This window comes from Rhipicephalus sanguineus, chromosome 1, assembly GCF_013339695.2.
Source record: "Rhipicephalus sanguineus isolate Rsan-2018 chromosome 1, BIME_Rsan_1.4, whole genome shotgun sequence".
NCBI lineage: Eukaryota > Metazoa > Arthropoda > Arachnida > Ixodida > Ixodidae > Rhipicephalus > Rhipicephalus sanguineus.
Genome location: NC_051176.1, coordinates 53,592,426 through 53,714,699, shown reverse-complemented (window position 1 = coordinate 53,714,699; position 122,274 = coordinate 53,592,426). Strand labels below are relative to the sequence as shown.

At 45.5% G+C, this 122,274-nt stretch overlaps 2 protein-coding genes and 2 non-coding genes across 4 annotated transcripts; 2 read left to right on the top strand and 2 right to left on the bottom strand.

Annotated features, from left to right (window-relative positions):
* Positions 1-1,449: 1,449 nt before the first annotated feature.
* Positions 1,450-1,522, bottom strand: Trnar-ucg (transfer RNA arginine (anticodon UCG)). Its single transcript has one exon. It is a non-coding gene; the product is annotated as a tRNA-Arg (tRNA).
* A 122-nt stretch (positions 1,523-1,644) lies between these two features.
* Positions 1,645-1,717, bottom strand: Trnar-ucg (transfer RNA arginine (anticodon UCG)). The gene has a single exon. It is a non-coding gene; the product is annotated as a tRNA-Arg (tRNA).
* Positions 1,718-32,823: 31,106 nt separating this feature from the next.
* LOC125758327 (uncharacterized) lies at positions 32,824-48,160 on the top strand. Its single transcript, XM_049415383.1, has 5 exons — positions 32,824-32,990; positions 38,691-38,767; positions 40,805-40,935; positions 44,242-44,299; positions 48,119-48,160. Exons 2-5 carry the CDS (start codon positions 38,693-38,695, stop codon positions 48,158-48,160), a joined length of 306 nt encoding a protein of 101 aa, XP_049271340.1. The 5' UTR covers positions 32,824-32,990; positions 38,691-38,692.
* Positions 48,161-48,981: 821 nt separating this feature from the next.
* LOC119391460 (tudor domain-containing protein 7) lies at positions 48,982-119,629 on the top strand. Its single transcript, XM_037659143.2, has 13 exons — positions 48,982-49,087; positions 54,993-55,142; positions 58,249-58,347; positions 59,350-59,462; positions 73,039-73,264; positions 76,820-76,942; positions 77,390-77,494; positions 84,446-84,550; positions 84,948-85,066; positions 91,490-91,654; positions 98,305-98,734; positions 109,710-109,845; positions 118,766-119,629. Exons 1-13 carry the CDS (start codon positions 48,998-49,000, stop codon positions 118,984-118,986), a joined length of 2,082 nt encoding a protein of 693 aa, XP_037515071.2. The 5' UTR covers positions 48,982-48,997; the 3' UTR covers positions 118,987-119,629.
* Positions 119,630-122,274: the final 2,645 nt, after the last annotated feature.

The window sequence follows — 122,274 nt, the reverse complement described above, 5'->3', positions numbered from 1 at the left end:
CCAACAGCAAAAAAGGCAATATCGTCGGCGTATGCCAAAACACGCACTTCACATGCCTGTAACCTAAATCCTTTAATTCCAGCACTGCTAATAACTTTCCTACAGAGTGGTTCCAAAAATAAAGCAAAAAAGTAAAGGACTTAACGGACACCCTTGGCGCACAGAGGAAAGGACTTGTATGCGCTGTGAAAGTTCTCCGTTCACAATCAGATTTGTTTTTGAGCTTTTGTATGCCATCCTAATACCTTTACACATGACCAAACCAAGACCAACGTATTCAATTAACATAAACAGAATATTGCGTGGCACCATGTCAAAAACTTTGGCTAGATCTATTTGTAACATAGCTACTTTAAGAAGTGCACTACCACAATACTCCAAAATGCTCCTGGCTACGTGAATATTCGTGAATATGCTCCTACCCTTAATGCCGCAGGTCTGATGCGGCCCGACCAACTTGTGTATAATCCCCTGTAACCTCCTCGCCAGCACTTTCATTAATACCTTGTAATGCACGTTCGAAAAATTTTTTAATGACACAAAGCGCAGTGCGGCAGAAAAATGGGAATTATTTAAGCAAAGGATAAAAATGATGGCAATAGAGAAGGGCTGCAATATGCAGTATCAAGCTCGAAAACAGGAACGCGACCTCCGGTTGGAACTAAAGGATTTGGTGAAACTCGAAACAGAAAACCCGGGATTATTGACACATCAACTCCAGGTCGTTAAAAACAAAATTTAATGTCTACAAGAGGATAAATATAGAGGGGCAATTATACGTGCAAGAGCCGAGAAATACCTCGTGGGTGAAGCCCCGTCAAAGCGAGTTTTATCAGATGAAAAAGCATACGCTCGAGGTAACGAAATACTAGAAATAGAAATGAATGGTAAGATATTGCGAGAACATAATGATATCGTGAAAGCTTTTGAAAGTTACTATCAAGAATTGTTTTCTTATCGTGAGCCAAAGGAGTCGAACTATGCAGATGAGTTCTTGTCAGAAATGCCGATACTTAATGACGAGGAAACAAAACTATTAGAAATGACTATTACAATAGGGGAAATTGAGAGGGCGATAGACGATCTTAGCACGGGCAAGTCACCTGATCCAGATGGGATTAATGTCGCTTTTTACAAGGCGTTCAAGTCGGATATGGCCGCAGCATTGCACGAGGTATTTTCAGAGTCTTTAGATCGGGGGACCTTGCCCCCATCGTTCAATCGCGCGCACACTGTACTTATTCCTAAAGGAGAAGAAAAACATGTCTTACGTAAAGTGACAGGATACAGGCCAATCACGTTGCCACGCGGACAACATGCTAGGGTGCTGACAAAGCTGATCTTTGTTGTTGTTTCTTTTTCTTTTTGTTTGACACAAAAATGACATTCGAATATGGACGCGAATGCCTGCGGCTAGCGAAACGCCAAAAAAAAAAAAAAAAAGGATTTCGTCCGCGACAGGACTCGAACCTGCAATCTTCTGATCCGAAGTCAGACGCCTTATCCATTAGGCCACGCGGACAACATGCCAGGGTGCTGACATAGCTGATTTTTGTTGTTTTTTCTTTTTCTTTGACACAAAAATGGCATTCGTATATGGACGCGAACGCCTGTGGCTAGCGAAACGTCGAAGAAAAAATGTTTCGTCCGCGTCAGGACTCGAACCTGCAATCTTCTGATCCGAAGTCAGACGCCTTGTCCATTAGGCCACGCGGACAAGTTGCTGGGGCGCTGGCATAGGTGATCTTTGTCGTTGTTTCTTTTTATTTTTGTGTGAAACAAAAATGGCATTCGAATATGGACGCGAATGCCGGTGGCTAGCGAAACTTATTATTTCATCCGGTGTGACGTAGTCTTCTTCTGCTGAGCAATAAGTCACATGAAATGATTGACAGCAAGGCTATTAAACGCCGAGAAAGTTATTTATTGAAGCACGTAGAATTCTGCTGGCACATATAAAGTTGCCTACATGGTATAACCTGGAAAGGCAATGGGATTGAGGACAGTATGGCCCTGAGAGGGAAGGGCAAAAATGGAAGTGAAAACTTATATATACATGGTCGTGGTACGTACACATGAGATATTAAGCGTAACCGGTCCTGATGTAAGCAAGTATAGACCTTAGGAAGTTAAAATGGCTCCAGCCACAGTTTGAAGAGACCCCGTTTCGGGACCGATTCGTTCCCTTCGTCAGGAGGTGACTGTGTTGGTCATGGAAGCATCGCCGCGTCGATGCTTCCATGACCAACACATCCACCCCCTGAGGAAGGGACCAAATCAGTCCCGAAACGTCGGGCTCTCTTCAAACTGTGGCTGGAGCCCTTTCAACTTCCTAAATCTTCTACCCAGTCAGACAGATTTCTATCGAAATGTTTACATTCAAGTATACACCTTTTCAATTCAGTTAATGCATTTTTTGAGCATGAAAAGTTATTTGAAAACTCGACGTTGCTGCGAACGAGGAGACAGAGAATCAAGTATTTCCCCGAGATCTAGTGGTACCTTGGAAGTTGAGCGCATTCTATTGTGGATACAAGTTATTTATTCTCTGTATTCCAGGCATGCTTTGAAAATGTGTTCCACTGCTTGTAACGCACCACAATGACTACAAGATGGATTAATGTTCAAACCTAGGCGTCTCTATATTGTCTATATATATTGTCTCTACAGGTAACGAGGAAAGTAATGCGGAAGCCTTGATTGTAAGTCGATGTCTCTTGTACGGAGGAAGAGATCTTGAGGTGAAAGTTTCCATAATCGGCGTGGACGTACTGTTTCCACTGAGCACGCGTCTCATCTAGTAAAGTATATTTGCCCAATTTTTCTGAAGAGCACAGGGTAAGGAAACATTTAAGCACGGGGTAAGGAAAAATTTAAAACAAAAAGTTTTTTTTATTTGCAATTTGGGAAGTGTATCCCTTTGTGCATATTTTACATATTCGTGGTTTTCTAAAAAAAGTCTTTTTATAGCTGTAAACCAGTTTTTTCGAAAGCAAATAGTGAGTGAACACGCATCCCAGGACAAGCCCCTCTTATGCGCTCCGCGCATTTTTCTAAAAAAAAAAAAGAAGTACTTTCTGTACGAAAGCAGAAATGCTTTTCTGGAGTCAGCTGTATATAAGGAATGGTCGGATAACTTCTAGGGCAGCCCGAAGACGCTGCGCGCCTTTTTATTCGCAAGTGTTCTTCGGAGTGCGTCTCTTCAAACACTTTCAGCTCCTATAGCTTCATTACACTTTGTGTATATCGTTCCTGTCGATAGTTGAGATGCTGAGGTAAAAAGGTCTTCAGCAAGTGTAAGTTTTACGGCAACCAATACAGTTCTCTTTCAAATGCGAATAAATGCCGCCTACATTCTCAGGTGCCGAGCAGTGAACCAGCAAGCTCTTCATCATAGAACACATCAGCCTTTTCCGCGTTCTTCGAGGCGAATCGCATGCAGGGTGATGACGCGTATGCTCTAATGGAGGTGAATATTATTTGTGATGCAATTAGACACAATCGCGCGCACAAACTGTGCGGTGGAAGTGTTGAGCTAATCGGAATCGCGTCGCGAAGTCATTGCTGTCTTTGTTTAGGCTTCAGAGTATTAAGGGTTGCGACATTGGATGTTGTTCTTTCGTTTAATGATGGCAGTATCGCACGTGCCAAAATTCTGAAATCATTGGGATTGAAGCCTGCCCAAAATATAGTTAATTTGCTGAAAGAAGTGGACCACAATCGATGATGCATTGTGGATAAAGCTGCATGACAGCTCACAAAAGAAACAAGGCAAGCAAGGCTACAGGCTCCAAAGTGAAAAGATGACTTTGGCAGTGATTACCACGCTCGTAGCTACTAAATCAAATAGTTGAACTGTGTTTGTGGAAAAAGATGTTCGCTTTCAGCTGTTTTCTTACTTTAAGCTCGATTATCTCAAAACCGTGCTTTTTTTTATTACTTAGGTGCCACTATTTCCTATGTATTCCAAGACAACCAGTTGATTATCTTTTTTTTCTGTATTCTGCGTAAATACATACAACAACCTAACCAGAACTGAAATTATTCACTTGACAGTTTGTGTGTTGGAAATTTTGAAACATGCAAATTAAGTCAAAATTTAAGTCTTAGTGGTAAAAAGGTTTCAAAAATAGTAATATTAGATATATTTTAATGAATCTTGTAGAGTTAAAAGAGCCAAAATTTTGAAGAAAAGGATACATGTATTATGTGGATGCCCCTTTCAATTACTGAGAAAACGGTTCCTCAACATGGTCAAAAATGCATGGGATGTATAGGGCTTAAGGCCGAACCATATACAGCGTTTTTGCCGGCGTTTTCTGACGTTGTGTCCCTCGGCGTCGTCGCATCAACGCCGCCAGAGAGGGCGGCAAACCATATGAGGAGCGTGCCAACGTCAGCTCAGCCTCGCACAGTGTGACCAGAGGGAATGAACCTGACACCTCGTGAAGCAGTGTACAGTTTCCGTCAATGGACCAACAAGATATATTCCTAGTTATAGCTTTTACGTCTCATTTGCAGTTTTTTTGGTGCAAGAAACGAGTCACAGTGCTGCCGAAAGGAGGAGGAGGAAATAACTTTATTGAGTAGTAGGGAAGGGGGAAAGGGAGCCAGGACATGGGGGGATGCTAGGTCGGGGCCCAAGGGGCCGCGGCTGTCGCCGTCCATTCCGCCAGCCTGGACTGAGTGGCCTGCTCTGGACATCGCAACGTTTTTTCCCACTCTTCGGGTGAGGGGGGCAGTTGCAGGAGCTCTTTAGGGGGCGGGTGGCGGTCGCATCCCCATAGAATGTGGTCCTGTCCCGCCTGAGCTAGGCCGCAATACGTACACGACGAGACGCTGTCATCCCTCAGGATGGCCGCCAGTCTCCTGGGGCTGAGCACACTGCGCGTTTGAACTCTGCGCAAGGCCACGGCCTGGTGTCTTTCTAGGCCTCCACATGGAGGAGGATAGATTTGTCGCTCCTCTCTTTGTCGACGGAGGCGATCTCCATAACTTGTTGATGCCTCTTCAGGGTTTGCCGGATGAAGCTGCACCTCTGCCCGGTTTGTATTTGCGCGGGCTGCGAGGTGGGCAGCTTCGTTGCCGGGGTTTCCCTCATGGCTGGGGACCCAGAGAAGCCTAATGCTCACCGCTGGCTCTTGGAGTTTTCTTGCCGCGGTTTCGCTCACTTGTCCTGACCTAAAGCTTCTAATCGCTGACATGGAGTCAGACACGATGAAGAGCGTCCCTTCGATAGCCGTTGCCATGGCGATGGCGGCCTCCTCCGCCTCCAGGACAGACGTAGCTGTGATTTCCTCGGTGCTCAGGATTCTTCCCGTTCCGTCCACAGCAGCTATCGCGTATTTGTCGTGTCTTATAGGGGAGGCGTCCACATACGCGGCCGGTTTGTCTGCCAGAGTCTTCCATAGGGACTCAGCGCGCGCGCGTCGGCGTTCTTTGTTGTGCTTTCCCATGTTCTTTGGCAGCGGTTGAATTATCAGTTTGTTCCTTATCGCTTTTACTATTTTCACTCTCTTTGTGGTCCCTGTGAGGGGCGGAAGATTCATCAGTTGCAAGATGTCGTGCCCTTGTTGCGTGCATGACAGCCTCCACCATTGCGCAGCTCGTTGCGCTTCAATGATTTCGCTGACGGTGTTTTGGAGGCCTAATTGCATCATTCTTTCGTTGCTCGCCCATGTAGGGAGTCCGGTGGCCACTCTGTAGACTGAACGCAATAGAGAGTCTATCTTTGCGATGTCCGTCTTTCGTAGCTGAAGGAAAGGACAAGTGTATGCGATCCTACAAACAAAGTATGCCTGTATTAGCTTGCATGCTTCTTTCTCTTTGAGTCCGAACTTGCGGCCAGTAATGCGTCGCAGCAGGCCTGTGACCTGGCGAGATGTGCTTTCCAGTCTTTTCAATGTTTCTTTGCAACTGTTCTTCTCTTCTAGGAAGAGTCCCAATACCCTGATGGTCTGGACCTGGGGTACTACGTCTCTGTTGACTAAGATCTGTAGTGCACTTCTGACTGCCGGTGTTGTTTTGCCAGCAATAAACAGTTCTGACTTTGCGGAGGAGCATTTTAGTCCATTGCCGTCCACATAGGCTTGTACAGTGTTGGCCGCTTCTTGCAGTGCTCCTCTGATGGCTTCGGCATTGCCTTGCCTTGTCCAAATAGTCACATCGTCCGCGTAGATGGCATGGCGGATGAGCGAGATCTTGTCAAGTTCTTTGGGTAGATTCCTCATTGCACAGTTGAAAAGAAATGGGGATAGTACAGCCCCTTGGGGCGTACCTCTAGCGCCAAGATTGAGCAGGGGGCTGTTGATGCCTCCGATGCTGAAGGTGGCAGTCCGGTCCCTAAGGAATGCGATAATGTACTTGTGCGCTCGTGCCCCAACGTTCATATTCGATAGGTTTCTGAGTATGGCCTCGTGTTTGACGTTATCGAACGCCCTGTGCACGTCGAGCCCGAGTATTGTGCGTACTGCTCCTGGAATGCCTGCGTCCACCACGTCCCTTTTGAGCATCCACATAATATCTTGCGTGGACATAGCTTGCCGAAAGCCAAACAGGGTGGGCGGAAATAGCTGGTGTTCATCAACGTGCTCGATGAGGCGTGTCAGAACCACATGTTCTAGTGCTTTGCCCAGGCACGACGTAAGCGAGATTGGACGTAGATTCTCAAGTTGCAGCTTTTTCCCTGGTTTTGGAATGAAGACTACGGCGGCTTCTTTCCACGTCTGTGGAAGTTCACCGGTGCGCCAAACATGATTGAATAGGTCGGTTAGGTTTTTTATCGACTGGTCGTCGAGGTTGCGCAGCATTTTATTAGTAATGCCGTCCGGCCCAGCCGCCGAGGTGGTTTTTAGATCGGCGAGCGCAGCTCTGACCTCAGCCTCGGTGATATCAGCATCTATATTCTCATTTGATTCGCCACTGTATTCTGCGTACGCAAGATCATCTGTTTCCGTATTAAAATAGCGGCTAGTGAGCTCTTGTATGATCTCTTGATCCGACGCCGGATGCATCCGGAGAAGCTGGCTGACCTTTTTGGCAGTTGCCCCTTTGCTGTTGTCGGGATCCAGCAAATGACGAAACAAGAACCAGGGGTTCTTCGAGCCGAGCTGACCGTTTAGCCTGTTGCACAGCTGCATCCACTGAGCCGAACGTAACTCTTGAGAGTATTTTTGTACTTCCGTTTCAGCTTGAGCCAGGGCTAGTTTAAGTTGACGGTCATGTTTGGGCTTCAGCCATTCCGCTTGGAGAGTTTGCTGGTTTTCCAAAAGCGTGATCAGCTTAGCGTCAGGTCTGGGGCCATCCTCTTCGGCGAGCGCGTCTGTCGTGAACTCTTCGGCGTCCTGGAGGAGCTGCGTTGTCCATTCGTTTAAGTCTTCAATTTTTGTGACAGCCTGATGGTTCCGTTTGAATCGAAAAAGGTCCCACTTGGTATGTTTGATATGTTTCTTCTTTTTACTGTATCCCGCCGCAGGTATTCTGATGTCCAGGACATAGTGGTCACTGCTCAAATTGAGTCCTGTGTTGGACCATGTCGCTCCCTCCACTTGTCGGACAAAGGTCAGAACGGGAGTGGTGTTTCGTGTCACGCTGTTGCCAATTCTTGTCGGCTGTGAAGGATCTGTGAGCAGGGTCAAGCCGTGGTTGTTGGCCCCATTTGCTATCGAGACGCCCTTCTTGGTGTCACGGGGGTAGCCCCACATGGTATGACTTGCATTAAAGTCTCCCAGAATGACAACCTGGGCTTCTCCTGCTTCTTTCCTCACTTTTCGCATGATTGTTGGGAAGGGGATAGTACTGCATCTTGGCGGGCTATATACGTTAAGTATATAGATGCATTTATGCTTTCTGTTCGTGGGCATGAGTTGAACAAAAGTGTAGTGCAGATTTTCTATTTCCAAGTCGATTTGCATTGCAGCAATGTTACGATGTACTGCAATAGCTGTTCTTACGTTCGATTTGTTGCTTGTCGGGAGCTCATTAAAGCTGGTATAGCCGGTAATTTTGACAGCCGATTCTGTTTCTTGTAACGCGATGACATCGATCTTAGGGTTGAGGTCCGTCATTGCGAACTGCAGCGCTGCTCTCTTTTTGGCAAACGATCTGCAGTTCCACTGAATTATTCTAACTTGTTCTGCCATCATTTTTGTGGTATACTGTGGACCTGGCGTCGGCCGCACCGTTGGGAATGCCGCGTCCGTTTTGAGGTCCCCCTGTTTGATTTGCAGACGCGATGACTAGAGGTAGCGAGGTTGACGGTGTCTCTATGTTGTTGCCTAATGTGGGTATCATGTTGCGTATTTCGTTTTTGAGCATGTCGTGGAACGTCTTCAGCGTTTCTTGCATTGCACGCTGCATAACGTTGAATCTTTCGTCTATGCTTTTCGCCAGGCTTGATATTGTTTGTTCTACTGTTTCGACTCGTTGTTTGAGATCGCTTGCTGGTTCTTCGGCGGGTTCACTCTCGTCGATTAATTTTCTTTTAGGATTACGTGCATGATCTACCTCCATACTCGACTCAGCGTTCCTGTGTACGTATGCGGCAGTTTCTCTAGCTGCAAGCGTTAGCCGAGCGGGCGTGGGATTTTCCAGCGCTCGAATCTTATTATTAGCAGCTTCTAATTGTTTTTTGAGCTCCTTAACTTCTGCAACTAACCCCCTCACCATTTCGCTGACTTCTCCGCCAGGGTCCAATCGGGTAGTCCCTTGGCCTTGGCTGGTCCCGTGGCCATGGCTGGTGTAGTGACCATGTGCTGCAGCCCTTCCTCTGCTGGACGAGTGCTCTCTGGAGCCTGATGGAGCCTGCTGCAGCACAGTTGCGTTTTCTTGACGGGCTTGCGACGCCTCCGTCAGTGGAGTGCCTCGTACCGCGTCCCTGAAACCCGTGCTCTGCGAGTTCGGCTGGGTAGCCGAGGTGATGCGGGTTGTGTTCTCCTGGTCACCGCCTTGTTGTTGACCGATGACGACGGTCGTGCCCTTGGTCCCTGTGCTGTTCTTGCTGTTGTTGTTATGTTGTTGTACTTGAGAATAGTACTTGAACTTGCAGTTCCTGCCACCGGTGGGGTGCCCACCCTTGCATACTATGCACCGAGCTAGGCATGTGGGCTTGGTGCCCCACTCCGGCGTGGCATGCGTCTCATCTCCACATCTCTTGCATCTTGCCTGTCTTTGTTGAGGACACACATCCGTTCGGTGGCCTACTTTCCGACAGTTGTAACAGGCTTCGATGCGATCCCGGAAAGGGTATACGACGTACGTGGCGCCCCAGTATCTTACGTAGGGCGGCCGGTCGGCACCGGCAAATATCGTCACAATATGTCTGGACTTCCCCAGGTGCCGAGCTCCGACGATATCGATGCCCTTATTTCTGGCACGTAGTTCATTCAAGATAGCTGCATCATCTTCGTCAGAACAAGCGTGATACAGTATCCCTTTGGTGGAGTTCTCAGGCGCCGGAGCGTAAGCAAAAACTTGGATTTCTTGTTGGCCGATTTTGACAACTTGTAATTTTATGCACCTGCCTGCCCTATCCAGGGACGGGGTGCTGATCAGCGCCGTATTGTTCGTAGGGTGTAACCGGAGCTGGTCTTCGGCGACGACTTCCGTGGGGTTCACCTGCGCCGCAGCGCAGACTGCTTTAAAAAGTTCTGTCGCACCGTGGTGTAGCAGACTGGCTGCTGTTTGTGGTCGGATGATGACCTTGTAATCCGCCGGCGGAAGCTTCGGTAGCGGTTTACGTTTAGGGAGCGGTGGTGGCCTGGCGTGGAATCGAGGTCTCCCCCTCTCACGATGCTCGGAGTCGGCAGTGGCGCTCCCGGTCTGCTTCCTGTCTGTATCAGCTCGGGGCTGTTGGCGCGCGCACCAGCGCTGCGCCTCCAACGTGGTCCAGCTCCCGCTTAGATACTCTTCTTCGGTGATTGTCTGGCCCTCCACGACCACCTCCATCACTCAAATAAGGCGGATGGAGGAAGGGGGGAGATATATCGCACACCTAGCGGCACCTCTTAGACGGTGCGCCAGCAGTGCCGGTGCGATGTATGAGCAGGAACAAGCAGATTAGGCCTAGTACCGCTGTACAGCATCGAAGTCGCCTTGTCACCACCCTACGACGACACAGCGACGTTCTCAGATACTTCGGCAGCACGTCGCACGTATCACTTGACCTGGCGCCAGCTTGAGGACACTTTATTTGGTGTGGAGACCGGCATGGTGCCTGCCGAAAGGTCTATTTTTTTTATTTGACGTGTAGCGCCAGCTATTGGCATTAAGAAAAACCACAAACTCGTAATATGGCCTCTGAGCTTGAAGTTGTTGCACGTCTTTGAGGCCACGTATTCGGCCAGTACACTCATTCCTGCTAAGCTTACCGATGAACTTGAGTACGGCTCTCGGAAAGAGTTCAAAGATATCACGAGCGCTTTGCTGTCGAAGCTTCTAGGGAACAGGCTAAGTCAAATACAAACTTATTACTAGATCCGAGGCGGGCGGCAGCCATTTTGGCAGTAGCGACGACGCCGTTACGTAGACGTAGTCGCTGCCAGCCGCACGCTGATTGGTTCTGCGTCCATCGAGCTGCTTCCGGCGCCGAAGCGGACGCCGGTGATGTTTGGACCGTCCTGAGGTGTACGTTTTGGCCATCGTCACCTATAGCGTCCACGCCAAGTGACGCCGAGGAACGAAACGTCGGGAAAACGCCGCCAGAAACGCCGAATATAGTTCGGCATTTACCTTGTGCCCTTAAATGTAAACCTCTGTGGGCAGCCAGATTCATTTTTTTATTTCGGTGTATGTTACAGTGTCCGGAATCCACACTGAAATACGATAGCGTGGCCAGGAACCGTGGCCATTTTATCTTTGTAATTGAATGCACTGAAACATAAAAATGCACACCCATTTGAGCGTGTTATTACTGATTCATACTTTGTGGAGAAGGTTTGCACTAAGCTTACCCTGCGAGCGCGACCCGGAAGGGACGAGACGTTCCTCCACCGCCACAGCGCACAAAGACGCTACGGCCGGGTTCGTCGACTGTCCGACACGGCGCAGAAAAGGCACTCGAGGCAGGCTGTCAACAAACACGGGCATAGGCGTGCGCAGGGCTCCCCATTAGGGGGGGCAAAGGTCGTCGCAGCGCCCCCCCCCACCCTACTAAGTCAATGTATGGGGCAGATTTCGCGCTCCCCCCCCCCCTCTTAGGTGACTAGCAGGGTCAACGTACGGGGCAGATTTCGCGCCCCTCTTTTAGGTGATTAGGGGGGGCGGCCGCCCCCCCCTGCCCCCCCCCCCCTGGGCGCACGCCTATGAACACGGGTTTAACTAACCCGAGATGCAGCACAGTGCGACAATAATGGGATTGCGGGCCGTACAGGGTAACTCCGCAAGAGCGATCGAGTACGCTTGCCTATGGCGCTGTCGGCTACCATGGGGACCACCGAACTCGTGAACGAGAAGTCGCTTGCAAAGGCAGCGCGTGACTCTCTGATTGCAGGCATGCGAGCATCTCTGGAGTTGACCAAGCGCCAGACAGAAGCGAGCTCAGATGGACGGGGCCCAGAAGCTTTCTCTGGCGGCCAATGAGGGCAGGCGTGGCACAGTGGCGTATGCTAGCGCGATGTGCTACGTGCCGCACCCGGACGCCTCCACGCCGGGAAGGGGCGAAGCATGACTTGCGCCGGACAATAATGCCTGGCGTCGTAGCCTTGGCCGCCATGTTGCCGTTTAACGGCGGTTCCCGGCGATGGAGCCGCGCAGGGCTAACTGGTGAACGAGGCGACAAAGGGGAAGGCACTCTCTGCCCCCACAGCTTAAATCACTACCAACTCGCCAATTCATACGGCACCCTATCTTTAGCACGACCGAGCGACCAAAAATTGAGAGAAATGGCCTACCATATAACAAACTTGGGCGTCAAGTGTATTAGCCAGTTCTCCAACACGTTATACGGGACAAGGAATTCGCCTTCCTGCGCAGCACGTGTCGTAAAGCATATTAAAGTTCTGTGACATTTGTTTCGGTTGAGCATGTAAATGTGATAGCGCATTTTGTTCAGTTTAACCATCAGGTATGTTTGCGACCATGAAGTATGTACGTGAATTTTTGGCTCAAAATAACCCGTTCGAGAGTTTGCGTTCGTGGTGTCTCTTTCTTGTTTTTAGCGTTGCGCGTCCAGTATGAACAGGCACTGCATGGGATTCTTCTCGGCGTGAGAAGCACTCGCCGCGTGCGTTTGGGACATTGGAGTACAGATGTGTAATGTAACCTTGAATGCAATGGGTGATTCCTGTGAAAATAATGTCAATGACACTAAACCAATTAAAGTTAACGCTTCCGTCGTAAATATGCTGCTCTTGTTTCGTAGTTTGCCAAGCGTTTAAAGAACTCAGCAAAATCAATTAATCGTACATGCGTAATTCCAACGGAGGTTCAATGCGTGGAATGGTTTTCTGTCGATGTCTGCGGACGCGAAGAAACCCAAGGATCTGAGTCACGTGCAGCTGCGCTGTAACTATTCACGGGTGTAGTTGGAGGACAGCGAACTCAGCGAACGAGACAAGAGCGCACCTCGAGCTCACGCGCTCTTCCATGTCAGCCGTCTGCTTTTTCAACTTGAAAAAGTTCTTCCGAAGCTGGCAGCGAGCGAGCCAGGAGTGCGCTATTTCATGTCCACTTCATCATTCATTATGCCGCGCTGCGTTGTTCTGAAGCCGGCGTCGCGCGGCGGTGCACGCACCAGCGAATGGGGGCATGTGGACGGAAAGGGCGGCGACGAGTCGAAGACATTCTGAAGCCAATAACTCAAAGTAATCTGCGAAGCTGAACAGATGACCCTTTACCTCCCTGTTACCGTTGTCGCAATGCTAATTCATTCATTCATTCATTCTCTTTATTTTGCAGAATAAAACGAAAACATTACATTTCGGATGGTCTCCTGGGCTAAAAGCTGTAATGAAACAGCTTGACTAGCGCCCAGAAAATCAATTACATGGCAACAAGTGACATCTAAAAAGATTTGCACCAAATGTACAAGTCATGTCACACATGGTAGAAAAAAAATTTACAAAAACAATGCATATAACAATACTCGTGTAAGCGTAACAGGGAAATATTTTTTGGATAAACACAGGGCTTAAAGTCTCCCTTCATTGGAGGGGGTGCCCTCATACAGCGGCAATATATATATATATATATATATATATATATATGGGTCATTCCACGCAAGTGTCCCAGACGTGGCGATCGCACATCGCAGATTTTGCTGATAAAATTTGCGCCTTTTTCCTGTGCGACATAGAGTACTGTAGCAAAACATTTTTGCTCGAAAAAGATTTTGACAACCATGGCGCCCCCTCGAATTTCGCTTGTATTTGTTAAACCGTGCCTTATAGAAAAATGTGTATAAAATCCATTTTTGTGTGTTGAGCTTCGAAACCACGCTTGCGCCATCGCAGGTTGTGTTTAGTTGTCCTATTCATTAATTCCGAAAATTTCGTGTTTCACTAGCAGCTACATATCTTCAAAAACTGCAAAAATGTTCAAAGTTCGTGATTTTTCCTTGACCTATCTGGAACTCTCCCTAACCAATATAAATAACAGTATGATTTTCAGGAAAGTGTATTTTAGTACAAAAATGTTTAGGGGTAAAATAGACTTCAAATCTTCCCGAAAAAAATTGTGAAATTAGAGAATATGTGCGATTTGTCGCATGTTTGACAGTATTTTTCACACTGATGCGGTCCAAGTAAAAATCCTCGTCATGCAGCGTTTGATAGTAGACTACATCATTAAGCAATGAAGAAAGTCTAATCAAATCATTTTTTGTTTTAAGGAAGAAAATAATTTTTGAATTTGGCCCTCCGAACGCGTCCTGCATTTCTTTTTGTTGGTGCTTCGCCGCAAAGCACGTGGTCGCCCTTGCAGCTGACAGTCGTCACAGGCGGCGGCAAGATGCGAGATGTATGTCAGTGACTCTTGAGTGGTCGAAAGTCTTGTCGCGTTGATGTCAGGGCGACGAGTAATGAATTCGCGTTACAATGGGAGCTTGCTTGGCGGGCCCAATGGTAAGTATGGACGCCCGAGAGCAGCCTATGGCGCCGTTCGTACAATGTGCTAGAGGGCCGTCTGCACAATCAGCATATGCATACTGAATGAAATAATGCACATTGTATGCACTTGTTTGTCTTGGTATACGTGTTGTGCACGTACTTGCTTCGGTACAGGGTAACGCCGGTAAAGGACGGCAAATCGCCCGCAGAGATGTTGCCAGGTGCCCAACCAAGAACCAGACTAAGTGCTCATTTCCCGATGCGAGAGGACACAAAAGAGACGGTCAAGGCTGCAGCACCACCTTCCCGGTTGATTCTTCCTGGAACACGAGTTTGGTCACGGCAGTATAACCGCAGTGGACAGAGATGGCTGCCTGGTACGGTGACGGCGGCCAGCGGGGGTCGGCTGCTTACTGTTGATACGGAAGAAGGAGAACAGCGACGACATGTCGACCAAGTGCGACTTCGGGAAGCTCAGCAAGCGCAGCAAGAAGCCTCCGTGACCCATTCAAGGGAGAGCGAAACGAACATCGGCGATGAAGGTTCGTTGCCACAACAACTACCCGCAAAAGAACTCGGCGCACAAACAGACGATGGGGCGGGTACAGACCAGCCTGCAAGCGCTGTGGAAGACCCTGTCCTACCCAGACGTTCAACTCGCAAAAGAAGAGTTCCGGACAGGTTTTAGAAAGAAGTGCAATTTCTCACCAGACACTCTAGGGGAAGGAAGTGCTGTATCGCGCCAATTGCGGAACTGCGGCTGAGCGCATCTGCACGGCACGTGCACATAGGTCTGAGTAGACTGAGGAAGACGACGATCGCAGGTCTTTGGAATAAACCTTGTTTTACTGGTGGTTCTGGCCTGTGTGAGCTACGTTACTTCAGAGATTACACTGTATATATATATATGCTATAGATTAAGCGTTAAGAGAGGTGTTTGCAATGATCACAGTGCAGTGAAGCCAACTGTCTCTAGAACTGAACAAATGCTTATGAATGCTATACAAATACATATATTATTCGGAATGTATTCCGGGCATTTATTCAACGTATCAATCCATTCACGCATTAAAATAAATTATTTTGGGAGCGATTTTTCAAAAATAACTGGGGATGTGACGGCTTAAACATATGAGAGCTCAAAGTGAGTAACATTAGTTGACTCACTGGATTCAGAACCACAGGCACGTCAATGCTACATTTCATTTTCACTACCACTTGGCTAATAAAGTAAGCAAAATACATGCGTCTCTGCAATTACAGCAGACATGTCATGCACAATAAAAGAATGAAAACTGAGTGGCAAAGTAAACAGACCAAGGTGAACCATTACATGATTCACGAGCAGGTAGCTTCACACTCAGGTGCCTCATGAAACAGTATGCTGTGCCAAGACGCTCTGTCGAAAAGGGTGGTGACCCATGGTTTCAAGAGGCGTTGCCCATGGTGTTCAGTGTATTAGTGAATTGCATTCAACAGTACGACGATACCTGTTTTCTTCTGTTTTGCTGACATCCCGTCAACGAAACATTCGCGATTAAATCATTATTCGGAAAATTGCAGAGTATAATCTCCCCGCACAAAGCACTACTGCTAAAAAAATTCTACTCCAACATTTGTCAAATGGGTGCCGCAGTGCCTCCGTCGGACTGCCGAGGGGGGGCCGGGCCCCTCCTTGAAAAATGGAGAGGGGGCCGGGCCCCCCCGGGCCCCCCCTGACTTTAAGCCCTGGATAAACATATTTCTAGAATAAACGACACTAACAGAGTACTCAAATTTATTTACAGAAAAGAAATGATAATACTACAAGTACAAGAGAAAAAAAAACAGCAATAGTACACCTGTAATTTTGGCAGTAAACTACACGAAAGAATAATATCAACACAATATAATAAAAGAAAAGCATGGGACCTAATCATACACAGCAATAATACAGTGAAATATAGTACAACATTATGAAATAATTGAAATGTACGAATACATTAGTAACTCAGAAATATTTCATGTAATGTATTAAGCGCAGGTTTATGTAAACGTTAATGCTTATTAAGAATACATGGGAGGTTATATTTCAATGACTGAAGTTTATAGTCAGTGCGAAAGCGCGGTATAAGCCAGCCTCCTACATTACGAGTATTGATAGCGTGACTCTTGCGTTGCAGTACAGCGGACTCGATAAATAGTTTAAATGAAGAAGAGCATATGTAAAATGATCGCAGGATGCGGAACTCGTACATATATTGGATTTTAATTATACTGTACTTGCGAAAATATGTCGATGTCGGTGATAAATAACCAGTGTTCGCAATGTGACGGGCAGCTTTATTCTGCAAAAGCAATATTCTGTTGATGTTACGTTGAGTTGTAGTAAGCCAAACCAGACTGCAGTAATTTATATGTGATTGAAACAGTGCTTGATATATGCTGACTTTTGCATTTCTCTCGCGTACAGCGGAGAAACGACGCTCACAGTATGATTACAGTTAAAGCTTAAGCTAACGAAGCACGATTTTACGATCTTCCCGATCTAACAATGACAGGCACCTATAGGATTCAATGATGTCCTCCTTTTCTGCCCTCCTCCTCCTAGGGCCTTTCTGTCCTCACTCCCCTCCCCTATACAGAGTAGCATGTAGGCGCCTTTAGGTACGCCGGCAGAATTCTCTGTTTTTCATTAAAGAGCTTTCTCTCTCTCTCTCTCTCAACCCTAATTAACGATCTAGCTTTGCCACCAAACCCAATTCAACGAAAATTTTCCTGAATTAAATGAGCAAAAAAGTGGCGATTTCCTTTGGCACGGACCTGTTTTTCTTCGAGACGGTCCGAAAATATCTAGGCACCCTAGTCACTGCCCTAGCTTTATTTTGACTATAGGCTGCACAACACGCCCATGCGCGGAACAACGGACTGAACAGTGGGATGGCGCTAAGGGCGGCGGTCGTTTATTGTCCCTGCATGTAAATGCTCCCACAGGATACTTCAGTGGGTCACTTTTAGTTATTCCATGGCTTATGCAGCAGCTGGCACTGACCGTCTCTTCGCAACTTTCTTGTTCGGCCAGCTCGCACAATAGCTGCATTAGTTCTCCTGCCTTTGCATATCGGCAGCCTGTCGCAGCTTCCCGTGACCGTCTACTTGGACATGGGAAGCGCCCCTGTCGGTGTTGCCCTTTCAAACGCGCAGACGTCGGTTAGCGGCAAAAAAATAATAATAATAATAATGCCACGGTAGCTTTTGGGTGCCGCTACGTTGCAATTTTAGATTTGGAAGGACTGAAAATCCTCTTCTCGATTTTACGAACTTCCCGATTTGACGAAGTGGTCGAGTGTGGTCATCACTTCGTTAAATCGAGTTTCAACTGTATTATTATTTGTGGTTGCTTTGATTACTTCATTTCTCACCTCTAGTATCGTACTCCTCTTCATACTGGGCGGGCAATAATATGGAAGCTATGCATAACGTTCTGTAATCAAAATTGATCACACACGGCAAAAGTTCAGTGCTCTTTGCCTCTGCTCGTCCGGTCCCGTTTCATAATCTTGTATGTGGGGTCAATACCCTCTAGATGATGACGCCTCTCGTTTCTTTCAATCTTTCGTGTGTTTTTTTTTTTGTTTTTTTTTTAAGGAAAACCCCGCAGTCAAAAGAAGGAACACCAAAATAATCTGAAACAACGGTTTGGCTGCCGCGTCACACATTAAGTTCATTTGCAACTGTTAAAAGTTGGACGTTGGAGAGCTGTCACGGAAGAACCATCGTTTCTGTTTTCCTTATTTCTTTGCTTCGCCCGCAACATGTATACGGTTTCATTTTTTCGATGTGCCCAACGTCTTCACACGCCATGCCGCCGCTGTAGTTCAGTGGTTATACGGTGCTCGGCTGCTGACCTGAGCAACGCGGGTTCGGTCCCAGCCGCGGCGGTGAAATGTCAGAGGCCCTTATACTGTGCGATGTTAGAGCACGTTAAATAACCCCAAGTGATCGAAATTATCCGGCACCCTCCTCTATGGCGCCTCTTATAGAATGAAAAACGATCGCCACACGCTGATCATAATTTTGCATATATGTTAAAACCACAAACCAACCAAGTCAAACAATCTTCCCACGTCGCTCCTAAATTTGCATATGTTAAATTTAAAAAAAACAAGAAACTCGCCCACGACAGAAATCTTCTGATCCGCAATCTTCTCATCCGGAATCAGACGCCTTATCCATTAGGCCATGCGGACAGGATGTAAGTGATTGGGAGACATCGGTGATCTTGGTTGATTTTTGTATGTTTTATTCACGAAAGAGGCATTTGAATATCGATCAGGCACGTACCCGGGAGGAGGGGGGGCTCGTTCCCCATGCGACCCCTCCCTCCGTGGCGCGATGCATTTAGCCGCTCGCCCACTACGCTTACATCATCTAGCATACTAACGGCGAGCTATTTATATACACCATTTAAGGGCACAGGGTAGGCCCTATACCTCCCATGTATTTTAAGGCTTTTTTAAGACCCACGTTCTCAAAAACAACTATATGTAAAGCGTTCGTGTTTGCTTCATTTTATTAGTTCGTGTCTCTTCTTGCAATGGAACAAGAATTACAATTGTATTTCAAGTGTTGACATTTTTTGCATTTTTTTAGCAAATTAGTTCGATTTTGTCATTAGTTTTTAAATAAAATTGGCAAAAAAATCAAAACTATTCCGCAGACGTACACTATTCTAGTTCAATAGCTTCTTATCGATGTTTCGCTTATTCTGGTTAAAAATCAGCCTTCTGCTTTTTCAAGTTCTTTGATAATGGTGAAAATGTAACAAAAAAAAGTGATTTCGAGATACTGAGACTTAAAGAGGAAAAACAAGTTTATTTCATGTTTTGTTCAAAGAGAAGATGTGCTGAACAATTTAAATAATAGCAACGTGCCATATAGTCATCACATCAATCAGATTTGCGCTTCTTTTCTTGTTTCTTCTTTTCGGCCATATCGCCGTGTTGCGCCTCGGTAATAAGCCAAACGGCCTTGAGAAAGTTTGCTCGGGCCATGCAGGCCCTTTTTAAAGTTAGAACGTTTGCAAAGGTGGCAGTTCTGAGGGTTTCTAAAGTAGCACGATCCATTGTGTTCTCTACGAGTGCCACGGTTCCTCCGAATTCTGTGCAGACACAGTTACTCGTAATCACGGTTTGTAGAAAATCCACGTAAATCAAAGGTAGCCATTGTCATTACAGATAACATTTGTGTCAATTGTGTATAAGACTTCATATTCTCCGCAGATCGAAAAATTCTGAATAAAAATGTTTCACGGCATTTTCCACGTTACCATTCCGTGGCCTTATCATACCAATCAAGCAAAAAACCCAATTTCATTTTTTTTTAATTTTACCCTACCCTGTGTCCTTAACGTTGGTTGTGCGCACGTCTCGGAGGTTCTTCAACGGAATGGAAAACAGCGCTAAAGCGACGAGGACAAAGAAGGAGCGACACACGATGCGCATCGTGTGTCGTTCCTTCTCTGTCCTCGTCGTTTTAGCGCTGTGTTCCCTTCCGTTACGCAACACCAACTGGCCCAACGTCGTTCACAGCTGCTTCTTCAGCGCTTTGATTAACACCCGCAAGGTGGCTTAAACGGCGCACGGGCGCGCTTTTAAACGGCATCGCCCCGCCGTGTGGCCGTGTTTCGTCGCGCCGTCCTATGTAGCACAAAAGAGATATAATCCGTCTTATTCGGGGATATATCATCTAAACCAGTGGTTCTCAGCCGTCGATGTGCCGGTCTGCGATGAACGCTGAACTACCAGCTCGCGAGGAACGATAACGAGCCCTCGCCCGCGAGAGACAACGCCGACGCAGGCAGCGTCTGCTAGCGAGTTTCTCGAAAAAACCGACTGTTCGCTCTGCACAACCGTTCACTGGCCACCTCCTATATATAGGCACTGATTCGCAGAGTGCACGTTAACTAAAAGCAGACTGCGGGCCTGTGTGTCTAATCTCTCTTCTGTCTCTCATTGCCCATTAGCAGTGATTTTGCTGTTGGAAACACCGGCGCACACTGCATGCTTCGCCCCTCCACAGGTTTCACGTTAGTGGAGCTGATTGTGATAACGCGTAAAGGTACAGGTTTTCTTTAACTTCAGCTGCATTCCCCATAGCCTGCCACGATTTACCCCTGAAAAATTTCTTGTAAAGAATTTTTATGTTCACCGGTAATCTTTATTTTTAATCACACAATCATAGTCGAGCAATCGGATTTATACATTGTGAATGGTTTTCAGCAAATCGTCGACCTGAGTAACGGTAATCGTGGATTCTTTATTTACTTTACATTTTAAAGCCCAGCATAATAACATTTACGGCACGTCAGAACCCTGAGCATTTCAGAGAGCTCGTTCTCTAGAGTGCTTTTTGATACGACAAGCAACTTTTACTTTTACACTTCGTTTCTGCTCATTAGAAGGGCTTCGGATTTCAGAGCTGCTTTTACAGTGAATGCGCCGTCGTTAACTGTCAAGAAATTCCAGGATGACATTTGAAAGATAAATCTCAAGGGGGGACACTTGGAAGGGGTGTCCCTCCCAGCCTGTTCACAAGGGGGGTCAGGACAGCTCTTACACCCCCCGCTCCCATGATTTACGCCACTGTACATATATATGTTTCACGCATCCATGCAGCGCGTGTTTTAGACCACTTTACAGACATAACACATCCTATCATCGTAAATGATTAGTCATCATCACACCGCACTATCATTTATGCCGCTCGTTGGCCATGCTTGGCCCTTGCGCCACTAAAAACCGCGTATCATCAGAAATGATGGCCACCGTGCTAGTTTGGCTACGTGCGGAGTGAAATAATAAGCAAGAAGTTTTCGTTTTCCGCTACCTTCTACGTTTGAAGGGGATGTGCCTGTCACTTTTGTGTAATTAGTAAAGGTTTTTGGAGTGATGTGCTGCGGCTTAACTTCAGGATGCGCTTTAGGGCCGCTGGTGTACCATTGCATTGATGTCCCTAGCTCAGGAGAAGGAAGTTAGCTGATTACATGCGCTTCCCTAAACAGTACTCATAAAATTAGTGTTGGTAAATGCACTTGCAGCACATTTGAGAGAACACGTCGTCTTCTTGTATTTGCTTTCGGAATGTGCGCGATACGAAAGGCGCTCTTACCGAACAGGCTGCCCCACATACTGCGGAAGAAGCTCGAGGTATGGGTCCTCGGAAATCAGGAGCACTGTGATGAGGCAAAACATCCCCAGCTCGGCTGCACTGACCTTGGGAGTCTGAAGAAGTTAAACAAAAGAAGGAAGTCGGTAAAAAAACTTGGCGCGTGCACGCTGGGGCTTCCAGGGGTGCTTCGTCTACTGGCGTAAAATTATGATTTGCTGTGTTCTAGCTTCACACATTGTGCGGTGCTCTTTATAAGTCACGAATGAACTATACCAATGGCAATAAACGAGTATGTAAAAAAATACAATGAGGTGTAGCAATGTTACTACAAACTGCAAATATGAGCAATCCTGATTGGCACATCGGGAGTCTGAACCAGTAGATGGAACTGTAAGACAACAGCCAACACATACTTATAGGCTGAGTAGTCTAGTTAAAATTTTAATTCTTTTGTTCAGTGGTATAGCATCAAAAAAAAAGTCACAGTTTCGCCGCAACGGCGAAGCAATGAATGCGACAGCAATAAATTGGAATGTAACGCGAAGAACGGAAAGCAGCTCGAAATTGCCAGCGCGTCGCTCGAGCCCAAAGGACGCACGAAAAGAACGCACACAGGACGAGCTCGAACTAATGCGTCACAGCTCGACACTTGAAGCGCAGTGCTCAAACATAAAACAGGTCGCACTAAACGAACGAACAGGTACTCACAAGACGAGCGCTAATTGTCACAGTTGTTACTTATTTCTGTTTGAACAGCGCGCTCCTCTCGCAAACGCGGCCGCTGCAGCGAGCGCAGGGAACTTCGTAACCCCCGCTGACCCCCGCACCACCCCAGAGGCCGCCCCTTCTTTCCTCGAGATGAGCGCACGAAGGCGACCACGCCCTGCAGGGCGAACAGCAACGTCACGTCATCTATGTCGTCACTAAGAAAGCATGCTGAAGCAAATGGTGTATATAAATAGCTCGCCGTTAGCACGCTGAAAGACGTTGCGGTTTGTGGTCTACCGTCTAACGCCGCGCGCTGGCTAGCGAGAGGTCGCACGTTCGAGTCCACGCGTCGGAGAGTTTTTCTGAATTATTTTTCTTTGTGGCTTTTATATATATATATATATATATATATATAGTCGAGAAAGGAAGACAAAACGTACGAAACAAGCTTTACTAACGTTTCGGCAGGAGGGCCTGCCTTCGTCAGAGTGAATGGTTAGAGATGCCACGCAGGGCATATATACAAGGCGCTTGCTTCCATATCGCAAGACTAAGTGATTTTCACTTTTTTGGACAGGCGATATTACAAATCAAGATATATACGTGGTTATGCACAATGCACGTGCCAATGTACAATAATAGTATGGCACATCTTGGATAGATAGAAACTTGTGTGCATTGAACAAAGTATACAAAACAGCAAAACAAAACTGCAAACTGCGCACAAACCAAAAGAGAACCGCGAAATTCGTACAGTAGTTTATATGGACATAAATGCAGCAGGATAATCTCGGTCAAACATGGATGAAAATAATACAAATAAATAAATTAGATACAAGAAGCGCGCAAAGCATGTACGTTCAAAATAATGAGTGACAGGCCGCAGGCGCTGCGTACGCGATGATAGCCAAATAGTGAACCGCGCGCAAGCAACATACGTTGTCATAAAATAGTGATTAACAAGGCAAAATGCAAGCAAGTGCACCCGAGCTCTCGTTCATTCCGTCAGACAAAGTTTTGAATTTATGAATTAGGAATGATTCTCTAACCTCGCGTTCATGATGTGATTTAAAACCTGATTCAAGTATTGTGGCTCTGATATTACTAAAGGAATGGCCTGCGTCGGTGACATGCCTCGAAACTGGTAAGTGAGGAAGGGCATGCACATGAGCTTTATGATTGTTAAAACGGTACCTAAAGGCAGTTTCAGTTTGACCTATATACTGTATATGACAGATGGAGCATTCTAGCAAATAAACCACATTCGCTGAGTCACAATTGAAATCGCCCCTGATTTTCAACTTGAAGTTAGTCGCTGTGCTGGTTGCCAGGGTAGCCGTTGTCATGTGAGCGCACACTTTGCAACGGGGCTTTTTACAAGGATGGCAACCAACCATGTGGGTGTTGTCATTGCCTTTGGTTTTAGAGGAAGTTAACAAATCGCGCAAATTTTTGCCTCGTCTGTAGACAACACGGGGTGGTTCTGGAAAGGCTCTTGTAAGACGTTCGCTCTGCATAAGCATGTTGTGGTGTTTTCGAAGAATAACTGCGACATTAGGGGCCGATGCACTATGGGTTAACACCAAGTTAATCTGTGAACGACTCTTAGCATTTTCCTTCGTTCTACTGAGTGCTGTTCGGTCTAATGCGTCGGCGCGCTTTACTGCGTCATCGATTAACTTCGGCGGATATTTCTGTTGAAGAAGTGCAGTGCGTAGTCGGTTACAATTAGCATCAAATCAGACTGTTCTGAGCATATTCGCTTAAAGCGTAAGGCCTGGCTATAAGGTATGCTCGATTTGCAATGCCTTTTGTGGCTGCTTTCAAAATGTAAGTACCTGTGTCTGTCGGTGGGCTTGCGGTACAGTTTCGTGGTTAATTTCGTACTATTCAGACATACTGTCACGTCGAGAAAGTTAATAGTGATTGGTGAATATGTGTGCGAAAATGATATGGAGGGGTGAACATTGTTAAAGTCCGAAATGAAAGACAAAAGTTCCGCCTCTCCATGTGACCAAATTATGAATATGTCGTCAATGAATCTCTTATAGTAAAAAGGCTTCAACGAACGACCCGACAAGAAATTATTCTCAAGGATTCCCATGAAGATATTCGCATAATTTGGCCCTATTTTTGTACCCATTGACGTACCGCTTACCTGAACGTAATGCACTTCGTTAAATTCAAAGTTGTTGTACCGTAGTATCATTTCCAGCAGGATAGCTATAGTGGAGCTATCAATAGAATTATCAAGAGCGGAGTGATCATAAGCCTCAACCACGGCCCTTATACCGTCCAAGTGAGGTATGTTTGTGTAAAGAGACGCAACATCGAGAGTGACAAGGAGAGAGTTGTTGGGTACAGTAAGGTTGTTAATATCTGACAGGAAGTGGTCAGTATCACGTAAAAATGATGGAAACGTGGATGGTATCCGGCTGATCAGGCCATCTACGTAACGTGATAGGTTTTCTGTTACTGTACCTATGCCGGAAACAATTGGGCGACCAGGGTTATTTTGTTTATGAATCTTTGGCAACAAGTAGAATCTACCTGCGACCGGATTTAGAGGGATCAAAGAAACTGCCCTTTCATTTAATTTTTTATCCTTTATCAGTGCCCTTATTGTGCTATCTAGCATTGCTTTATAGTCTTCAGTCGGATCGGCATCGAGCCGTTTGTAAAACGACCTATCATCCAGTTGGCGTCTAGCTTCAGCGATATATTTATTCGTGTCCATAACCGCAATGGCACCACCCTTGTCAGCAGGTTTGATTGTGATATCAGTGCGCCCACTTAGATTCGCTATAGCTTGCAGTTCTAGGTTCGATAAGTTTCCTTTAAAAGAACGTCGTTTGTTATAAGCCTGAATAATATCTCGCGTCACCGCTTTAATAAACATGTCAAGATGTTTGTCCCGTTGTGGCGCAGGTGTCCAGCGTTTAGCCGAAGGCAAAGCTGTTGGATCGTCGGCCGGAGCCGGCTGATCGAAGAAGTATTCGTGCAGCCTCATATTTCGTGCGAAGTTATCTAAATCTTTGTACAACTGAAATTCATTGTAATTACCGCTTGCAGGACAGAAGCTTAGGCCACGGGATAAAAGGCTTAGTTCTTCTTTAGATAAAGTAGCGCTTGAAATATTAATAATATTATCGGCTACAGGTGCACGTATTGTTTCCTGGACCGAAGATAGAGGCGTTGAGCTTTGAAGTGTTACGCCGTCTCTGAGCAGCTTTTTACATTTACGTGAGTTAAGTTCGTCGCGTTTCCTTTGCTCATATGCACTTAGGGACAAAGATTCTTCAGGAGAAAGGACAAACTGATCGAGCAGTTGACGTTCCCTGTTCATTAAGGATTTCAGTGAAGACCGATAGTGGTTTAATACGATGCGTACTAGATCAAGTGAGGCGTTCCTTAGCGTCTCAAGCCACTTCTTCGCGTTGCCCTTAGACAACTGTGATGTTGCCGGCTGCAGACAGAGACTTAAACCCCTAGGCGGAATGGACACCGCTAAATACGCTTCTAGAGTGGACACATGTAGCTCATAACGTACACGTTTCTCGACAGACTTTCTAATTATTTGAAACTCCTTAGAACAATTAGAATTCGCATTATTCGACAACCCGCGCTGTAGTCAATTATTCGGTTTCTTTTTTAAAATATCCGAGTATTTGTTTCGAAGTGGGTACCTGGAGCCAGTAGGGGGAATGGCCGTCTTTGCTGGGCCTTGGGGAGTAGAGCCGGTAGAGTTCCTTGGCGCAGTTGTCTTCCGAGAAGCGGAAGTGCGGATCCATTGAACTTCATCCTCGCATATATATATATATATATATATATATATATATATATATATATATATATATATATATAGATATATATATACGGTGAATGACGGTGACGGCAAAAATCAGCTGAGACTGTCCATATAATTGCTATTGCAATAAAAAATTGCTGTCTGTTAGTTCTCATTAATATTGGTACAGAGATGTGATTCTGAGGACTGGGAAATTTTAAGGCTGAATGAAGATGCAACATAGCAAGCGTGGCATCCTGCAACTGCGGTCCCGCTGTCACCATTGAAGCAGCCGGCGCCAGCGCTAGGGCTAGAGGCCAGCTGCTTCTCTCTCTCCTTCGTGACGGAAAGGGTAGCTTAGTAGACCGTAAAATTACAGCACTCTCCCCTCGCCCTAGTATTCCCCTTCCTACTGCAAACAAGTAGACGCAAAACAAGCTGGAGAAAAGAAAACGGCTCCGCACATCACCCCACTTTCGCTCGCCTGGATCTCCAGGAGAAGGGTTGAAGTGAGGGCAGTGGGGCCATGCTTGTCTGGAAAAAGCGCGGTTTACGTCTCGGGGGGAGGACGGCGAATCCTCGCTCCGACACCACCCCTATCCCCCTCCCCACGGCTATTGTCTTGGAAGAGCCAAAACACTGATCAGCGATTGGCGGATTCAACGCCTCGTGATTTATTGCTTGTAGCCAATGCGGAGACAAGAAGCGCCCGTTGGGTTATTTGAAGTAGCTGGCGCGGCTTGAACGGGACTCTAGGACAGGCGACGATCCATGCTGGTGTCCTTCTGTATGCTAGCGGATAATCAAGCATCAACAGCGAACGTGAAATACTAAAGGCATAACAAATGAGGGTTGGAATTACTGCTCGCGTGCATCTAGTTTCAATGCAACGAAGAAAGCAACGGATTCTGACAAAATGACCAAGAGCTTTTGCAAATTTTGTTCAACTCTGACGAAGAACCGTCGTCGTGAAGAGGACATGTTGCATCAAGTTCTTCATAGGTTTAAATGTTTGCTGCGTGTGTGTGCCGATTTCTAAGTTCCACCCCTCGTCGGACGTAGTTCGCCGCTTGAAATATGTAGCGCGTGCATGTGGTTGGTGCACATTTGCCTCTGTTTGGATACACGTACTTATCACTCTTTGCCTTTTTCATCACTTTTTTTCGTCGGTGAGTACAGCACGATGAACGTTACTTAGCTTCAATTTCCTGGATAATTTTGACGTATGTGCTCACCACGACCGTGTTTGCAGCGGCCGTTGCTCTTTCTCCGTACGCCGGTAGTTGTGTGTGTGTGTGTGTCAGGGGCGTAGCCAAGGGGGGGGGGGGGGGTTGGGGGGGTTCGAACCCCCCGAAATTTCTCAATTTTGCTTGCGCATATATACACGCACACATACAAACGCACGCACGAACATACATAAAGTATGGTTGAACCCCCCCCCCCCCGAAAGAAATTTCTGGCTACGCCCCTGGCGTGTGTGTGTGTGTGTGTGTGTGTTTAATATGGGTGGGGGGTCTGGAAAGTGCGAGATTTGCTTTTGACTACAGACGGTGTTATCACGCATAGCAGCAATGAGTGCCGTATGTTTCATGAAAGTGTTTCCTTGTGCCGTATCTTTTCTTCGCGATAAGGCCGCGCCTCCGTATGCATTTGCGTATTGTTCATTCCCATAAAATAAATGTACGCTACCGGGTAATGTTCTTCTAACGTGTACGGAGACTTCTCTAACTAAGCGGCTACCTCATAGCTCTACTATGTATACGCAGGAATCAGGTACTACGTCCATGGGTCTCGTACAAGTGCGAGAACAGCGTTTAGTTATGGAAATAAGGGCTGGTGGAAGAATGGAGGAGTGGAAGCCATGCGCAGTCTTTGAATTCGTGAGGCCACGCGCTACCGTGTTGCAAGTCATATTGAGCGCGTCTGTACATACATTTGTAAGGGTTAAGTGAGAGGACTCATTATGGTGACTCGTGAGCAGCCTTTCGTCAAGGTTTATCCGCATCTGTTGTTTAGACGGTGCACTGAAATCTAAGAACCACGGATAAAGCCTCAACTGCCGCCAGTGGCCTCCGAGATTGCGCTGGGAGCACAGTCGCATTAGCGCAATCCTTGAGGCCATGTAATGCCTATCAGTTGCGGCGCTTGGTGAAACACTTTCCGTGCTTCGTCCCGTGTTTGAAAGAAGTCTTGTTCCTGGTCGGTTTCATATTTGGTTTTCTTTTTCCTTCGCAAATACTAGCTTCGATATTTGCTTTCGCAACTGCCTTCGAAAACGGTACAACATAAATTTTGACACCAGATGCACCTTTTTAGGCTGCTGCGAATGTTGTAAATGCGACCAAGTGGATTTTTTAGAACTTTATATATTATGCGCCCAAATATACAGGATATATACTATGTACGATGTAATTTTTATTGACGAGATCAATTATGTCTATGAGTTGGTGTACGTGAAAAGGTGGCAGTCACGTACTTGGGCCTAGGCACAGACTTTCTAGAATAAAGACATTATTATATGAAACTCTGTGGTCCTACAATTTTTGTGCCCACTGCTTCATAAGAGTGTGGCATATATGAGATCACGTTCCTTACCGCGAGGGGGAAAACGATTGTAGGGGTATTCGCGCAGCTGGGCGATGTTAGCGATGCGCTTCCTTCATGTGCATAACTCTATTGATATGAACAGTACCATTGTTGCCTGTTATTAAAGTGAATAGAACAGCGTTTGCCATTAAATTTCCGCATACTGTACAAAAGCAACGTCGCTGAAGTTTTAGCTTGTAAAGGACTTGCACGTAATTTTTTTTCTTCTTGTGATGTGTTATTCGTCGAATTCGCCTACTCGTTCTTGATAAGTGGCCAGATCTTCGTGCTCTTAGTTCCCAGCGTTGCTAGACTTTCAGTTGCTTCATTATTTCAGCTAATGAAATACTGTGGCATCGCTCCAACGTTTTTATGCTGTATGTTTTAAGCTGTACAAATCTATTACAACACATTTGTGCCCATAGCAATTTTTAATATGCAAAATGACACTGACGTGCGACCTATGTGTAGGATTATGTTCAGTGTTCAGTTTTATTAACAAAGGGAGCGCTGGTGTACGTCGGAGGTGGTATGCAATCGTGTCGTTATCTTCTGCTATACAGTACAGTGCGGTGATCGCGTATTATTTAGCGATTTAATTTTACGCTCCGTGCGGAGTATATACCACGTAAGTGTTAAACGTAGCGACTGCAAAGTACACATACTTTTTATTCTCAAATTTCTTTACAGCAGATTTTGGTGAAAATAAAGGTAACGGTAGTATACATAAGGAATGTACACTCTGAGAAAAAAATCGAGTATTTGGGGAGTATTTCTGCCTCACAACAATATTCGTCATCTGTCTTGCTCGCGTTTCCTTTCTTGAAAACCCGGCTCTCGCCAAGAACGCTATGTCACGCTGATCGCGGTCAGCCGCCACTAGGTGAAATTTGCTAACTTTTCTGAACTGGCTTTCTTGAAATGATGACAGTGCAAAAGCTGCTGAAGACGTCGAGATGTCGCTATAATAATAGCATCTAGAGCAACATACAAGTTTTGTGCGCACAATTAATTCTTAGCGACAAACAAAGCAGGCAAACAACTTCGTAAACGTGCCACGTCCCATGCACCAGATATAATATTATGAGTCTCAACATAAACGTAAAATATCGTCCCAGTTTATGACGTTACAAATGAGCAGTCTCCTTTGCCCGATGCATCATCAGGTTTCGTCGCTGTTATGAGTGACCGTCGCTGGCGACGCGTCCCAGAACTCCGGAGTCGGGACCCCTTGAGCCTTCCCAGAAACGGGTGCCCCTCGGCGGGAAGCGCCCCACAAAGGGAAGGGAATCTTGGGAGCTCCGATGGCCATTGGAGCACTGGACGAAGGGCCCCACCCACTTCAGTTGCTAATAGGAATAGCTAACAAACGTTTACTCTCTCTCTGTAGTGCTTAAGCAGTTTAAGGAAGTCGCTGGCAGTGCCCTGTCCTGCTGTAAATGAGAGTGAATAAAAGGTTCAGGGAAAGTTTCACGTAGTAAAAATGAATGTGTAAATAGATTAGATGAAAGCAAGCATTGCCTTGGCTTCTCAGTTGCCATGCAAAAGTGTAGGGCTCATTGCCGGAGTGTCAAGTGGTCGTCGAGAATTCGTGTAGGACGCCACTTGTTTAGCGTTCTTCTTGTATTTAAGTTGCGATCGCATGCCATAGATTTTGTAAGTTTATTTTGATCATAGCCGATTGTATGCTAGGTTGGTGACAATAATATGTGATGCGAAATATGCCTGTCAGTTTTGGTGTGCAAGGTTATATTGGCAAATGAGCTGCCTTAACATTTCAACAAATGCATTCAGCCAGGGGCGTAGCCAGCTCAACCCCTCCCCCCCCCCCCCGGAAATTTTTCAGTTTTTCTTGCGTATATATACACGCGCTCATAGAAACGCACGCACGAACATACAGAAAGTATGGTTGAACCCCCCCCCCCAAAAAAAAAAAAAAAAAAAAAAATTCTGGCTACGCCCCTCCATTCAGCACAATTAAAATATTACGTAAACAACAGATAACCAAGACTATAAACTTGCATCCTTCATCCATGCTGTAGCTAATGACATTAAACTTAGCATAGTTATTGTTTGAGCTTTGGAAGGTTATTCTTCTGAGTGTTTTCACTGTTTTCACTGTGTTCTTCACTGTTTCTAATACTTAATAACCTCCGATGGCCCCCGTAAATTCCTTTTGCCGGAAAACGACATCATGAGAGAGCATAGAACCACAGGCACACATTTGCGCTGCCTCAGTGAAACAAGGCTTTTTACCTTTTGCAAGGGGGCATCAGCAGCGCGATGCCGACTTGCTATGCTGTTGGCTGGTCCAACGACGTTGCTTAAGGAGACAAGCTTTTGTGTTGTTCCACGAGGAAAAGAAAACATCAAACGGCGAGGGAGGTGGCTGCGTCGCATCGGGAGGAAGAACTTAGCCACCGAAGGAGGCCTTAATCAGTTGCGACGGAAGTCGATCATTATAACTGTTTCGTGTACACTTGGAAAGCGCCAACAGCGAAAGGGAAGGCAGAACAAATGAGGGTGGCAGTTTCTGTTCGCCTGCATCTACGAAGAGCTTTTGCAAGTTTTGTTGATCTCTAAAAAAGACACCCTTTTTACGCGCTTTTTTCTTCAGAGTGCACGTTCCGCATTCTAACGGGTCGAGTAAAAAGGGCGTCTTTTTGTCCCAAAACAATAATCGTCATCTGGCTTTCTTGCGTTTCCTTGCATTATCACTGCGCAGCCTGCATTTCTTGCAGCACCATAAGAAAAATCTGAGTATTTCTGCCACATACACACTCACAGAATATATCGAGTAAAGAGGGTGTCTTTTTGTCCCACAACGCTAATCGTCCTCTGGCTTGCTTGCGTTTCCTTTCTTGAAAACTCAGCGCTGGCCACTTTCCTACCAAGAATGCTATGTCACGCTGATAGCGCACGTGCCGTTCGTGACGAGAAAGTGCCGGGCGCGCGGCGATAGTGCAAGGAAAGGAAGGCAAAACAAATGACGATTATCGTGTGGGATAAAAAGACGCCGTCTTTACTCGATCTATTCTGTGAGTGCATATATAATCGTCATCTACGTCGCGTACTTTCCTAGCGTTATCACCGCGGTCCCGGTACTTCCCGGTCACGAACGGCGTGCGCGCTATCAGCGTGACATAGCATTGTTGATAGGAAAGTGGCGATAGCCGGGTTTTCAAGAAAGGAAACGCGGGCAAGCCAGATCGTACACAACACAGAAAGAAATCATACTGTACTACTGCAAATGCTGTGTTTTCTTTATCATTGTTTCGTGTGCAGGGCACATTCGCGGCACATAAAACGCTCAACTAGATGTGTCGTTCAATGTCGCTTTGTCCACTGCTCGCCCACCGCACTTGTTCCGCGCTGCTTATTTCTTTTCTTTGCTATTTTTGCTTTTCTTGAGGTATAGGGGCAGCTTACTGATCTCAGTGTAGTACAAGGTACTCGAAATCTTTTACTTTTTCCTGAACAGTGAAAACACATGATGGACTCGCACTGCTTACCGCCTTTCTTTTTCGTTTGGCTTTTCACGTTTGGTTTCCGGTATAGGTTTCTCTTTCGCGAGCGGGGAGCGAGCACACGTCTTCATTAAATAATTAAAGGAGATAGACATGCGTAATAAAATGATAAGACAGCTTGACCACCGAGAAAGTGCCTAAAGTGTCCCCCCAAAAGCGAAGAAGATTCGTCAATGTACAGCGGCTTTACGTGAGAAAGCAGAAACAGATGGGTTCATTCCTAGTCCAGGCTGGAAGCCGACCAGAAAGTGAGTGAGAAGGTGGGCGCCCAAGCCGGAACCATAAGTACCATTACTTATGCGTACACAATGCCACCTTTTGTAATAAAAGAAAACACCGCAGACCTCCGACGTGCAAAGGTAAGCGAACGTCAAATCGCGGTTTTAAACGGCTGCGCCAGCCCGCCCTTTTGCGTGAGTTGTGTGAGGGGCGTCTGCTCAAGGAACTCCGATTAGAGGGACCTTAACTCCGATTGCCCTCATGCGTCACCGAGAGGCCGCGGCGGAGAGCGGAGACCAGTAGGGAGCCACGGCAGACGGGACCTCCGGTGTGGCGCGGGAAGTCGAGCAGACGACGCGCGCCCTGCGCGTCGTCTGCTCGACTCCCCGCGCCCCTGCGTACAGCGCCCCTTGCGGCATCAGCGAGATTTGGGGAATGGTTTCCGCGATTTCCTTTCGTTCTGTGGCTATTCTCATGTATTGACCGTCAAACGAGCCTCCACCAATCGCGTGCGGCTCGATAGAACGGACTGTCTCTGTTCTGTGACAGATCGCTTACAAAATAGCCCCCATGGTTTCTCACAAAAATCACGGTTACATTGTGCTGCCCTATCACTAGGCGGCGCTGTAGATGTTAGCGTTGTAGAGACATCACAAATGTGACGTCAGAACCACGGTCAGAACGTCGCAATAATTATGGTAATCATTCTTCCACACTTGCATGCACATGCAACGAGAAAAACAATGGCCTCGAGATCTACATAACCTTACCCATGTTATCCAGAGGACGCTATCATCCGATGCTCTGGAGTTGCGTGTACATCTACGCCTTTTATATGCTTGTCACTAATTGTGGAACGTAATTGTGGAACGTCATTCAAGGCAAGTGTCTCGAGCGAGGCGATCACGATCGTGTTCTGTTCCGGCAAGCATTCGTACCTACGTGGCATCGCCGGCCTACGAGGGATCGCCGGTAAGCGCGTCACATTACGTATATGTGCTTGCATGTATTATCATTATTTTATAGCTCTTTTTACAGATCTCGCACGCATCATTTTTTGTGTATCATATTGCTTAAATCTCACTTTATGCGCATTTTCGTTGGATAGGCATAACACTGTGTTCACTTCTCATCACATATCTGCGATGCTTGTCTCGAAATATATAATGAAGACGTCAGTTTAATTTGCCCATCACTGTTTCTTTTTTTCGTGTGTGAAAACTGTTGATGGTGTTCGTCTTAGCGGCTCCCACCGGGAAGTAGGCACGGCTGGCATTTGCAGATCATGGTACCAGGATCTGCTGGCTCACCGCCAAGATATCTTTGGCTGTAGTTGCAGTACCAAATTCTCATTAGAGTTTTAGAATTGGGGTCCCAAGAAATTTGCGAGCAGAAAGTGCGCATGCGTAGATCCCAAGCCAGTCTCGGGTACTTGCGTTCGCGTTGACCCAACGGCGCGATTGATTCGTCGGCGCAGAATACTTCATTCACTAGCCTGCGGCAGTGCGTTGTAGCCAGCCGTTCACTTTTTCTCGTAGGCAAAGAATGGCCTTTCGACGTCTAAATACAAGAATAAAACAAATAGCAAGTGCGGGCGCGCGCCATCTTGCAGATTTGCTGCTGGGGTGCAATCGTGGAACGACGCTATTTCCGATTATATGCCATATTCCATGCTTTTCTTATCATCCACCACTCGCGGCTGGCTGATCGCGTTGATAACGCGGACGGACCGTCGTTCTGACCAATGGCCAAGCGCGAAAAGCACGAAAAGCATTGGAATAAAAACTAGAATCGCTCCGCGATAGCACCCCAAGACCTAAATTTCGGAAACTAGCGTGGGTCCCCAAGGCGTATTGCGCTGCCAGCGAGAGGACGAACTTAAAACGCAGCTTGGGGACCCAGCACTATTGCTAGCACTTTGAGAAGTCCTCCGATTCTGAGAAAACGTTCAATTGGCGTAATTTCCTTGTCGTACAAATGACCGGTGATATTTCGAATGCACGCACATTTGCATCTTCGTGGGGCTGAGAATGTTATTGCAGGAATATTGTCATTAAAATTAATGAATAAATAAAGCCACTATGCAAAAATGTTATTGCGCGTGCGCAGGCAAATATATTTTCCAGCCAAGTAGCCTCTACCACATGCTAGAACACTTTTTTTTCATCCAACACTTCCCTGCCATTCCTTACCTTCATTTCCCTCTTTCTCACTGTACACCACAGAGCTCACCGTGGAACGCGATATTCATGCAGTAATCTTTGAAGAGCCTTTGGGGTTGGTCGGGGACCTTCGCTGTAACGTGGAGGAGTGAACGCACTTGAGAAAAGCATTCTATGAACAATAGTTTTTGGCTGAAAAATATTCTTTGGGGGAAGCCAATCTGCAGATATTTGCAAAGTGCCATTCAGAGATTGTTACATTCTCAAGCTACTGTTTACCCTAGTTCACGATGCCTCAGAACAAGGCCTGCTGCCTTGGAACGCAGCTTGAAATGTATACTTCACATGCTGAACACTTCATAAGTGCAGCTCTCTTTAGGTCAGTTCAGCTCTCTTTAGGCATTATGACAAATGAAGCATATCGGAGACCTATCAGTCAGTGGTCAGTGCAAGCACATTTTCTGTGCATGCAGATCTTCATGCCCAACTCCGGCATTTTTCTGAGGTCAGTTGAGCTCAGTGAAATTAGCTGGACATGTTCCCTGCACATTTGTCATTTAAATAAAACAGGCCTGAGAGATGTCAGATTTCTTACAAATGTATTTTATTGATGATGTCCTACATGGCTTCCCACAATTAATGGCCACATAGTTTGTTATGTCTGTGCATATGTGCACGCAAAAGCATGTTGGAACATAGCTTCAATTGGCAACATTAAGGAATGTGGTGTTTTTGCTGTGCTAAATGCTGTTCTCATGTTCTGTGTGCACGGTGGAGTGATTGGTAACAAGTGAGGTTTCATTGTTAGCTGCATGTACTTCAGTACTCGCCAGCTCCAAACGCAGTTTGAGCCAGTGTTGCCTTAGTAGTAAGGCCCAGCATAGCTGCTGAGTTCAGGAATCTGCTACCAGGAGACCTTACCTGAAGCAAAAAGCCAAATAAAATTGGCTTTATAGTTAAGTTTTGAGCGTACAGAGTTTAAGTCAACCATTTATTTCTTGCAATGCAAACAGAAAAAAAAAGTGAAATGGCCACCGTGGTGGCTCTGTGGTTACAGTGCTCGTCTGCTGACATGAAAGACGAGGGCTCGATCCCGGCCGTAGCAGACGCATTTCGATGGAGGCTAAATGCTAGAGGCCAGTGTACTGTGTGGTTTTAGTGCATGTGTAAGAACCCCAGGTAGTTGAAATTATACGGAGCCCTCCACTACGGTGTCGCTCATAGCCCGAGTCGCTTTGGGATGTTAAACTTCATAATTTAATCAACCAAAAAGGAAAGAGCAGCTACAAGTTGTGCTACCAACATCGCTTCATTTCATTTGTCAAAAGGCTGCAAGTTTCACTCTCTGGCAGTTTCTAAGTTAAAGGTGACTACCCATGTGGAGCTATTTGTGCCATTGTAATGCTATTTCTCCTTAGGCACACTGTCCACCTCTTATCCCAAGTGGGTGGCTTCAAAAGAGCAGTGTAAACATCCGCCTTGTTGAGCTCTCACCCATACCTGTACAGGCATTGGTGATTTTTTGTGAATACTACATGGTCTTGAAATGAGCAATTATACATGCAAATTCATGATTGGTCTAGTTTATTCTTTATTAAACACAAACTAGGTGCATTAAAGCATCAAGAATGATTTAAATAAGCAGGTATAACAGCACATACTGTGACTGTAAACTGCTTGCTGTTTTCAGTGTCTTATCACTTGACTCAGAGGTGCGATAGTGCTCATGGGCACGAAATCTGTTTTGCAATCTTCTGGAATTCTTTGTTCTCACTGAGGATGCATCGCGATTGCTGTACCTGCGCACAGTAAAATACCGATCAAGTGCACCCCCACCTCTTTGACGTGGAGATAATGTAGGGAATGTTGGGAAGGAGGCCTCTTGCATGCAACTGCCCGAAAATTCAAGATGGCAGCTTGTTCGGTAGTGGACGAAAACTCGGAATTCCTTGATTATGAGAGGGGGCGCTTGCACAGGTGGGGCCGTTGCATCGATATTTTACTGCATATTTAATAAGTGCACCGGATGTTGCTTTTGGGTTGTTACCAACACTTTTCTGGAACAATGAAATCATTGGTTTGGGCTGGTTTAGCCTACCTTTGGTCTTCCGTTCACAGAGGGATGGGATGCTTTTGGTTGCCAAAGGTTATGACAAAGGTTATGCATGAGGTTATGACATGGAACGGCCATAAATTGTGAGCTCAGTCATCAGCATCTGCTAGCACTTTACCTACACCATTTTTGTTCTCTGCAATGGCCAGACTGGCATGCCTTGCACATCTTCCCAGCTTGTACATTCAAGTGCGTCACACAAAGGAGTATTGCTTAATTGGGCTACAGTCTTGTTTTTGTGCCTCATTGATTACCTAAAAGTATTTTTCATTTATCTGAGCATTTGTGCTGTCAGACGTGTGACAAAGCAGCTCAGAAACATGGTTTATTTCTGAGATATTGAGACATTTTTTTACCTTGACAAGGTAAAAAATTGTCTGAACCGGTCCTTTAGGACTGCAGTCAGAGTTAACCAGAGTTTATTTAGTTAACCAAATTCAGAGTTTATTTGTGCCAAAGGTTTACCTTGGGCACAAATAAAAAAGCAGCCCAAGTTGGGTCAAGGTGAAGCCAGGTGCACCTGAATGCAAAAGTTATTACTGGCGTGCAAGGTATGCAGTTTCAAAGGCTTTTTGCCACTGCATGGTGTCGTAGGGCAGGTACAAGTGCAGAGAAGCTGCAAGTGTGTTTTTAACACCGAGGCTGTTTTAAGCCAATCATTCATCCATGACGGGTGAACTGAAATTATCATCATCATGAACCGTCACATGCTTTCTTCATCCTCCTCTTCTTCGCCCCCAGAACATGTGCGCCGGTTTGTTTGGCGTCGAATGTACTAACTCTGATGGGCGGGAGAACGAATACAGGGAGTGAGAGAGAAAGAAAGATGGAACGAGAGAGAGAAAGAAAGAAATAGAAAGAAAGGGAAACAAAAGTTTAGGCGAAAAAATTTCTTGCCGAGGCGGGATTTGAACCTGCGTACACACGATCCAAAGGTGAGCGTCTTAACCACTCGGCTATCCAGGCACGCTGAGAGCATTGCATAGCCTTGTATAATATAGTATATCAAGGGGTTGGGAAATGGAAGTGAGGATGAGGAGGAGGGGAGAAAGTAAAGCGTAGCATAAAAATAATAAGAGAGAAAGGGAGAGAGAATCAGAGAGAAAGAAAGAGAAAAAGATAGAAAGAAAGAGGAAGCAAGCGAGAAATAGAGAGAGAAAGAGTAAAAAAGAAAGAAAGATGGAAAGAGCAAGAAAGAGAAAGAAATAGATGGAGAGAGAGACAGAAAAAAGACAGAAGGAAACAGAAGAGAAAAAGGAAGAAAGAGAAAACTAAAGAGGGCCGCCCAGCTCCGCACTTCCTCCTGGCTTGGCACCACTAGTGCGAAGCTGCCTTAATTTTTTTGCATCGCTAAACTACATCATATGTGGGGCTTATTCCAGAAAGGTCAAGAAAGAAAATGGCATGCTACTGCCTTGATTCTTGGCAAGGACCAGGCCTTTTGCTGAAAGGGGCCTCGCAACACTTTTCTGAGTTATAATGAAATAGTTTCACTATTAGCACATGGTGCTTCATGAATTACATGTCTAAAAAATTTTTAGAATCCTTCAAGTACGAGCGGAGTTACAGGTATTTGTCGCACGCTTCAAGCGCTTTCTCTCTACTCTCGTACCAGCGAGCACACTGAAAGCTACGCAGGGAGGAGGATGACAAGAGGGCAAGAAGATGCGTCCTTTCGTCAGCGCGCGTGATTACCTTGAGCACTTTCTTTTCTTGTTTTTCTTTGAACGCGCAACTTATCAGCGTGATCGGGTGCGCAGGGGCATGTGACAGCATCTCGCGGCGGCCACAGTAACTGCGCAGCTCAGGATGCTCAAATCAGCCAACCGCCGTGGACATGGGTATATTGTGCAGAAATTTGGGTATAGGGCATCATTTGTAGAGCGAAGAGGGAGCGATTTCTAGCTGACTTTCAGAATTCATTGTAAATTCTAGGCCGCGTGCCGCGCTGTAATCTTAATGCTCGCGTGTTCTCGGGAGCCTCAACTACCGATCGGAAGCGTTTTCTGACCATGCTCAAAAAGTGTTGCAGGACCTCTTGAAGTACCGTCAAAGTATTTATACCTTTGATATCTACTTTCAACACATACAGCTTTCTGCTTTTTGCAAAGCACTGTCTCTTTTTTTCTATGATTGTATTTTAGGACATATGTTGAATTCCGATATTTTTTCGCTACTGATCCTTCTGCCATTAAATGAAATGCACTCTCCCCATGCTAGTACCTTATGACAAGTTCTTTGTGTGTGCAGCAGTGTGCACTGCAGGCATAAGTTACAGAAGTTTGCACTGCCTGAACAATGTCTTACAATAGCAACAGTTACCTGCTTGAAGTATTTGTTGCACAGTACTAGTCGTTTGCTGTTTTTATTGCAGTTCACTCTGCTTCTCTTTTGCAGCTATGGCAGCTGCTCTGCAAGAGACCATGGTGCACACGCCTGAGCAAGTGGAAGAGTTTGTCGCTCGAATTAAAGGGGTTAGTCCATGATATTTATTGTAACTACATGCTAGCTGGTCCTCATAGTTGGGATAGGGGGTATACATTGTCAGTAGATTAAGCTGGTAAACTGTAAAAGGTATTTCGAAGTGTAAAGCAATGCAGCATTACCTTGAACACAAGATACTGAAGTTTCTACCAGACAGTTTTATCAAAAACAGGCATTCACACATGAACTTGTGGAGAATGTTTAGCACTCAAAAGAAATGACAAAGTGCATGTAAGTATATAATGTTCTTGTTTGTTGCATTTTATATGCAGACAAGCACACATTGTCTGCGGAGGGCTGTATAAGTATTGTTATTGCACTTAGCCCGTGTGATACTTGAGCTTCTGTAGAATATGATTGTAAAGCTAAGTGTGTCTGTCCATTCATTTGTGTATGAATGATAGGCTCTGGAATGCTCAAGGCTTGTCATGTCATTATTAATCAACCTTTAAGCCATGGCAAGAAGAAGTAATAATGCCCTGTGCCCAGCATGTTTACTTCATACTCTTCTTTTGCATTGGAGAGAAATTTGGCCACTGTGGGCACTATGTACTGTGCCATATCGACCATTTTGCTCTTTAGAAATATAGGTTCCGGGCTGCTTCCTCTTTTGGACACTGATTTAACCTGCTAAACTTAGAAGGCAAGAAAAAAAAAAGTAGGAGTGCATAAACGCAAAAACCTCCAGATTTCCAGTTTATCATAAGTGATACAAAAAAATTGTAATATACACCTGGGATACTGGAAATCTTAATGTCATTCGAATGGAATGACATTGGCATCTAATGACATTGACCAGCTGCTAGACAACCTTATTTAACGCCTTTAAAACTGAGTGGCTTCTCTAATGAACAGAGTTTGCGCCACTCCTTCAGCTTTGCACTTGATTTATATGTATGTTCTGCCCCAGATTGAGGTAAAATGTAGCATTGGGCATTCTTAATTTGAAAAGCGTTCATGCGAATATGTTATTAATCTTTTGTATTCCAGGGCAGATATGCTAACGAGAAAACAGCTTCTATGGTAGGCAGTCACAAAATGTTATTACCTTCCATCTCAGTGGTGTCTGGCAGCCATTGCTTTACTAGGCAGTGACAGCGTAAACAGTTCAGTGCAACAGCAAATGTGTTTGCTTAAATTCGCTGCTCAGTTTCGTTACTGCGTTTTACTTTTGCATCTGCTCTTGATGGTAAAGCTTTTTCCTACAATTGTAATGCTTTGCTTGCAATACAAAGCGAACTGCAAATAAACGCCTCACCTACTGCAACTGAGCGTCGGCATTCAGCTCTTCCATGTCAGCCATGTTGCTTGTGCTCATTATATTGCCTATGGTAACAGGCTAATCATTGTCTTGGCTTATGGGGCATTCTGAAAGAGAATGTTTTCTATGCATATTTGTTCAGTGAAGCGACACCCTATGTTTATTTTCAAATAAACTTTGACCTTTCAGCCAGCCTACACTCGCCTCCTACAACTTTCCTGGCCACTTCTTTTGGAATTAATTGCGGTTGATATCATGACTTTTTTTCTGTGTAGCACCGTCACCGATCGAATGACATTCCTTACACCGATTGTCATTTGAATTAAAGGCCATTAAAACATCCAGTGTGAGTGAGGCATTAGTCTTAGGTATTAGGTGCCTTACTTTTATGTGGAAATTCAAGAGGCTTTTCTTGGCCTTGCAGGCTGTGTCATTATCGCATACGCAAATCTCACTGTAGCACATGGAAACCTTACTACACCAAAAGGAGCAGTGCCAACTGAATGAACTATCATTTTAGTTGTGCTATCTATAGAAACTGCAATATGTCCATGAAATCTCAGTATGCGCATTGCAACCATCCTTCTTTATTATGGGCACTGACAACACCAAGTTGGACAGACAACACAGATTGTGGTTTGCATCAAGTTCCCAGTATATTGCTTTGTAGTGATCATGCCACAAATGTTGGCGCAGTTCACATGTGTTGAGCACATTTTTTCAGGTAGTTAGTTTTTGACGTCGGAACTTGTGGTTTCTATTCCAGTTAGTGTCGCAGAAGAGGCAGGGCCTCTGGAGCTCTGTTGTGCCGCAGATGTACCAGGGACAGTACCAGGAGTCTGTACCGAAGAACTGGCTCGAGATTATCAAGAATTCAGGAGCTGTGTGTGTTGCTGGGTAAGCAGGGGCAATCTCTTGAGCATGGGTCTTTCTCTTGCCTGTGGGTTTGATTTGGCCACATAGGGCGTTCTCTAAGCATGCCTAGAGCCATAAATTAAGCAAGCGAATACATATCAAGAAAGGCAACTTGTAGCATAGAAAAATGATAATCGAAGGTCAAACTTTCCTCGGTGCTTTGTTTAGCCAGCAGCAGTCGGTGGCACATCTGTGATGTCATAACTTTGGCTGCACATTCGAAGATTGAAAAAATGGTCAATTTTTTGAAAATGAAAGCACACAGGTTTTGCTTGCTTGAGTTTTTTATTCTGGGTGATCAAGTAGATGCACCTAGTTTTAGCAGTTCATGACCTCACAGAGATTTTTGGAAATGGAAAAGCGTTTTTTTTTTTTCATGTTTCCTTTCACGTCAGACATCACATTCAAGTTAAGTTTTCAGAACTGTAATGTGCCAATCCATGTTCAACCTAGCGAGTTCATTTTCGATTTTCTTAGTGATTATTTGCATGTTTTCCTGGTGTAATTCCGTATTGGTTCACTAAAAAGAATCCAAAATAGGGGTAAGCTGTTTTATTTCAAATAACTTCAGTATCGGTGCAGTAAATTGCGAATCAAACGAGAACTTTCACTGCAACCATTGAATGTCCACCATGACATTGCCTTACTATCACTATTTCACAAATTTACTAATACCACTCTACCAGGCCTGTAGCCAAAAATTTTTTTCGGGGTGGGGGCCTCTTGCTGAAAACCTTGAATATTTGAGAAAGAAAACCTATATTCATTATTTATTTTTGGTAAAAACATCTACTTCACCAACATTTTTTTTGGGGGGGGGGGGGGCGCCCCCCTCCCCCTCCGGCTACGGGCCTGCACTCTACCAGCCATAGCATGCCCAGGCAAACCGTGCCTCTCCTAAACAAAACTACATTATCACTCCAGCTATGCACTCATATATGGCACAACAAATGCATTTAAAAATGGTGCACCTCCACAAGCCATTCATTTATGAAGCAGTACTCTCCCAGATCAGATTGGTTCAATAGCTCTTGCCATATCATTGCAAGTCATCTAGCAAATTTAAACAAGTAGATCCCATGCCTGCTTAGTTATGGTATATATATTGGTAATATTGTTGCAATATAAAAATTCATCTCGTGGTACTGTTCTTTGCTTCGATGACTGATAGGCTGCTCTGCTTCCCTAAAATTTTTTTATTAATTTTCATGCAAAATGCTTGTACAGTAAAAGCTCGTTAATTCGACCCTTGTTGATTTGGAAAAAATAGGATAATTTGGATGTGTTCCCTGGTCCTGGCCAGCATATGCATCGTTTACTGGCATCAAACTCTCGTTAATTTGGTCACATTTGGCCGCAACCCGGTTAATTTGGACGATCCTCGAAGCGCCGCCAATGAGCGACCCAAAAGAGCGGAAAAGGCATTCGCAGTCAACCGAAACGAGGCGGCACTGTCTGCATCGCTATCGTCATCAGCTAGTGACCACAGTTTTGTCCACATGCAGATCAGGCACTCAGCAGCTTTGTTTTAACTTTATGCAATGCCTGTGCAATGCTACAAAACTCAAAGATGGCAGGAGATGTTGAAGAGCTTTCAGCCACGGTCAGTATGCTGGCATAAAACTCGTTTGCTACATTGTGATGGACGAACTGTCAGATGCCGGCCATTTTACCTGTGAAAGAACTGTCGTAATGTGCATGTGGTGGTGGTGGCGTGTGTAATAAGGGAAGGGTGCAGAGCCCGTTTCGGGCTAATTAAACACGGGAGTCTGGCATCGTGGTCGCATTGAAAAGGAAGTCTCAGGATTACGAAAATGCGGCTTTTACACTGCTCTTATGCAAAATAGGTACAGGATTTTTGTACCTTCATCAAGAAAATGAAAGTGTATTGATGTAAAAGACATTTATTTATTGTATTCTTGATGCTTTTGATAATTCGGCATTTGGTTTATTTGGACATTTTTCCCAGTCCCATGAAATCTGAGTTAACGAGCTTTTACTGTACCAGTGTAATGTGGTGTAGTTTATTGCATTGTACAATTTTCTCTTTTTGCATTACCCCCTTATGCACTGCCTTTTACGAGTCCTGTAAAATATCTTTAACCCTTTTGCTTCTGGTTGTCTGGTGCGGTTTCCTTTGCCTGTAGTCTGCAGCACATTTTGGAGCTTGTTGGCAGCATGTGGCGCTCCATGAAATCCATAGCATATTGCACTGCTTACATCGCTTGAGAGAATTTTTTATTTTATTTTGATCTCAACACTACTGTACATAAATACCCTGAAAGGGACTTGCAAGGGGATGAGAAGTACAAATCTCTCCTCGCGCAGCATCATTATTGGTGCTTTCAAATTTCTCAGTGTGCCATGAAAAATCATCATTTAAGGGGTACTGACACAAAAATTTTGGCCTCACGTTTTTTTGCTGCAATGTATTGCTGGGGGCCTGTTAGTCATAACATGGCACATCATTTGCTGCAGTGCACGACAGATAAATAATTACAGGCTCATCACCTATCATCATCACCTATCATCAACTATCACCACCTAGCGGGTGCAGCGCTCGATCACGTCAGCACACAGAACTGTGACGCACTTCCGCGCTGTTCGCGAGCAGCCACCGAGAAGAAGACTGCTGGAGCGAACGCGGCAAAGAAAATGGCGACTATGACGTCATCATAACTTGTTGCAGCATGGTCACGTGAGGGAAGTAGGGGGGTCACTGAGGATCACCTTTGAGGGTATCAACAGAGCAGGGGTGTCGATAACTCACGCAAACTTCAAAGCTCATTTGAAATACCTTCCAAGCTATATTCGTTGTTGATATTTTGCAGATGATACATGCATGTTCAAAGGGATCCATCCCGAAGGCTATCTCGGCCACGAAATTTTGTGTCAGTACCGCTTTAAAATATTAAATTTCAGCATCGCTGTCCAAGAAAAAATTCGAAGAAATTTTTCCCCTGAGAGACCTCAACTTCCCTGCATTGCCATGTTTACAATGAGAAAAATGTGTTTGAGCTCCGAGAACTCTTTTCTACCAGTTGCTCTCAAAACTGTGCGCATATGTCTCTATCTGGTGTCAACAAGACCAAGCAACAAGAAAACCGCTTGAAGTGTGCTGCCACCTATCAGCAGTGTGCAAAAACAACCTTTTCATTGGTGGCTGGCGCAACAGCGGCTGTGCAAGCGAATGGGTTAAGTGATTAAATAAACAAGGTTTTCTATTGAGGGCTGAAGAATAAATAGCACTGCCAGTTCATAATTGCCTTTCCTTTATTTTTCATTCAGTTGGAACGACAGATGCTGCATTCTCTATCCTCAGACAAGCTCACCAGCAGTTCCCCAGGTACATTTTTTTTTGTTCTGTTTCACAGAGCAGAGCTTTTTCTGTGGTGCACTAGAAAATAGGCTGCTATTGCTGGACACAAAAAAGGCCGTATTGTCGCAGACGATTCATTCGGACATTGAGAATATTCAATTATTCGACAGTACTGAGTAAGGATCATATTTGACAGCTTAGTGGAACTACCACTAGTCCACCTAAACTTAACCCTAAAGATGACAGGAATTTTGGACCGCTTACAGCGTGTCACTCAATAAATTCAACTTGACCTGCTCGACTGCATACTAATTTGGTGACAGGGTCTACACACCTGACAACTCTCCTGATTTTTCTGAGAGACTCACAAATTCCAATGAATTTTCTGGCCTTCAAGAACCCCAACAGCTTTCCAAAGGGGCCGTGAGGCCCTCCCTTCTTTCCACCTATTTTAAAGGGACTGACAACCAGTTTCTATGGTACATGTTTGCTTTAGTGCAATGGAAAGCTTATCAGTCAGTGTGTTTAATCATAGAGTGGTAACATTTAGAACACCACGAACAATTTTTTTATTCTGCAATGCTGATGAAATTGTGCATGCAACAAATGCTGCAAACAGTTGTAAGTGAGCGCGATAGCAGCTTATGTTTGTGCGCTGCGGTTTGTTGCACCTGCATGAATGCACGTGCTGCGGCTTGCCATGTTCCCGTGAAGGCAGTGCCGCTTCTCAGTGTCAACTCCTTTTACCTCGTTAAAGCACAGGATAAAATGAGCATGCCTAATAATATAGACTAGTTTTAAGCATGAATTATGGTGCATAAACAGCAGCAGACTACATAAAACAACCCGAACGGCTCCATTGCACAGCTCCAAGGCTTGTCCACTAGGCATTGCAACGTTCCGGTTTTTCTGACTTTCACATGCAATTAAAAATGCAAATCCCATTCAAATCGCAAAAGGAATGCTTGATTCTGCTACTATATTTCACGGTTATTGAATTTTCACCGGGATCTTGGCACAAATTTTCACCAGTTGTCAGTCTCATTAAGGCCTATAGTTTGGCCTTTATAATCATTAGAGCTGTGCGAATAGCAAAATTATGGGTGCGAAGCGAATTTGAATAATAAAGATTGAGTGCGAATCGAATCGAATAATTTCGAATAATTTTCGAATATTTCTCACACATTTTTTGAATAATTCGAAGTGAAATTACAGAAAAAGTTGCAGAGAATCCCTAAGTATGTTCTTGTGAGATAGCAACATGAAAGTGTTTCTTTTCGCTAGGTTGATGAAGCGCTGGTGGGGTCATATTTCATAGTTGTCTCTCTTATCAAGAGTGAGGCAATGTAGAGGCCGAATTGTATTTATGTACATGATTCGGTGCAACCAAAGTGTTGCCGACAACACTTTACACGTGATAGGCAGAGATGCCATTTCCTCAGCCTCTCCTCCTCTTTCAACTGCTGTGGAAGGCCGACTGATGTGGTGGACAAGGGTGTGCTCCCTTCAAGTCCGGAGTTCCTAATCTGCCTCATAGACGTCGGTATATAAGAACATCTGAAATTTTGGATGCTAAAAAGCTTCGACGTCCGATTTTTCGGACTTCCTGCCCAAATTTCAAGTCCAAAACAGCATTAATTGAGCCCCCAACTCTGCCACATCTTTCATCTCCATATTGGAACCAGCGTTTTCTTGAGTTTATACATTTGCGACCGTAGCGGAGCTTGAAAGGCGGCTTTGCCGCAATACGGGAGTGTGATGAGGTGAAGCATATTGAAAATCTAGGGACCACTTCCAAACGGACGTTGACTGTCTCTTGGCTAAGTTCATCCGTAACGGACCTTGAAAGGCAGCTTTGTCGCAATACGGGGGTGTGAGGAGGTGAAGCATAATAAAAATCTAGGGACCACTTCCAATCAGACGTTGACTGTCTCTTGCCTAGGTTCGACCGTAACGGAGCTTGAAAGGTAGCTTTGCCGCAATACGGGGGTGTGATGAGGTGAAGCATATTGAAAATCTAGGGACCACTTCCAACCGGACTTTGTCCCTTGGCTAAGTTCGGCCGTAACGGAGCTTGAAAGGCAACTTTGCCGCAATACGAGAGTGTAATGAGGTGAAGCACATTAAAAATCTGAAGGGGTCACTTTAAACCGGACGTTGACTGCTTTTGTCTTTGGGAAGTTCGAATAGTTCGAATAGTAAAATTTCAGTGCGAATCGAATCGAATAGCAAACACTATTCGAAAAATATTCGAAATTTCGAATATTCGCACAGCCCTAATAATCATACCAGCACTGCCGCTGCATTTCTGTGTGGCCTTTTTTTTATTTATGGTTCAGCCTGTTAACTTTGATTTCGGTCAATAATTTGCGATAACACAAGTACACAAGCAACTTTCTTTCTGCGTCACGCTACAGCGCGTGCCTATCGTGCGGTTGCTGTTTTAGGCACTGTAAGACATAAAACAGTGTGTTCATGCAAATGGAGTGTCATACGCACAAATGTTTAGTGCTCAAGGGTTGAAGCGCAACATCAAAACTTTTAGTACAATGGCTGGTATGCAACGTCAAGTCACAACGAACCTGGCCCCTAAAGGCGGTGTTGGCTCTGATGTATGTGTTCAAGCTGAAATTATGCCAATAGACACGAACTGAAGATGGTGAAAATGGAAGTATGTGCATTACTTAGCCATAAATTGTTGCATTTCACTCTGTGAGCACTGTACATTGCTTTGCGTGTTTAAGTTACTTTCACTGCAATGCATCAGTATCATGTGGCAAGATGTAAGATTGGGATGGGGCCAGTGGTGGTGATAGGACATAGCACATGTTGTTCCTTAAAGGGGAACTTTTGTGTTTTTCAGCCATATGGTAAAAGCTCGTGAATTTGAATCTCACGGTGAGGCCTGCTGATTTTGAACTAAGGGAAATTTGAACTAACAAAAGTGATAAAATAACAGCAGCATATGATAGTGAAAAAAGTGGAAGAACCTCTGAAACAGTCACATTATATTTAAAAAAGAAATTGATAATTGTTTTTCTGTTTTTGTTTCTTAAAAAGTGATGGCAATCACTGCATGAGCTGCTTGGTCATGCACCTGTGAAATTCCTATTATTGGCATGCAAATGGAAAGCACATGTGGCATCCAATCGACCCTGCATATTCGAAAAAAAAAAAGAAAAGCTTCACAAAATGGTAGTCACAGTCCTTATCCTTTTTCGTGTTCATCTTATTAGTGTGTAAAGCATGTCTCTTGCAGTCACCACTGCCCGTTTTATGCAAGTTCATCAACATGTCTGTGATTGTTCATCACTTACCCGCGTTGACTAAAACTGCAAATTTATTTAATCGGCGGCCACAGTGATTGCCACAATTCAGTGCCATCAGTGTTAGTATGTTAAAGCTTTTGGGTTGGCTTGCACATTACATGGGGTTATGAGCCGTTCGCACATAAGCGAATATCCCACATGTGCACTTACTCCACGGCATGAATGGTGATACAGATCGCAGCAGAGCACACAGTCTTCATATTGCAAGTATTCATGTGATTACGACGGGCAATGTTAATTATTCTTACAGTAACAAGCTGCATCTGTCAACTGTGATTTTATGTAGTCATCACGTTATGACGAGACATCTTGGGCGCTTGCAGTCTTTCTCCGAAAAATGCCCAAAAATGATGTCATCGTGTAAACTTGCCCCAATTATGTAGCTTTGCAGGTTCCAGAATTGTATGACCACATTGGTTTTTGCAGTTGATTGGCCGTTTTCACTGAAAGAAATGCTGGAGAGAGCTGCCGATGTAGAACACAAACGCATAAACCCGTGTGCCTTTGTGTGCCGCAGAGGAATACTGATGTCGATGCAATCAATGAGTTTAAGAAATGAACATGGCAGCCATGACGTGTTTTTGACTGTAAAGCATAAGCCTTTGAGATTCCAGAGCACCGGTGCTGAGGTTTAAATTTCTGACAGTATTTATCAGAGGATGATGACGGCAGTGGTTAGCAAGTCATGTCAGCTGTTGCTTATTGGGGAATATTACCACCAGTGTGAGAGCCAGCCATGACGTCACATAGTTCAAAGTGTCCATGGCAGATCCAATTTGCGTACGAATTGATGAGCTCCTTAATGCAAAGAGTTCTTTGGAGCTTGTATAGACCATGCCCCATAGTTTGAATTATTGAAAAATTGCATTAACGAGGTATGAATTACCGAGCGTGTACTGTATTGTGATATTGCTGTTTTTTAAATGGTATTGTTCTGCAACAGGTGGGGTGGTTCACTTTGCAATTTGTAAGCGCAGTATATATGGCACTGGTGTGGACAAAGAGAAACTGGCAATGCAATCCGGCAATGCATCGAGCTGTGCCAGCTTTTTCGAACTCGACTGTGGTGATATCAGTGACGATTTGCGTGCTGAAGAATAGCTGTTTGATTTTGAATGCCTGCTCTGGGAGGTAGTGATGTAGGCTATTGTGTCACGAACACAGGCTTGTCTGCATTCAAAGGCATGATTCAAGAACTTGCTAAAAATTTTAAAAATTCATTTTCAGGAAACCTTTCGGGAAATTTTCTACTTGGGTTGCCTTTGTGTCACTGTAGTATCTAGATTGTTGACTTTGTTGCTGCTTGTATGAGCAAAAGAAATTCTTCACTTTGGTTTTTCATGACTGGGTGTGCCAGCCTGATGCAGTTGAGACGACAAGCACTGCATTGAAAAAGATGCTCCTTCCCTCGGGAAACAACTGGGAAGTGTATGTAACCTGTACTGTTAACACAACGCAAGTGTACGTCCGACTGCTGAATACTTCTGTAAGTTTGAATTTTGCGTGATGTGTGCATGTGATTTGCATGTTTGCATGTGATTGGGCTATGGCAAGTACTGGCAAGCAACCGTAATTGAGGTGCTGTAGGAAAGGCTGCATTTCTACAAATGCAAAGGGGGCACATTGCATTGGTAGCAGATATTGTGATGCTAAGCATTTAGCACACACAGTGCATGAAGTGTTGTTGCACCAATGTATCAGGGTGAGTCTTCCAGCAGGAATGCGCAAGTGTAGAGGGGTCTGGTGCTGCAGTAATAAAGTATATTTACTCTCTAGCTGCTGTGGGGATGTAGTGGTTATGGTGCCCAGCTGCTGGCCTGAAAGTTGCGGGTTCGATCCCAGCCGCAGTGGTCACATTTCGATGGAGGTGAAATGCTAGATGCCCATGTGCTGTGCAGTGTTAGTGCACATTAAAGAACCCCAGGTGGTTGAAATTCTCCAGACCCCCCCCCCCCCATGACAACACCTCTCATAGCTTCGGGTGCTTTGGGATGTTAAACCCCACAAACCAAACAACGTTAGCCGAGGGTACCATTTACTTTTGCACTCAGGTTGACCTTATCGTGCATAAGCCTGCTTCCTTCATGGTTAATGCTTGTTGGGGAGCTAGTTCTTTTCGTAGCATTGTAACGAAAAAACAGCGCAAGAAGATAGGGATAGAAGGGGCACACACACGAGCGCTGACTCACAACTGATTTTTATCTGCTGCAGTGCATGAAATATACAGCATACATATAAAAATCAAGAACTGTTCAACAATCTCGTGCACTTGTCGTCCACTCGTAACAATGGCTTGCTCATCTAACTGAAACTGTTTTTCTTTCTCGGTCAGTGCTAGTGATGCCATGCTTACACATGCGCCATCCTGTTTTTCTACGCATGCAGCTTCGATTATTAATCTGGTCATCTTGCCTGATGAGTGGCTAAGCACTGTCGTGCCTTCAAAGCATGGAACTCATCCACAATCTCGGCAATGCAACCCTAAATGACCGGAAACAGCTGTGTTGACATTATAATAGTGCCCCTTGAGTCTTTCGTTCAAGCACCTGCCAGTCTGCCCAATATACATTGACCGCATGATTAGGGTATAGAATAGACTACATTGCGCGTGCATTCTACAAAATGTCTGCGGTGCTGCGTGGAGCAAGTCGTCACTGGCCCATTTTTTTTTTTTATATACGCGTCAACATAGATGTAGTGCTCTATCGTGTAGTAGATTTTTAGAACTAAGTTAAACCTGCCCATGACGAACCTCCATACAATGAATTCCTCGATATTACGAAGTTTTTATATTCCCCACCGTTACTCCATAGAAGAACATGTATTTACAACCTCTACGTAACAAAATGGCAGCGGGAGACACCCTTGATATAATGAATGTTCGCCTCCGACAACCTAGGGATTTTGCCCTGAATTTTGTCATTTTGGCACGAGCAGGAGCCGCATGCATCTTCTGTGGTTGCCCCGCCTACGACGAAGCGCAAAGCGGCGGCATGGGGCGCTCGAAGCCCCGGTGACTGCGAGGCGAGAGTGAGCGCTCATTTGTGCGTGCGGGTGTGCGCGAGGTGAGCAGGTGGGCCTGCGCCCCTTGAGCCGGTGTTGTTGCCCCCGCAGGTGCGCGCGTGGGCGTGCCCTTCCCCCCTCCCTTCAAACCTCATCCAGCCGCCTGCCCGTGCCACCACGCTAACCGCGCCGGTTTTCTTAAAAAAAAAGAAAATCAGCTTTTGCGCTGGCAGCACCACTCTTCGATTGTTACAGTAGTCTCTGAACTGCACTTCGTTAACGTGAAACGAGGTGACACCACTAAAAAAGAAAAATCCTTGCTCCGTTTCGTTACGCTTCGAGTTCGCACCGCATATGTGGGGCCGCGCCGCATATGGAGTTCGTTCTTTGTTTTCGATGCCGTGTGCGCATGCGTGGTTTCACTGCACGTGCATGGAGCAGCCCCTGAAGACGTGCAGCTTTTGCGTTTTTTTTTAATGTCGACAACTGGATCGTCACTACCGAGGAGATGTCAGATTAGGCACCACTGCCTCCGTGATCGGCCCACCGATTACGGAGGCAGTACAAAGCGACGATGTCATGTGATGATGTCACGGCATGTGAATTCATGATGACATCGCAAATTTTTATGATCTGTGACGTCATGATAACGTCATGTGATGACCTTATCACGTGATGATGATTTTTTGCATCACTCATGTTGACGCTGCGACGCAAGACGCAGACACCGATGGTCAATTTTCGCATTTAATGAGGCATCTAAGGCTTTCGCCTTAAAAATTATACCTAACCTATCAAGTTCACGTTATCAAATTATATATTTCACATTCTACAAGATATATCACTCAAGTAATTTTCCTTTATGTGACGTCATTTTCCTAGGTAATTTACCGAAAAATGGGGAGCTGGTAAGGACGCACAAAAAACACACCCATTAGAGCGTAAAGCACGAACGGCAAATCGCCTCCGAATAGCCTTGAACCGGCGAGCTTCGTCAGAGAGTGCGATGTGCACGTTTTTCCTTCTCCACTAGCGGACTCTCACGACGGAGGGCGTGTCAGTGCTGGGCCCGATTCCGTGACTTTATTAGGACGCCCGAGCGAGCGCAGTTTCGCCTCCTCAAGAATTCTTGCTCCGTGCCGCCATGTCAAAGTTTGAATTTGATTTGGTTGAAGCCGCCTCTGACAACAAACCTGTCTTCATAGTCTGACCTTGGCATAGTCGGAAGATCCACCGCTCCAGTCAATTGTTGAAGGTCACGGGTGAGCGGCCATCTCCGAGCAATTATGCGGCCACACTCAAAGGAAGTGCTTTCATTCATTCGAACCCTTGAACTGGCAAAGAAGAGAGCAGCGGGTGGAAGTGATGCGACAGAGGTTAAAGCCATACTGGGGAATGCGTACTGACAGAAGGGCCACTGTCATTGCTGAAAAGAAGGTGCTTTGTTGAAAAAAGTGAGGGGAAAAAGAAGAGTAGTGGCCATTCGTTACAGTGTACATACTATAGGATTGTGCTGTGGCTATTTACAAAGTACGGGAACCACCCCTTTGAGGACACTTGCACTGCACCTGGCTCAAGTGTGCCCGCAGTGCGGAATCTTCTGCAGCTGATTAAACCCCAGACAGTGCGAATCCAGAGGGTGGAGTTACAAAGCTTCTATCAATACAGTTTATCCCAGATATATGGAACTTGGATAGTGAAATAGTTCATACAGAATATGCGTATTTAAGGTTTTTGTTAATACATTGCAGGTCTGGAAATGGTTTTTGGAAATTGTAATAACAAGCGCTAACACGCCGATTTGCTCACAGTAGGCTAAAGGACTATGTGACTTCTTCTTTTGCTAGTTAATGCACTTAATTTCTCATGAAAATAGTCCGTAAACTTGACCTGCTTCTTGTGTGTTTTCAAGTTCATCAAGTCATCTTCAATATGATTGAAGCTTTCCAAATGAGCAAATTCAGCACCTTCCATTGGGCCACAACAGCGATGAATGACGCTGAACGCCGATGCAAGCTTTGGAGCGCAGTGAAAGGTTGTTTAGCAGTGGCGTTGGCATCTTCATCACTGCTTGGGTCCACTTCGCAGCAGCGGCACGTCAGCCATGATCTCTGCATTGATGCAGTCAGAAACAGCTATGTCGTCATCTGCACTGATGAAGTCGCTTGCTGTACCCTCGTCCGAGATGGTGCTCGGAAATGCTAATAAGTCACGAAATGCACTGAGGCACTGTATTCCGTCGGTCATCAGTCACCCGAAGTCCTCAGCTGGCACCAACATATAAGATTGGCCTATATGTTGCTAGGAAACCCGCAAGAAAACAGGGCAGGGTTCTGACTGGTGTTGAACAAATCTGTTGCCAGACTGTCGCCATATCTGGTGGTTAAATTTGCCCCTGCAGTTCCAGCTTTCTCGTATAAAGTTCCTATGTAATCCGCTATGAGTAACGCGGGAGACGAATTACAGCTCATGATTACTGAACTGGATACGGAAAGTAGAAGAGTAGGTTTGAAAATTATTATGCATAAAACTAAAGTAATGTAGATTAATCTTGGCAGAGAACAGCGCTTTGCGATAGGTGGCGAGACACCGGAAGTTGTAAAGTAGTACGTCTACTTAGGACAGGTAGTAACCGCGGAGCCGAACCATGAGAGTGAACTAACTAGAAGAATAAGGATGGGACGGGGCTCATTCGGCAAGCATTATCAAATCATGAATGGTAGTCTACCACTATCTCTCAAGAGGAAGGTATATAACAGCTGCATCTTACCAGTACTTACCTACGGAGCAGAAACCTGGAGACTTACAAAGAGGGCTCAACTTAAATTGAGGACGACGCAGCCAGCGATGGAAAGGAAAATGATAGGTGTAACCTTAAGAGACAGGAAGAGAGCAGAGTGGGTCAGGGAACAAACTGGGGTTAAGGATATCATAGTTGAAATCAAGAAGAAGAAATGGATATGGGCTGGGCACGTAGCACGTCGGCAGGATAACCGGTGGTCATTAAGGGTAACTGACTGGATTCCAAGAGATGGCAAACGCGTGAGGGGGAGACAGAAAATTAGGTGGGTAGATGAGATTAAGAAGTTTGTAGGTATAACGTGGCAGCAGAAAGCACAGGACCGGGTTGATTGGTGGAACATGGGAGAGGCCTTTGCCCTGCAGTGGGCGTAGACAGGCTGATGATGATGATGAATCCGCTATGTGTTTCACAAGTGTCTGTGCGGTCCATTGACATTGACCGTTTTAATTAAGGGCCCCTGTGTGTTGCAGAAGACAGGGCCCTTTCTTTTGCTGTGTGCACCGCGCAACAATTGACAGATTGGACTCTATCGGGTCTCGGAAGTAGGAAATCCACGTGAAACAATGCGTTTACTGGGGAAACGGAATGGCGTCTCGGAAGTCAACACGCTGTGTGTCTCATTGAATCATTGAATGATCTCAGTGTCAGAGTTTATTGCCTCTCAAATCGATTGCCACAAAAATTTCTCGAATTCGTCATGAATGAGCAGAGTTACAGGGGTTTGCCACGTGCTGTAAGTGCTTTCTCTCTTCTCTCGTCACAATGAGTGCGCTGGAAGCTACACAGGGAGGGATGGTATGGGAGAAAAAAATTGTGTCAGTGCGCTTCATGGCCTTGAGCGTGCATTGGCAGACTATGGAGCAAGGCGGCGCCCCGTGGCAAGAAGCACATCTGATCCAAATGCCGCTCTTGATTTATGTCGGCTATTGGCCAATAGCATGCTATCTACTTTGTGATGTCAAACAGCAAGTGCTGGCAGCTCCAAAGAGGATGAAAAGAAGGGCAGAGTGTATGAAAAAAGGGCACATGAGAAAATGGTAACTTCACGCTCCGCTTCTAAACTCTTTGTCACGCATGACTGCAAGATTTGGCTAAGATGTTCATAGCAGTGTCTGCTATCCACAGGATGTGCTTTCCCACCAAACCCAAGGGATGGTTCATGACCCCTTAAAGGAAATGTAAAAAGAAGTCATTTTCAACGAGATATAAAGATGTGGAAATATTTTGGTTTATGGGTAGTTGCCACCAAGGACATAATCGCTCTGTTTTCTCTTAGTTTTCCTCATTTAACAGCAGTATGTCACAAAAAATGTCTCTTGATTGTGTGTCTTTTCACTCAGTCTCAGATTGGCCAACTATGGCATCGTGTTGGATAGGTTGGATAATGCATCAGGTCATTGTTTTGCCAGCACACTTTCCTCTAAGTGATAGCAGAGTCTACTACTTGAAGTCCTCTCAATACTTGCCTTTGTTAAAAGCATCACAACATTTAAAGTTAGTCATAAATTTTTTCAATGAACAACAAAAGACCTTGGTTAGGTAAGCAGCTGTTGGATAATGGACTGTTCTGCCTCATTTTTCAAAGGATGAGTACCATGCACTCATTGAAGAGATGGGCAAGTTCTATACTAAATACCCGCAGCCCGTCTATGAACCTGAAGTATTGGGGTTGTATGTCGCAAATATTCAAGGCAAATGGATGAGAGTGCAAGTGCTTCAAGTACGAGATGAAATGGTAAGCAAACATTTTATGTCTGTGCATGCATGTTTTTATGTGCAGGCACTTCATGGTCGCCAGAAGGTTGCAGATGGTGAAGCTCTGCCTCAGTTGCATACAAATTTAGCTCTTTTTCTTCACTGAAGTGCCAGCATTATTTGAAGTAATGTTGCTCTGTATGGGATTATTGACGTGATAAACTAATGTCATCTAAAAAGGCCGTTCACACCATGGTAACAAGCAGGGGCATAGCCAGGGGGGTTGGGGGGTTGACCCCCCCCCCCCCAAATTTTTCGATTTTGCATGTGTATATATACACGCACACATACAAACACACGCACAAACATAAAAAAGGATGGTTGACGCCTCCCCCCCCCCCCCCCCCTGAAAAAAATTTCTGGCTACGCCTCTGGTAACAAGCTGCATATATAAGCTCTAGACAAAATATTTGCGTATTGCAGAGTGCATGTTCATTCAATAGGTCACTTATGTGGTACAAGGCAATGCTCTTTTGACACAGTTGGAAATGCATGGATCTCTGCATTGGCAAGTTATGAGGATAAGATATGCTAATCATAGGTACTGAACTTTTCATACAAAATGTGAATGGAGTGTCACAGTAACTAGTGGCTGCACACGTTCCTGCTGGCATGGGAGCCGCTAAAGCTCACCATAATGACATGCAATATTTTCAAAGTGTGTGGAGCGCGTAAGCAACACTGTTTCAAAAGAATGTTTGACATGTACTGCATTTTTGATGTACTCAAAGCCACTCAATTCAAACTGCTCCATTGCATAAATTTGTTTAATTCAGACTTTTCGCTTTTCTGTGCCAGAAAATATGCGCCGCCTTTGTCACTTCGAGATAGATGTTTGCATTTTTGGGTCATGAACAGTCGCAAATAAAGTCGATTGCCTGCCTACAAAGTGGTCAAACCAGCCAAACTGCGCTCACCAGCAATCTCATAATGACTGTGGAAGAAAAGCAAAAAAAAATCAAGACGGTCTGGTCTTAGTCAATCGCATGCCAAATGCTTCTTAAATCACCTTCACCGCAGTACGTTGATGTCATGCGAAAAAGTGGGCCATGATTGGGAAGGGTCTACCAGCTTTCACTGGACGGAGCACATTTTGTCCCTTAATTACACACTTGTGCACATGCCATATGAGTACCAGTATCGAATATAGTAACGAGTACCAGTAACGAGTATTGCTGATATCTAAAAACTTCACTGACAATCATTCTGAGCTGCTTTTGATGTTACTGCGGCCGTAACAAACAATAAACATTACAACACAAGTTGGTATGTTGCCCCAAGTCATATTTATAGGAACTTGTACTAATTCAAATGAAATCCTGGGGTCCCCTCGACTTGCGTCTTATGTGCAACTTTGCTGTAAGATTAAGGGCTTGATTGCATTCAACACTAGGAACTGCAGAGGTTTCTTTCTGCGACTGGAATTCAAACATATTTTCTGCTCTGTTATTAGCAAAAGTCTAACAATGCACTTACATGCAGTGATAGGTCGGCGAACTCACTCGGGAGTTGACTCACTCAGACTCAGATCGGGCTGTGAATGTGAGTCTGGGTGAGTAATATTTTGGCGAGGTAGAGCCCGAGTGAGTCCGGCTGAGGAAAATTTTTTAGTGAGTCTGAGTCCGAGTGAGTCCGGCTGAAGAAAATATTGGTGAGTCTGAATCCGAGTGAGCCCTCAGTGCACAATATATTTCTTGAGAGAGTCTGAGTGAGCTCCACCTGTTATTGCCGACCTATTGCCGATGAAGTAGATCGATGTTTTTGTGTAAATTGAAAAATAAATCTAGAGTCTCCCACTGGATATCTTTATAATGATATTGCGGTGTCTGCGCCTAAGAGGCTCCAAATAGACTTAAAACAGTACAATGAATGTCCCCTATACCTTCCGTGGCTTCATTATCTGCTGGTTTTCATTAATATGAAAGTGGCAACACTAAGGCATCAACAGGATATAGGGAGAGTTAACAATACTTCAGGCAATTTTCACATCTGTTGCAGGCGTGGCCTCTATGTTCATGACTGTTTTCGTGGCAAAAGTGTCCAGTAAACACATTTCTTTCCATTAAAAATGGGATGAAAGGTCCTCGACATGCAACCTATGTGCTGTCGTTGCTGTCCTTGTAGTTGTTGCCTTGCTATCCACATTGGCATTCTTGTCACCATCCTTGGGTCAGCTATTACATTTATGGGTGATGTGTGCTGAACATTGCTAAAGCAGAATTGTGCCACAGTATTTTAGTGTGTTTTGATTACATTCACACTATTACAGTTTTGTGAAGTCCCCACATTTTACAAGCTTCAAGCTTTACGAGTAACATTTACTGCATCACTGTTGGATCGATTGCAAAGGTTTGTTACACGGAGCTACTTGTAATAAAAACATTTCTGGGTTGCTTATTGTAAAGTAGGACTGACAGTTAGGCCAGTTGGTGCAATTGGATTATTAAGAAAATGGAGTGACAAGAAAAAAAAATGAAAAGACTAACCGATGTACTAGAAATTGTTAAGTAGGACCGACACTAGGGCTTGTGTTCTTGTGTTGTGTTTGTGTGGTAAAAATCTTTTCGTCTTTTCGCTTCTTTTTTTGTCTCACGGTTCTCCTAATTGCTTAATGTACCTGTGCTGAATTTTTTTTCTTGTGCCATTACAGTGACTGCCATTGATATTTTAGGACGTAGATACGCTGTTCTGCATGAAAAAAAGAACTGACACCCTCTAGCAACGTTTCAAACCATAATTTGACATAAAGCGATGGAAGTAATAGTTACCGTTACTTCGTAAGGAGCAGTTTTGCATCTGAAGAACATACTCAGTAGAAACATCTTTCTTAGCTGATGAGAAAATGGATACTTGAAATGGGGATCCATTATTTTTGCTTGTGAAGGCGCCTTTAAACAATGCTAGGTTTTTCTGTACACGACTGTTGTGCTCAGCAAAATGTGCTCTTTCTGCACTGTGGATTCAGTATGAGAGCCCTTTTCTGATTAACTTCATTGTTAGGGCAACAAGGATGCATTGTTTTCCAGTGAGAAGAAAGTAAGGCACAAGGAAGGTTTGATAATGCATAACTTTTGTGTTCTTTCCAGATTGAAATCTTTTTGGTTGACCATGGTGCTATGGACAGCATTCCTCGGAGTCTTGCTCTGCATAAGATGGATTCTAAGTTCTTCCGTTTTCCTTTTCAGGTTTGTCTCTGCTGTTAAAGCAAAATTTGTGCTTTTTAAATGATTAAACTTTGGGTAAAGGCCAGGTTCGAAAGCGTTTGGCAGAGCTCGGACTAGGCCAGGGCTGCAAAAGATAACCTGTGCAGTGCATTAGTGGGCGTTTTTGAAGCATGTATTTTGAAACTGTTTTATTGCGATAGCAATTATATGGACACTCTAGGTGCATTTCTGTCGTCGGCATCGCCGCCATCTTCCCTATAAAGTCCAAATTGATAACATCGCTCCGCGTGCCGTATGTTCTATGTGTGAGTGAAAGCGTGCGAGGGCTGCCGCCTGTTGCATCTCGAGCAGAAATGAAACACACTGGCCGTCTCCATTGTGCAAAGGTGCATGGGTGGACACCGGAGGGAAGCTGCGTTGCTCTGGCAGGAGCTGCGAACTTTGATCGAGCGGGCGCAGTTGTGCACTCGCTGTCTCGGCGAAAGTTAGCAGACGGCTCGTACTTTAGTGCATGCTGTGCCCTCACCCCGTACTTTGCATTGAATGATAGACAGCACAAAGGTTGCGTCGCTTGCTGTGGTGGCCGTGTTCCCTTACGCCTCTGTTTTGTAGAGTTATGCCATATTGGATCCGAAAGGAGTTAGCTGCTAGCCTCACTTCATATAACATTCCCCTTTGTTGCTATCGCATGCGTTGGTTTTGCCCTTCTGGCGAAACTGTGACTTTTTTTACTGTTACCCTTTTTTCTCAGTGATGATGGAACTAGTACAGGTGTTCTTGGAAAACAATAAAGAGACCAATTTTGTAATGGTTTTTACTGTGCTCTAATAACGACAAACAGAAGAAAAGACAGGATGTGCGCAGTCTTCTCTTCTTATGTTTGTCCTTGTTACAGCGGAGTAAAAACCATTACAAAATTAACGTCAACCATCTAGCCCAACTTAGTGCTCTTCCAAAGAGCCCCATATTTGCAGATATTTGTATGGCTGGCTGTTCTTGTTTGAGAGCCTATGGCCCTTTCAGGTGGTGCGCTGCCGCCTTGCCGATTTGGAGGATCTCGAGGATGACAAGGAGGTGAACGAACTGGTGCATAAACTTCTGTATGGCAGGTCACTCGTTGCCATAGTTAAAGACAGGTGAGGATCTGCGTTTTTCACCCGCTTCAGCTTGTGGTTGTTCTTTGCAAGCAAACAGTATGGCACAACTGAATGCAATTCCCAGTGTGCAAGGGGTGCAGTCTTGTTACCAGCGATAAAATAAAGCATGGTTAAGGTATTGTAGCTTTTGTTTAAAATATGAGCATCTGAAATATTGGACGTCAAACTCGGTAGGGCCCAAGACAAAAATTCTGATTTTAAATAAAGCAGAATATCGTATTTGCCCGCATAATTTGCACCCTCGCATAATTTGGGCACCCCTAATGTTTAGCCAGCCTTGCTAAAAAAAAATATTTAATCGCATATTTTGCGCTCCCCGCCCCGCCTGAGCCAGCTCGCCGGCGCGCATGCACAGAGACCTTGGACGGCCGCGGCCCTCACCGAGTTGGTGAACGCAGTCATACACAAAACGGGTTGCAAGTGCAAAGTCCCTTCGTACTTCATTCTATTCTCCGGAAACCCCCGAACTACGGTATTCTAGGGACCGTACCAACCGTACCTGAACACCCAAACCTCTTCTTGTAGGAAATGCTCGAGCGTGCTCCCGCCGTGCGAATGCATGCACGCGACACGGCACGTACAACTTTCTGCAACGGAAGCGTCTGAGGGCCAGTCGTGCCAACATTCCCCTCGCTGCTCCTCCTCCTCTGCCTCCGCGCCATGTCCGCGCTGCAATGCAGCCTTGGTTGATTTCGGAGGTTTAGGTTTCGCGATCAGTAAGTTGCGTTTTCACTGTTCTCTTGCGCTGGGCTACAATAACTATGCGGCAAAATTCAAGCTCACTGTTATGGAGTTTGCCTAAAAAAACAGGAACCGTGCCGCCGTCAAGCACATCAGTGTGAATGAGAGTCATGTTCGATACTGGATAAACCAGAAGAGTGAATACAAGACCGGGAAGGAGAGCGTTCCGAGGACCGAAGCATGGAAAGTTTCCTGCCGTGGAAGAATACCTTTTCAAATATGCACGAGAGCTTAGGTCCACTGGTATCGCCGTGCTGTGGCACCTGGTTACTCCCAGCATTGTCGCGAAGAGCTTCCAGAAGACGGGGCTGTCGCGCTCGACAGAACTGAGGACGACGCGCATTGGGGAGGGCGGTGACAGCGGCCGTGGTGATGATTCTCAGTCTAACTTCTCGACCAGTGATTCTGACTAGAACGTGCATGACCAAATCTGGCTGGTTAAAGTATGTGCTAATTCTGTTAAATAAACAGTACGCTTCGTTTGCACTATAATTTATTTTCTCTTTTAATGTATTATACAGTGCGCGTTAGGACTATATATTGCATGTTATTTCAGATGTGTTCGCAAAATCTCCGCGTAATTTGCACATCCCCCTCTTCTGAGCTCCAATTTCATCAAAAAAAGCGCGCAAATTATGCGACTAAATACGGTAATTCAAAATCTTGCTAAATTCAAACAAATCTGTTGACCTGTTATCTGTTCAGTGAAATTTCATCCTTACTTGAAAGTGATAAAGCACCATAAGAAGCCTCTGCAGATGTATGTGAAGTGCGAGATTTGGAAATACTCGGGGTTTATTTCCTGGCTGTTTTAGTGATTATCGCAGGAGCCAATTGTGCATTATTGACGATACATTGGTCATGCAGTTGTTGTGGACTGCATATGGGCTGCATTGTTGGCTGCTGTCTAGCACTGCAAGTGTACATTCTCTAAAATTGGATAGGACTTGTGAAGTCTGAGAGGTCCCGCCCAGATGACCAAAGTGCTGCAGCTGGTTGCCTCTGTGACTAAAGAAATAATTGCTCTAAAAATGTTGTTGTGCTTCTAAAACGTGTATCTCGGTATAAATAAGACTATATCTTAAGACTGGTTTATTAGAGCTTGAGGGACGGGAATGCTACAGAACACACCTGATTGTGAGAGAAAAATTGCCCCGTTCCTTCTACAACACTGCACGTTTCCTGCTATGGTGCAAGATTTCAATGACAATCGCTCACCAATTGTCAGCATTAATGGACAGCAAGTGGACGCAGTGCTCGAACGTCACGACTAAATGCTTTGCTGTCTTAAACACTGCTGTCAACGATCGTTTGTGAATCAACTGGCAGCTGGAAATCTTTGTGTTGTAGGTCGCATCTGTAAACTTTTTCTCTTGAGACACGTGTAGGCTTGTTTCATCGATATAGGCTTTGCTAATTTCTCCTGCGAATGGTGTTGTTCCACTTCATGTTTGGCGAAATGCAGACCGGCACAGTACATGACCACACCCGCCGCTCTCATATGTACTGGTCTTTGGCAGACTTTCATTGTTGTAACTTCTCTTTACAGTCGCTGGCTGTTTATTGGGATTCGGCGGGGATTGTTGAAAACTCTGAATAATCGAGAGTCTGGACAGAAGATTCAGCAGAAAAAAGCACCTTTATTGACCCAGTGGCTGGAACAACTTGTCAATATGCGTCTGCACACGCACCCTTACGTGTGACCGAGCCTGCCTGTATTTCTGCCAGTGTTTGGTGACTGCTGTAGGTCGACAATATCACTGTTACAACCTGAGCTAAATCCCCATTTGATGGCTATGGTGTGGGTGGCGCATTGTATTGAAGTCACTGTCCACCTGCGCTGGTTCAAGGACCTGATGGACGATCTCATCATCATCCAGCGTGACTGAAACTCCCTAGCAACTTCGGATTGAGGTCGGTCGCCTTCGACCTGCTGAATAATCGCTGCTTTTTTGCCATCGTCAAGGTCTTGTAATTGCTGCATTTCTTCATTAGTTCCGACAGCGCAGATGGAACGGGTGCCGTCGTAGCCATTTTAGCAAATCAGGCCTCGCGCGCCAAGAAACAAGCAATAGAGCAAAACACAAAGCGCGAGGCTAAACGTTGCAGTTCAGGCCCAGCTGCAGAAACAACTGACAAGGGCTTAAACCAGTCTCAAACAGGGCAAAAACAGCGCGCACTTGACGAGGATGAACAGAAGGAACACAAGGCACAGGCGCTGATTAACAGCGGGAGCTTTATTGCTCATACACCGAGGTAAATATACAGCACATATCAACAACAACAGAAAGGTGCAACAAGATGAGCAAGGCCAGTAGATACACATTCAAAGCAGTCAATGAGAGGGAACCAAGATTATGAGTCTGCTGCGCAGACGTGGTGACAAAGTGACTCGAGAAATCATAGAGGCCCAAAATATCATGAACCTAATATACAGCTGCGTCAATACCCCTTCTATAGCTTTTTTAGATAAAGAGCTAGCTTTTCTATCAGGGGCTGGATAATCGTGGTTCACTCTCATTGACTGCTTTGAATGTGTATGTGCTGGCCTTGCTCATTTTGTTGCTCCTTTCTGTTGTTGATATGTGTTGTATAATTACTGCAACGTATGAGCAATAAAACTCCAGTTTTTTATCAGCGACTGTGCCCTTTGTTCCTTCTCTCCATCCTTGTCATGTGCGTGTGCTGTTTTTGTCTTGTTAAGATCAACCAACTAGCTTGAGATATGTTATTACAATCTTAAACCATGCATAGCTGACTCCAAGCGTGGCTTGGCCGTGGTACACATTCAATGGATACTTGACTGGCTAAAGCCAAAAGGCAACCATTAAGTGTAGCCAACAAACGTAGCCTTCGGGATCGGCAGTTGTACTAATTGCAAGGATTTTTACACTGGCTACAACCCATGTCGGACACAAAAGTCGCCATTTACTCAGCAATAAGCATACAAAATAACAAAAAAGAATGCATACAGACATCGATGGTGATGGCATATGCTTCCGGGTTTAAGCTAACCAGCATAGACAGGCCAGCCTGGCCTGCTGCATGCATCACCCTTTTAACACACTCTGTCACAGTGTACGAGAAGGGGCAGGGGAATGACTGAAGCAGCTGTGTCTCATCTTGGGGGATGCTCCGATGGCCATGTTACACGAGTGAATATGCAGGTGTGCCAAAATTACGCCGACCAGCCGACCCACAAAGAAGGTGACAATCGGAATTCGCACAGGTCCTCCTAGATGCTCACTGAATGCTGTGCGGTTTTCAAGCAACACTGTGAGCCGCGCTACATCATAAGTGTCTATGGGCGCACTACAAAAAGTGAAGAAGTACCAAACCCGTGAGGAAAGCCTACACTTGTTCTGACTGCAGTCCCTATGCTATCCAGAGCATTTGATCCTTATATGAGCTCACATGTGCTCGATTGTTTCATGAGTAACCTGAGTAAAAATAACACTCTCACAACACTTATATTAGTGACGACTCAGTTTTATTGTGCCTGTGTGGTGGTTCTTGGGCCCTCAGATGCAGGAAAACCAAGGCACGAACAAGAAACACATTTATCGACTTGACACACACACACAATTACACACGCTTCGTCTGACTGAACAATACAAATATCCTTTAAGTCCTAAATCTCAGAGTTATTAAACCACACGCGAGAGAATCGGCGCGTCCTGACGACTAGGCCCGTCGAGCGTCACTCACAGTACCGCAGTCAGGTAGCGACGATGCCAGCACGAAGCGGACAGGTGAGTGATGCAGTCGTGCGAAGGTGCACGAGCAGACGATGACCTCCTCGTCGTGGAACGCACAGGCCCACGCTGACGACGGCCAACTCGGATGTGGCACCACGGCCACGATGTCGGCTCCGGAAAAGGGTCCGCTTGGACGTGGCGCCGAGGCCACAATCTCGGCTCTGGAATGGGTCAGCTCAGGTTGTGCCGGAACCGCCTGGACGTGGCACAGAGGCCACGATCTCGGCTCCTGGCCCGCACGCTCGTTCACCACAGGAACAGCTGCTAGGCCTGGCCCGTAACGCTTGCTCGTTCCCGCGACACACCAAGCTCGTCCCGGCTGGTCTGGTCGCAGCAGCTCGGTCCCTTTTGTCTCTCGGCTGAACGACCGGTGCTCTGGCTGCCTGGCCGCGTTCTTCCAGCCCGGCGACGTTCTGCAGCTCTCGAGCTTTGCGAGCGTCTCGCTCGCGCACACCATCGTCGTTGTCTTTGGTTCCGTTTTCTCCTTCGGTTGTGGGTTACAGTCTCTTACTACCACAGCCTGTTTTGCGCGGTTTCTTTAACGCCGAATGTCTTGTTTCAACCGCGTGCTTCCACAGTTACCGTGTATCAGGTATGCGACTTCCGAAGGATTAAAATATCAGGAAGCCAAGCCAGGGAGCCGAGCCAGAGGTGCCCGTTCACCTCTGAGGCACGAACTCCATGCATCAGGGGTTCTCTCAAGCATATTAAAAAGTGCAGATGTGCGTATAGCTCGTCTGTTATTCTGCTTAAGTTCACTCTAACCAGTTATCCTTTTCTGTTGACAGCTTATATTGCGCCAGATCTTCTATTGGCATAATGCCATTGCAAGCAAGCGAACGCTTGTTGATGACAATGTTTTGCATTATAAATTTGTTCCATCTGTAAACTGTCAGAAGTGTAGCCAGGAGGGGCAGTGGTTTTTAGTTTGTATATGTGCATATATATACACACATACAAATAAGGACAGTAGAGTCGCACCTCCCTACCTCGCCCCATTAATAATATCCATGCAGCGCCCATGAGGTTGACCATTATTTGCATGCGGTGCAACTCTCGTCCAATTACGTTAGGCTTCTGATATCTTTGAGCCCTCATAATGTCGAAAAAGTCACATTTATCAAGCGGATTTGTAAAGAGACGTACTATACACAGCTTGCCAAAGGTAAATGTTTGGCGTGCTTTCGACAGGATAATATTTTCAGCCCACAGCTTTCTGAGCACGGCTAACTTCCAATGAAGTGTTTGGTTACTCTGAATAAACTAGAACCACCACCAGAAGAAACAATTAAGACAGAAGAAATCAGAATAATGGATCCCCTTTCTCTTTCTTCTGTTTCTTCTGGCGGTGGTTCAGCGTTTAGTTAATTCAGAGTATGTACCAACTAGCCCAGCAACGAGTTCGGCTTACATCGAGATTGTGAATCTTCACCGTGTCAATCAGCCTTTCATTTTATATTTTCATTTTTATATTTTGCATACTTTCCAGCAATCGCATTGGCTACAACTAATTTGCAGTATGTCTCAAAGGCATTTATGAAGCAAGCATTCATTTAAAGCTTTAAAGGGGCCCTGCGACACTTTTGCGACTGCCTTATTTAGCACCGCAAATGTGTGTAGTAATGAATGCCGAGACGAACGCAAAAAGAATTATATGAATTGGTGCACGAAAAGTGATGTAATTAGTCCTCAAAGTTCAAGACACAAGCAGACGACGACGAGAAACGTTCCCTTTCACATTTCACTCTTCCGCTAACGTCAAAGGCCGCTTCCAATCACCGTGCGCGTCTTATAAAGACGTATGGGAAATGTCACCTCATGGTGGCCTTCACACAGTACATTGCTACCCCTCTTTTTGACGGCGTCGTTACCATGCTTACGACAAACCACGTGCGTCAGCTAGCAGACACTCGCATGATTTGTCGTGTAGTGTACAAAATGAGTCTGGAAGACCTAACAGGCCTCGAGCGCGAGATCTTGCGACGCAGCAATTGCTTGCATGTCGTGCACGCCATTGCAAATTGAAAGTTTGTCGCTGAGCCCTGCGCAACGCGAGGATGGCTCCATGGGCCCACACGAAACGCTCACGCCCGATGACGCGGAAGGCATCGGCCGGTAAGCGTTTAGAATTTTTTTTTCGTTGACAGCATCGTGCCGCACTGAGCGTTGCGTGTTTCGTAGGTGCCGGTGTGGCCGGTGTCGCTCGATGCCGCAAAAGGCAAAATGCGGAAGAGTATCGTTTGATTACCATTCCTCAGCGCACTTAGCGTCGTGTTCGTTGTTTTGAAAATATATCAGAAACAGGAATCATTTGTTTATGACAAAGCATAAAAAGGGGTTTTGTTCCTCTTAGGGCTCCATAATATGGCCTAGCTGCCACCATATGAATATTGCGCGTCACGTGTCGCGTTAAGCCAATCAAAAACAAATGGTCTTTGTCGTCACTGTCACATGACATCACATCATTTCCTGTAACAGAAATAGCCGGTGTGTGTCGCCATAATCCGAAATCAAGGTAGTTTATCCCGTAAATTAAAATTATAACCGCTTCAATTTCGGCGTTGCCACTTGCGTAACAATATCGGTGCATTCCACAGTACCAGAAGAACCGATGAAAAAGACATGCTCAAATTGTGTCGCAGGGCCCCTTTAATGTTCCTTGCATAAAGGCTTACAATGGCAAGTACTAGACTTAACAGTGACAGACACAATGAAAGCCGCATCAAAAATAGCGCCGGGTTAGCCAGGTGCCACCGATGCACCTGGCAGTTCTTGCGCACTGCGCCTTCAGTAGTGAACGACAGCAGTGTGGCAGCTATGGTCGATGCGGAAGGCATCAGGAGGCCAGGCGTGGTCATGCCACTCGATAGTTCTAGTGCACTCCAACACTGTCACGTGTTCTTTCTCTTCGTTTGAGGCCCTAAAAGAATCCTGCTCTGTTAACTTTCTGAAAGCCTACCTGTTTTATCACACCTGTTGTCTTCGTGCACACACTTACATACAACGCAAGCATAGCAGACGGAGAGACGATTCGTAGCACGAAGGTGGAAATGGGAGTGGCCGCTAGTGGTGCTGCTAGCACACTGGTGTCGTTGACTGTTGCGCCACCTGTAGGTGCTGCACATTTCCCATAGCAGATGGCTTTAGAAATGTGCACACATGTATCAGGGTAATGTAGACGGGTCAACCGCTCTGCTAGCTTGTTCCCTATAAAAGTTCTGATATAATCTTTAGTACCGTCACTGTGCTATCGCGCGGTTGTGCAATGGAGCCATATGCTAAGAAAAAAGGAACATGTTGCCGGCCTATGTTACCTTCGGAAAAAGTTAACGTGTTACCGTTATCGTTACCGAAGAAAAGTGACGAAAGTTACTTCTGCCGTTATTCCGGGATAAAACATTTTAATCAGTGCGCCTTCGCTTGAGTAACTTACAGCAACAGTTTTATAAAGCTAATATTTATATTTCACATAAGACTTCTAGCCCAAACAATGATTTTCAGTGAAATACTGATTTAATGAGAATACTTTGGGCAAAGGTGCCAGACCTCGGCAATATTATAGTGGCCTATGAAGTTGCCTGTGATGGCTTATATCTGTGGCACATGCTAAAGCCATTTTCCTCAACGTGGCATTAAACGCAAAATGACATTTCATAGTCAACACTCTGCAAAGAAAGCATCGCTCAACTCTCAACAAATTTGCAGTAGTTCTAATTGTGTGCTTCTACTAACAAGAAAGATGCTAAAATTTTGTAGCCATAAAGAAATGCTACACGGCTGAGTTAGGGGGAAAAAGATGTTTGCAAACGTGTACAATTTTTCCTTTTTTAACCAGTATGATTGCGAAAATTCGGAGTATTTATGTGAAGGTGCTCTAGGTCACCCTTGTTCACTCAGAAACAGTAACTATAGTCGGTTACAACCTAAAAAAAAAATGTCACCTCCACCCACAGCCACTGCTGTCCCTCCCACAGATGATGTGCATAAATGCTCCACCCAATAAGCACTTACTCATTTTCGTTAAGTCAAGCACTTCTCGAGGGTTTCAGATAGTTGACTTTTCCATGCAGACATACATTTGTGCCGCGGTTTTTATATCGGAAAATTGGACGCCCTGGTAAATTTCTTCAGGTATTCTGACATCGCTGCTCAGCCAAACGTAATATTTTTAGGTACTAATGACGAACCTTGAACTGTTAAAGGGCCCCTAAGCCACCCAGAGGTCGAAATTTAGTTGTGGTGTTGCAGTTGTGCACGAGTCTACAACGAACAAGTAGCCGTGAGAATGTTTTGAAACGGTGTCGTTATAGCGGAGTTAGATGTGTTCGATGATACAAAAGACGCCCTCGCTTGTTTATCTCTTTCCTTCGCTTGTCGGCTGGTCTCTTCTCCTGGCCGAGTGTTCCTCCTCACCGTGTGAGGAGCATGAACAGCAAGTGCGCGTACCAGCGAGTTGTAGTTGACAAGCAAATGACATGTTGACGTCACGGTGAACGTTGAGGGGATGAGGAATGCTGAAAGGCACGGAGAGGAGAAGGAATTGTTTCTGAAAATTTGAGGGGCGCCCGCGGCTCATAGTGCTGCTGCGTTTGGCATTGTGGATCGTGGCGGCATTCTGAACTCGATGCGCGCATTTACTTGAAAAGTTCAGAAAATTATCGGAGGTGGTTTAGGGGCCCTTTAACATGCCTAGTATTTGCATTTGCCAACAAAAGATACTTACAGTTCGAGCGGAAACCAGTTATTGCGACTTTTTTCTCAGATAACCGGCAGGCGTACAACAGTTCTGTGGGTGGAGCTTATGTAATACCTTATGTTATAACCAAATATAAAAACGTATACCCACCGTTGGAGGTAGATAGAGGCAAACTTCGTTTTGAAATTTTCTTCAGCGCTAGAGTAGAATGCTTTGCTGGGCAAGTTGGTTCATTGTCCTAAAATAAAAGCAGCGCAAGCACGACTGAGCAAGAGTCAAGACAGACAAGAACACGGAACGAGCGCTCGTCCCATTTTCTTGTCCCTCTTGTCCTATCTATTTGCTCTCTGTTTTTCTTCTAAGCGCTAGAGTATTGCAGGAAGAACTTCATAATAACTACAACTTGTGTAATCAAAGCAACAGCTGCATTTCAAAGCTGTCCAATGCTTGCCTCGCTTCTTCATGAATATGTACGCACCTACGCAAAATAGACATTTGATGTACTCCTATTGTCAATGCCTGGCAGGCCGGCAGCAGCCCACTGCTGCAACAAAAAAATGTCGGGGCGAGCTCTGGGAAAGCAGCACATATGAGACGAAGAAGTTCTGAATAACTTGCAGGATGATTGGAATAAAAGGTAACGGGTGACATGACACTTCACAGTACTGAAAAATGTTAACGTAAGTACGTTACCCGTTACAGTTCTGAAATGGCAATGAGTACGTTGCTAAATTATCAAAAAAAGTTAAGCGTTACCGGTAACGCTGTAACTTGTAACACGTTACCACCAACACTGGTTAAAACTTCCACAACCTTCCTTCTTGAGCTCCTTGTCTGACTTGAGCTGGCACCCAAGAAGCTGGTTGCAATGAATACAGGGTGTGTACAGGTACTTAAAACCCTTGAATTTGAAAAATGCGTTTTCAAGGCCCTTGAAAGTCCGGGAATTTTTTCCCGTACTTGAAAATGCTTGAATTTCCTAAGAAGTGCACTCTCATATTGACATTGCGACCTCCTTAATGTGGTAGATCGGCGTGTCGACCTAACAAACTCCCCATTTCAGAAGCAGTATGCGGCTTGAGCGCACGTGGTGCCGTTTTTCAGAACTGCTCCGGGGAAAAAAAGTCAGTTTCGCGATGAGGGTGAAGCAGTGAATGTGATAGCAAGAAATTAGAATGTCACACGAAGAACGACAAGCAACTTGATACTTGCACCGTGCTGCTCAAGCACAAAGGATGCATGAAAGAACACACACAGGACGAGCGCGAAGGAACAACTGTCACAGCTCGACACTTGCAGCGCACTGCATAAACACGAAGTACACTCGAAAAGGACACAGAGGTATACACAGGACGAGTGTGAACTAACAACTGTCAAAGCTGTTATTTCTTTGTGTTTGAGCACCGCACTGCAAGTGTCGACTGTGCACAACCCAACATTCTTAGATATTTTTTAAATGCAAAGGATTTTTTAGCTAACCTCTGCGACTTTGAGCGTATCTATCTATCTAGCCGCCTATGACTTTGTGCTCTCCTGGCCATTTCGTTAATCGGATGTATACCAAAATTGGTATGGCATAACATGACCGTATTACGAACATAAATGACAGGTCATAACATGAAAATCATGACATGCATGTCACGAACAGCATGATTTACATTCCACGGCCTTGGGGATCTAGCGGCCGTTCTGTTAATTTCATATGTACCAAAATTGGTATGGCGTGACAAGAGTTCATGACGAACATAATTACATGTCTTAACGTGCAAATCATGATACGCATGTCATGTGCAGCATGATTTACATGACATGGTCTCGGGGTACTCACGGCTGTTTAAATGAATGGATATATATGAAAACTGGTGTGACTAGACATTTCTGTATGACGAATATAACTGACATGTAAATGAAAATCATGACATTGCATGTCATGCACGACATGATTTTACACGCCATGCTCATGGCGCTCTCATGGCCGTTTTGTTTGCTTGATATACACCAAAATTGGTATTGCGCGACGCGACTGCACGACGAACGTAAATGAGAGGTGGTAACATGGCAATCATGACATGCAGGTCATGTACGACATGATTTACAAGCCACACTCATGATACATTTGCGGCTTTTTTCCTAGCTTGATATATATCAAAATTGGTATTGTGCGACGCGACTGTATGACGAACATGAATAACAGGTGGTAACATGAAAACCGTGGCATGATGTCATGTACGTTATGATTTACATGACACGCTCATGGTGCATTCGCGGCCGTTTCGCTAGCTTGATATGCACCAAAATTGATATTGTGCGATGCGACTGTATGACGAACATAAGTGGCAGGTGGTAACATGAAAACCATGATATGCATGTCATGTATGGCATGATCGACATGCCATACTCATGGCGCACTCATGGCCATTTCGCTCGTTTGATATACACCAAAATTGGTATTGCGCGATGTGACTGTATGATGAACATAAATGACAAATCCTAACATGCAAATCATGTTATGCATGTCATGTACGGTATGTTTTCATGACACTGTCATGGTGCGCTTCCAGCCATTTTATTAGCTAGATATATACCAAAATTGGAATGGCATGACATGAGTGCGTGATGAACATAAATGACAGGTCATACATTGTATATACCAGAATATACGTTTAATTAGCATAGTATATACCAGACTGTGCATGCATGCATGGCAAACATGTGATATATGGTGAACTAGATGCCATGGCATGAATGATTTCATTTGGCTCAAGGATAAATAAGGCGATGTATGGAGCTCTTTGCTGGCTGCTTCGCATTACATCGATTCTCACAGTGCACGGGATCTGCCCGATTGCTTTTTTTCTTGCAAACTGCGGCGCATGGAGCATGGCCTCTAAGATTGTGCGCCGGCATGCTTCTCTCCGGCTGTCCCAATCGCACGGAGATGACAGTGTAATTTCAGAGGTGGGCGCGGCCGACTCCTCCTCCATGCCGTGCCGCTCGCCACTGAGGCATCACCGAGGGCTATGCATGCACCGGCGAAGCCGTTGCCCTTTTGGTGCAGCTTGAATGAGGCGAGAAAAAAAATGTTTTCGCGCTACTATATGATCTTCCACTGACTTTGATATGACAGCTTATTGTGTACAGCAGTAATGATTGTGTTAGCTCAAGGCCTTCTGCTTGCAACATGTACACGTTGGTGTAATGTGCCAGGTAAACAAAGATTTTATTTGGAAAGTACCGAAGCAGTTCTAATTAAGAAAATGATCTTGTAAGAGGAGCAACGTGTCATTCAGTGTCCACAGGTGTGAAGTCCTTTGTAGCCCACTTTACTTCAGTCTTGCTTGCTGGTTAAGGTTGGGCTTTCTCTTCATCCTTGCTAGCGGGGCAATCCTCAGCTGTTCCATTTCCATTCGATGCAGGCTATGGGGGATTAAAAAACAGTCATCCGCAGCAGCTAAACACTCGCAAGGGTTGCAGAAGTATTACTCATTAGAAACTCGAGCGTGTCGTGAACCTCATCAGAAAAATCTCCATCAGTGACATTGCTATCAGCTATTCTGGTCAGCACTGTCTGGGCTGTAGAGCTTCTCAGACAACGACTGCAATGCTCATCAGGGCCTATAAAGCACACTATCAACATATTAGAACGCAACAACCCACTGCATACTGGTAAAAATCAACAAAGTACCGCTTGGTTACAATGCGCACTTTGAGGCGCCATGTGCACAAATGTGCATGCTTGTTTTTGGTAAAGGCGCGTGCAGTAGCTTTGCACAGGCAGCACATGAATTTTTGTTCATTTAATAGCAAATGGCTTGTACATACACCCTGTAACATTTTTTTTTGCTTTGGATGCTCATGCATAGCATCGAGTAGAAAAAAGACACTTAACAAGCAAAGCAACAGCAGCGACAAAACGGATAGAAGCTTCAAAGACAATGGAGAAGATGACGCACACTCCAGTGGAGTTACTGTAGAATTATTTTCACATATAGCTTGAGCGACTTTACCTTGATTTGTTTTCCGACTCAGGTGGTGCAGTTCATTCAGCACAGAAAAAGGACCATATCGATGTCTGCTCGCTCATGCTATCCTTCTTTCTTTTTGGTTTCCAACGGTACTGAGAGCCTGAAAGAGTAGTGAACCATGTGGAGCTTTTGGGAAAGCATCCCTCACTTTTGCATAAAGCTGCCAATAAAGTGAAGTTTTTTTGTACCTTTGCTTTCATGAGCATGCCCTTTGGTGCCTAAGTGAATACTTTTGTGATTGGCATTGGTGTTTGCATGTGCATGTGTACGTGATAAGTCTCTCAAAAGTGAGCTATGTATGTGCATGCGTGATTTGGTATTTTGCTTGCCAACAGGATGCCTGATGTCACTGTCATGTTCTACGATAAAGCTACTGGGGATGTCAGTCTCAATGCCCTGTTGGTGAAAAGTCTTCCGGCCATGAGACTGCCAGAACTTGAGCAAATGACATCTGTGCGGCTCAGTTACATCGACCAGGAAGGGAACCTCTATGTCCAGCTGCAGGGGCCCAGAATGAAATACGTGACTCGTCGCATGGAAACTATTGGCAACTGCATAAGGGTTAGCACTGCATGAAAATAACTGATCGGCAGTGCACCGATCTTGCTGTGGGTGTTGCAGTTGGGCGAAGTTTACTTTGTTGCCATATTGGTTGGGCTCTCTTGTCACCCAATGATGGCTAACCCTTTGAGCAGGTTATGGGGTTTGTTTCTGGCTTGGTATGAAATCTTGAAGTTTTGGAAGTTTCCTATTCAATTTTATTTGCGCTATGTATAGCTGTGTGCCATTAAAACATCAACAGTTGAGTATTTCAGCTTTGCCCTTCTTTCGTTTTCTTAGATCCAATGCTGTGCATCGAAGCACTTTTTGTGAGAACCTTATTGGCAAGCATTTTTTGTATGTTTGGTGAGGTGATTCCTAGAAGCAGTGATCCTACAGTCTGTGCTGGTCCTTTTTTTCCTTGCTTTGTCGTTGTTTAGTGTGCGCATTTAGATCAAGGATGAGGCTCTGTTCCATCAGCACTTGTGGGCTGATGGAACACAGATTGGAGCTGGCAAGCATAGAAGGGTCTGACAGTTAATGAAGTTTATCGATTTGTCATATTATCGTTTTTATCATACGAGCTGTGTTGGGCTGAGTGAAGTTCATTTTGGGTGGACTCGACGGTGTTCACCAGGCCCAATATTGCCAAAAATAAATTACCACTAGTAATGTGTTGATGCTTTTATTAAGGAAAACTTTAAAGGGGCCCTGCAACACTTTTCCAAGTAACCATAGAATGACTTCATTGAAGGAGTTTATTGCCTCACAAATCGACCACTGCAAAAGCTTTTACCCCCGTATTCACGAACAAGCCTTGGCTCGAATTTCGTCCTTCACTTGACTGAGTTGAGCATAGCACCACTGCTCGACTGAAAATGATGTTGCGCTTCTCAAGAATCGCTGCAAATTATTGCTAATATGTGATTACTTATTCTGTCTACAGACGGCGCTCCCATCAACTTTCACAAGTCAAGGTGAAGCGTTGAGTGAAGGGACGTTCTAGAATACGGGGGTTAGAATCCGTCAAGTATGAGTGGATTTACAGATGATTGTTGCACGCTGCAATTGCCTTCCTTCTTCTCTCGTTCCGAAGAGCGCATTGGAAGCTAAGCAGAGAGGGATGGCACAAGGGAAAGAAGTTACGTCACGTGCGTCATGACCTTAAAGGGACACTAAAGGCAAATATTAAGTCGACGTTGAATGTTGAAATAGCGGTCCAGAAACCTCGTAGTGCTGTTTTTGTGCCAAGGAAGTGCTTATTTTGAAATAAAATCGCGTTTTTAGTGGTCCGCATCGCGTTAGCGCGCTTCAAATCACCCGCCTGAAAATACGACTTTCCTACGTCACTGCTGCCGTGCACAACGTTGCCCGCTTTTACTGCGCGGCCGCCGACACTAGTAGCAGCCGAGCGGAAATAGCGGGACCCACAGTAGCAACAATGGCGCTGCGGCAAGGACTTGCTCGGATGGGCACATTCAAAGCCTTCACCAAGTTGCGGTTGGTCTTGTAATCCTCAGTACGAATGTGCAGCGAGCACACACGCAGAGGTTTTGACTGTTTAGCACACTGGCGCAATGGCATGACACTAAGCCACTTTGAGCGTAAGAGTTCATTCCGCGGCACCCAGTGAAAAGACACACCGGTTTCCGAAACTACCACTGAGACAGGCGAGGCGCAGTTCGGCGAAAACGGAACCTTTGAACCACGCGCGCCGTTCCCCATGGCAACGCCACGGAGGTTTTGTTTTCCATGAATCAAGCGGAAACGAACAAACAGCATTTTATTACGTCTTTTGATGCTCGGAATGTTTTTTTTACTGCTGCTAGTTTGATTACTAGTGATTTATTGTAGGCCGACTTCCATACGTCATCGGGATCACTTCGAAAATGTCCCACTCGTAGCGCTCATCATGTGATACATTTAGCTTAATTTCTCGGTAAGTAGGGCACTGCTGTTGATAATATTGCCGTTTTAGAAGTCGTCATACATTGGGCTTTCACTCTGACATAAATTGTTATTTGCCTTTAGTGTCCCTTTAAGTACTTCTTTTTTTTCTAACGCGCAGCTTACGAGCGCGGGCACGTGGCGGCTTCTTGCGGTGGCCGCTGTAACTATGCAGCTCACGATGCTCAAATCAGCCAATGGCCGTGAATTTGTGTATATGGCGCGGTCATTTGTGTATATGGCATCATTTGTAGAAAGAAGAGGGAATGATTTCTAGCTGACTTCGAGAAATAATTGTAAATTCCAGGCTGCATGCTATGCTATAATGTTTGGCTTGCATGTTCTCGGGAGCCTCGACTACCGATCGGCAGCGTTTTCTGACCATGCTGAAAAAGTGTTGCGGGCCCCTTTAAAGGACCCCTGACACCAAAATTGAAACCTCGAGATCTTTGTGTTGTTTGACTTTCCTGTATACGGGGGCACATCTGACCGATTATTAGTGACGAACGTTGCCTTTAAGATATCTTAATTTGGTTTTAAAGTAAGCGTGAGTGCTCACTTGAGTTGGCTGCATCTTGCGACATCCTGGTATGACGTAGATAGAGGCCCCGTGTGAAGTTCCAAGTGTAAAGCAAGTATTGTGGACGTCACAGAAGGGTCACAGAAGGTTTGCAACGACTGGCACCGGGCGAGGCCTATTGTTCCGCACCCCTCTGGCTCTGTTGTCGGGCTGCTCTCGAGGTATTTTCGTGAGGGGACACGCGCTTAACAGGTTTAACCCATACCGAGGCACCCACATACTTTCAATCTCTACCGCGCGCAGGGCCCCGATTTGAAAACCGCGCCCCATGTTTCTTGTGGTTTTTAGGCGGGTGTTTTGAAGTGATGCTAAAATGGTCACAATTAACTACGCTAGAATTAGTTGTACGATACGCTAGAGCATTTACGATTTAATTTAGAGATTACCAGACACAAAGCTACAAATTACAGCAAAAAAGTCACCAACGAAAATTTCGCTGTCAGGGGTCCTTTAAGTACTGAAAGTATTAAATTTAATTGCAGAACATTTGAAAAAATCCTTGCCTGGTACATGCCCCTGTTTTGTGTGTTGCATTAAATTTAGACATCTCGGTTACTGTACAGTCCTCACGGATTGAAGCGCGACACGAAAACTTTGTTTAACATATGGTATGCATATGTGGTCAAGATCACCGTGTCATGTTGCTATGAAAGTGGCCGCTAAAAATAAGGTTGGCTCTGGTGTAAATGTTCAAGTTGAAATTATATCAACGTGACACAAGGAGCGGTGGGAATAAATATATGGGCATTACTTAGCCCTAAATTATTGCATTTCAATCAGTAAAGATTCTACACATAGTGAATCTGGTAGTATTTTCACTTGGTTGTAAAACAGAAATTTGACAGTTTCCTTTTAGAGCGGCGCAGGTCATTGTTGTCCACTAGCACTGAAGCATGCCATTATCAAATACTTGTCTGGTGTCTTTTGGTTTATAATTGAAGTAAGATTTTACAATTCACTAAAGTCAGTTTATCTGAAATCTGTTGGCTAACAATGTTGCCTTGTTTCTTTTTTTGTTTTTTTTTTCTCCCATTTCTGTTGACTCGCAGAACGATAAGCACCTGCCTGCAGAAATGCTTCGGAAATCAAAGCTGTATGCCTGCAGGAAGGGAGCCTCGGCCACATTCTATCGGGCCCTTCTCGTCTCTGGCGTGCGAACGGTGGATGACAAAGTAGGTGTCACAAACAATGATGGCAATTCACATCAAGCTAATCAAGTCCAGCAGTATTTTCATTGTTTAGTGTTGGGACTGGCTGTATAGTACTGCTCACTGCGCATTCAGTTTGACATTTATTTGGATATAATGAACATTGAAAGCCTTGTGTGACACTAGTATTGAAGCTAGTTTTGTGTTTTTCTTTTTTTTTTTTTTTTTTGCTCTGAAAAGTGCTCTTTGTAAATGTTGGTGAGCAAGTAAAAGCTGCACATAGTGCAGCTTTTACTCCCACCATCCTTCATGTAGGCCCAAACATGAAAATAAAGACTCAATTCAATTGAAGTGCACGCAGCAGCTCAAGTGGGCTTGTAAACTCCTTTTTCAAAGCTTGCCAAGAACAGTAGCGCTGGGCTGACCTGTGATTTTCTTTCTCTTTCTTTGTTGGAAACTTCCTGCCGACAGGTGCTCGTGAGACTTGTTGATACTGGTGAGGAGACATTGGTGTATGCTGCATACCTTTTTGAGCTGGTGGTCTTTGGGGAGACCATCATGAGCTTCCCACACCAGGTGTGTGCTGTGCATGCATCTCCTATCTATACTAGCACTGTAGTTACATAGTACAACATGAAAAATAATGCTGGTATAGTTGATGGAAAGAGTAGTCCACCAATTAGGGCAGAATTGTAGTTACCATCCTAACGTGCAAGATATTTCAACGCTCTATCGACACGCATACTTTTCTTAATGAATGGAAGGCCGGGAAGGTGGTATCTTTAAAAAAAAGTTTGGCAACAAAGTGTGCCCTGCTAACTGCCTACCCATTTTGCCCACCATTGCTTGTTTGAACATGTAGCATTCACTTACGTAGTGAACTTCCTTGAGTTGAATTTATTACTTTTTTCATTTACACAGCACTGTTTTTGAAAATAATTTTCATGCAAGACGCAACTGATTTCTTTCACTCATAGCCTAAGCTGTGCTTCAGAGAAAGCTTTTGCTATTTAGTGCAAATTTTTGTGGATTTCTCAGAAAGAAAAAAAGAAATCAATGAAGTATTTCATATTATTCATCACCTTAACCTTGATCCTTACGTTTTGAAATGGATAGACTCTTTCTTTGCTCTGCAGTAAGAGCTATGGGACACAGAAACTATACAGTAAGAGTATACCGTATTTGCACGTAAATTATGCAACCACGAATATCATGCAAGGGGAGTACTGTTGGTCTCTACAAAAAAGAAAAATATATATATCTATATTAAAATTATAATACGAAATGATGCAACTGGAAACGGGAACCAAAAGGTGGGTGTCGCTGTGCTTTATTTATTGTTGCAACCATCAGAAAATGTAAGAATGACATGCTTGTCCGATTATTTATCGGCGCTGCGCGTGTCTTTGTCACTGTCTGCAAAAACCCCGTCGTCTGTGCCGTCCAGACTCTTGGAGAGGCAGCTCTTCAGGAATGCTCCCGACATTATTGCAGGTGGTAAAGCCTTTCAAGCATTGCTTATCTATTGTGCGACCTCGCTCACTGACGCTTGCTTCATGTGACGTGACTGCATCACTTGACCATTGTTAGCCTCCAGTCACTGCTTGTGTTCCCGTCGTACGAGATCCTTGAAGGGATTATTTATAAGGGTGTGCAAATATTCGAAATTTCAAATGCAAAAAAATATTTTCCTTATCCGAAGCATATGTGATTCGAAAAATGCATATTTGAATTTTCCTGAATATTCGGCCATGGCTGAATATGTGGTTAAAGAGGCGAATATTCGAGCAACTAACATTACTAGGGACTGCTGACCCAAAGGTCGCGGGATCGAATCCCGGCCGCCGCGGCTGCATTTTCGATGGAGGCGAAAATGTTTGAGGCCCGTGTACTTAGATTTAGGCGCACGTTAAAGAACCCCAGGTGGTCGAAATTTCCGCAGCCCTCCACTAAGGCGTCTCTCATAATCATACCGTGGTTTTGGGACGTTAAACCCCAGATATTATTATATTAACATATTACTAGGCATGGGCAAATATTCGAGTGCTTCAAAATATTCAAAAAAAACATTACAGGATTTAAATTCACTTTCGCACGAATTTAAGATTTCCGCCATCCTTGACCACGAAATGATGCACACGTGGCCAAGGATGGCATACGGTTAGTTGGACAGACGAGAAATTAAGAAATTTGGAGGCATAAAATGGAATTGGCTCGTGCAGGAGAGGGTGAGTTGGAGATCGCTGGGAGAAGCCTTCATCCTTCAGGGCCCATAAGATAGGCTGCTGCTGCTGCTGCTGATGATGGTGGTGATGATGGTCATGACGTATTTGTTGTTCGATTCGATGTTCGAAAATTTCAGTATTTGCAGCAACGTCATTCCTCCGGGAATGACGAGGTCGGTGTTGGCTCTATCTAGCAAGCACTTCCATCACCTCATCAGGCAAGTTGCCTTTAGAGGGACCCTGAAACGGCTTTTGAAATTTTGTCAGCGTTTAGGCTACAGCATCATCAAATCATTCGCACCACAAATTAAGCGACTCGTCGTATACCAAGGCAGCTATAGGAGATTATATGTATGCCCTCCTTCTCACCACTGCCTTGCCCCCTCAACTTGTAGAACACCCATACGTCGCTAGTGACCGCAGTGTGCGCGCCCGGTGTGCACTGTCTGGCAACAGAGACTAAGCACGCGGAGGGGTTGAGATCTGCTCCGCCAGGTGCCACCACACTGCCAGCCGTTCCTACTTTGTTTTCATGTACAGCAACAATCTGCAAAAGCATGCAGACAAATAAAAAGTATTTGAGAACAATCACAAATAAGCGTAAACTCGGGCAAACAAATAAGCATAAACTCGGGCAATGCGGTTGTGTTTTATCATTGTCTTACCCACTTGTCACTGCCATACTTTCATCTGTATGTATAAGTTTTTTATGCACTCCTGTGTTGACTGATGTTAGGCCTCTATAGAGCCAAACTTACTTTTTCATACTACACCACTGGTCTCCTCCAACCGAAAACACATATACAGTAAAACCTCATCAATTTGAACTCAGTTATTTCGAAATCTAGCATAATTTGAAGGATTTCTGAGGTCCCGTATTTTGCAACATAAATTCGAGTGGATAATTTGAAGCGGCGGTCAGCACCAGCCTGGTTAATTCGAAAACTTTGGGTGCCATGTGCCAATTCGCGATCCCGATTTCACCTCAAATCCGCAGAAACGATGGCCCTTAAGAGCCACAAGGCAATGCAGTGTAGCAATACTAATGATTGGCAGATGAATCGCCCCAGCCTCGCTGCTGCCAGCGCAAGAAAAAAAAAAAAAGTGGCCCGTGGTCAGCTGAAGTGTGCGCCTGCGGAAAAGAAGACGTGCCTCACTGCAACACAGCGGTTACACGCAGGCAGCATGACATGTGCTTCTCGCAACGTCAACACATCATGATTTATTCATTATTTCTGGGAAAATAAAGAAATTAATAAAGGACGGTCTGACTGAATGTGCAATGTATGCGAACCTCCAATTGGCAGTTGCTCCAGCAATTTGCGCGCTTGCGTTGCTGGCGGAGTGCAACACCTGGCGGAATGCCTGCAACGCCTACTTCAAAAACTCAGTTCGAAAACTTCAATGATCATGTTTTCCAGCCAGAACACATCACGAATTCCTTCGTAATAACTTTTTCTAGCGCAGACTGACACACGGACATAGAGATGGAACGACACCATCTTTGTCCGTGTGTCAGCCTGCACTAGAAAAAGTTATTACAATATATATGTACCAACTAGCACTTTCAGTATTACACGAATTCCTTCACACTGGTCCTTATTAAATTCTTTATTTTACCAGAAAGAATGGGCGAATGGTCGCATCATGACCACTGATGCTGCGAGGAGCAGGTGACATGCTGCCCGCGTGTCACCACTGTGCTGCAGTGAAGCATGTCTTATTTTCTGCAGGTGTGCATTTCAGTTGACCACGAGATAGCTTTTTTTTTCTTTTTTTTTTTTTCATGCACTGGCAGCAGCGAGGCCTGCCATTTGCCAGGTTTGGCGGCAAAATTGGGACCGGGTATTGCTGGAAAACATAACCCTTGGAACCGCAAACTAGCAGGCACAGCAATCGACCACCTCTGATTACTTTCGGTAATTCAAAGTTCCTTGCATCCTGCTTTCTGTATGTTTGGTTAATTAAAAAATCCGCTTAATTCAAAGATTTTTCACAGTCCCAGTGACTTTGAATTAACGAGGTTTTACTGCACTGGCACTTTTTGGCCAAGCGTGGCCCTTGAGCCAATAAAAACTACGGCATCATCATCTTCATCAAAACTTTTCTTCTGTACATACTACTCCGCTCACAAATGTCAGACTATTGGCGATTTATCAAATTCCAGAGATTGACATTGTTGGCGAATCTAGGGGTTGCCATATCTTTTTGTGAATAGACCTGTGTAAAGATCTTTGACTGATCCTGCTTAGTGAAGATGCATGGGGTTTGTTTGTTCCTCTTGCGACTGCAACATTCTGCTATTTATTGGTTCATTGTGTGGATTATTAAGAAACCACAAAACCTTACAGGGTCAAATTCTACTATCTATACGTTATCAACATTGTGTATTCAATAACAAAAGTGGAGTACTGCTAATGCTTTTAAGAAGTTTCTCATGCACTCAGCCTTGTTTAACCCTGTCAGTTTCAAGGATAGTATTTCTCAGAAGAGTGCTTAATTAATGGACATAGTAGACAGTGAGTAGAAAGAATCTGCATACTCATAAAGCCTTGCAGTGTTCATTCCCTGCCTGTTTTTCTCAACATGGCAAGATTGATTAGGTTGTCTATCTACTACAGTCGCCGACCGTTTATTCGGACGCCGAAAATTCGGACATGCTCGTTTATTCGGACACCTTCACGGCACCGCTACTCGTCCGATTGAAGTAATGTAAACTCACGACCGAAAATTCGGACGCCCCACAGCCCGCCGTTCGATTTTTCGGACTCCGGCTGGCTGAGAGATACTGATGAAGTGCGACGTTGAACGCCATAACAAGCTGTCAGCAATGTTTACAATATTTTTACTAGGTTGCCAGCACTGAAATGTTGCACTGGCTATAACTGGAGATCATGCCAGTCTCAAAAATCCACGCGGAAGTTACCGATCTCGAAGGCTATGTTTGTTGGCTACACGTAACGGTTGTCTTTTGGCTTTAGCCAGTCACGCATCCATTGAACGGCTACCACGGCCAAACATCAGGCCAAGCCAAGCCAAGCTTGGAGTCGGCTCTGTGCGGCGTTTGAGGTGAATGACAGCGCGTACGAGTACGACGCGGATCCTATTTCGGACAAAGAGAGTACGACAACAGATTACAGAAGCGCTGCAACATCAACTAGACCAACGTCGTTTCCTTTTGGCGTGTGAGGGTTTGCGTTCTCAGATGTTTCTGTGGCTAGGCCTGATCTGCATCCCGAGCTTTGTGTCCTGCTCGTGCGAGGCCTGATCTGCTGAAATTGCTCCGACGCTGCCCGTTCCATGTGCGCCGTCGGAACTAAAGAAACGCGGCAACTACAACGCCCTGACGATGGCGAAAAAAGCGGCGGTTATTCACCAGGTGGAAGTTGCTTGGGAGTTTTCGCCGAGTTGGGCGATGAGATCATCCGTCAGATACTCGAACCAGCGCATGTGGACGGTGACTGCCGTGACGACGCACCTCACACCACAGCCATCAAATGCGGATTTAGCGTAGGCCGTTGCAGTGCTATTGCCGACCATCAGGGATGGCCAAACATTGGCTGAAATACAGGCCGACTTGGTCGCGCGTAAGCGTACATGTGTACAGACGCGCACTAACAAGTTTGTTCCGGCCGCTGAGCCAATAAAAGTGCTTTTTTCTGGTGAATCCTTTTTTTCGGACTCCCGATTATTCGGACTTTTCAGCGGTTCCCGCCGAGTCCGAATAAACGGTCGGCGACTGTATACACTTAAAGGCCAACTTTGGCGATTTTTCGAGCTCAGTAGATCTCAATATAATTCGCTGGTCCTTTGCATGTTTCTGTTATTTATGGCAAATTACAGGCTTGAGAGATATACAGATTGTTCACAAGTGTATTTTATTGATGGCCTCGTATCGCCTACCTGGCTTCACTCAATTATTGGCAACATTGTGCATACTTGCCAAGTCTCCTGGATTTTCCAGGAGACTCCCAGATTTCGGCCATTTCTTACTTACGTATAGTTGGTAGGAGAATCTCCTGGAAATTGAAATTTCTGTGCGTGATGTGGCCACATTGACAAAAATCCAACCCAATACAATCTAGGCTTTTTGAGAACCCATCACGTATAACATTATGTAAACCAATTTAGTAGGCGTTGATGTAAACATACAGTTCATCTCGGTGATACGAAACCGGCTGATACGAATTCTCGAAATTCCCCAGCTGAATTCCACTGTGTCCAGTGGGCCAAAATATGATGTTCCAAACACTTTTCCATGTCGCGGTGGGTCATACGAACTTTGGTACGAAACAGTCAAGCCACGGCTGAGAGCAGCGTGCTCAAGCTTCAGAAGTACGCGTGCAGCCAGTGCACGCACTTTCAGAACTGTGATTATTGTTTGCCATAACTGCTGTAGACGAAATCGCGGTCGCTCTTGACACGATCATGTATGGCGACAATGAAACTGACGGAATTCCGGAAGTGCACGCGGGTCCATTGCTCACCTAGTCAAAGCGTCGCTGCTTTCCACAAACACTGCGGACAAAACCGCAGCTGATGTGATGATAGAGAGCAACAAACGATGTAGTTTTGAAGGTACATACACGTCTAGCGCACGCAGACGGAACTACCGTTTACCATAACCGCCGCACATGAAACCGTGGTTGCTGTCGACGCAATCTTCGATGGCGACTGTGAGTTCCGAAGGTGGGCAGCTAATGCAGCGGTAGATTAAAGGCAATAAAGACGTAAAAAAGGCACGAAGTGTTTCGACGTTCCTGTCGATCTTCGCTTATGACTATGGTGGAGCGGAATTTAGCATCTAGTTTTTAGTTGGCCTCAAGTGAAGCTTTGATGCACGCTTTCACGGCAGCCAGCTGCGCCGTCCCTTATTGGTCCATTCATGTGTGTCCCAGAAAGACATACGCGAGTCCTTTCGATGGAAATAAATGTTTTGTGTGTATATCGTGCCTGAAAAACAGATTTTGCTAGTTTTCTGATGACACGAAACATCGGGCGATACGAATATTTTCACTCCCCCTTGAGATTCGTGTCACCGAGATTCTACTGTAGTTGGGAAACCCTACCTGCGTTGTTCGTTTGGCCACTCTAAGCCATTATGAGACCACAATGCCGATGTTTACGCTTACAGGACTGTTCGGAACAGGTGTTTTTTTCATCCATTTGGTGTAGTAGCTTGTGGCAAGTTTCATTAGGGCAAGTACTGATCAAAAGCAGGAAATACTTGTGTATAATTTGTGCATTTGTTAATGTTGTGGTTGGTTGATGCTTGTCACTTACATGTTGCTTTTCAATGCAGGCTATCCTCTGCCGCCTAGCAGACGTCACACCTGATTTTTGGACACCGAAGACAATATCTTTTCTGAAAGAAATTGTTCCTCTGGGCCTTGATGTGCTGCTGAAGGTGCGCCTATTTCTCAGTCTACATTTTTGTTTGGCCAGCATTTATCTACGTAGTTTCTTTCTTTCCCCAATTCTAATTCTTATTTAAAAGTTTGAGCTCAGTTTATATTATGGATGTCACATCTGGTTTCACAAAAAAAATGATTTTGTTTCTTGGTCTTTGGAACTGCAAGTAGAAGTTCTATGAGTGAAAAGTTTGAGTTGATGGTAACTCTCATTTTGCTTGTATTTTGAAACTTATTTGGCTCATAGTTTGGGCTTGTGTAAGCTCTTTGTTGTAATTTCTTGTCCATTGGCATGCTAACATGTATATCAATGGAAATATGGTGATTTGAAAAAAGGTTCTAGTGTTGCTAAATTAAAAACTAATGTTTTCTTGTTTTGTATCCTGCATTCAGGTTGTCACGCCAGGAATGAACGGCTCAGAGCCCTTGGTGTCCATATTTAAACGCGTCGGGTCAAGCAATGAACTGATCTCCATCAATGCTACATTGACATTGTCTTCTGAGTTTTCAAGGTGAGGCTCAATGAGAAATTTGTCAGTAGGGGCTCACCACTAAAAGACAGAAATGGCAGACTGACTATATGTGACAGTTTAGACATGCTTCATGGTTTTCTAAGAGCAGTCATGCCTACCAAAAACAATTTTGTTGCTTAGTTGCTGGGCTCATGCTTTGAAGGGAAAAAAAAACTTTCTTTTTCTTCAACTTTTACCAAGCCGCTGTTCGCCGTCAGAAGTGCTGCTGCTGATTGGGAGAGCGGCTCTTCCATTAAAAAGCCATGTGCATGCCATATTTGAAGTGTCGATCGTTGATGGTAGAACTGCTGTTCCAATCGGCAGTGGCACTCCTGATGACAGTGAGCAGTGGCTCAGCGGCGATTTGTTCAAGGGCACTGCTAGTTGATGGAAGAGCTTCTCTTTTCGACACATTCATTTTTTGACAGCCTTGTTTGACAAGACAAGCAAGTGAGAATTAAAATGCGCCCCTGGCCATTCGAGCCCTGCCTCCCCTCCTCGCAACACTGTTTTCCCGCCTTCGACTGTCCCCGTGCACTGCACACGCTTCGGGTGCTGATGTGTCGGTGTGCCGGCACGTGCCAGAGCTGCCGAACAAAGTTCTCTTATCTGCCTGTGGAAGCAAGCGTGGGCCAATAAGCTGATAACCTGTGCTTAGATTCACCAGCACTGCCGGAGCGCACGCCACTGTTGTGCTTGATCATCGTGCTTCGTCATGAGTGCTCCAGGCCAAAATACTTCTGTCACTCATGCATGGTGAGAAAGAAAAGCTAGTGGCTTCATTTCACAGAAGCGTTCAAGACGGCTGCCACTGTCACTTTCCATGCCGAAAAAACTGTGCGGCAGGATGCAAGATTGTAGTTTCTCAACGGGTGGTGCGGCAGTGGCGTCTGCAATGTGAACAAATTTTCACATGTGACACCAAGCACGGGTGGTTTCGCAGACTGAAGTCCGGACGCTTTCCACAGCTTGCGGCACATGTGAACGAACTATGCGATCGGTCTCTGCTGGTGACCTGTGGAATTGCCACACAAAAAGTCAGTGTCTTTGCTTTGGAAACAGGAATGCTGAGGATGCCAATCAAGGCCAGCAGGGCCTGGGCATCGAAGTTCATGAAGTCAGCTGGCTTGAGGATGACAAGCGAGTACGTGTAGTTAGTTTAGCGATGACTTAAGGTAAAGTTCGTTATGAAATGCGCTCGTGCATTTTTCTTTTTTTAATATGCAATTTTGGGGGGGTCGATCTACATTCGATTCAACTTACATTCATGTAAATACGGTATCATCGTTCAAGTGATTCTCTGAAGATTTTACATATAACACTGAAAATGCATGTGCACACACAGATGTTCAGAATGGCAGACCCCAACTAAGCTAAATTCAGATTTCAACTACTTTTTTGAAAGTTCAGATCAAGAGTAGTGAACTTGAATCAAAGTAGCTGCCTACTATGATTTTATCATATGACATGCTTTTAAAGCTAGTGTGTGAGTCATATTGACATGAATAATTTGATGACTTTTCTGTGACATTTGTTCACGCAAAACTGATTTCAAAAGGATGCAAGTGCAGGGCATTCAATGTTCAGACTGATGTTTCATATGTTAAATTATTCAAACCCACCTGCTGCAGCAACACCAACTTGTGATATGAGTGTGCGACAGTAGGTGAAAAATTGACCAACAGTACATAAATATTTCGTTAAAGGGGCCCTGCGTCACTTTTTCAAGTAGCCATGGAATGGCCTCCCTAAAGGAGCTTATTGCCTCACGAATCGACTGGCGTAAAAATTTTTAGAATCCGTCCAGTACGAGTGGAGTTACAAAGATTTGTCACGCGCTGTAATTGCTTTTTCTTTTCTGTTGTCACGACGAAAGCGCTGGAAGCTAAGCAGGGAGGGATGGCACAGTTCCCGGGAAGAACGTACGTCGCGCACCTCATGACCTTGAGCACTTTTTTTTTCTCCGAAAGCGCAGTGTACTTTCAGTGCGATGACGCGTGCGCAAGCAAGTGGCGGCCTCTTGTGGCGGCTGCAGTAACTACCAAGCGCGCCATGTTCAAATCAATCAATGGCATGGAACTTGAGTGAATTACGCAGGGATTTTGAGTAAATATCATCATTTGTCGAGAGAAGAGGAAGCGATTTTTAGCTGATTTTGAGAATTTTATGTAAATCCCAGGCCGTGTGCTGCGCTATAGTGTTTGGCTCGTGTGTTCTCGGGAGCCTCGACCACCAATCGGCAGCGTTTTCTGACCATGCTGAAAAAGTGTTGCAGAGCCCCTTTAATGCTTCCGCTTGTCGTGCAGGTTGCTGTTGTTGGTGCTGCAGAGCAGGCTGCTTGTTCACAGCGTTCATAGTGAACATCATCATTTAACATTTACCATGTTGAGCAATCAAATAATTTTTTATCATTTTGTTTAGAATCTTTCCTTTTTTTTTTTGCTTTTACGGTGTCACTTGCTTCATAATCTAGGGTTCTGCTTGCCACAATACGGTGTGGCCAATTGTACTTTATAATCTTTAGAGGAAGTTATCCAGAACATCTTGTGTTGCCTTTTCACGGCACAACTGGCATTTTCAACAGACTGGTTCTGTACGATTGTAATGCATTGGGAGGATGCAGATTTGATGCTTTGAGTGAGTAAAGTACATATAGTGCAAGATACTGCAGGGCAAGAAACATACAAACTGAACAAAAACGACAAGTTCTTGTCGTTTTTGTTCTGTATGTGTGTTTCATGCACTACCGTATCTTGTAATAATGCACCAACATGCCCAACTTGCCATTTTTATGTATCACACTTTTTTTTTCACTAAAGAAAAAATATTATTTCAGCTGTATTGACTAGGTACCCCTCTACAATGAATCTAAGAGGGCCAGTGTTACTGTGATTGGTCAAGTTTTGAGAACTTTTCGCGTGCCTCAATAGCCCTTATTTGTAAAAGTACTTGGTTTGTTAGTTGAGTTGGATTTAATGGTGCAAAATTGTTGGGCTGTGCTGCGCCACCCACTGGGTGAAATGAAAGAGTACTTGGAAATTGTACTTGGAAAAAGTACTTAGATGATGTTGAACTGATGTGGTAGCATTCTGATGCAACATTCAATAAATGGAACCTATTGCCATCAAATAAACAAAAATTAAGTCTTCGTGTGTTGCCACAGAGTCCCAAGAAATTGCTAGGTCAAGGCACTACAAATTTTGCAACGGCCTTTTGCAGAATATTAATCATGTGCATACTTGCCAGCTCTTACGATTTAACCCACTATTGCATAGTGTCCCATATTTGGCACATGCTGATTAATATTTATTATTGCGGATGCAAGAGACCGAGTTGAGAATGTGACACTGCCAGAGTAATTCCCATAGTTATGTGCACTTAACATAAAAAAAGTGTTGCCATCCCTGGAGCGGTATGAAAAACAGACAGATTTCACAGTGCATGCGAGAGTTCGGCATGCGAACAACAGCGATTGTAATTTTTTCGCGCAACCTTTTTTTCGCTGCAGAAGCATAAAAAATTATGTCGGCATCTCTCGTGACCTTAAAAATCGATGCTCGTTATTACTTTTCGGCATGTGCCATATTTGGCACAGTATGCATTTCAGTGACCAAATGCTCAATATGCTGCCATCTACGTTGTGCTGCACAATACAAATACAAATAAAGCACAGCCTCCGAGATCAAGCAGCACACAGGGGTGAGACAGCTGTGCATATTGCGCATTTTTGGTACAATTCCGTTGTCCTGCAGCAAGCTGCTCCTAAAGCATAAAAATTGAAAAAAATTGCACCACACTGCTCCAAAACGGCCTCAAAAGCAAAAATTTTGACGCCCACATCAGCTTCAGTGGGTGAAACGGTGCAGCGTGCTTTTATTGTCGCCTTTTAAAAGCATGCAGTACACCTGATGGTACGCAAACCGTGCAACCGCATGATTGAGCAGATAGCTGAAGGCGCTTATCATGTTGTTCTCCTGACAAAGAGTAACACTGCTGACCTACAGGAAGCTCTGGGAATGCTTGAAAAGCTAAATGAGCAGACCTACAAAAAGCCAAAACGGTAATATGCTAAATCATATCACTGATCTTAAGCAAAAGCCTATTGCTATGTAGCTACAATTCTTGTGCAGTCACATTTTTCTTATTTTTGAGAAGTGTGATGCTTTTTCGTTTTTCTTTTTTTTTTCAAATTTTTATGCTAGTTTGCAGAACATTTTTTCAATTATTTCATATGTCGTTTGTTACTCGGGCTAGGTAAAAAGGTAGTATAGCGCATACCTGGCGATAATCTGTTACAAAAATTTTTCCAAAGGCTGTTTCAGTGTTACGCATTTTCTAAGCCAATTTTAATGTGTACTTGTCCCCCCACGTTACTAGAAATCTGTTTTTTCAAGCTCCTAAGATGACATATTCAATGCCGCTAACTGCTCGAAATCAAGGTTCTGCTCCAAAATCGAAATAGTGCCGCTCCAAAAATGGCTCCCAATTCAATTTCGGCCGTCTCACCCCTGAGCACAGCTCTGTTGTGCAGGATTTAGGTTGTGGTCGTAGGCTTTAGATCCGTCACGAAAGGCTTAGGTGCCTGCAACAGTACCTGGCAATTTCTTGTTACATTATTGGCTTGGGTACGTGAAAAAAATATGAGGTCCGACCAGTTCAAGTCGCTATTTAGCTTTTTCGATTTCCTCGGCAACTGATGCTCCCAACCACAAGTCAGTGGTTGCTAATTCGGGCAGGAAAGTATACTAACGCCGTAACATGCGAACAGACAAATGTGTAAGCGGCCATCTTTTACATAAGATATCGGTGGTCAGATGCACTAAGTGAAATGTTCAATTATGCCTGAACGCAGGAAACAATTGCTTTGCTTTATTCCATACACCACGCTAAAAAGACCACAATCGGCAAGATTTTGTTTCAGCCTTGGCAGCAATATTGCTCGCCCATCTGCATGGTGTGCTATATTTGGCGCAATCCTGCATCTTCAGTGATACAGTCACAATAAATCTGAAAATTTTTGCATATGTGGCATTTTTTTTCTGAAAGAGCCAAATGCACTTTAACTGAAACTGAGAAAAACACACTTTTTTGCTACTGCCAATATGGTCAGGCCTGCTCCAACAATTTTTCGCCAGTGTGTTCTTGTCCCCTAAATAAGCCAAATCTGTCTTGCGGCTAAAATCCATATAGCCCACTATCGTCGGCATTCAGGAGTAAAGTTTTTATTTGGCTCTTATAAATTGGAACATTTTATTTGGGCTTGAATTAGCTCATAAAAGAAGTGTAAAACGATTCGAATGTACGGTATAGGAATATTTTGCAATAAAATTAAGATCATCCTTGTGCTTCTGTCGGTGCCGTGCTCCGTCATATGCGCGTAATGGCGACGACGAATTGAAGAGCGAGTGGTCCTCCCTGGCAAAAGGCGCACTATTCTGGATTGTCGGCAGCGTTTTCTTGTTCTTGGCATCTATTGAAGGCCTTGAAAAGTGCTCCAGCTCTTCTTCTTCGGAGCTCCATTTACGCCGTGCCGTTTCGGATAACTTCTTCTTCAAGGAATAGATCGGTGCCCAATATCTGCATTTCATATATAGTTTATTTCGAATATATCGTCTTCGAGTGAAAGAAGGACATGATAGTGCTGCGCTAAAGTCGGAAAGAAACGCTAAGTGGCAAAAAGAAGTAGGAAAGTCGGCCTTTATACTCTTTATATTCGTGTTTTGCCCTACAACATCATGTCCATCAGCAAGGGCCAAATCGCCCTAGAAAAACTAATTGTAGAATGTAAACACAATAGCAAAGCAACGAGGACACAAATGAAACATATTGGATGAGACCATGTTGGTTGTTTTGGTCACAATTGTTGATGCAGCGCTGGGTTGAATGAATGTGGCTCAGTTTGATTGAAACAGGTGCAGCATTTGGCTCATTTTTGATTAGAAACTGCCTTTTTGAGTTCACGTTGCAATCAAGAATGACCCCATTCGGATTCTAACTGTTTTAGAAGTTAAAGATACTTAGGCGCGCTTTACGCTCCCTTGAAATTTAGCCTAGTTTCGGTTTTTGCATTTGGCTCTTTCTGAAAAAAAAAAACGCCACATATAGATTTTTTTTGCATCTACTCAAATATTCGAACCTATGCATCAGCTGTGCATCAACATTTCACAAATAGTCTATGAATATGTATTTCTCTTTGTGGCACAGATCAATTTTGCTGTGACTGTCAATGTCTGTTCACAGCATTTTTACAGAACAAGGTTTCACAGTTTTTTAAAGGAACTGCTGTGTCTTCCCAAAAATTGAAGGTTGTTGGCATGTGCACATGTTCATTTCTTTTGAGCAATACGTGCTGTAGCACTGAATTCAGTAAGAGAGGAAGGCAAAACAAAAAAAGAGATGTTTTCTCATTATGGAATATTGCAGACCACCAGAAAAAAAGACCAGGCGACCATTTCAATGGCCTCCAATCTCGAGAACTGCTCTCCAGAAAGCAGCGGAAGCAAAATCAGCCGAGAAGAAGGAACTTCTCACGAAGACTTTTAATGTGGAGAACACTCAGCAGCAATCGACCGAGGCGGTTACTAATGGGTAAGTGCGTGACTGGCCATCCTTTGTTTTATGGCTTATCTTCATGCTTCCTTGGTTGGGCACTTATGGCTGCTTTTTCGTGTGAGACTGCACATGTAAATATGCTATGCCATTTATGCCTTCATCTGCTTTTGCACCATGTACTCAATTATGGCGCTCAAAATTTATTCCTAGGCAAACCATTTGTCATGTGGATGGCAGTTTTTCCCCTGTCGTGAATCCTACTCTAGACCTTGCGAATATCTGCAGTATAAATTTTCCTAACCCTAAAATGTGAACTTCAGCCTTGAATTACACTATTGTTGGGTGACGTATTTTTTTTTTTTTAATTTGAAATTGAGAAGTTGGAGTTAGTCTCTCACTCAAAACCGACCCGTGTGCCCCCAGTAATGGCAAGAGAAACGAGAAATCATGACGCTACTGCATGATTACAACATTACATTTGCCTTGCAGCTCTACCCGCAGCATATGGTTATTTCACACACTTGTTCGGAAGGTTCTTCTCGTGTTTTCTTTTTCAAGTTTTAGTGTGTGCCCTGCATGCACCATATAGTGTCATGCCCGTGGCTCTTTTGGAAGTGCGCCGATCATTGTGGGAAGAACTTCTGTTGATGGTGCACAGCAGTGGTTTGTTCGGGGGTTACCTGTAGTTGTAAGGTCTTCACTTTATGGCACATTTTTTTCTACATCTGCGTGCTCCTGTTGGGGTTGATCACCACCATGCTGAATCATCATGGGTGCTGTGGGCCAAAACAAACTTTTGGCCCTCGTTCACAGCAACGTTCAAAAGGGCTGCTGTTTTTCATGCCAAAAACTAATTGTGTGGCAGGGTGCAAGTTTGGAGATTCTGAACAAGTTGTACAGCAATGGTGACTGCCGTGTGACGAAATTATGGGAGACATGGCAATGAAAATTATTTTTGTTATTCATGGGGATAAAGTGACGAAACTTGGCATGCAAATGTGATGTATTCCGATATCATCACTGAAATCAGTTTGAGCTATCTGATGTAGTTGGTGAGTTACGACATTTGTTAGACTCAATGATGCCAGGATGGAGCACTGTGCTAAGGTAAAGCTGCAAGATTTGCGCCTTCTGAAGCCCGATTTTCAAATAGTTTTCGATGACAATTTCTCAGCTTCTAATATGTATTAGGGGCGAAGCACGTTAGGGTCTCGCCTTGTCGGTGTGTCATGTTGTTGTCACAGTCAATCATAAATGGGTATGCGCCACAAAAATTGGGTAAATCCCACTACTCGCCACTGGTTCATACTATGCATATTATCAGTTAAAGGTTCATCATTACCGCCTAAAACATGTTTGGCTTAGCAGTGGTGTCAGAATCCCCGCCGAAATTTACCAAGGCACTCAAGTTTCTTATATAAAACCAGAGACACAAACGTGCATCTCTACGGTAAAGTCATCTAATCGAAACACCAATTCTTGAAACATATCTGCAAAGTAATGGTGTGTTAGTGGACCAGTGGCGAGTAAAGCAGTAAAGAGCAAAGATTTTGCTGTGGGAAACACTGGTGCACACTGCATGCTTCGCCCCTCTCCGGTTTCTTTCTTTCTTTTCTTTTTTTTTTTTTTTTTCTAATATTTCACCAGGACGTAAAAAATGGTCTGAGAATTGGAAAAAAAAAATCGAAAATTAGAATTTGACCAAATTTTACCATTCCCATTGCCACATCCCCTCTTAATTAACCGTATGTCACATTAACTGTATGTCACAAAAGATAAATCAGAACCAAGTAGTCCAACTTTCTTTGTTAATTAGTCTCACAAGAGGCCTGTCTGTTTGCTTCGGAAGCAGGAATACCAAGGACGCACATCAAAGCGAACATGGTCTGTGCATCGAAGTTCATGAAGACTGCAATGTCTCTAGTGATAATTGGTAGTCAGTCCAGGGACTACATTAGTAAATTTCTGTTGTATAATGTGCTCACACGTCTTTTTTTTTTTTTTTTTTTGATGCACAATATAGGGGTCTGACCTGCATTCAAGTCCACTTACAATTGTGTAAATACAGTACTTATAAATACTGTACAACATAAAAAAACACACAAGACATGAGCAAATATTTGAGCACTTCAAATATTTGAACGAATATGACAGTATTTGAATTTGCTTCTACACAAATTTAAAATTTTTTAAAATTCATAACAAACGAGTAGTCTTGTACAAGGTGTTTTTTTTTAGGCAGTACAGATTATATAATAAAAATCCTGGGACAGTAAATCTCATGTCATTTTCGCACACAAACTCTACGTCAAGGCAGAAATGTTTTGCCGCAGATAAAATGACACAAGCCTGTTAATTAGTCACACTCTACGTCGAGGCAGAAATGTTTTCCCGCAGATAAAATGACACTGATGTGGCTAATTCACAAAATCGCAGACTTTTCAATTAAGGGGTAGCAAATATCGAGTTTCGAATTCGTATTGAATAATACCTAATCGAATCATTCGACAGGACAAATATCTAAAACACGACAAAAGCCAATGGTGCAACTTGGTTAGGGTGGGTTGGCTAAAACTAAGGCTAACATCGTTCCAGTAGGCCTTTCATTAAAACGTTCACCGATATCCTGGTTCAAAAGCGAGTGTATGTTTAATTTAAAGGAGATTGTCATTTCCGCACGTTAAAAAAAACGCACGAGAAAACTGTCTAGGCCTTCATCACTTCGCTTCCGAAACGAAGGCACGGACTTCTTGTGTACAGTCGACGTCCGAATTCCCGGACTCTCAAGGGACCGCGAAAACGTCCGGAAAATCGGGCAGTCCGAAAAAACGAATGCACGTGAAAACGCACCTTCTTGGTAGGTATTTTTCGCTGACGGAGAGGGTCACAGCCGGAGTACAAGATTCCCATAGCAATTCAGCTAATGCATCGTTTAGGTGGCTCTGAAAAGAGCCGTTTATAAAAAAAAAAATACGACGTGGCCGACACTACCTCATAGGTCAGCACTTGGGCGCAAAGAAGTCGCTTATTTTCTTTTGCACGGTCCGCTTGCCCGCGATTATGTCTGCCTCAATTTCAGTCAACGTCATGTTGCCGCTGTACACCAATGACAGTGTCATCAGTGCTCGCGTCAACTCCGAGCTCTTTGGCTGTGTAGGAGCTGGCTCTTCGTTCTCGGTGTCGGAGTCATCGGAATCCTCCGTAACTTGATGAATGATTTCATCATCGGTCAACTCCGCACATAGCTCGAGGTCTTTGTCAGCGTCGGCGAAGCTCTCAAGGGTTATCTCGGCTGGAATCAACACGCCGCCAGCGTGCAGATCGTTGAAGGCAACGTCCGCGGATGGCAGTTCGTCATCGTGAGCCTACGAGGTGGCTTTGTGCGCTTCGAAGGCGCGGACGAAGACGAAGGAGCAGTCGGTGCCATTGCTGTAAACGGCGAATCCGCTCGACGAAAAGCGCAGCACGAAACAGCTAGGAACTCGGTGGATGCTGAAAGTCGGGAAACGTGATCACTGAAGGCAGCGCGCAGCAGCACACGATCAACCGCAGACACGACCGCAGCTGTCAAAACAACACGTGAACGAACACAGTGAGGTTTGGCTTGGCTAAGCTACGGCTGGCAACGGATTGACACGTGCGGTTTCGAGGTTACGGCAGCCGCGGCGCGGTGCGGCGGTGCTGCTGGCCACACAGGCATTGGCCACACCTGCGATGCGAGTATGGTGGGTTCAAGGATATGAAAATGAAAACAACCAAAATGGCGGCGTCAGTGGTGACTTTGGGTAGGGTGGCTACCCTACTTTGGGTCGGCGGTTAACAGTAAAAAGTCCGGGAAATCGGATGGCGAAGGCTATAAGCGTCCGGAATTTCGGACTTTTTAATACATTGACTCTACGGGGAACTTGACGGTGCCACAGATGAGTCTGGGAAATCAGGCATGTCCGGGAAATCGGACGTCGACTGTAGTTCTATCGGGTATGCCACAAGCGCTGTAAAACATCCCAACTTTGGCCCACGAAACCTTCGAGGATTGGCTTCACATGTGAAAATTTGTTCACGCTGTGCAGTTGCCACTTACACACTGCACCACTCGTTCAGCAACTCCCATCGTTCTGGCGCGCAGTTAAAATACTGCTGTGAACAGGTGGCCAAAGATTTTTGGGCCCAGAATGCCCATGACAATGAAGCACATCATTACCGTTGTCAGATGAGCCGCATTGCGCGACCATAGGGGAAAAAAGCAAGAAAAACTAGCTGCCGTAACCCCCTCTGTTAGCCGTTAAAAGGTTAGGAGTGGTGCTTCCGACTGGAATGGTGGCTCTTCTATCAACATGTCTACGAGCCCATAAAAGCTGAAATAAAAAAAACCTCCCGAACAAGTGCGTAATAAAGCTGTCACCACGCCGTAGCGTCCCTGATCCCAGATTTTTCCGTTGTCTTGCCATAACTGGCGGTACATACCGGCAAAGTGGAAGGGGGATGCTTTCCCGGAACGGCACCAAAATTCAAGATGGTGGCAGCAAGGAAACAAAAAAAGTTAAGTCCACATGGACTTTCTCAGAAGTCCTCCGGCTCTCGTATATGGCACGGTGCATTACAATAATTCAAAAACACAAATGCAACGTGATGACCGTGGGTAACAGTGCATGGAAGCACTTCCGATGATGAGCCCCCGCCAACGCAACAGCTATATGTCATCAGAATAATTACTCAAATTGCAAATACAGATCTCGAAGGCCATGCTTTTGCTCGCGGCAACCTGAAAATCATAATGGGTGTCGTGCGCCCTGTTATGGGTGAGATCATTATGTGGGAAAGAAAAAGAAAATCAAACTTTCATGATAAACTTCAGGCACAGGTGCTTTGAGATAAAGGAGAGTGTAGGGGGGGGGGGGGGGCACTTTCCCGGAATGGCACAGAAATTTGAATTTAGCTGTGAAATCGGAGGGGGCGCTTGCTCGGAATTTTACGGTAGGTTGTTATGAAAGCACAAACATCAGAACAGTTCTTTTCAATAGTAAAGAGAATGCATGGAAAATTTCAACAGCTTGCACTTCCAGTAATGTAACTAAAGCATCGGGGTGAGCCAGATTCGCTTGCAAATATGAAGTGCATTGCTGGCAAATGTTAGGTGGCCCGAGGTTGCAGGACAGGATAACCTTGGGGCTCTCCACATGAAAATGAAGATCAGTTACTTAAATTCATCTTTTGGGGTATTCTAAAAATGCATGCATGTGCGCAAAAAGCGATTACATTGAACATGGCACAACTGCTCCAGCTTAAGTAAATAGAGACATAAATAAATGGAAACTTGAATATTTATGTTCGAAAATGTGGGACTGGTAACTGCTGCAAAAGGCTGATTTGCTGCTTTAAAGTGAGGTTTCAGCTGTGCCAGAAGCTGTGCCGAAATAGCTTTGGTCAATCGCACAATGTGTATGCTACTGTATTTTGTTTTTATGACGTGCAACTAGAAGACATTGACAGTGCACTTGTAAAGTTGATGCAAGAACTGTAAAACTATGGAAGGGGCAGGCAGTGATTTTTGTCGACTGATATATCAGCCATAGTAGTACAGGGCCATGAAGTACCGTTCCTATTTTATTTACCATGCATTATTATTTTTTTTAATGCACTGTACTTTCCCAGCCGGTGACATGCACCGATTATAATTTGTCGTTTATCGTAGCATTTTTCAAGTAAACTCTGTCGAGGATTTTCTGCTTAGAAAGTTTAAAGGGGGGGTGCTGAAGCAGTGTCACAGAAATTGAAGTAATGCAGTAAGCTACATGCTTATTTATTACAGCCATTCTTGCTCACACTCTTCCTAATAGTGTTTCTACGCTCATTGGCGTTTGTTCTTTCAGCCACAAGAGCGTTCCTCATGGAGGTCACCTGTCACAGGTTCCACCAAGATTGAATATAACAGGGAAATACAGTGGCATTAATGTATCGTCAACCCCCCCCCCCCCCACACACACACACACACACTTTATGCTAAAAGCTCACCGGTGTAAATGGGAAGTCCTCAAGTGCAGAAAATTTGGCATTCCCAGATGGTTGAAGAAATGTGGATGAATCTGCCTGCAGCAGTTTAGTGGTTTGTGCCACGTATCAATGCCTAACAGGGTCCTTGCCCGATGCAAGTTGTGTGTCATAATTCACACCATAATTGTACAAACACATAAGTCGCACAGCACTTTGCTTACCTCTGGCTTCCAACAAATCATAGTTTTCTTACACAATTGCAAAATTTTACTGGCTGTATAAAGATGGTGGCAAGCCTAGTGCCACCGGTTCTACATGCTCAGCAAGCTGAAGCAAGTGTTCAAACATTGTGACATGCCTCTCCGACATGGTCACGATCTGCATCATGAAATAGTAGAAACAAATGCAACTTGGCTGTAAAGAAGCCCTTGTGCCTAATTATTTAGGTCTCTGAGGCTTGTAGGGTTCTTGGCTGTTGAGATAGAGAACCATCAAATATATGCAAAGTAATGAAGTGTAAAATTTATGTTAGTATGCTTTTAAATTGGCGCTCTCTCTCTGAGGGTGCGAGAAGTGAATGAGAAGTATGGAGAGCTGTGGTTTAGTCTGGCCTAAAGGCAGCGTACTGTTTCGTGCTGTTGTATCCATGACCACATAAAAAAAAAGTTCTTGTTCCTGTGCAATCTTCTTCGCAGTGCTGCTGGAGACACCTTCATGACATCACTAGTTAAGGCATTGACGATGACATGTGGGCCAAAAGGCGATGGCCCAGATGTTGCTGGCACTGCCTCGCAGTTGTCTGATCCAAAGGAAGACCTGATGGTGCCACCCATGCTGGATGAGGAAAGCTTCAAGGCCAAGCCCCTTCCAGTGCTTCAGTTCCGCACCCCTGTGTTTTTCCTGGATGTCAAAGTTACGGACGCTGCCAATCCGCAGAGCTTCACGTTTCAGTTGGTGGACAAGAGGGCAGAGCTGGAGGCCCTGATGTCAGAAATGCAAAGTTATTATGCTGCAGAGGGTTCCAGTACCTTCCCTAGGGGCCTGCCTGAGGCGCTGCTCCGCAAGGGCCACTACTATGCTGGTTATCATTCGGACAAGATTTGGTACCGCGTGCTAGTGCAAAAGGTTGGTCTTTCACCCCCTTTTCTGCCTTTTTTTTTGTAGTTTGGCAACCACAGAGCTCAGTTTGTTAGCATTGGGTTTTCGGTAGAATTTTCTACAGCAGAAGCCTCTGTCCAAAGGGTTGTTGAAGGCTGCGACATTTGTATATGCAGAATTGAGATGCACTTCAAAGGTGCTGCTTTAAAAAGGTAAACAAGTTACTGTTGCAACATGTTTTAAAAAAAACATACAGAGTATAAGGCACATGATGTGCGACAGTGGAAGAAAAGCAATAGCTTTTGTAAATGTCGGTGTAAGCTTTGCCAAGTGCCCTAGTTTATAGCTTGAAAGACTTTTTAGTTTCGGAGCATGCATACACGGTTTGTCCTTAAGCTAACGAGACTGGGTCTGGTAAAAAGAGTCTGTTGATCCAATCAGTACATACTAAAATTTTTCAAAATATTCTCCTTCGGCATCAATACACTGCTGCCAACACTGTTCTCAAACTGCAAAGGCTCTCTGAAAGTCCGTTACCACGACCTCTTTCGCAGACTTTGTGACAGCCCATTCAGTGGTGGGAACACCGTCGAAACTGTCACCTTTCAGGCTTCTCTTGAGCTTTGGGAGCAGGAATGAAGTCTGCCGGGCTTCCATCAGTGCTGCAACAGCCATGATGCGAGCCCAGCAGACGTCTTAGTGCTCTTACGCCCAAGGAGACTACTTTGTAGAACTGTATTAATTGGTACCAATTGGATCAATAAATTCTTTTTACCAGACTCAGTCTTATTACTTTATGGACAAAACCTGCATGTTCACTCAATCGAGAAAGTTGGAGGGAAGACACTTATCTTTTGTTGAGGCATTGAGTGGCCACTTGCTTGCAGATGACAGAAATCAGTTGCCCAGAGTGTTTAATGCATTTCTTGATGCCATCATTGACACACTTAAGCATAACCTGATCTTTACTTGTCTCACTTAATTGTTTTCCTAATTATCTCACTATTAACCAAGCGTTTCAAGTTTTCATCCATAATTAGAGTCCCTCAAATGCTTCTTTTAATTTGTTTAAGAGTTTAGGCTACAACATTATCAAATCATTTGCACCACAAATTAAGTGAAGCAGCTGTTATCAAGTCAGCTACTGGCAATTTGCATTACCCTCATTGTTAGCACTGCTTTTCTTCCTCAGACATTGCCTAGCGGGAGGGTTAACTGGACATTGGGGCTGAGCTCCACCTCCTGCAGCCATCGCCACTAGATGCCGCAATGATACTGTCTGGTCACACTTTCTTCAATGCATCCTCGCATGCATCCTCGCATTGATTGATGGCGTGATACTGTACCAACACGCTACAGCAGCTCCACTCGCTACGTGCCTTGCATAGGCACAAAATGTTGCAGCAATTGACATATCGCCAGTCAAATTTGCAGCCCGCAGTGCACCAAAGGCAATTCGTGGTGTTAGGGAAAAGAAGCCTCGAGGTCAACACTGGTTGCACAGCTCACATCAGTGTGGGACATGTTGTTATAGAGGCAGATAATGCTCGCTATCCGCTAGAAGTTCTCAAATCATTAAATTGCGATTGCATATTCGTAACTCTTTTCTTTTGAGAAGAGGTTTATTGGCGGTGCGTTCCTGTGGTGACGCTCTGAACAAACACAGCGAGTCGGGGCAGAGCACTGTCCAGAAAGATGCCAGCGACCAGCAGCACGAGGCGAGCGTTGACGATACTGCTGACCGGCGACGCGTCTTCTTCACAATTCGCCCCCGCCGAAAAAGAGCCATCTTGGCGACCTGGGAGTCTGGAGGCAGAGGGCTGTGGTATGGCTTGAGGCGGGCCACGTGGACGAGGTCACGTCCACGCCGGCGCATGTCGTCAGATAGGGAAACTGGCTCAATGATAAAATTCACCGGGGATGTTTGCTCCAAAACGCGGTAAGGCCCTTCATACTTTGGGACGAGTTTTGAGGACAGCCCAGGAGTTTGGTAGGGAGCAGCCAGCCATACAAGAGATCCAGGGGAATAGCTGGGACTTCGAAGTGAGTCGGCGTTGCTTTCCTTCTGGCGCTGTTGTTCTTGCGATGTAAAGGTGCGCGCGAGTTGGCGGCACTCTTCCGCTTGTCGGGCAGCTTCGAACGCAGGTGGGCATTCGGAAGCGTCCGGATGATATGGTAGGAGAGTGTCGATGGTGTGCGAAGGTTCGCGTCCACACAGGAGGAAGAAAGGTGAGAATCCCGTGGTAGCCTGTGTCGCGGTGTTGTATGCGAACGTTATGAATGGAAGAATGCGGTCCCAGTTACCATGATCAGATGTCACGTACATCGCGAGCATGTCACCGAGGGTGCGGTTGAATCGTTCGGTGAGCCCGTTAGTCTGCGGGTGGTAGGCCATGGTCCGTCGATGAACAACGTGGCATTCGGAAAGCAGAGCTTCGACGACTTCGGAGAGGAAGGCTCGACCTCTGTCACTGAGGAGTTCCGGAGGTGCGCCGTGACGAAGGATGAATCGGCATAGGACGAAAGATGCTACGTCCCGCGCTGTAGCACTTGGCAGAGCAGTAGTTTCGGCGTAGCGTGTCAAATGATCTACACCGATTGCCATCCGGTGTCATCGGCAGTGGGCCGTAGAGATCTATGCAGACGCGGTCGAAGGGTTTGGCAGGGCACGGAAGTGGCTGCAAGGCTCCAGACGCGCGTGAAGGCGGTGATTTGCGACGCTGACAGTCAGGGCAGCACTGAACAAATTTTGGTACAGAGTTGTACATTCCGCGCCAGTAGTAGCGATGGTGAATACGTTCGTAGGTTTTGAAAACTCCGGCATGGCCACATTGTGGATCGTCGTGGAAGGCAGCACATATTTGTGATCTTAAGCTGCGGGGAATGACCAAGAGCCATTTACGGCCTGCGGGAGCGTAGTTCTGTCAGTGTAGCAGCCGATCACGAATGGCGAAATGGGCAGCTTGGCGTCGGAGAGATCGGGATACAGGAGTGGTCGATGCTCCAGAAAGATAGCCGAAAAGAGAAGCGATCCACGGGTCACGGCGTTGTTCAGTAACAATGGAGTCAATTTCGAGGGATGTGACCGAGTGTGTGCAGTTCTTTGCGCAGGCTGAGTCTGGAGGTAGAGGCGAACGGGACAAGGCGTCCGCGTCGGAGTGCTTGCGTCCGCTGCGATAGATGACGCGAATATCGTACTCCTGAATTCGGAGTGCCCAATGGGCTAGTCGGCCAGACGGATCTTTCAACGTGGCGAGCCAACAAAGGGCATGGTGATCCGTTACCAGGTCGAACGGGCGACCGTACAAATACGGGCGGAACTTGGTAAGCGCCCATACTAGAGCTAAGCACTCCTTTTCAGTGACGCTGTAATTGGTCTCTGCTTTTGTCAGCGTGCGACTTGCATAGGCGACGACGTATTCGGAGTAGCCGGGCTTACGTTGGGCGAGGACAACACCAAGACCGACCCCACTAGCGTCTGTATGCACTTCAGTGGCAGCTGTTGGGTCGAAATGGCGGAGGATGGGAGGAGAGGTGAGCAGACGACGGAGCGTAGCAAACGCGACGTCGCACTCAGGAGACCAGGAGGAGAGGTCTGTGTCACCGCGTAGGAGCTGGGTCAACGGCGACATGATGGACGCGAAATTTCGGACGAAGCGCCGGAAGTAGGAGCATAGTCCGACAAAACTTCGAAGCTCTTTGATGGTAACAGGCTTCGGGAACTCGGCGACGGCACGAAGTTTCGCAGGGTCGGGTAGAACACCGTGCTTGGACACAATGTGGCCTGAGATGGTCAGCTCCCGCGCGGCGAAGCGGCACTTCTTGAGGTTGAGTTGCAGTCCAGCATTGGTTAAACACGTCAAAACCTGTCTGAGCCGATGTAGATGGGTAGGAAAATCAGGAGAGAAAACGACAATATTGTCGAGGTAGCATAAACACATAGACCACTTGAGGCCACGCAGTGTGTTGTCCATGAGTCGTTCAAACGTGGCATCACGTTAAATTCGTACAGCCCGTCAGGTGTAATAAATGCAGTTTTCTCGCGATCAGCTTCAGCCATCGGAACCTGCCAGTAGCCAGAACGTAAGTCTAAGGACGAGAAGAATTCTGCTCCTTGAAGGCTGTCAAGGGCGTCGTCGATGCGCGGCAAAGGATAGACGTCTTTCCGCGTCACCTTATTTAAGCGACGGTAGTCGGCGCAAAAACGAATAGACCCGTCCTTCTTGCGAACTAGCACGACAGGAGATGCCCAAGGACTGTGGGATGGTTGAATAATGCCACGGCGTAGCATATCTTCGACCTGGTTGTTGATGACGCGACGTTCTGCAGCAGAGATGCAGTACGGTCGTTGACGCAATGGCTGGTGCGAACCGGTGTCAATGTAGTGGTGGACTTCTGACATGCGGCCCAACTGCGGCTGAGAAACATCGAATGAAGTCGTGAAGTGTTGGAGAAGTCGAAGCACGGCGCGTTCTTCGGCAGTCAGGGTGTCGGCGATTGAACTCGTGAATATTTCACTCGACGAGCCCTCCTGTGTGGAAAGGGCATGAAGGTCATTCGAGTCAGTATGACACGATTCGTCTGGCACGTTCAGAAAGAACGAAGAGTCAAGCTCTTCCACGCGACCGAGACATTCGCTGACAAGCAATGTAACCGGTGCGGAGAGGGGATTGTAGACAAAAATATTGCTGTGGCCGGCAGCGATGTCAAGAGCAGCAAAAGGCAGTGGGACGGCTCTGCGACTCATGAAGGTGTCTGAAGGTGTGAACAAGACCGTAGCATCGTTGAGGCCACCGCAAAAGACAGGGACAACGGCAAGAGAGGCAGGCGGAATGTCGGTGTCCTCGCGCACAACGAGTTTAGGCAGCTGATCAAGAGCGTCGTGGAATGGCTCTGCACAAAGCGGCGAAAATTCAACTGCGCGTGCGCAGTCGATGACGGCATTGTGACGTGATAAAAAATTCCACCCGAGGATGACGTCGTGCGAGCAGGCAGAAAGAACAATAAACTCCACGACGTACATAGAGCCTTGTATGAATACACGGGCAGTACAGGCTGCGAGAGGTGTAATGTGCTGTGCGCTGGCCGTGCGTAGTGACAGTCCAGAGAGCGGCGTGGTCACTTTGCGTAGTGAACGGCAGAGCTTGGCGGCTATAACAGAAACGGCTGCGCCGGTGTCTACAAGGGTAAATGAAGGAACACCATCGACAGATACGGCGACTACGTTAGCAGGATAAATGCGAGGACTTGGGCAGTTCGAAGATGGCGCAGTTCTTGCCTCTTGAACTGCGGCGTTTAGTTTTCCTGATTCGAGGGTCCGGGTCGGCGACGCATTGGGGAGAGCGTTCGCCGTCGAGGAGATGGTGAGCGGCACGACGGTAAGTCAGGGAGGTCAGGGCAAGCATACGGTGGTGAGGGTCGGGTAGGAGATGGGCGCATGGGATGAGCGCCGTATTGGAATGGCCGGGTAGCGTCGATGGATGTTTGCAAGCGACGGCGACAATATCGCGCAACGTGCCCTGGAGTACCGCAGGCGTAGCAAATGGGGCAATTGTCAGGAGTCCTCCAAGAAGTGCTGACTCGCGGCTCGGCCCAAGATGTAGGAATAGGTGCAGATTGGTGGGCATATTGCTGCATAGGTGGGTAAGGCTGTTGGGGAGGCCTACGCACCACCTGGGCATACGTAAGAGGTGAGGCTACGGGCTGCATAGCCGGCGCATATGTAAGAGGCGCGGCCACGGACTGCGGATGGTGAGCGACGGGAACGGCTTAGGCGACCTCTTCGGCAATAACAGTGCGGAGCGTTGGCGGCAGACGAGAGGGCGGCTCCTGTGTGAACGGGACGAAGGAAAGTTGACGAGCAACTTCTTCGCGCACGAAGTCCTTGATCTCCTGAAGCGTCGGCGAGTGCTCGGGAACAGTACCAAGACTCGAGAGCGAGTCGGCGTGCGATGAAAATGGCCGAGTCAGGGCGCGCTGCTTCCTCAACTCGTCATAACTTTGACATAAGGTGACGACTTCCGAAACGGTGCGAGGATTCCTGGCCAGGAGCATCTGAAATGCGCCATCATCGATCCCTTTGAGGATGTGCTGAATCTTGTCAGTCTCGGGCATGGCGGCGTTGACACGGTTACAAAGATCGATGATGTCTTCAATGTAACTCGTAAACGTTTCGGACGTCTTCTGGGCTCGAGTGCGCAAGCGTTGTTCGGCACGAAATTTGCAGACAGCGGGTCGGCCAAACACTTCAGCAAAAGACGTCTTGAATACTGACCATGTCGGGATAGCGCTTTTGTGGTTGTGATACCACATTTCGGCAACGTCAGTGAGATAAAACACGACATGGGTCAACTTGTCGGCGTCATCCCACTTGTTGTGCGCGCTCACCAGTTCGTAGTTAGTGAACCAGTCCTCTACGTCGGTCTCATCGGCGCCGCTGAAAACCTTGGGGTCCCTCAGCCGAGGAACTCCGGTGCCGCTGCCGGACTGGGCGGACGGGGCCGGTTGGTCGACGTTCGTTGTCATGACGGGCGGAAGTGTTCTGCTTCGCAGCCCCAGGTTCAGTTGATGGGGACCCTCAGCACCCTCCACCAATTGAGAAGAGGTTTATTGGCGGTGCGTTCCTGTGGTGACGCTCTGAACAAACACAGCGAGTGGGGCAGAGCACCGTCCAGAAAGATGCCAGCGACCAGCAGCACGAGGCGAGCGTTGGCGATACTGCTGACCGGCGACGCGTCTTCTTCTTCACACTTTATATAACCAATCAAAAAGTGTTCCAATGATTATTAACAATATTGTTCATAGTTAGGTTGTAAAAATTACCCGCAACATCACTCACCCGTGCAGCGTGCCATAGGCAGGGGTACAGTGACATAATATTCGTCTGCTAATGATCCTGTGGATTTGCTCGGCCATCTCATTGCATTTGTACAATATTGTCAAAACTGTTTCAGGGTCCCTTTGTGTGTATGTACTGATGCTTCTTATTTTTCTCTTTGGCTGAAAATGTGGTGGCATTGTGTTTTATTTAAGCTTGTTTTTCCATATTTAAAGGGACACTAAAGAGAAACAATGAATCGGTTTAGATCGAACTCTAATGCCGTTAATATCGCCATCATAGGTTTATTAATAGAGGAGAAAATCAAGTCCAAAGTTTCATTTTTAAATATCGCGCCGAAATCTCCCCGCAGTGACGTCATTGATTTCAAAGTGTATCGTATTTTGGCGCGATTGGCTCGACAAAATTACCCCAAACTTTGTATGTTAAGTCTATGGCCCCCTCAGAGGACAATGTACTTCATTTTTACCGAATACGAACTACGTAGTCCCTAGTAGGCGCCTTCAAAACATGTGACGTCACGGCAAATAGTGCGGAAACTTCAAGGTGGCGTCGCCACCCACATTTTGTTTTTCGCTATTTTCTCGCTTACGAAAGCTCTGCTCGCCGTAATAATGGTACCGTTATAATCGTAATAAGATAATCTACCATCGAAGATCAACTTCCGGTTTCTCTTTAGTGTCCCTTTAACATAGATTTACCAGCGCAAAAAGACGAAACACCTAAGAAGGAACACACGCACACAGCGCTGTTTTTCCAATCTTATGTTCACATGACTTGCTGTCACAGTGTGATATGATGGGGACTCAAGGCACCCGAAGCTGGTGTTCTTGCCACTTTCTTCTCTGTCTCCTCCATTGTTTTCAGTGGAAACAGCAAAAGAAGGAAAGTTGCTGAGTTGTTACTGACTTATGCCTTAGTTAAGGCCAGCTTCCTGAGATGTTATTTTAGCATTCAGTTGCTAAATATACTTAAGTTCTTGCTCAAATACCTTATGGTTGAAGATGCCACAATGTCCCAGTAGTTACGGTGCTGGGCTACCGATCCGAAAGTCGCGACTTTAATTCAGGCCACGACGGTTGCATTTCGATGGAGGTGAAATGCTAAAGTTCAATGTGTACTGGGTAATTTCAGTTTACGTTAAAGAGGCACGGGTTATCGAAATTATCCTGAGACCTCCACTACGGTGTCTCTGATAGCCTGAGTTGCTTTGGAATGTTAGAAGGGCCGTGCAACACTATTTCAGCATGGTCAGAAAACGCTGCCGGTCGGTAGTTGAAGCTCCCGAGAACACGCGAGCCAAACATTATAGTGCAGCACTCGACCTGGGATTTACAATAAATTGTCAAAGTCAGCTAAAAATCGCTTCCTCTTCTCTTGACAGATGATGCTATTGATGCAAAATCACTGCATCACTGACTCAAGTACCACGGCTGATTTCAGCATGGCACGCTTGGTAGTCACTGCAGCCGCCATGAGAGGCCGCCACTTGCCCAGTGCACACGCGATCGCGCTGAAAGTATGTCGCACGTTCGAAGAAAGTAAAGTGCTCAAGGTCACAGGGCGCGCATGACGCACCTTTTTCCCCTGTGCCATCCCCCCTGCTTAGCTTCCAGCACTTTCGTCAGGACGACAGAAGAAGGAAAGCAATTACAGCGTGCGACAAATTTTTGTCACTCCACTCGTACTGGACGGATTCTAAAAATGTTTGAGGTGGTCGATTCATGAGGAAATAACAAAAGCTCCTTTAGTGAAGCCATTCCATGGCTACTTGGAAAAGTGTCGCAGGGCCCCTTCAAAGGAATGCTAAAGAGAAAAACAATTTTCCTTGTATTAGTACATTGCCTTTTCACGATGCTGGAAACACCACGCTTGCTGCAAAAAGACACTTGGTAAGCGAGAAAACGCGCCAAAAGAAAATAAGCGTGGCGAAACCACCTTAAAGGGACACTAAAGGCAAATAACAATTTATGTCAGAGTGAAAGCCCAATGTATGACAACTTCTAAAACGGCAATATTATCAACAGCAGTGCCCTACTTACCGAAAAATTAAGCTAAATGTATCACATGATGAGCGCCACGAGTGGGACATTTTCGAAGTGATCCCGATGACGTATGGAAGTCGGCCTACAATAAATCACTAGTAATCAAACTAGCAGCAGTAAAAAAAAGAAATTCCGAGCATCAAAAGACGTAATAAAATGCTGTTTGTTCGTTTCCGCTTGATTCATGGAAAACAAAACCTCCGTGGCGTTGCCATGGGGAACGGCGCGCGTGGTTCAAAGGTTTCGTTTTCGCCGAACTGCGCCTCGCCCGTCTCAGTGGTAGTTTCGGGATCGCGTACTGCCGTGCGTGTTTTGCGCGCTCGTGAAAGTCGCTCTGACAGAAAGTTCGACAAAATGCCGCATGCGTGTGATATTGCCGGATGCCCGAATGGTGCACAACGCCAGTGCTGCAGCAAGGAAACCGGTGTGTCTTTTCACTGGGTGCCGCGGAATGAACCCTTACGCTCGAAGTGGCTTAGTGTCATGCCATTGCGCCAGTGTGCTAAACAGTCAAAACCTCTGCGTGTGTGCTCGCTGCACTTTCGTACTGAGGATTACGAGACCAACCGCAACTTGGTGAAGGCTTTGAATGCGCCCATCCGAGCAAGTCTTTGCCGCAGCGCCGTTGTTGCTACTGTGGGTCCCGCTACTTCCGCTCGGCTGCTACTAGTGTCGGCGGCCGCGCAGTAAAAGCGGGCAACGTTGGGCACGGCAGCAGTGACGTATGAAAGTCGTATTTTCAGGCGGGAGATTTGAAGCGCGCTAACGCGATGCGGACCACTAAAAACGTGATTTTATTTGAAAATAAGCACTTCCTTGGCACAAAAGCAGCACTACGAGGTTTCTGGACCGCTATTTCAACAATCAACGTCGACTTAATATTTGCCTTTAGTGTCCCTTTAAAGTTGCCACACCAGTCGCCGTGACGTCATAGATTTTGACGGCATCTACTGGGCATAAGTAGTTCCTAAGTGGTAAAAATGAAGTGTATTGTATTCTGAAGAAGCCTGAGACGTAAAGGGACACTAAAGGCTAATCATTAAGTTTATGTGTATTTCTGGAATAGTGTTCCAGAAACCAAGTTTCGTGCCAAGGAAATGCTTAGTTTGGAAGAAAATCATGTTTTAGTGGTTCGTGTATTGTTAACGCAAACCGCCCGCCTACGAGAACAACCTTCTGACATAGCCATGCCTGTCCTTTACTTGCTTTACTACCCGACAGCTGGCACAACGAAGCTAGGGGCTTTAGTGGAGAACAGCCCGTCGAAAATGGAACTTGAGTTATTCTCAGGGGTAATGTAAAGTTATCTTTTGCAGGAATGAGACTGAAATGCACAAGTTTCATTTTATTACACGTTGTAGTGCACTGAAACATTCTTTCTTGTCTTGGGTAGTTTGAGTATGCGATTAATTGTACTGGGGCCCTACTGAGTCATCGGGCTTGTTCCAGGATGTTCCACTGGTGGGGCAAATTGTGTCCTACATTTGCCTTAATTTCTCGATTATACTAATGGTGCGCATAATGTGGTTTTAGACATTCTCAAGCATTGAACTTTCACTCTGACATAGATTATTTGCCTCTGATAACATAACAAGTCTCAGGAAATTTCGTTTAGCCAATGTGGCCAAAATACGAAACAACACTTTGAAATCCGTGACGTCACCATAGATTTCGGCGGGAAATTTAAAAGTGAAACTTTCGACACTGATTTTCTTATCTATTAGTAAACCTATGGTGGTTCAATTAACGACACTAGAGTTTTCAGAGTATAATTTATCCATCTAAACTAATTTATTGTGTCACTTTAGTGTCCCTACCCCACAAACCAATCAAGCAAGCTTGTGATTGAACATCAGGAATCATGCTTCACACTTGAAAAGCCTGTTATAAACATGAAGCGACGCTGGCAATACATCCTTGCACAACAGCAAACCACTAATACCGTTTGCTGAAAAGTTGGCTTTAATAGGAAACTGATCAACCCCGTCAATCAACTGTAGCTTCACTCGACCATCACTGTTTTTCATAGGCTGTATATTCAAATAGTAAATTTGGTATCCCTGCTTGTGGTGTATGTGCAAAGAGTGTATGGAGCTAATTGATGTCTCTACTCCACCAGGTGCAGGGACCGCTTATGGCAAGCGTGTACTTTGTGGACTATGGGCTCTACGGCATGATGCTACCATCAGAGCTGCAGCCACTGTGGCAGCGTTTCAGACGCCTGCCAGTGCAGGCCATTCACGCATCCCTCGCAGGTATGTGTGCTGTTCACATAACTCTCATTGTGGAGCCAAACCTGCTTGCACTTCTTGTGACCATGTTAAGCGGAGGGGGTTAATGTGCATCTGTTCACAAATCTCTCTAGCTTGTCAGGATGAGTGAGGCATAAAAGGGGCGATTTGAAATTGAGTTGAAACCTGCTGTAAGATTTTCAGGGAACCATATAAAAAGAAGCTGAGAAACCAGGAAATGCAAGAGCTGAGAAATGGGAAAAATTCAAAAATCAGTCTTAGTGAAACGCACACAATTTTATTTCGGTGCCTTTGCATAGACAAAAATTGTACAGCCTTGGCAGGTGCATTATTTCACAGCTGATCAGCACAAGGCGAGTAACTACAGTGTAACTACAGACGAGAGTTGGCTAGTTGGTACCATACTGACCGTTTTGCTCCAATTAGACACCTGCAGTGTCATGTGACTCTTGCCATGATCACTTGAAAGTACATTTCTTTAAAATGAATCTGGTGCATTAAAAAAAAAACCTGGGGTGGTAGTCTCAAAGGGGTACTGACGCAAAAATTTTCATTTGTCACTTCTTTTTTTTTTTCCTGTAATATGTTGCTAGGGGCCTAACACGGCATAACACGGCACATTGCTTGCTGCAGGGTGCGATGGATTATTAATTAGCCTGTTTATTACCGACCAGTCTTGGTTTCGGTTTGGGAGAGCTCCGAGAATGACATGCCGCCGGGTGCAACCAACACCATTTAGCATGTGAAAGGGTACACAGAACTGTGACACATTCCCGCAGTGTAGATTGTGAACCGGCCCTCCAAGAAGGCCCAGGCGGCCATGTTGACTTTTCATATGGTTTGGCTTGGTCTGCTTGGTGGCTTGACGATCAAACTGGCCACCAGATGCATTTTCAAGTCCCGCCACCAGAAACACAACCTGCGAGATCTGCATTTTTCATCTAAACATGGCGTCTATGACGTGTTTGGGTGCTAAAAATTTAACTTTGATGCATTCAACAAAAGTACGGACTTCGAGCTTGAAAGCCACAGGGGACTGCGGGTGCTTGAGGGACGCTTTCACTGATCGGGCATGAGATTATATGTGCCAGGCAACGTTGCACATATGAGTCCCACTGCCCCACAAAGGGTTAAGACAGCACTGACACAAAATTTTGAAGGCGAGATAACTTGTGGGAGAGATTTGTGTGAACACGCATGCATCTACAAAATATCAAATGGCTAATAATAGCCTAGAACCGTAGCTTCCTCTATATTTTTCTGTACCCGTCAAACTGTTAGCACGACAATAGGAGAGCGCTGTTGGTGGAGTTGCGCAGCTCCGCTGCTTTACGCCATACGCTCACGTATGGCTGCTGGAAGTGCGGTGAATGCGGCCGCAGCTGCATCGTGGCAGTCATATATTCTGTGGTTGTACTGCAGTTCTCGAGTGTTTCTGTCTGAAGTATCATTAGGCCCCAATGGTACCTACAGCCAGTTCATAACCGCACCTTACGCTTATTTGAGAACTGGCAGAACTGGCCTACTGTTATGTGATTTCCGTGTGGTCTTAATGTATTTCAAGCCGGCAGATATACACTGTTCGTATAAATAACAGCGCATTTCCAAAATAACAAATGTGAGGCTTTTTGATGTCGAAGCTAAAGCTTGTGAACTGAATTTATTCCCATAGACTTACATTTTCACATATTTTCGTGACAGCGGCTTCTCGAGAAAATGTTTTGTAGACGTCGTTCTCATACGTCGCTGTAGAATCATAGTTAACAAGGAGGGGCCTCCGGAACCTTGTGCAAACCAGCACGGCTAGATCCTTGTGGTGCTGGCTATCAGACGTAGTGCACTTAATTAAGCAGTGCTGAAATTGACACGGATGCTACGGCTGTTTCAAGTAGATTCTTCAGGGGCTTTTGAAGCCTTGGCTGCTTTTGAAGTGCGGTTTCCACAAACTGCCGAAAGGTTTCCAGGGCGTAAAGCAGTTGTCCGAAGGATAGAGCAGTCTGTCCTTCCTTGATGCCAAACTAATTACTGATGTGGCTGGAGAGAGCTTTCGGTGTAATGGCACAGTAATTCTCACAGTCCTGAACAACGCGTGCGATGCAGCCACCAACATACAGTCAACTGCCGATTTTTCGGACGCCAGATTTTCCGGACATGCCCGAAAATTCGGACGCTTTCGCGACACCGTCACCAGCCCCATAGACGTCCATGTATAAGAACGTCAAAAATTTCGGATGCTCAAGCTATTCTGCGTCCAATTTTTCGGACTTTCTGCCCAAATTGCAGGTCCGAGAGGCGTTATTTGAAGCCCCCACCTCTGCCGCATCTGTCATCTCTTAGGTTCGAGAAGAGATTCTTTATTTGGGAAAATTAGGTGAATAGTGGGGGTAAGTGACGCAGTAACTGTCTCTCAGGCGAGGACACCACAACCGCGACACCTGGGGGGAAAGGGGAGAAAAGTATAGGAGAAGTTAGAGTTAGAGTGGAGGAGGAGGCCTGGGGGAGTTAAATACATCACTGGGGGGAGAGGGGGAAAAAGAAGAAAAAAAAAGGGAACACGCGATAAACACATGACTGGGGAAAAAAAAAAAACACGGAAGTTCCGTTTGTTGGGGGCTTGGTCGGCGTGGTTCAGAGAAGACGGTCGGCCAGTTGCGCGGCTTCGATGTAGTTGAGGACCACGCACAGGGCAGGGCGCACGCGATGGGCTGATCCTACCGGGTGCAGAATGTCATCTACAGTGGCAGACGGAAGTCCCAGCTGCTTGAAGGCACGAGCGAGCGCTTCGCGGTGGGTGGAGAGGGCGGAGCAGGAAAGGAAGAGATGCGCCACGGTTTCCCTCTCTCCGCAGTCACTGCAGAGGGGCGAGGGCGCACCGCGGAGGCGGTGCCGGCACTCAGCAGGCCAGACGGAACCTGTCCGCAGTGCGAGGAGGAGGGACCGCTCTTTCCTGGTCAGCACGTTTTGCGATAGAATGCGTGGTGGAGAGCCGGAGGCCGTGCGCTGGTCGGGGTGGTTTCGCACGAGCTCTCGCCAAAGGTTTCGGCGCGCTGAGTCCACGGAGTCCGCGCACGTTGTCAGTGGAACAGCTGGGTCGTGTGCTGTCTTTGCCAGGTCATCGGCAGCCTCGTTCCCTGCGATGCCAACGTGCGACGGTATCCACTGGAGAGCCACGTCGCATCCGTGTTCGCGCAGACTGTGGAGTGACCACGCCACACGTTGTGCGACTGGGGGGGCGCGTTCCTCTTTGGCGAGCTGGCGGAGGGCAGACCTCGAGTCGGTGTAGATTGTCGCGCGTGTGACTTGCGGCGTTTCACGGATGAGGTCGGCAGCAAGGTGTATTCCTACCAGCTCAGCCGTGGTGGAGGAGGCGCGGTAGGCGAGCCGGCATTGGCGCTTCAGTGCCAGCTGTGGTGCCGCGCAGGCAGCGGCCACCAGCGCTTTCGCGAGTCGTTTTGTTTGAGACAGTAGCAGAGTCCGAAAGTCAGCTTTGCCGCAATGCCGAAGCGTTATGGGGTGAAGCAGACCAGAAATTCAAAGGGGCCGCTATCGCGGCGCCGTGTGGCGATGTTACGAATAAGCAGCGGAAATGCACGGAGGCGTGATGGCGGCAGCTGGCAAACGCGCCAGTATGGCTTAATCGCTGACAACCCTTACGATAAGCACCTTCAGCTAACTGCTCGGTAGTGCACGTGGCCTAGCGCAGTTGCATGCGTACTGCACGCATTTAATAGGCGAGAACCCAAATGCGCCGCTTCGCCATTCCTGCTGCCTCTGTGCGAGACCGTTAAGTGCGCCGCATAGACGCGTTGCCTTCGCGGACGAAACCAGCTCGCCATTGCCGTGCCCGTGTGCAGTGAGGAAATAAGTGTGCATCACAAACCCTTTCATGATAAATGCGTGCGTACGATACAGCCACAGTAAAGTGACGGTGTCAGGTTAGTTCTTTCAGAAGCCACGGAAGTGGCTATTTCGCGCAAAGAAAACACAAGGGGAGGGTTAAGGGGTGCGCAAACTTTCGAAGTTTGCCCTCCCCTTGTGTTTTCTTTGCGCGAAATAGCCACTTCCGTGGCTTCTGAAAGAATATGAACCGACTAGCCCAACAACGTGTGCTTCTGGATTACGTCAGCTTAGTTGGCGATGTGCTGCACACAACTAGAAACGATCGGCTTGACACGGCAGCAAATGCTGCGTATCGGCGGCGATTCGGCGATGTGTGTGCGCATTTTTACATGCGCACACGCATCGAGGAAAGCCGGACGAGTTGTCCGCGCTTCCGCCACAGTCTTTGTGTTCCGCGTCATCGTTTACAAACGCTTCATGCGAGATAGCCGTAATCTATCCCGTGCTTTGCTGTTATCAGCGGCGCTCATCACGAGATGCAAAAGTGGCGGTTGGCACGTACGTAGTTAAGCGGGGTTCGCGGCAGGTACCGAATGTATTTGCAAGAGCCTGGGCACGCACCAAAATGCCTGGTAATTGTACTGAGAGGCATTAAAGCTATTTCAGACGTGGCTGTGGCGATTTGACCACTTGAGCAGAATAAAGAAAGCATGAACTTGTTTTTTCGGACTGCCCGATTTTTCGGACGATTTTGCGGTCCCTAGGGAGTCCGAAAAATCGTTACACGCCTGCTGACAGCTTCAACATTGGAAGACTAGCTGGCACATTTTTCAGCTTCAAGCGCGTGAACAGCTCCCACTGGCAGCTTGGCGTAAACCATTGGTGTTCGCTGTCGTGCCACCAGAATCCCATTGCTTCGTCCAGGTTCTTTATTGTGGAGCACGTTGCTGTTCTCTGATGCAGCTGTAATACCTGTTTAAGAGTTTTTGCAAGCTACACACCAGTGTGTCGGAACGGAATGAAAACCGAAAACGAAAAAAAAAAAATTTTTTGACCGGAACGAAAACGTAAACGGAACTTTATCTATTATTTCGTTCCGGAGTGAAATCGAAATTTTTTAAATCGTTTTTCGGTTCACGAGAAAACTTGGCAGTCCGGAACTACTGACGTCATGCAACGTGAGCACTTAAGCATATCACAAGGTACAGTATTAGCCCGTACCTAAGGCAGGAATTTCAAAGCAAACATATGTTGAAATTGTGCGGAAAACGAAAGCAGTGGCAACCAGAGATGTTTATATTAACGCAAGTGGACTTTTGCGCGCCTGTCGTGCAGGCGAGCGTGGAGTGAGCTTTCTCGGCGATGAAGTTTGTTACAGTGAAAGCTGTTATGAGATCACAATAGCCGAATTCGGCGTCATAATTGTCCACCGCCGCCGGTGTCCGTAACTGCTATCGCATGAAATAAGAAAAAGAAAATGAAATGTGGAACAAATTTCTAGGATCGGATGGGATTTTAACCCACGCCCTCTGTGTGGCATTCGAGTATTCCACCACAGTGCCACGTTGGTGCTTGTAATTCCTAAGCAAAAATACTCTATACAGGCGTCATGTCGGGCAAAGGATTGTGTTAACTTATGTAATATAGCTGGCAGAAGAGTAAAACAACAACCTGGCGTCACACAATGGCATTGTGTGACGCCAGGTTGTGGCATTGTGACAATGGGAATTGTGCAACGAGTCGGTCGTTCAATGCTTCCAACCCGTTACAAATGGCTCAGCCATAATTCTTCATCGTTATCAACCACAGCACAAAGTGCACATAATGCCCTAAAGATGTGTAGCGGGTACCACGATGCTCCAAAGAATGACGACAAATGGCATAGTGGGTGCTTCGCTACTTCAAAAAATTACGATGATTTTTGGCGTAGTGGGTACCTTGCATGTGTACTTTTATTAGTTGCCCCAAGAGAGTCTACAATAAACTCTGGGAAGGCCGCTCTTCCAGCTTTCGCTGTGACTGTGCTGCTTGTTCTGCGGAGGCCTGCCGACTTTTTACCGAAACAGCGGTCACGCACATCGGAGAGTACACTCAATGACGTGCTGCTTCTGAGATCGCGCTCACTCCCTTGACACAAAGCACTGAGCCCGCTAAGAGAAATCGTAATTGACTTTTGAAAAAATAAGCACTATGACTTTAAAGGGTATACTGGTTTGTGCTAGTTGGTAGGAATTGTCGGTACAGTTATTTCCACTCTTCTGAAAAACGTGGGAAGAACGTGTTTTACCCGTCCCACTTTCTTAAGAGGAGGGCAAGGAACTATATCACAAATCAAATATTTTTTTATGATTACCTTAACTTCACATTTCTGCATACAAAAAAAAAAACGTTACGAACCGTTACAGAACATTATATTGTTATTCCGAAACAGAAACATAACGGAACTTCTTGCAGTGGAACGAAACAAAAACCGAAACGAAAAACGTTTTGCTCCCACACCCTGCTACACACACTGCAGATCGGGCATCCACCTGGTCATGGCAGCCCTATGATCGCCTGAGTGTTCCAAACAACCACTCAGTTGGATCGCTGCTAAATGGTAGAGGCCCAAGCCGTATTAGTAATAAATGTTTGTTTTGGAGTAGTTTTTCCAATGTACGTGCACTTGTTCAGCTGTGCTGCCGTAACTACACCTGCAGAGCTGGTGTGGTAAAAGCTACTGCATGGTCTGATGCAGAGACAACGATTGAGCACTGCGCTTCAATCGTGTAGTGCAAACTGCAGTGCTCTCTCCAAAGCTTTCACAGTAATTCTGCTGGTACAATGTGTCAAGATTCGGCAAGTTGTGGATGCTTTCACTCTTCCAGGCGTAATAAAATAACTGAGTCTGTGAATGTTGCGTCATCTCCCACCCCCTGGAGAATTTCCAGGTTCAAAGAGTGTAGGCATGTGCGCATGGTCCTACATTGGATTACCCATTGGTTACTGTGTTATGACCATTGGTTACTGCAGTTTCAGCGTTATATATGCAGTTAATATCTAATGCAGCTGTACACATAGCAAAATAATTTCACGAGACGTGACTAACACACAGCGTTTCTTGCTTGTGATATGATTTGTGAACGTTATTTTTATACAGTGGAACCCCGATTGTACGACTTTGAAGGGACCATGCAAAACCGTTGCATAATCGCAGGCATTGTATGATCAGAAAACAAAGAACATCGGTAAAGAGGCTCAGTATTGGCCAGAAAATGGGTACATATTGCCACATAGACCTCATGGCATGAACCTGCAATACTCCAAGGAAGGTAGATTACATTAGTTTAAAGAGTGACATCCAAGCATTTAATTGGAAGAGGTCTGAGTGAATCTTTATTCTCACTTTTGAAAAAAAAAATTGAATCTAATGCGCTTCTTTCCAAAATAAGTCCGAAAATTGTCTGCGGGTTGGAATCTGGTATGAAAACAAAGCCGAAACCAATTTGGCAACAGCCTCCCATCAGAGGGGTCAAGATACAGTGCCATCGTCATCACAAAATGGCGACAGAGCACACTTCTCAGAGTTTGCATAGGTTCATTTCATTCTAGCTCACCATAATTTCACGTGCAGCTGCGACCTGTGTGCATCGTATCTGTTCTTAGTGAAGTGCAATTGATGTGCCACTTTCATTCTGAAAATTAACATCAAGGAAAAGTTACTTTTGCAAGCTGAAGATAGCTGTGTTGTGTTATTGCGTGCTCGAGGCCTGGGACCATGAGTAGTGCAAACAAAGGGAGGAGACCTTTAGCTGCATGTCGACCACGAAAAGTTTTTACCGACTGAAAGCAGGAAAATACCTGTACCTCAAAGACTAGCTTGCTGCCAATCTCAACCAACTCCTTGTAGATCAAGCTTGTCTAGGTAATGCCCCTTGAATAAGCACATGACCGAGGCGTATCCAGAAGTAATCTTCAAAAGCCAGTAAAACTGGATAACTGCAGAAAATGAACTGCCAGGACAATAAGTTCGCCATTCCACGATGGCAAGGTGTCTCTCGCCCCTCTTTTTTCTAATCGTCCACATAGGGGCACTCCAGTTTTATATTAAAAAGCTGGTATCATTACATTCAGATGAATTTTTATTTTCATTTTAACGAAAATTGGGTGCACTTTAGATTTGAGTGAATGCAGTATCTTATTTTTTTTTTCTCGGACATAACAGGGAGGCATCATACAAGGCAGGGTCTGCAGGAAATAGTCGTATAATCAAGGGTTTTAGTACATTATTTATGTGGGAGTTTTGCTGCGACCAAACCAATTTGTCGTAAAATCCGAGTTGTCGCATAACCAGGGGCATGGGCATCGGCAGGGGGGTGCAAAAGGGGCACTTGTCCCCCTCAAGCCGCACCAGCACTTGCCCCCCCCCCCCCCACAACCTACACCAATGCTCCCCCCTACCCCAGCAGTGGTGCAACACAGGTTTGCACCCCCCAAGACAAAATCCTGCCCACTCTCATGACCAGGGGACTTATAATCAAGGTTCCACTGTAACAGGTCTTGGTCCAGGGCGAATTGCCCTGAGTGAGTCACTTTCAAGCTGGAATTTCACTCGCAAATGTTCAACATACCATAACTTTTGTTCTAATGGGTTCAGAACATCCATTTTTGTTGCACTGCACATAGTTCCGATTCCAGATTATTGTGATGCTATGATTTACTTTGTAACTCTCTGTTTAGAAAAAATTTTGCTCCCCAAAAAGGCATATGAAATATTTTGTATTTTAAAAACTACAAATCATACTAAAAAAATAAGTGCGTATTTGAAATTAGCCCACAAATATACATAAACTCTGAAAGTTTTGTCAAAATCGATCAAGAAAAAAATTTTTTAATTGCTATGTCTCTTTAACTTCATTTGGGTGCATACCACAACAACCCTGCCCATGATGGGACATGTGGAACAGGCGAACTGACAGAACGCTAATGTTATTTTTTACTATTTTAACATTTAACTGTATTAGTATCAAGCTTGGCCGCTAAAGCCTTATAAAATTCCCAGTGTCTCAATTCTGAGTTCTTTCTTTTCTTTTTAACCTCTCAGGTGTGGAGCCCTTGCATGAAGAGTGGACTCCAAAGGAGTGCATCACCTTCCGTGAGATAGTAAATGGCAAGATCTTTCTGGCACGCGTTCGGGGCAAGAGGCCAGACACCACGACAGGTGTTCATGATGCCGAGCACCTTGTCATGAATCTCGTCGACACTGCCCCTGAAGGCGACATTTTGGTCGAAGAAGTGTTTGCGGAGCGTTGTGCCTTACTTTGAACGTTGGCTGTTGTGCCTTACTTTGTTTCCCTTTTGCACAATTTTTTTTTATGTCATTGACCCTTTGACATTTTTTTTTAATTCTCCTTTCTGAACCGGTGTCGTTGTCCATGTGACAATTTTTTTTTATTCTCCTTTCTGTACCGGTAAAAAGTGACAAAGAGTGTGTGTGCCCATATTCTTTTGTTGTGTGTTTTTACTACTATCTCATTACTGCTTGCGAGTTGCAGGGACATTGGGAGTTGCAGACATAGTATCTTTCTAAATCATCGGGGTGTGTCTGATACAACGAGCATTTTACTACCTCAACTCATCCACTAAGCCCTTTGGTTTCATTCACCGATAGCATCATGGCATCCACTTGCAGGCTGTCAAATAGATGACTCAGTGAACTCATTCCCACCGCATTTGCAAGAGTGATTTAAATAGTTGGTAGACATCAGATGCTCTGCTCAAAGACGTGTGTGCAATTTACATTTCCGGTGATTTTTGCCTATGTGGCATTGGAAGTGGATGCAATGCTAAGTGGCGCACTCTGCTCTTCTAAATGTCTCGCCATGTTTGTAAAGGGTAGTTTTTTGTGTGGCCTTGCTAGGCAGTTGTTAGTATGCTGTTTTCTTTAATAAACTCTTTTATGCCTTCAGGCACTGGTCTGGCTTATCTTTAGTGCAGCTTGTGGGGATTGAGGTATTTTTCCATGCCTCATCCCCCAGCTCATGCATAGTAGTGGCCATTTGCCAGCTCGATCTCCAAGAACTGCCACCCCAGTGGCAACATGGTAGACATGGCTAGTGTGCTCTGGCTGCTTTCTCACACAAACCATTATATTCGGTTTTGATGCCAAGTCACTGCATGAGCACACGTCACTGGCATGCATCTTCATTGGCCTTCCAGTGGCAGTTTGCAGTGCCTTCTCTGCCGCATAATTCTTCTTCATTTCCAGTACAATATGTGACTGTGGTGTCACTGCTTGGTAGTTCATGAGCCATACCGATGCCTCGCTTCTTGGTACTTTAGCGTCTGGTGTGGTGCATGTAGCTTTCATGAAATGGTGCCAAAGTCTTGCTACTGCTACATAAGCTGAGCTCTTGCATTTAATGCTTTGTGATTCAAAGAAGACAGAAGTTTAGGGTAAAGTGGAGGCTTGACGTGATGGAAAATCATTGAACAGGGAATGTTGCGGGAGCCAACATTTCGACAAGTGGAATTGCTTTTGTCAGGGCAGCAGCTCTTGCTGTTCTGAACGGTTGCTGCTATGACACACAAGTTCACTTGTGGAGACATTGGCTGCACTGACATGCCCTGCTTTTCCATTGCTTTGAGATTGTAATTCTAGTATCTCTGTGGCGGTGGTGGCATATGCTTGAAGGGGTACTGACACCAATTTTCGTACCTCACTTTACTACACCATACAAATCTCTTGTATACAGAAATGGCTTTGAGCAAGTGGGAAGCTCTGGAAATGGTGATATTTTATTTCGACATTTAAGTCAATTTTCGCACGGCGCACCTGCTGACATCAACACTAGCATGACGAAAACGCGTTCTTGGGCTAGTTGGTGCATGGTCTGACAAAAATTTGGAGGCACAAAGGAACGAGGGCAAGAAATGACAGGATTGGTGACAGGACTGGTATTGGCATCAGTCCTGTCATTTCTTGTCCTTGTTTATTTGTGCCTCCAAATTTTTGTCAGACTAGTGTGACGTCTGGCTGCAGTATCAATTCTGGTGACTTCACGCACCAATCGTGATAATTGTGATAACGTCGGGTCATAAGAGGGCAAAAGTGTAGCTTGCTCGTTATCTGCGAGTTGTAGCAAATGGGCCAACCTGTGTCAGACACCAAAACATAAAAAATGGCCGCTTGTGCATCACCAACAGAGCCATGTAGCGGAGCGGTCGTGGAAACGTTGCGATGTCTTGTGCGAGCACGCGACAAGGAACCCATACCATGTCGGGACATCAGGGTACAGTAGGAAGCGAAACTCTCAGGGTGTGCTCGCGCTTACCAGTACATTTTCCAGACTCTTGAGGGCTTGGCCTTTTATTTGAAGCAAAACTGAAAACTTTAATATCAGTGCCCCTTGAAAAGCCGATAAGTTGCAAGGGGACGATTTATCAGTCAATATTGATGATACACTGTAGGATTTGGATGAAGTTGGTGGCTAAGAATCTGTGTTGGCGGTAATGTGTTACAAGTAACGGCGTTACTGGTAACGCATTACTTTTTTCAGTAACTTGATTAGTAACATACTCATTACAATTTGGGAACTGTAACAGGTAACATACTTACGTTAACATTTTTCGGTAACATGAGATGTCGCGTTACTCGTTACTTTTAATTCCAATTATCCTGGGAGTTTGACACAAACTTCCTTCGTCTCATGGCAGCCATTTTCCAGAGCACACCCCGAATTTAGTATGTCGCAGAGGCGGACTGCATGCTGTCGGCCCGCCAGGCGTTGACAAAGCTATTTCGTGTGGGGTCCTTCGTTGTGCGGGGCAAATTGCAATGGGGAGCCGAAATTTCTTAAATGGATCTCATGGTTTCTGCTACCTTGCTACCGAGGTTCAAGTTGTCGTGGATTGTCGATGAAGCGAAGCAAAGTGCAGTTCTCGGACCGTCAAAAGCGAGCTGCCATGATTTGCTCGACTTGCAGACGTCATGACTCGTGGTATGTATTTGCCTGCCCGAGTTCCAGCCCTACGGAAAATGACTTGTTCGGAAATGACTTCTCGGCATCATTGCCAACTGAAGATGAGCAGCTGTCTCGGTACCTTTGGTACCGCATGACATTGCGCTGTTTAGGCCCACGTAAAACCTCCTGCGCGTAGAATACCATCTAGCGTGTCCTTCGAGCGCCCATTTTGCGTAGGTGCGGACGTATTCACTAAGAAGCCAGGCAAGCTGTCCAATGACAGCTTTGAAATGCAGATGCTGCTCACGTTCAGCAAGTTGTAGTTACATTAGGAAGTTGTACATGCAGTACTCTAGCACTGTTTGTAAACTTCGTTTTCACCATTAGTTTTGATTCTTCCTATCTGCAAATGCAACTGCGTTTCTGGTTATTAGTTCCTGAGCTAGCAAGGCTGACCTTGAACACCTTATTTGACATACACACTCGCAATTTGGTACGGCAATTATGCAGGTTAAAGTGAAATAAAATTGTTTATGTGCGCAAATGCTTTTTGCCGGAATTATGCCATTTAAGCATCTCTTTAGTACTACAAAATTTGCGCATTTATTTTGTTAGTAGAAAGCTGCCGTTCAGAGAGGATTTTTTTTCG

Excerpts from the sequence above, each read along its gene's own strand:
- LOC125758327 (XM_049415383.1), top strand. The coding sequence starts at position 38,693 with ATGGCAGCTGCTCTGCAAGAGACCATGGTGCACACGCCTGAGCAAGTG. Across the intron at positions 38,768-40,804 it reads TTGTCGCTCGAATTAAAGGG|TTAGTGTCGCAGAAGAGGCA; the intron begins GTTAGTCCATGA and ends TTTCTATTCCAG. Across the intron at positions 44,300-48,118 it reads GCTCACCAGCAGTTCCCCAG|AGGAATACTGATGTCGATGC; the intron begins GTACATTTTTTT and ends TGTGTGCCGCAG.
- LOC119391460 (XM_037659143.2), top strand. The coding sequence starts at position 48,998 with ATGCTCCTTCCCTCGGGAAACAACTGGGAAGTGTATGTAACCTGTACT. Across the intron at positions 59,463-73,038 it reads GTTGCCATAGTTAAAGACAG|GATGCCTGATGTCACTGTCA; the intron begins GTGAGGATCTGC and ends GCTTGCCAACAG. Across the intron at positions 73,265-76,819 it reads CTATTGGCAACTGCATAAGG|AACGATAAGCACCTGCCTGC; the intron begins GTTAGCACTGCA and ends GTTGACTCGCAG.